Source organism: Carassius carassius, chromosome 9, assembly GCF_963082965.1.
Source record: "Carassius carassius chromosome 9, fCarCar2.1, whole genome shotgun sequence".
NCBI lineage: Eukaryota > Metazoa > Chordata > Actinopteri > Cypriniformes > Cyprinidae > Carassius > Carassius carassius.
The window spans coordinates 32,058,906-32,203,084 of record NC_081763.1 but is presented as its reverse complement, the minus strand read 5'-3'; the positions used below and the strand labels follow the sequence as shown (position 1 = coordinate 32,203,084).

General features: G+C 39.3%; 4 protein-coding genes and 1 long non-coding RNA gene across 5 annotated transcripts in view; 2 read left to right on the top strand and 3 right to left on the bottom strand.

Annotated features, from left to right (window-relative positions):
- Positions 1-3,959, top strand: part of LOC132149625 (chromobox protein homolog 2-like) — a 5,440-nt gene extending 1,481 nt beyond the window's left edge. The window contains exons 3-5 of the mRNA XM_059559013.1: positions 700-765; positions 1,742-1,811; positions 1,907-3,959. Coding sequence (XP_059414996.1) covers positions 700-765; positions 1,742-1,811; positions 1,907-3,235 — 1,465 coding nt within the window. The 3' untranslated portion in view covers positions 3,236-3,959. The remainder of the gene's footprint in view (positions 1-699; positions 766-1,741; positions 1,812-1,906) is intronic.
- Positions 3,960-27,696: 23,737 nt separating this feature from the next.
- On the bottom strand, positions 27,697-91,442 carry LOC132149623 (uncharacterized). The gene is made up of 3 exons (XR_009435044.1): positions 91,389-91,442; positions 89,867-89,984; positions 27,697-28,181 (listed from the first exon to the last, which is right to left on the bottom strand). It is a non-coding gene; the product is annotated as an uncharacterized LOC132149623 (long non-coding RNA).
- On the bottom strand, positions 39,294-41,080 carry LOC132148692 (noggin-1-like). Its single transcript, XM_059557391.1, has one exon. It carries the CDS (start codon positions 40,825-40,827, stop codon positions 40,174-40,176), a length of 654 nt encoding a protein of 217 aa, XP_059413374.1. The 5' UTR covers positions 40,828-41,080; the 3' UTR covers positions 39,294-40,173.
- Positions 91,443-93,764: 2,322 nt separating the features above from the next.
- LOC132149614 (transmembrane protein 100-like) lies at positions 93,765-97,920 on the top strand. The gene is made up of 2 exons (XM_059559000.1): positions 93,765-93,928; positions 95,970-97,920. Exon 2 carries the CDS (start codon positions 96,023-96,025, stop codon positions 96,473-96,475), a length of 453 nt encoding a protein of 150 aa, XP_059414983.1. The 5' UTR covers positions 93,765-93,928; positions 95,970-96,022; the 3' UTR covers positions 96,476-97,920.
- A 34,939-nt stretch (positions 97,921-132,859) lies between these two features.
- LOC132148691 (CD9 antigen-like) lies at positions 132,860-135,005 on the bottom strand. The gene is made up of 8 exons (XM_059557390.1): positions 134,876-135,005; positions 134,359-134,461; positions 134,179-134,276; positions 133,942-134,016; positions 133,735-133,836; positions 133,265-133,354; positions 133,088-133,171; positions 132,860-133,002 (listed from the first exon to the last, which is right to left on the bottom strand). Exons 1-8 carry the CDS (start codon positions 134,933-134,935, stop codon positions 132,871-132,873), a joined length of 744 nt encoding a protein of 247 aa, XP_059413373.1. The 5' UTR covers positions 134,936-135,005; the 3' UTR covers positions 132,860-132,870.
- Between the last annotated feature and the right edge of the window lie 9,174 nt (positions 135,006-144,179).

Here is a 144,179-nt window from a genome sequence, read left to right as displayed (position 1 = left end):
GGAATAAACAAAGGTGTGGAATATTCAACTCATGATTCCAAGAAAAAAAAAGTCAGCATTCCAAGATGTAAACTCAATTTCAAGAAAAGATTTATGCACAATGTTTAAAAATGCTTGTCAGTTCCTGTTGGATAAAATCAAGCCTCGTCTTACATTATTTTCCCATGAACTATGCAGTAAAAGTTATGGAAGAAGAATGAATGCTGTTCGTGTTGATTTTGAGTAATGTCGGGTTAAGAAAGTTTTGAAACTGTCATCTTATCTTTTTTTTTCTCTCTGCTATAATAACGCCAACCAGACTGCGTCTGAAGTCCAGTTCTACTCATCATCCCTTCTGTTTGATTTTACAGTAGCAGATGCAAAAATGTTATCCAAATGATACTTAAGGGGTGGTACACAAATAGCTTGTTTTGCATGCTTTGTTGATTTAGTCTTGTGATGTGACATGCTGTGTTTTAGACCATCATCCATGCAGTTTTTTTATGTGCATATGATTCATATTAATTGCAAGACTGTATGAATTATATGTACTTCAAAAATGTCATTTGTCATACTTAAAAACTTGTCAAACTTAAAAGAAATAATACTACTTATAGTCTTTCCATTGTACATATCCATCGTTTTGATGCTAAATGAAAAACATGAGCAAGTTATGTGCCATCTACTCACATGCTAAAGAAGCCAGTGTCTATGTTGCAGACACAACAGTTGGGAACCTCAGGAAAACCTTCTTGACCCGAGACTATTGGCTGCGTTTAACAAGAGGTAAGAGGTTTCTCCCATTGGTTGAGCAGGGCTTTATGTGAGAGCAACGCCCCCTTCCCCATGTGCAAACAATATGGGCTGCAACGCTTGGGAGGGCATCAATGGGGCTCCTTTTACAGGGCCATTCGAGGGCTGCAGATGTGTCCAGGCTCACGAGATCCTCTGCAGCCTGACTGGAAATCAAACATCATTAACATTTTCTAGTTTTAGAGTCTTCTGTTAGCATTTCACATTTGGTTTCACAGTTTATGAAGGCTGGGTGTGAAACAGAGAATTGGATCACGTGAGAAACAAAACCATGTGTTGACACTAACATGCTACTGTTAAAAAAATATATTTACAATTTCTGAAGAATATTTTTCGATCTATGGCTCGGAATCCATCCTTCAGTGTAAGTACATGGGAATTTTTCTCCCGATTTATCGTTCGCAAAGGAAATATTTCTTTATTCTTAGAAATCATTAATGTCTGGAGAACAAATTATGATTTATTGGGAAACACCACTTTTTGCTAACAAACTGTTTCTGCTAAAAACTAAGAAAGTGTGTCTGGAAGTGGGGAGAAAGAACAGGAAGTGTGGAGGTTTAAACATATAAAAACAGGAACTGAATTTCACAATTGGGCTTCTTTTCCCCTCAAGTCTGTTAAAAGAATATTTGTTTTGTTTTTATTTTATTTTTTTTCAAATGAACTTTTTTTTTATTTAAATATATTTGAATCTTTTTTTTCTTTTTATTGTTGCTTTTGTTTATGATTATTTTTTTTAATCTAAATCCTCTTTATGTAAAGCACTTTGACTCTTGTTTATAAGATATGCTATTTAATAAAAATTCCCTTTGTCTAATTGCTTTTAATACTGAAATAATGGTCATATATATAATAAAATTTAATGATAGCAAGGACTGTATGATCTACTCAACTGAAATGAACATGTATTACTAATCATGTTTTTTTTTCACATTTTGTCCATTCTTAGGGAGCAGGAGCGGGAGCTCTTGATCAGCAAAAAGGGGAAACGGCCCCGTGGACGACCCAGAAAAATATTGGTAAGTATGCCTCAAAAAATGCACCAGATCTACTGAAAAACCCAATTTGCACCACACAATATGTTCTCACCATTTTCTATATGTTCATCTCTCAGGAAACCATTCCAGTGGTGTCCAAATCAAGCAGCTCGTCCTCATCGTCCTCATCTTCTGGTTCATCATCTTCCTCATCTTCTTCCTCTTCTTCAGATGATGACGATGATGAAGATGACAATGACAGAAATCCAAAACTGAGCCCTCGTCCACGAGAGCATCACCCGGTCCCTCAGAAGAAAGCCCAGATCCTGGTAGCCAAGCCAGAACCGCCGAAGAAGAAGCGAGGGAGGAAAGCACTTCCTCCGGAGCTGAAGGCGCAGCGTCAGGCCAAAGGTCCTCGGAAGTTTCTCAAGCCCATTTCCAGACACTCTGAGCTCCGAGGGAGCATAAAGAAACCTCTCATGCCTGCAAGCTTTACCTACACTGGGTTGAACCGAATCTCTGGAAGGGAGCCGTTGGCACTTCAAAATAGAGGATCTTTTACACAGAAGAGCTCCTTAAGTTCCCTTGGACGCTCCGTCGGATCGACCTCATCACCCACTGTGTTAAGTCGGCCGCCTCAATCCAAAACTGCTTCGGATTTCAAGCTCTCGGTCTCAGATATGAGCAGTGGAGTCAGCGATCCCAGTACGCCCACGTGTAAATCTCCGGGAGTTGCGGTGTTGAATATTCACAGCAGCAATGGACAGACATGTCCTAAACTCTCTCCAAATGTCTTGAAGGCCTCAGATCAGACTCTACTTCAAAGATCAGGATCTCTCCAGAAATCCCCATCAAGCTCAATTTCCTCTCTTAAAACTCCCACCAGCCTTCAAGCTCTCAACCTTCAGAGCATCAACAAAACGGCACAGGGTAAAGGGGGCTCTGCAAATGATGATTCGTATTTGAAGGGTGCCTCCAACCCTGGTAAAAAAAGCTCTGGGTTTAACCCTAGACGCGAGCAAAGTCCTGCGCCGAATGCCCCAAGTAAGTTCCCAACCAATCAACAAGTCCTAAAGAGTCCGCAACGGGATAAAGCGGACTATTTGTCCGAAAAACTCGGGAAGAAGAATCAAGGTAGGGTGGACAATATACTGGTTCCAACATCCGAGGGCCGAGACCAACCAGTGCCGGATAGATCCTCATACAAAAATGCCGGGAAACCAAGCAAGATCCTGAGCGAGTTGAGCACTGGTGAAGAGGGGAGCAGCTCAGATTCTGACCATGATTCCTCATTTCCAAGCAACAACCGTGACTTGGCCAGTTCGGTGCAGGCAGGCCAGGACTGGAAGCCGACGCGGAGCCTGATCGAACATGTATTTGTCACCGACGTCACTGCAAACCTGGTCACTGTAACGGTAAAAGAGTCACCCACCAGCGTTGGGTTTTTTAGCATCCGCAATTATTGAATGTTGACAACTGGAAATGCAGCCACTCTGGGATAATCAGAATAAGTTTAGAAGGAATCAAAATGACTGTTTTGGTGCTTCTCTATGTTTAGATCCTACTTGTTTTAACTCAAAATCAGACTGATTTAGTTGGTCAGTTTTGGAGTCCTTTGAGAAAACTAATGCCTATAGACCTGCTCAATCAGAGATGTTTATCATTTATGTTTATTAATAATCTCAGTTAAGCGTAGATATTAAGCATAAATATGATACTGAACAAATTATTGACCATTCGTCTTGGTTTCCACTTCAGGTTTGGTTTCATGTTCTCTTGACGTTGATTTTGAGCACATTATTAGTGAAGAAGAAAGTCACAAGATCAGAACAATTTATCCAAAAATGTTTTAAAGCTGAATCTCAGATCACGTCTTCTAAGGTGCCTGTTTTTAAAGCTGACCTCTGATCTGCCTGTTACTTATTATATCTGAAGTTGTTTTTCTTTTCTTTCTAGAATGTAGTTGGGTATCTTTTATACGACACAACAGTTCTCTGTTTATTTATTATTATTTCTTACTGGTTTTTGTTGGAAGGTGAAATGCTGGAACACAGTAAAGTTTCTTTTTTGTTTTTTTTTTTTTTTTTACAAAATTCAGCATTATCTGTTCTGTGTCAAACCTACAGTTCAGAATATGGATGAATCAGTGGTGTAAGAACGACAGTAAAGAAGTCTCTTCTGCTCACCAAGGCTGCATTTATTTGTCCAAAAATACAGTAAACTGCAGCAAAATTTTTAAAATAACTATTTTCTATGTGAATATATTGTAAAATGTTATTTATTCCTGTGATCAAAGCTGAATTTTTTAACATCATTAATCCAGTCTTCAGTGTCACATGATCCTTCAGAAATCATTCTGATATTATGCGTTGCTGCTCAAGAAACATGTATTAATGTATTATTGTCAATGTTAAAATCTTTCATAAATGTAAACTTCAAAAGCATTTGAAAATAGAAATGTGCCTTTACGGTCTCTTTTGATCAATGTAGTCTATTCTTGCTAAATAAAGAGTATTAATTCCTTTCTAACAAAATGTTACTAACTCTGAATCTTTAGCATGGAAGTGTATTTTTTTTCTTTCCTTTTAAAAAATTCTTAAAACAAAGGATAATTTCAAAAAGCGAAGGTGGTGATTTTTTTTTAAGTTTGATATATTGCAATGGTTGCTGTACCCCTGAATATATCACATCTCTTAATGTATCATTACTTTAGTCTGTAAATTGCAAAAATGGCTTCCCAACTAGCTTTTAATATGGCATGTTCACATAAAACATCTACATATGTACATATCTCACATAAGATATTTATAATTTCTAGATTGTCTTTAATATGAGTGAATATTGTATTATACTAGAAACAGTAATACAAAATATACTCGTAAACAAATTGAAAATAAATCTAAATATCCTGTGACATCAGTCATCTTTTTTGCCTCAGAATTTTTTTTCAGTGGACAACCCCCCCCTCCCCCCTACTTGACAGTAATATGTACTGCGGCTGCAACGTTTGCTGTCTGTCTTATGTCTGATCTCCTCCACAGTCGTGAACCTCTGAGAGGCTATTTAATTATGCAGGTTTAGACATTTTAAGAAGCCCTTTCATTTTCCCTGAATTGCAAGAAACAGTCTCTACTGTGGTCTCTCTGAGCACATGGCTCTCCCTGAACCTCACACCGATTTCAGCTTCACTCAAACCATTACTCCAGTGGCTATACCTGGTTAGTTTAAGTAAAGTCAACTTGGCCTCAGATGCTTCTTCTAAAATTCCTAAGGATTGGAATGACTAACAAGATGGGCACTATATTCTCTAATACATGAGAAGCTGTTGCCTCCATCAAATTGATAAAGTCTATTGAGAGTGAGAAGTCACGTGCCGATTTGGGTTGATTTGGGAGGGGTCTGAGCCGGTCGGTCATGATGGTAGGACACGCTATCGGTTGCCAGGGGCAATGCCTTCAGAACTTCACAGAGGCGCGACTAAAAATTCCAGAGCTCTTTAATTTTTGTGCGTTTATTATGTCGGCGGAACAGAGACGGATCTACGAATGCGAGAAAGAAATGAAGAAAGTAAAGCAATGCAGAAAGATAAAGTGAAAGAAAGGGGACCTTACAGGAACAAGCTCACACCAAGCGCAAAACAGCGGAGCTGGAGAAGCTCTCAGGCATCCAAAATATCAACCCATACAAGCGCCCTGCAGCGGCACAGAGACCTGGACCATTTACCTCCATGCACACATATGGACATTGTGAATTATACTGTTTACGGTGTAAGTCACCTTGCATTCACGCTGTTAATGGCTTTAATCTAACGAGGACATTTACATCTCGCAATCACACATTTAACTACCCTAGCCAACCCAGAGCCGGTTTGTCCACTTTGCAGCCCCCAACAGAAAAACCTGGTACAGTATGTGTCATTGGGCTAAAATCAAATTATAACTAAACATACACAGCTTTAGTCTACATCAAAACATGTTGGAAACGTTTGTGTACATTGAACATCTCGTTACAATCTAGTGTTTATGAAACAGTGGCAGTTATTTAAGTTACTTTGTCATTTTGGTCAAGAAGTGTCGTCTAAATGCAATGTGTAATTACAACACACTAAAACGCATGTGAATAAACTTACTTTGGCCAGTACAACGCTGTTTTCACCACCTGGAGGCTTGTAGATGGACCCAGTCACAGCAGAAAGCCTTGTAACTTTCCAAAGACTTTTAAACTCCTGCATTGTGTAGTAACTTACACCAAAAACAAGATAATTCACAATGTCCATATACGTGCATGGAAGTAAATGGTCCATGTCCATGCCCTTCCACTGCAGGGAGCTCGTATGGGTCGATATTTTGGATGCCTGAGAGCTTCTCCAAAAATCACTGTTTTGCGCTTGGTGTAACCTAAAAAAAACTGTATTCCATTGTTCCTATGTTTTCCATATGTATTGTGTGAGGTACTGGAGCAGTTTTTAACGCAGCAGTAACTTCCAGGCATGGTAAAACAGTGCAGAATTGCGAGAACCTCCTCTACTACAGAGTTAACAACACGTAAACAATCATGTTTTGCCGCCGGTGTCCTGCCAACATGGCGGAGACTGTGATATCGAGGGGAGGGGCTCTGTACTATGACGACAACTCCTCACTCTCAATAGAGAAAAGCAAATAACAAATGTAGATTGTACAGCATCTAATACTTCAGATTTATTAATCGCACCCAAAGATAAACTGCAGTGCTTTACATATATAGGATAGGAAGAGCTAAATAAACTGATGACTGCATCTAAACCAACAACATATTTGTTAGATCCTGTACCCACTAAATTTCTGAAAGAGTTGTTATCTGTAGCAGAAGAACCACTTCTTTATGTCACGTCCCAAAACCATTCAAGATGGTGGTTATTAAGCCTCTTATTAAGAATCCACAACTATATCCTAGCGAACTGGCAAATTTTAAGCCCATTTTAAATCTTCCATTTATGTCTAAAATTTTGGAGAAAAACAATTGTCTGCTCAATTGAGCTAAATATTATCTGTATGAAGAATTTCAGTCAGGTTTCAGGCCCCACCATAGCACAGAATCTGTACTTGCGTACAACACCATAGATCATAACATACTAATAGATCAATTACAAAACTATACAGATATTAAAGTGCAGGCTCCAAGATGGTTTACATCCTACCTGACTAATCGCTACCACTTTGTTTATTTAAAAGGGGAGTAATCTCATTCATCACCAGTGAAATATGGAGTGCCACAAGGATCTGTCCAAGGTCCTCTGCTATATTCAATATACATGTTGCCCCTTGGTAATATTATTAGAAAATACGGGATTAGTTTCCCCTGTTATGCTGATGATACTCAACAATATATCTCAACAAGACCAGATGAAACTTCAAAATTATCTAAGATAACAGAGTGTGTTAAAAATGTAAAAGATTGGATGACCAATAATCCAAGGGCCAAATAATTGGTCCTCTGGCCCGAGTTTCACCCTGAGTCTTGGGCTGGTATTGTCGGCCCGAGACTCGAAGGTTGTGTGTTCGAGTTTTGGGTCGGCAATCCCAGGACTGAGGTGCTCTTGAGCAAGGCACCAAACTCCCAACTGTTATTACATATTACTATTAACTGTATTTAAAACTAATTTTGCTATAAGTTTGTTTGCATCATATAATAATTGTTGTTAATAGTGATCGTCTGTCTGATAACGTCTTTAATTTATCTTTCATACATTTCTGCCATATGTACATAAACTGACAGTCACCACTAATAAGCTAGTATGAAATATTGTAGAAAATTTTCTGTAAAGCTGCTTTGCCAAGATTTGTATCATAAAAAAGTGCTATACAAATAAACTTTAATTAATAGTTCATTACATTTATATAGCGCTTTTCTAGGCACTCAAAGCGCTTACATAGAGAGGGGGTATCTCCTCATCCACCACCAGTGTGCAGCATCCACCTGGATGATGCGACGGCAGCCATAGTGCGCCAGAACGCCCACCACACACCAGCTTACTGGTGGAGAGGAGACAGAGTGATGAAGCCAATCAGTAGAAATGGGGATTGTTAGGAGGCCATGATGGTCAGAGGCCAATGGGCGAATTTAGCCAGGATGCCGAGGTCACACCTCTACTCTTTTCGAAAGACTTCCTGGGATTTTTAATGACCACAGATAGTCAGGAACTCGGTTTACCATCTCATCGGAAGGACAGTGCTTGTTGACAGTAGTGTCCCCATCACTACACTGGGGCACTAGGACCCACACAGACCACAGGGTGAGCGCCCCCTGCTGGCCTCACTAGCACCTCTTCCATGCTTCCAAGTAATTGAATTAAGGAAACATGAAACGGATACAAATGAGTCATTAGCTGTCTGTAAAATAAAAATGGAGAACAGTTCAGATCATATGAGTTCATATTGAGATAAATGAGCAAAGTTTGAGACATTGTTGAGATCTCTTAACTATCTAGGGGTGATGTGTGATTATGAGTCTTTTTTAATCTAAAACAGGAGACACTGCAAACACCAACATTTAGTCTTAATGCAAATAGAGAACTGAGATATTAAATGGATCTCATATGTGAATTTTCTTTCCTCTTGATTGACAGATATTAAATTGGATTTTATATATATATATATGAAATAACTGAAGAAAGCATTTTTCTCCCCAGAGGCAGTAGGGATTTTCTGAGCAGCTATACATGTTTGCAGTCAGTGATCCATCTGCGTGTCTCTGGAGGGCTGCTATTATCAGCGTGGCTTATTTCGACCATACTGAGATAATCACAGAGCAGCAAAAGAAATGAGATACCAGTGTGCTGAGGTTACTGCAGCGCTTCTCTGCCAGAGCACCGTTACACTAGACCTTTAGATACTATTGTAGATTTAATTTTATGTTTAAAATTTTATTTTTATATCATTTTCTTTGTTTTATTGTAGTTTTATTTTATCATTTTATTTATCCATTTTTTTATTATTATTATTATTATTTTTTTTTTTTTTTGCTGCATAATGTCAAACTTATTTAAAATAAGAAATGGCCTACTGAAATAAAAATTATACATGTTTTTTAAATATATTTTTATGTTAGCGTTTAAGTAATGAAAATGGAAACTAATAGGGTTTTAGTAAAAACTTTATTTCATTTTGGTTTTAGTTTCAGTTTTTGTATTTCAAGCAGTGCATTTTTTATTTATGGGTTTAGATAACTATTTTATCAATTGCAAAGCTTTTGTGCTGTACTTTCTAAGTATTTAGTTACAATTATACAGTAAAAATCACATCTAAATAATTCTTAATGTTCCTAAAACAAGCTTTATTTCCATTTATATATATATACATACACACATGTATAATTCTGTATGTTCTTTCTTTTGAGGTCAAATGTTTCCTTGACCTGCTTTCATGAGTTTCACCCTCTTGCTTCCTCCTAAGGAGCAGATTCAAGGCTCATCATGGGTGTCTAAAGAATGCAGGACACACAAGATAATCAAGTCCATCAACATTATTGTGCCAAAAATGTCTAAGGCGGCGCTTTGCTTTGTTTCATTTGGATCATTACATAATCCGTCTTTTCTGCTCATATAATCCTTCATATTAAGATATGTCTTACATAACATAAATAATGTGAATTCACAAGTGCACAGTCATTTCTAAAGTCTCTGTTAAACAATAGTTGGGCTGTAGAAAGGGTGGAGACGAGGAAAACTAACAATCATCTCCTCCATCCACACCCAAAAACACAAACATGTCAGAGAATGAAAACACAACCGAAAGAAAACAAAATAATGCTTGTGTTTGTTTAGCAGATAAGAAATTTATAAAGTATCACTGTTATCATTGTCTGAATCTGAATAATTAAATTTTGCAAATGCGATTATTTAAAGGGGTTATGCCATGTTTTTTATTTTTTTTTATTTTATGGTGGTCTTTACACTGTATGCGATAGATTGCATGATGCACTGAGTGAGAGCAATATATTTTTTGCACTGTGTAAATAGTAGTTAGATGCTATTTGTCCTAACTGCAAATAGTGGCAGACACTATTTGCACCTCTTGTAGAGGCCGAGGAAGGGCACATAGCTGTGGGGGTGCTGGGGTGCAAACCACGACTTCACCACCTGCTCGTGGACATCCTGAAAGAGAGTAAACTACCTCTTTGAGGCAGCAAGCTGGCAGCTCTTGCTTACATCATATACTGCCCACAGGCTTGTCAGTATTTGCATGCAATTTGCATAATTAACAACAACTGGCCATCTTTTTGTGCTGGCGTTATCCTATAAGGTTTCAGGATTTTCATGAGTTCCCATGTGAATGATTCACAATGTAGAGTGAATACTCAAAAGGGAACTTTATAATTTACATAGCAAGCATTATTATATCATTTACTTACGTTCTGTGATGCAGCTGTCAGATCTATACAAATAGCTGCTTCATCTTTCAACAAATGTTTCTCTGTGAACTCTTCATTACTTTGCCTCGATTGTAAAACAAAATGCTGGGAACAAACAAATACACCTCCGATGTGATCCGGGACGCCATTAATAGACCACTCACTTGATCCTGGGATCCTTCTCAAGTCTGTACAGACACAAAAGCTGTTTAAACCGGATGTGTCAAAATTTATTCTTCCTTTTGTCCTATTATCAGTAGACTCAAGCGCGAGGAGTGTGCCAGAAAGTCTTCTCTAGATGAATTCATTTTTATGGTGCAAATGTAATAGAAAAATGTTTGCTTCTGTGACGCAGATAAATGATTTGACTTGTATTTTTTCCAAACTGTTACTGTCCAATGACTGTATGAAACTGTTAAGAGTTTAACAGGAAAATGCAGAAGAAACATTTTTTTTGGGTGCATTTGATTTTATTTAAATTAGGTTTTTAACATTTTATGTGTCGATTTATGGTTACATTCAAAGGTACAGTTGAAATGCATTTGTAATTAGCACTAATAGATATATTAACTTACTGTTTATTTTTTTATTTCATTTTGTCTATAAACTTTCTAGCATACTGGGATAAATTGAGGTTTTTACAGTAGGTATTAAAGTACAACCCTCAAAACATTTCATTTATGGCTTATAATAAAAGAAAAGGGACCAAATATTCGAAAAGACCGATGAGACTTTCTCCGATAGATGCAGCTTCCCCTAAGGATGCCACTTCTCCGATGGATGCCACTTCTCCAAATGCTGTCTCTCCTGCAATGGCTGCCTCTTCTCCAATGGCTGCCTCTTCTCCAATGGCTGCCTCTTCTTCGATGGCTGCCTCTTCTTCAATTGCTGCCTCTTCTTCGATAGCTGCCTCTTCTTTCCCTTGTTCTAACTGTTTAGCAATATCTTCTTTAACTGGTTCATAATGAATTGGCTTATTATTTTGGTCAAGATCAACCACAATATAATCATTTCTTTTCTGGACTGTTAGTTTATTCAAATTATCTCGAAAGACATCAAAAATATCCATTTTTTTTGTGCTTCTGAATAAAGTTCGTTCATTAGAAGCTTTAATTGGAAATGCTCTTGTAATCATTTTCTTTACATTTTTTCTATTAAACAGTTTTTTGTCCATGAAGGATTGTATCTTTGGTATATATCTGCTCTTCTTCACATTCCGTCTATGCTCCATTGCAGAATCCCATGCTCTCTGCCAAAAGTTGTTATCAGATGGATGTGCAGGATTTTTCACTAAATGTTTCTTCACAAAATCCGTAAATGTTGGAGGAGCACGTCTGTATCTGATATACAAATTTGTGCAAACACACAAAAATTCTGACTGTGTATTGATGGAGTTTATAGTAATGTCTGAATAGAATCCTCCAGGAAAATGTTGTGTTTCATTGTCTTGTTTCAACACCATAAAACTGCAGTTTTTTTCCACCTAAAAAGAAGATTCAATGTTACGATTCATGGGGCCATAGTTAAATGAGGTAAAGATACAAAACAAAATGATATCAGAGGTTAAGCCTCCCCTTCTTGATTAGTTTGTTAATATTAGTCCCTCGACAATGCAGAGACCATAGGCTATTGTTTGATTTGTCTATATCTAATACATTTACAGTGCCCAAACGATGTCTAAAAGCCTCTTGCCAAACATTTCTTAAACCATTAAAACACGTTTTACTCAAAATGTCTCTTTGGCAGGGTTTTGCTGAAATAAATTACCACACCACTGTAATAATTAAATGCACCTTAAATTTCCCCATTTTGAGAAAAACACTGTAAATTAACCTATTTTATAATTTTGGTTTTACAGTGTAAATATAAATATAGAAATATTATGTATGGGTAGACAGAAAGTGATGTAATGCTACTTTCCATATAGAAAATTATGTAGCAAACATGCATCTTAAAAGCTGACCTTCAGTGACAGACTCTCCAGATGCCATTTCTCAGGATTCAGTCGCACATTTTCCCTTACTGGCAGGCTTACACCAGGGCAGGACAGCTTGCTCTGCAGTTGCAATGTTGCACATAGTTTCCCTGATCCCAGGTGTGCACTCTCCTTCAGAAACGGAGAAGGACAGTTGAGGGGCAACCCCTCAGAGAGAGGACATAATGTCAAAAAGAAGTAAAGGAGTATGAATGATGTCTTCATTTTGGCTGCAAACTCATCAGCTATGTGCAGCATCCATGCAAAGTGCCAATATAAAGACCATCTAGTCAATAAATAACCATGCAGACTGTGTTACGGATTTACAGGTCAAGGAAACTAGATCAGTTATGTCAATATCACTGTTTTCATACAGTCATTTTACCGCAATTACTGTAATTGATTTGTAAGGAACGTGCACAAATATTGGCAGAACTTAGGCCTGATCATTGATCTTTGGCTGTGATAATTTAATCATATTACAGCTGACTTTATCATTTCTCATTGCAAAATGTAATTAGTTAAGTTTGCTTGTGTATGGATTGCCTAAAATTTAGCCAGTAAATTAGCTCATGATGTTTGAGCTGATTAAACTTACAACCATGCACTCATGAACTGCCTTTCAGGAAGCACCCCGCTTTGTCCCCTGTAACGGAGAAACGGAGTCACTGCAACTCCTTCAGCCATGATTTATTCACAATACAGCTCGAGTACCTTATTGCTTTTATAAAACAGTTACAAAACAATACAAATATTAAACAAAAAATGTATGTATTGATATGTTACTTTTTAGAAGTAAGTTTATTAAATGCTGTCCTTCCACTATAAAAATAAAATTATTCCTGACAGTGACAGTAAATACACTATTAATTGTGACCCTGGACCACAAAGTGTCAAACTTTTTCGACCACCTGAAAGCTGAATAAATGCTTTCCATTGATGTATGGTTTATTATGATAGGACAATATTTGGCTGAGATACGACTATTTGAAAATCTGGAATCTGGAAAAGTTAAGTTTTGATATATTCACTGTAGGAAATGTTTAAAATATATTCATGGAACACGATCTTGGCATAAAAGAAAAATTGATAATTTTGATAATTTTGATATTGTTTTTTTGACTGGTTTTGTGGTCCAGGGTCACAAATCTATACACAAACTAACATTTCTCAAAACGTTTTTCAAGTACAAATAACACCACAAGGACGTTTAGAGAATGTTGATCTCAGAACATTTTTTTTCAACATTATGAGAAAGTTCATCAAGTGCATATAACAACTGAATTTTAAGTAAAGAGATTTGAAAGTTTCAAGGTTCGAAGTTAAGCTTATATAACAATTCATTACTAAAGGTTGTAAGTATTGACTTTATTGCATGTTTACAAGGTACAGAGTATAACATATGTCAATCTTGGGTTGTATTTACGGGATTTCTCTTTCAAATCATGATTTACAGGAAAGAGGACAATTATTAGCCAACATATGCATCTGAACACGTAGATGTGCAGTGGAACATTTAATGGAATGTTTTTTCGTTTGCTTTTTAGTTTTTAAGGTTAGTATGATGTTTTTGAAGCAATCTTTCTTCTTAATTTTTAATAATGTTGAATGTTATAGCAACATACACAGCAAAATTTTGAGTGTTAATGAGACAATTGAATGATAAATCGAGTGATGACAGAGCATAAGTGATGAACACCTGCTGTTAACAAGCAGAATCACTGAAAGAAAGAGGAATAACAAGAAGAGAAAAAAATGAGATGTGCAGAAACACAACAACTACAAGAAGTAGCTATACAGAAATGAAGACATTAGATCTCAGCAGAGGATGTTTAATCAGCTCCACAAACATAATTACCAGCTCCAATTTTTACTAACCAGTTTGACTTTATTTCTCTGAGAAGTGTACAGAAGATCTTAATGAGAAATCCAGAAGTTTATCTAGAATATTTTTGTTTCAACTATTTTAGTTTCACAGTCACCGTTATAGTGATCAGTGTTTTAGTTTAGTCACAGTTTTAGTCTCATGAACTTCAACCTTTTAAACATTAGTTTGCCTAATGCTATGCTTGTTCGTAGTTTTCTACTTTAATCATGTATCAAGATATTTACATGCTTATCTAAAGCAGTGTTTCTCAGCTAGACAACAACATCAAAAAAGGTAATTCTAAATGTTTTTCTGATGTGAGACTTTTATCTAGAAAGACGTGCATGATAGCTATTGACACTTCTGTCAGATGCAGTTTAAGAAAAGAGTGCCTGAGATAAACATGCCGTCCAGATTCAATATCTGCAGTCAGATGAGATGTTGTCAGGCTTAATCTATCATCATTTTGTAACTTGTTGAAAAATAAAATGTCTCTCACCTCAGAAAAGCAAACTAAACAAAAACAAAAACTATTTTGGGGCTGCTAATTAATATAACCTTACCTTAAAGACTGTTTATCAATCAGTATTAGTTATATTTTTTACAATTTAGGTATATGGTACTTGTGTATGTTTGTCAACAATTTTTGTGTTTTTGTGTATATATATATCCTTAAAAAGTGGGTTGGGCTTGACCATGGGAAAATGTGGGTCCCATGGCCAAACCTATTGAGAACCAGTGCTCTACAGTGATGTTATTGTTAACTAAAGCTATTGAAATATTTGTATCAATTTACATAAAGCTGATATATGGTATTAGACTAGCACGTGCCCAGAAATCATGGAAAAGTGTAGTCTAATTTTTTGATAATAGCTCATGCTGTGTTCAAAAACCATCACTTTTCAGATTTTTTCAGGGCTCAAAAACACAAACACACCCCAAAACAATCTCTTATGAGCTCTTAACTGAGTCAACAGCATCTTATTGTTGGCCGTGATGATTAATCCAGACTCTGTAATCAGTCTCTCTGCTGACAGTCTCTTTATCTGCTCATGAACACAGAGGCTGCTGTAACTGTTTTCTTTTGACCGTTATACTGTGTGTGTGTGTGTGTGTGTGTGTGTGATACATAAAATAAAAACATAAAAAAAAAACATTTTCTCTACTTGAAACTAAATAAATGTTAACTGAAATAAACTACAATATAAAAAATAAATTTTTATTACAGCTTATTTTCTTTCTCATTTTTGTTGTTTATAATGAAGTACTAAAATAACAAAACTAAACCTAATAAATAAAAATGAATAAATAATTTTATAAAAAACTAAATAGACATATAAAATAATAACAATAAACATGACATGACAATTTCTAATACTTGAACAAAAATTACATTGAAAACAGAAAATATTAAATAATAATTTAATTTAAATAAAGTCTGTTTGACTAAAAGTGTTCCTTCATTTGTTCAGAAACTAGAAGTGTCCGCAGATTAAAATAAGAAACAAAATATTTTATAATTAAAATTAAAATGATAAAATTTCAGGTTTCAAGTTTTAAGAGCTAATTGTTTCTCACTGATCCACAATGAAATTACCTGACCCCTCAGGGTTTATTTTTATTTTTATTAATGTTAAATATTTCAGAGTTTGGCATACATAGATGAATGCATAATCAGATTTTTTTAATGCATTTTAAGACATGACTAAGGTCAAATAAAATAAATATAATAAAAATAAAATGCATAATAAAATAAAGCAAAATAATCACATTTTTAAAATGTCTTTATTAACTGAGTTTTTCCAAGACCAAGATTGTGGTTCTTTAAAGAAAACAGCAGTTATTGAGGGTGAATCGTATGCAATATATGGATCTTTCAGTTGTTTTAGCTCCTTTTGGTCTTATTTTAAATGATTTTAAGTCATCTTTGAAGTTTGCTGAGGTCTCCTCGTGTGCCATTGGCCTACATGAATTCAAGAGGATTGTGCAGAGTATGAGCCAGACTTGATTTGGCAAACAAAACTACCAATTGTCAGTCATTAGATGGCGCTGTTGCTCTGGAAAATCATTTTCAGATTTGTGATGAAGTGTGTGATGCAATCTACAGTCATGGCCAAAAGTTTTGGCAGTGACATAAATTTTGTGTTTTGCAAAGCTTACCGCTTAAGCTGTTGTGCTGTTCATTCATATTGTTTCTAGATTATTGTGTTGAGTGATCAGATGCATTTTAAATATTTGCTAAAAGCTTCATTGGCCATATTTTTCACAATTAAATAATTTCAGTTTTTTGATCCTGACACAAAATGACTTGTGACACTTGTGAGAGTGTGAATGAGTACTAGTCACTATCATACTAAATAGATTGTAAGAGCAGACTGATTGCCATTATAGCTATATAAAAAGGAGAGAAGAGGCACTTCCAATCATTGTTGTGCTTGTGTTCTTGTTGGCAATGCTTACCTCCAAAGAAACATGTGCAGCCATCATTGATTTACATCAAAATGGCCTCACATTCAAGGAAATTGCTTCAAAGAATATTGTACCTGAAAGAACCATTTACTGAATCATCAAGAACTTCATGGAGAGAGGTTCGACTGCAGTTAAGAAGTCTTCAGGAGGTCCCAGTGTCCAGCAAGCTCCAGGACATCTCCTCCTGAGGAGTTCAAGTTTATTTGTATAACGCTTTTTACAATGCAAATCGTTAAAAAAGCAACTTTACAGAAAATTATGTTTCTAAAATATTTGAGAAAGCTCTACCTCCTTTAGTGGACTTTGCTATCCTAGGAACTACCAAAAGTCCAGCGTTTTGTGACCTTAGGGAGCGTGATGGATTGTAGCGTGGAATACGACTAGTTAGGTATGCAAGAGCTAAACCATTTAGGGCCTTATAGGTAAGTAATGATAATTTGTAACTGATACAGAACTTAATAGGTAGCCAGTGCAGAGACTGTAAACATGAACTAGCTTTTCTGCATCAGAGACAGATAACATGTTTCGTAGCTTGGCAATGTTTCTAAGATGGAAGAATGCAGTTTTTGTAACATGGGAAATATGGTTTTCAAAAGACAAGTTGCTGTCTAATATAACACCCAGATTTTTGACTGTAGAGGAAGTACCAGTACATCCATCTAGTTGCAGATTGTAATCTACAAGATTCTGTGTAGTGTTTTTTGGTCCAATAATTAATATCTCTGTCTTATCCGAATTTAATTGGAGAAAATTATTGGTCATCCAATCTTTTACATTTTAAACACACTCTGTTAGCTTAGATAATTGGGAAGTTTCATTTGGGCTCGTTGAGATATATAGCTGAGTATCATCAGCATAACAGTGGAAGCTAATTCCGTATTTTCTAATTATTAATTTTTAATTAATTAATTAATTAATTATTAATTTTTTATAAATAAAAATTAATTTAATTAATTTATTAATTATGAATTAATTATTTATTAATTTTCTAAATATTACATAGGGGTAACATGTATATTGAAAATAGAAGGGGACCTAGGACGGATCCTTGTGGCACTCCATATTTTACTGTTGATAAATGAGATGACACCCGATTTAAATAAACAAAATGGTAGCGATTGGACAGACAGGATCTAAACCATCTTAGAGCCTGCCCTTGAATACCTGTATAGTTTTGTAATCGATCTATGAGTATGTCATGATCTATGGTGTCGAACGCAGCACTAAGATCAAGTAAAACTAGAAATGAGATGCAGCCTTGACCTGACGCAAGAAGCAGGTCATTTGTAATTTTAACAAGTGCAGTTTCTGTGCTATGGTGGGGCCTGAAACCTGACTGAAATTCTTCATACAGATCATTTTTGTGCAGGAAGGAGCTCAATTGAGCAGACACAACTTTTTATAAAATTTTAGACATAAATGGAAGATTTGAAATAGGCCTATAATTTGCCAGTTCACTAGGATCTAGTTTTGGTTTCTTAATAAGAGGCTTAATAACCGCCAGCTTAAATGGTTTTGGGACGTGACCTAAAGATAACTACGAGTTAATGATATTGAGAAGCGGTTCTTCAGCTACAGGTAACAACTCTTTCAGTAATTTAGTGGGTACAGGATCTAATAAACATGTTTTTGGTTTAGATACAGTGATACGTTTATTTAGCTTTTCCTTTCCTATATTTGTTAAGCACTGCAGTTTATCTTTGGAGTCAGCTACAGAACTGTTTCTCCAGCAGTGCAGAGCTCACTCAGGAATGAAAGCAGGATGGTTTGAGAGCATCTGCAGTCACAGTGAGGCCAAGACTTTTAGACAACAGCCTGGTGTCAAGAAGAGAAGCAAAGAAGCCACTTCTCTTCAATAAAAACTGAACTCTGAAAGTACACACTGAAACTCTGCAGGAATACAATGATTGGACAGGAGAAGACTGGTGTAAAGTTATTTTTTGTCCTTCTGACTGATCTGGTAAATCAACTGTGAAGTCCGGTGAAGAAAAGGTGAACACTTTCATAAGTCCTGTGACGTGCCAGCAGTGAAACATCCTGAGACCATCCATGTGTGGGGTTGCTTTTCAACCAAGGGAGTGTGCTCACGGATAATTCTGCCCCAAAACACTGCTATGATTAAAGAATGGTATCAAAACGTCCTGCAAGAGCGACTTTGGTGACGATCCGGGCATTTTCCAGCATGATGGAGCCCCATGTGTCAAGTGGCTCGAAGATCATTACATTGAAATTTTGGATCTGTGTCCAGGCAACTTCCCGGATCTCAATCCCATAGAGAACCTGTGGTCAGTCCTCAAAAGACGAGTGGACAAGCAGAAGCCCACAAATTGTGATCAACTCCCAGAACTAATAAGGCAAGAATGGATCACCATCAGGCAAGATTTGGCCCAGAAGCTGATATCCAGCATGCCAGAGTGAATTGCAGAGGTTATGAATAACAAGGGTCAACACTTTAAATATTGTCTCATTTATTTATTTATTTATTTTTGCCAATACTAGCAATTAAAACTTATGACATTCTTATCATTGTTTTTCAGTATACCATCGAAAAATAATGTGGAAAATAATCTACAAATACTGACGCAGCAAACTTTGCAAAACACAAAATGTAGGTCACTAATAAAACGTTTTGTCATGACTGTAGTGTACACGATGTGCAGCTTGAGGAATGTGTGTGTCTGTCTTCATGAACTCTCAGTGGATCTGTTAACCATCGCTGCCCCTCTTAACCTACACCTGACATCTGACCCGCAGACGCCAGAGAGACTCCCCGATGTCCAGCCGCTAAGAGTCATGGGAATCAAGGCTTCACCGCAGTGTCTGACACTAAATATCACACATCAGATCTCTGGTAAATATCGTCTGTTTCTCTTAGAGAGCAATGAGATCTAATGGAGAGTTCTGCTTAAATGTTTATTCTGAGAAACAGACACCAAGACTCTCGTGTTTCAACTTAACCAAGTCTCAAACTGAGCTCAGATTATCAATCAAAAGTTAGAGATCTCAAGAACTCAAGTCACCTTAGCTTTTTACATAATATATTATGCACACTCTACATAATCTTATGCAATATTATAAACAGAAAACACAATTAAAATCTAAAAATAAATGTATAAATATATTATTTTCAAAATATTTTATAAATTATTCTTATTTTAGGAATTCTAAATTAATAAAATAAAACAACATATTAAGAAAAATAGGCTAAAAATATTTAAATATTTCATTAAGACATCCTTATTTTAATATTATTTTATTTTCAAACAAACACAAACACACACACACACACACACACACATATTCTTCATGAATATACAATAAAATGCATCATGAAATTGACATGGTTATTGTATAATGTTAATACAGGTGCATCTCAATAAATTAGAATGTCGTGGAAAAGTTCATTTAGTAATTCAACTCAAATTGTGAAACTCGTGTTTTAAATAAATTCAATGCACACAGACTGAAGTAGTCTAAGTCTTTGGTTATTTTAATTGTGATGATTTTGGCTCACATTTAACAAAAACCCACCAATTCATTACCTCAACGAATTCGAATACTTTATGAGAGCATAAAAAAAAACCTTTTAGTGATTTGTTGGCCTTTTGGAAAGTATGTTAATATACTGTACATGTACTCAATACATGGTAGTGGCCCCGTTTGCTTTAATTACTGTCCCAATTTGGCGTGGCATGGAGGTGATCAGTTTGTGGCACTGCTGAGGTGGTCTGGAAGCCCAGGTTTCTTTGACAGTGGCCTGTATTTGCTTCTGCATTGTTTGGTCTCTTGATTCTCATTTTCCTCTTGACAAAAGTCTGGTGAGTTTGCTGCCAAGGTGCTTTTGGCAGGTGCTAAAAGCCTGCTGGAAAATGAAAATCGGCATCTTCAAAAAGCTGGGCAGCAGAAGGAAGCATGATGATTCTTGGTAAACGGGTGCAGTGTCTTTGCTTTTCAAAAAACACAATGGACCAACACCAGCAGATGACATTGCACCCCAAATAATCACAGACTGTGGAAACTTCTCCTTAGCTCAGGTAAGATGCCTCTGACGTTGTCTGTGGTTCAGCAGATTTCTTGACACGTCTGTGTGTGGTGGCTCTTGATGCCTTGACCCCAGCCTCAGTCCATTCCTTGTGAAGTTCACTCATATTCTTAAATCAATTTTGCTTATCAATCCTCATAAGGCTGTGGTTCTCTCGGTAGGTTGTGTATCATTTTCTTCTACACTTTTTCCTTCCACTTAACTTTCTGTTAACATGCTTGGATACATCACTCTGTGAACAGCCAGCTTCTTTAGCAATGAATGTTTGTGTCTTACCCTCCTTGTGAAGGGTGTCAAAGATTGTCTTCAGGACAACTGTCAGATCAGCAGTCTTCCCCAAACTGAGAGATCATTTTGAAGGCTCCGGGAACCTTTGCAGGTGTTTTGAGTTGATTTACTGATTGGCATGTCACCATACTCTAATTTGTTGAGATTGGTGGGTTTTTGTTAAATGTGAGCCTAAATCAACACAATTAAAAGAAGCAAAGACTTAAACTACTTCAGTCTGTGTGCATTGGATTTATTTAATACACAAGTTGATAACTGGAACTTTTCCATGACATTCTAATTTATTGAGATGCACCTGTATATTATAAATTAACCAAAAAAATAAGAATAAAATTAACATTAGAATAAGATATTATTTTGAAAATTGTAAAATATTTTATTAAATATATATATATATATATATATATATATATATATATATTTATTATTATATTTTTTTTTTTCTTGACTATGCATTTTACAGCTCTATAGTCTAAATGGATGCCGGATGTTTTATTTCTTTCTCTTCATTTACATTTAATCATTTAGCAGACACTTTTATCCAAAGCGACTTACAGATGAGTTCAATAGAAGCAATCAGACCAACGAGGAGAAACATCTGAGACAAAGCTGACTCTTGAGGAGCTCAAGGCCACGCTGAAGTCTCTGTCTGCGGTCATATATTCTCTCAGCGTCACACTGATCTTGTACTCACAGTCACGGCGCGTATGAACCGACAGTGTGGGCAGAAACGCTCAGAACTGCACTGGGAAAATTTATAGCAATGGGGCCAGAACTCACCCAGAATACACTGTTGTAAACACTGCAGAGACCCCAACACTCACACACTCCTGGTATGCAGAAACACACACACTTTATCTTTCCCTCTGTCACTCTCTCCCACATGGACCGTACCAAACAGAATTTGCCTGTCATTAGATGCACTCAAATTAGTAAACTCTTGCTCACTGTAACATCAAACTAATACACTTGCACAAGTGGATTTTGTGACGTTTAGCATTGAGGATGACAGTCAGGATGCTCCCAATGTAGACGACTCACTAGAGTTTGGTATAGTGGTTTAGTTGAGCTTCTGAAATGCCAGTGAGTGTGTGTGTGTGTGTGTGTGTGTGTGTGTGTGAGTGTGCGCGTGTTTGGAAGGAATGCTTGTATTTAGGACTCTGTGGTTTTAATGATCTTCTACATTTCAAAGGCTTGTTTAGAAATCCGATCTGTACCTTCACACACACACACACACACACACACACACACACACACACACACACACACACACACTAGCTGTTTTTAAATCACTCCTTCAGTGTGGCAGTGTAAATAAACATTAGTTTGGCCTGTGTTCACACACACAGCAGCCGCAGACACACACTGTCATCTGTCTTACAACACAGACCATCCATCACAGCAGCGGAGTCAACATGTCTGACACACACACTCTCACTTTTCACAACACTAAACACACACACACAAGGAGAAAACACATTGATTCGATGCACTGGATGATGATGTCATTGTGCGAGCAGGCTAATGGCTGTGACGCTCTGTGTGTGTGTGTGGTTGTGTGTGTTAAGACCTCTTGCAGGATTTGACTGATTCCTCAGATCATGTTGCTGTTACTTTACTAACTGATCAGAGGCAACATTTTCACCTGCTGGACCATAAAACAGGTTTTAATATCCCACAGACACATCATGAAGGAAGAGAGTTCCTAGAACACCGTGGCAACATGCTGAAATCACTTTGAACACCTTAGCAATGCCCTGGCAACCACCTATGACAACATGGTGATGTGTGTAGCACAGGCAAACACAGCTTACCAAGTCTTGAATGTGATTGGCTGACACAGAGCAGGAAGTGAATGTCTGATGCTGAGAGTGACGTCATTAGTAAACTTCAATGTGAACATCATATAATTAAACCGCAGAGAACAAGAGAGAGAGAGAGAGTGAATGATCTGCTGTTTCTAAACATGAAACATTTTTCATTATTACTGATATTGGATGTTTTTATCCTTCTTCAAAAATGCAGCTTGTTTAATCTATTTGCAAAGATATTTATTAACCTGCTGCTTTATTTCCCTGAAATTGTATTTGTTTTTATTTATCAATTATTTATTTCATTTGTTATATTGTTTTCACATTTCACAAAATTCTGATTTAATATAATTAATTCCAATTTCCATTTTTTTCTATTATTTTGCACGGCTTGCACTATTAAATTGGTTCATTTGTTCATATGAAACATGTTTTTCTTGACTTTTGAATAGATTTTTCTTGGTTTAATGTCCTTTTTTTGTATTTGTTAATAAACCTAATAAATGCATGAATTAATACATTAATTTAATAAATAAATCTTAATGATTTGTTTTCTTTTTTTCCCTCTTCATGTTTAATTTTTAATACAACTCACATTGATTAAAATGTAAAGATTATTTTCTCGTTTTGTTTATTTTACACTAGATCATTGCTTATTTATCCTTTTATTTTTCTCTTCTCGTTTCATTTTTTATTTGATTTTGCATCATTTCACTAGTTTATTCATTTATATCTCTATTTGCACTATTGTTATAGTTTGACTTGCTTTTTTGTCTAAACTTCTTTATTCAGCTGTTCATTTTTATTTTGAATACATTTCTCATTTCAATTAAAATAGCTTTCTTTTTCACTGTTATTTGAATTTACAATATTATTCCTTTAGCTTGTTAATAGTGCTTGCTTACCTCATTTTCCTCTAATTTTCTTTCCTTATAGTATGCAGAAAATGCTTTGGCAATGCAAATGTACAGTTTTTGACATGCCAACTAAGCACAATTAATTAATCTGAATGGAAATAGAAAATCTTATTTTGTCAGTTGTCTGTGGCGACACTGATGCAGAGCTGCTATAGCATCTGTACAGCTGAATTTCACAGCTCATTACACTGGCTCCAGTTCTGTCTCTCTCTCTCCGTCTCCCCTCCGAGCAGCAGCAGGTAGACCTCAGAGTCTCTCCACAGGTCTGGCTGTATGTGTCATATCTGCAGGATTATGTGCCACTCAATAGCAGAGCATCTTGATGATTGCATGTTTACTCTGAAGAACCTAATGAGCCTCGAAGGACAGACAGAGAGAGAGAATGACAGCATTAGTCCCGTCTGCTGATCGTCTATCAGCGGGACAGTTCACTCAAAATTCTAAAGTCTGTCATCATTCACTCGTCCCAAATCTGTATGACTTACTTTCTTTCGTAAAACACAAAAGGAGATGTTTAACAAAATGTCTGAGCTGTTTCAAATGGGTACTTGGGCTGTCATGCTGCAAGAGGAAGAAGAAAGGAAAAAAGCACCATAAAAGTACTGATTACTCAAATAACTAAAACTGGAATAAAAAGGAATTAGAACTAAAGACATTTAATGATAATAATAACAATAATGATAAAATGACAAAAAAACAACACAAGTTTTTAAATATTAACTAAAATGAAAAAGGAAATGGAAAACATAAAAATAGAAATCAATTCAAAATATTAATAACAAATATCGATACTAAAATAGCAGGGTTATTATGATTAATTATAACTAAAACGATAGACAGACAGACAGACAGACAGACAGACAGACAGATAGATAGATAGATAGATAGATAGATAGATAGATAGATAGATAGATAGATAGATAGATAGATAGATAGATAGATAGATAGATAGATAGATAGATAGATAGAAATAATAATAATAATGGTATATAAATAATACTAAAATCATTCTTCGTCTTTGCAAAGTCACATATCAAAATGACGTATTATAATGAAATCTGAATTTTATATAAACACAATAGCTAATTTAAAAGATAATAGTATACAAAATAATTCTAAAATAACTATCATATACTATAATAACCGTACAGACTGTGGATTATCAGAAAGGTCTTTTGGCTCCAGTACTTCAGAAGAAAGTAGACAAACAGAGATGGGGGAAGTGTGTGTGTGAGCGTGTGTGTGTGTGTGTGTGTGTGTGTGTGTGTGTGTGTGTATGTGTGTGTGAGGCTGGCTGTTAATTTGCTCCATGCCAATCGGTCAAACAGGAACCCCAACCAAGCAAATCTCGTTTTCATGACTGTCAGCTAGAGCTCAAGCAGAGAAGCGGCTGTGGACAGAGAGATGCAGAGAAAACCAGAGAGAGAAGAGAGGCGCCAGATAGTAATTAAAGCTGTGTAGATTAACTTTACAGAAGTGTGATGTTTTAGGCCGCTTTATTACCCCCTACAGGGGTGTAACCCCCCCCCCCCCCCGCTCCCCCTGTGTGTGTGTGTGTGTGTGTGTGTGTGAAAACCAACATTTACCATCTCACTCCTGCATCCATCTATCTATCTATCTATCTATCTATCTATCTATCTATCTATCTATCTATCTATCTATCTATCTATCTATCTATCTATCTATCAAATCCTATGGCAAATTCATATTAGCATAATGTATCTGCAAGTTTACAGTCTCAAGTTTACATGTCTGTTTACAGTTCTCATTATTTTCATGTCGATTCTCATGACTATATTACAAACATTTTACTTCATAAAAATAAAAATCCACGTCTTATCTCTGTCTTTTGATTATGGAGTGAAATATTAGCTAAATGGGTGATGGATGTCTAAAGAAAACATCTATGATCTGGTGCTTTAAATAACCCAAACACCAAACAAAGAACTTTAATAATATCTAGCTGTCAGTATAAATCCATGAAATCTGTAGACAAGCCAACTCCAGTTCTGGATCGACGTGAGGCCAGGAAGGTTTCCTCTAAGAATTGAAAGATATACACTCACAATTCTGAGCAACTAAGTAAAAATATTAAATAAAAATAAAAATTGCAAGATAAAACCTTTTTTATTTTTTAATTTAATTGTGGAATTCTGAGTTCATTGTCTCAATTCTGATTTTATATCTTGGAATTCTATTATATTTTTTTTCTGAGCTTACAATTGTAATTCAGAATTTTCATCTCTCAATTCAGATTTTTTTTTTCCACAATAGAATTAAAAATAAAAAAGATAAAACTATTTCCCACTTTATTTCTTGCAAATACAAGCTTATTTTCTCATAATTTGATTGTTTATTTCTCAGAATTGGGAGGGGGGAAATCTGAATTGTGAGATATACGATATAGATGTGAGATCTAAACTCAGAATTGCAAGAAAAATCTACATTGTGAGAAAAAAGTTGCAATTACCTTTTTTTTTCAATCTGGTGGTGCAAACAGGATTCCACACAACTCCAATCAGATCAGATCAGATCAGATCAGAGGGAGTGCTACACATTTACAGCTGTTCACACACACAGCTACAGTTCGATAAAAGCCACTAGATGGCACAGAATTCAAGATGGGGTTGGGGGGGGGGGTTGTTATATTCAAGACTGGTTGCTCTCTCCTGGCTTTTTTCCGGCTTCTATTCTATTCTATTCCTTTCTATTCTATTCTATTCTATTCTATTCTATAATGTTGACTTTCCCAGGCAGAAATTGAGAAAAAAGAAAAGAAAAGAAAAGAAGCAGCTAAATGAAAGCTTGTGCAGGTGACAGCGGATCAGAGAGAGAGAGAGAGAGAGTGTGTGTTTGTGTGTGTGTTACGGGGGGATGGAGTGATGGACAGCTCACACGCCAGCCATTATAGAGGTGCTGCCAGCACCATTCCCATAACAACAGATCAGGGGCCCAACAGAACAAAGAAGCCGGATCCCAGTGTGTGTGTGTGTGTGTGTGTGTGTGAGAAAGACTAACGGTCTCCAGCGCTCATATTTTCATGTGACACTGAAGGGTTAATTGCTGTGAATTCCTGGGCTGCGTGTGAACTCTGTGTCGTCTTTGATTTGACATCGCAAACACAGAGTAACAGACGTTCAGTGTCTGAACGCATCTCCTTAGAAGATTTGACATCTATTAATATCTCAATCGAATGCGATAAGAAGAAATGGAGACGTTTGCTGACTTTAGTTTTTTTCTTCAGTAATCTCACGTCTCCTCTAAAATGCAAAACAATGTCTCAAACGGTGCTCAGATTTGCCAAGGAACAAATACAAAATCAGATATCTTAATATGAACTCATTTATTTCTCATCAAATGATATAGGCTGCATTTCCAACAAGCATCTGACACAAAGTTCACACCAAAATGAACAAATAACTGAGGCCTCCACTGAATCTCATGAGAAATAAAAGAGCAACCTCTGATCAATGAAAAATATCTTCTAGACCTAAACCAGCCAGAGTGTGCTTCCAAAATGGGCCAATTTTAGTTCTCTGATGTCTTTTTTTTTTAACCCAAAGTAATTTCAGATCTAGTTAACACTTCAATCAAACGTTTGTAGTACCAGCCCAGTTTCTGCGTACCTGTGCTTCAGAGCAAGACATCAAAGAAACACTGGCCTTGCATACCAGGTAGGAGAAATATCTTCACTCCTAGATTCCCCAACATGCATCTAACACCACAAAAATTACTTGAAAAGGAAAACATTTCTGGCCCAACATCAACAATGAACTCTTCCAAAGGCACCAATTAACCTAGCAGTGGGAGAACCTGAAGAATCACATTTCTGATGCAGTATGTGCACAGGTCAGGGTTGCAAAAATCAAGTTCACAAACTGTACAGTTTTAAGTTTAAACTAGCATGAATCAGACTCTTTATCCTATGCAAGGGGGAAAAAGCACCTATGACTAAGAGCAGGGTTTACTGTATGTACAAAGGGTGTTAAGAGCAGACCAGCTGTAGTCTTCCAGGATAAGGTGAAAATATAAGCTCATTGACAGACGTATGTTAGCAAGTGAGCTAGCTAGCAGCGATTACAAGGTAGATAGTGAAGTCTACAGGGTTAATTTCTACAATGATTATTTTATACCCTTCCCAAGCAGCCACAATAAAACAATACAAAAAGGCATTGCGGCATGTGAAGTTTTATGGATTTTTCATGAAGCAAAAATTTTAAAACAGGCCAAGCAACGTGCTGACAAGCGGCTAGAGTTAAATGCGAGCACGCATGAGAGATATAAAGGGAAAATGTTTCAACATGGTCAAACTGGGTCAAAGACGAACCTTGTCTCAGCCAATTGGGCACCTATGAAGCAGCGATCGCTCTTCAGGGCTAAATAAATTATTTATAGGTTTATAACAATGACATGTCATGAAGTTTCAATTTCACTACAATGAATCCATACCCATGGAGCATAAAGCAACACCACATGGATGAGAGGGGATCATGATACAAGTGGTTCCACCCACCCAATCCGGCGCTCCCAAAAATACAAAAGACAGGGAATAACAGATGCCTTTTATCCACACAATGAGAATCATATGTCTCCCGTGGCCTGCTGCAGACATTCGGTCTTCACTCTAGGTGACATCTTTGGGCAGAAATGGGAATCTGAAACAAGGAGCAAATGGCATGGAGATAAGAGGCTTTTTCTGGAGAGGAAGTTATAGATACAATTCAATTCCTAGAAGAACGTAGTTTTGGGCACATCAACTTCATACCCTTGAATACCCAATGCCATGAATGTAAAGCAACTGGTGGTTCACAAGCCAAAAAATTAGTCAAGGGTCTCTTAGAATCATGAAATACGATATAAAATTACATATTATCATTCAGCTCATTATATTAAGCTGGATATATCCATATTTACCTGCATACATTCAGTACATTCACAAAAAGTGATAAATGCTATGTACCAAATATTGGCTGTTATTATTTATATGTAAATAATAACAGTAAATGAAAATGATATTATGGCACAGCTCTTTATATAAAATTGGATGTATATCTAGTACATCCAACTTTATTTGCTTTCATATAGAACATTTACATAAAACAAAGCATACTATTTAGCAACAGTGTTGGGTAAAGTTATTTTTAAAAGTAATGCATTCCAATATTGTGCTACTCCATAAAAATAGTAACTAATAGCATAACTTAGTTATTTTTTAGTGAAAGTAATGCTTGCATTTTTTTTTCGTTTTTATCGTCGCAAAATGTCAACTATATTATCGCACTCTCTATATAAAGTGTATATATATATATAGGGTACATGTAACTTTATTCGCAAAGAAATCTCGGCTGTGTGATTGCGATACTTTATTATATAGCATACCTCAATGTGATTGTGATAAAGGGCTAGGCTATTATACAATCACAAAATTTGAACTACTATACAAATTAATTGACTTGACCTTAACAATTCTAAACAATGATAAACACAAATAACAGGATATCAAATATTCCAAAGGAATTTTCTAAACAAAATGCAACAATGGAGGACAACAGCACTTCAGTTCCAACAAACATCTCAGTTTAATTTGAAAGATTAACTACAGTTGTGATTGTGCGTTGGTCCGTGGCATTACCTCATCAGCAGCTTTGAGCTTCCAGAAAAACTGCATTTAAATTTAATACGAGTATTTACAGCACGCATTCTGCTGAATACGCACAGAAAATGAAAGTCAGCGAGTTCACGGGCCATGTCTATGATGCCGCTGCATTACTTCATGGAAAAGCATCAATACCGGCCAGTCTAGAAGAGAGACTTGGCTCACGTCTGATTTCTCATTATCGTAGACTAATGTTCTTTCCCGGTGCGTATAAATCAACACGACTGAGCCGCTTTCATGTGTGCAGCGGGAAATTATCGTGCATATCAACTGGGTCTTTGATCTCTACATATATGGTCTATATGTCTATCGTTGTGGATGAGATCGGATACAGAGTTTGTATTTATTGATCGGTCACAGCTTAGGAGAAGATCAGAGACTGAGAGTATGGCGTGCATCGGTGTGAATGAAGAGTAACTTAGTGTGCTACCGTGCTGTCAACAAAACCAGCTAACTCTCCTCTTAGTCTTAACCATCATGTAGTCTCAAAGGTGGCTTATTTGGAAAGCTTTACGTAGACAGTACACACAGGAAACTCAACCCACTGATTTTAAAACAGTCTAAAATATGCTTAAACAAGAAGCACACATACGAATCCAGCCAAAACACCCAGACAGCAAGCAGTTTTGGCCCAGATCTGGCCCGCATGGATTTCACGTGGCTGGATCTTGGGCGAAACTGCTTGCAAATCTCAGAAAGCAGCTCAATACCAAATGCTCACCATTTGGAAAAGGTTTCATGTTGCTTGGAAAGTTTTTATAGATAAACATGAGCTAGGCATACATGTTTGGCTGTTGCGCTCCCGCCTCGCGCGTTTTGAAAATGTGGTCGGTATATTGTGCAACTAAAAAAGCGAGTTTATTGTACTGCCTCGTCTCTCACAGGTTTTTTTGTTTTTTTCTTTGCATGCTGCTTTCTATGGAAGCTTGTTTCTACTACGGGATTTAAAATAACATTTTATTTCACAATTCTGAGTTTATATCTAACCATTTAGACTTTTTCTCACAAAAAGTCGAAATCACAAGAAATAAAGTACATTGATACTGTGAGATATAAACTCGCAGTTGTGAGAAAAAGAAGCACAACTGTGAGATAAAGAGTTACAATTACCTTTTAAATTCTTAATTCTGTAGCAGCGTAATGGCATTTGAACAAGATTTGATTTAGGAACATGTGGATGATCAATTAAAATGCTTGTGAAGCTTCTGAAGAGATACATTTGTGAATCCAAGGCTAAGATAAGTGATAAAAGACAGATTAAATCTCAATGGCAGAACATCTGAAGTGCTGCAAAACATGACTGTAAACAGTAAGTCAACCAAGTCTTGAAACAATAAAAACCTATAAAAACCTATTAAAACTATACAATTCTGAATAAATGATACCCACATAAAGCCAATTAATGTTTGCTATTATTACTTTTTTTTCCATGCCTGATTCTTATTGCTACCATTAATGATGATGATTAGGGTTTGGGAGCCCCTGCAAAATGCAACCCCCATGAACCAGTCTCTCTTTGGGAATGTTTATATGTTAATTTATGTGCATCAGATCACAGATTTCATCTAGAACTGAACTGAAGAAACCAGCCTGAACGAGAGCACCGCAGCATCTGTGGCAGGTGTGTGATATTTCAGTGAAATGTCATGATAGTTCAACGATGCATGAGCTTTATCATTTGTTATCAGCTCACAGGACAGAGGAGTGTCTACCATCTTAGTTAATGGGCATTTTTCTCATTATCTTCTCCTGTCCTTGAATTTCTTCAAAGAATGCACAGCACTAATGAGACTTCTATCTGAAAAACAACCCAACTATTTTGTCTAAAAAAGAGAAATGCACTGGTTTGATTTATAGTGATGTTGGGTTTTTGCAATCATTATATTCAGTGTGAGAACAGAAATGAGATAAAAAAGCCTGCTGGATCAAGCCATTACAAATGGTGATGTAAATTTGTCCTATGTTGGTAAAAGGAAACCGGTTAAAATCCTGAGACAGACAGCAATCAGACTTTGCCCAAATCTGCTGCTTCTCCATTGTTTCTTATAGAGAAAAACAAAAACTGTAATCTCAAAAATGTGTCCTTTAGAGTTTGAGAAGAGATGTCTCAGACCAGTGTGGGTATTTTTGAATTAAAAACTCTTGAAATATGTTTTTCAGTAATTAAAATAAAGTTTAAATAAGTAAAATATTAAATTAAAAACTTAAAAGCAAATATTAGATATGTTGCCTTAATTGCACTGTAAAAAAAAAAAAAAGAAAAAAAAAAAAGCCAGCTGTGGTTGCCAGATTTCTACTATAAAAAAAACCGGTAACAATATTTTAGGTTTTACGGTTTTACCTTAAATTTACAGTTTAATACCGTAATTTCATTAACTGTTAAAACTTTAATATACCAACTTATTGAGGTACTGAAATCTGTTTTGTACATTTGTAATACCAAAAGCAAGTAGTGATGAGAAAATCACATGATGAATCAAAGCCCATCACAAGCAACATTTGATTAATAAGATACATAGAAGGTGCACAGTGTTATTCACACAAACATTAAACACCAACATGATGAGACCCTTTAAACTGAAATATGCAATAAACATCCATTTAACAATATTATATGTAACATACAACCCCAATCAACCAAACAGATAAGAAAAAATAAGACAAAACATAGTTATTTCAAAGAAAAAACATCAAATTCAAACAAAATTTTAAATGCAACGCAGAGAAATCTGGGAATGTCAGTTTACATTTTTTCCCTGTATATTTTAAGGGAAATTACTGTTACAGTACTGTTGTACTGCAGCATTTTCACAGTTTTTTTACCGTTAAAATCGCAGTAATTTTTTACAGTGTGGCAATAACAGTAACTTAGTTTAAATTGAAGTACTTAAATTACTGAAACTCAATCTGGAATAAAAAATAAAGCTAAATATATAAAAAAATTATATACATATAAATAATAGCTAATCAAATAAATTAAAAATGGAAACTGCAATTGACAATGACATCTGACATTTTACAGTCTCACGGAATCATTTGGGCCTGTTTATCGTTAAATTTAAGGTATATATATATATATATATATACACACACACACACACACACACACCGTATTTTTCGGACTATAAGTCGCACCTGAGTATAAGTCGCATCAGTCCAAAAATACGTCATGAAGAGGAAAAAAAACACATATAAGTCGCACTGGACTATACAGTAAGTCGCATTTATTTAGAACCAAGAACCAAGAGAAAACATTACCGTCTACAGCCGCCAGAGTGCGCTCTGTTTTCAGTGTAGACTACAGGAGCACTGAGCAACATCTCTGGCAGCATAGAGCGCCCTCTGGCGGCTGTAGACGATAATGTTTTCTCTTGGTTCATGTCTCTTAGTTCATGTCTCTCGGTTCATGTCAAATTAATTTTGATAAGTCGCACCTGACTATAAGTCACAGGACCAGCCAAACTATGAAAAAAGTGCGACTTATAGTCCAGAAAATACGGTATATATATATATATATATATATAAAAGAAAAAAAAACTTGATGACCAAGTTGAAAACCAAGTTGATGCCTAAATAAAATATATCTGAGATGTCCACTACAGATCTATGAAAGAGCAACCTCTTTCTCCTTTGGGAAATGGGAAGAGTGTCAGAGTTGTGCACTGAAGTGAAATGACAGAGGCTCAGTGCTGCATGACTACTGAAGGCTGATAAAATGTCTTTGGAGCGTCTTTAAACAAATGTCTGCATGTTAGTAGCCTGCGTTCAATCGTCCTGTCACTCACACTAGAAAGAGCTGTGGGTAAGTGAATGGGATTTTATGAAAGAACTGCCCTTTCATTCCACAGCTACCATTATCACTTCAATTGGATCTGCAGCCGCAGGAGAAACATGTTTGGTGCGTCTCCTGAAGCCGCAGAGATACAGAGACTCTTGACACTGGTCAAGCTGCGCACTTAAGAGAAGAGATGGACCAGACCGCCATTGTCTGCCAGAGAGAGCCTCGTGTACATATTAAGAAATGAGGCCGTTCTACTGGAGAGATATCAGAGCAGACTTACACATCAACAACCAAATGAAAAGGGCATCTCTGATAAAAAATAAGCAGCTTCTGTCAGCGGATGCTTTTATTTTAGGTTGCCTTTTACTTTGCTCAGAAGTTTTCCATTTAAATTCATTTTAAGTTTCTGTTAGGTCTCGGATGTTTCTCCTGAATAAGTTATAGTAGAGAAATAGTAACGTTCACAAATTAAACACAAAATTTTGAAGTATAAAAAGTTAATTTGACATATATATATATTATAATGTAGTCTCAGGACAATTTAAGTTAATATTGAGACATTTGATCATCTTGGCTTTGTTGAGTGTGAAGGTCAAGATTATTTAGAAAGGTGTGATTATTGAGGACCTTTTCTGTAGAAACATCTAAATATGGACTCTATGCACATTTCAAACATTTTAAATGTTAAGGAAAGATGTCTTTTCTTTTGAGCAAAAATACAGTACCAACAGTAAAATTGTAAAATATTATTACAATTAAAATTTCCTGATGTTATATATTAAATACAGTTATATAAAATGTAATTCATTCATGTGATAAAAGCTGTATTTTCAGCATCATTACTCCAGTCTTCAGTGTCACATGATCCTTCAGAAATCAGTCTAATATGCTGATTTGCTGTGATTAATTTTATTTTTCATAATTCTTTGATGAATAGAAAGCTTAAAATAATAGCATTTATCTCGAATCTTTCGTAACATTATAAATGTCTTTACTGTCACTTTTGATCAATTTAATGCACACTTATTGAAAAATAAAAAGTATTAATTTCTTAGTATGCACACTGCATACTATTTTCTTCTCGCAACCAGTATGTCACATGACCACTCCAAACACATGTAGGTTTCAGGAACCTCATCAACTACAGACTAAGACAAGAGAACACAAGAGGCGAGAGATATACGAGAGAATGAGTGTATAAATCACAGTCCATCTCCCACAGGGTTTACGAACACCTGCCTCTGTGTTAAACAGAGGGTTCGAGAGGGTCCGAGGCCCTGCCGCCCCCCCTTCCCAAACAACACAACAAATAACACTTTTGATCAGAGTACTGGTGAACGAGGATTGTGAGCATGCACTACCAATCAAATGTAAGGCCCTTTCACACCAAAAGTTAAGTGAATAAGCCCCAGGCTCAGGGACAGGAGAGCCGTCAGTCAGTAAAAGGGGAAACAAAGTAATTTATTTGAAATAGTAACTCAGATATTTTTTTATTGTCTTACTTTTCTAGTTACTTGAAAAAAGCGATCTGATTACGTTACTTGTGTTACTTGTAATGCGTTACCTCAACACTGTAAAGCATGTCATAAATCTCTATGGAATTATATTTGCTTAAAAAAATGAATGTAACTTTATAAAACTGAACGTTTCTTTTTCAGAAACTATCAAAACTATGCCATTACAAAAGAAGAAAAACACAATGAAAATAAAAAAAATGAACTCAGTCGCACAGATTTAACAGGCTCTTCAAATATACTTTGTTCTTTGTTAATGTTTTTCAAAGATTCGTTTTCGCTGATCGTGGATTCTGAATGCATTGCCACAGATTTCGCTTACGGTCCGCAGTTTTTCGTTTGGTGTTTTGACACAAACTTTTCGTGGGGGCGGGCTTAACAGTGATCTACTCTGATTGGATAGTGAGCTTTTGATGGACAGGTGCTCTCTGACCGGAAAGTACAGACGTCACTCAGTGGCGCGCATATTGGAAAGACACTGAGCGGCATCATCTTCCTCCTTGTGAATGACAATAATAACCCGCAACAAACTGTATCACACTGTAACATGAATAAAACTTGTATCGATGTTATTGTTAGTTCAGTAACACAAGAGAGATCACGTGAGAGATCATCTTTACAGACTGAGACGAGCAAAGGTCAAATATTATTTACATATTTAGTAATACAAGACAAATCACCACGAGAGCTTTCCAATATGCACACCACTTTGTGATGACTGTACTTTCCGGTCAGAGAGCACCTGTCCATCAAAAGCTCAAAATCCAATCAGAGTAGATCACTGTTAAGCCCGCCCCCACGAGAGGTTTGTGTCAAAACACCAAACGAAAAACTGCGAAGCGTAAGCGAAATCTGTGGCAATTAGCGAAAACGAATCTTTGAAAAACATTTTTTTTCATTTTCATTGTGTTTTTCTTCTTTTGTAATGGTATATTTTTGATAGTTTCTGAAAAAGTTACGTTCAGTTTTATAAATTTACTTTAATTTTTTTGGAAGCAAATATAATTCCATAAATCTCCACAAGAACTATACAGAAGCTCAAAAGAAACCCTATACATCCAACATATGACGAAGAAACTTTGTTTTGGTCTGAAACCTCCAGACCAGAGGCCCTTCGTACCCTTTGGCCAGGACACATTCATTTAAACCAAGTCCAGTGTGATTTGTTTGCCCGAGCGACCGTAACGCTGTCCTAATCAGCGGTGTGTTTGGATAAAGCGCTGTTCTGCAGGGGTAAACAGAGCTCTATTTGATGCTCTTTATGAGGGCTGTTTGGCAGGGTTTACTCTGTTAGACTGGCTCCGTGCTCTCGGAGGGAGGCCGACCCTCCTGCGGGGCCACAAATGGACGGGTGGCAGTCGGGCCGGGCCACATGAGAGAGAGATGCTCTCCAGCTGTTCCAGACCTCGCGCTTTATCTCTTCAGGATGTTACAGTAGATGTTAACAGGTTTTCAATGAGAATCATCATGCATCTCCACCCCACAATAAAAAGCTTGGAAACAAACCACTTGAGATGGAGATAAAGAACCATTTTCACTTCAGATAAGCTGCGGTTTTTACAAACTGCAAACTAATGCATTCATTAGTGCGAGCCGTCAGCTCTGTTAACACCCGTGACGTGAGAAAGTTTAATACGGCCTCTCCATTAGGCTCCACATTACGTGTTTGTCATAAACTGCATTGGCACACCTTTAGCCCAGTTAGCCGGCAGAAAACGCATCCAGAAAGGATTTAATGAGACCAAGTAAGCAAATTAACAAATCCAGGCTCCCGGCCTGTGAATGTTCAGAATTGTTTGAATTAATTGATGCATAAAATATGGTTAATCTACTTTAGACGGGACATCTACTGAAACACACATCACACAATCTCTGCTAACACTTCATAATAACTTTCATTATTAAGCAGTGTTGGGGTGTAACTAGTTACATGTAACGGCGTTACGTAATTTAATTACTAAATAAATGTAACAGTAATCAGTTACAGTTACTAAGAAAAAATGAGTAATTAAATTACAGTTACTTATGAAAATTGTAACGATTACAAAGAGGATTACATTTGAATATTTACACACATCCACATACAGCTTATTTCTTTCCCAAATTGCACTAAGACATATGGCCCATAATCTCCGAGACGCGGAAAACACATTCGTAGAATCCAGTCATAAAAGTGGAATTCAGCCTATAACGCGGACGCAATATGCCACATTTTGGACGAATAAATCAAAAGTAGGTCAGTACACTTGAATCAAACCCCGATATGGACTGATGTCTGTGAATATTAAGCCGCAAAAAGACTGAATATGAATCCTGCACGTTCTGCGTGTCTGTGGAAATCAGGCGCTGACTGGACATTGGGAGAACCGGGACTATTCCCGGTGGCCTGGCAGACGATTTGGCCTTCTACTTTAATATTGTTATTGTATAATTGCAGGCCGAATATACTAAAGCGATTATTTCCGAATCCGCCATTCGATAATTAAATCTCTAATAAATCATGAATCGGTTAGTCGTGACTGGCAATGGTTGGGCTCGCGCGCTCTCCGCGCCTCCGCCGAACGGTTTGGATCAGACTCCGAGTAATCAATGCGAGAGAGAGAGAGACCGGAGTGAACTGTGTAAGCTCACAGCTGGAGCAGAGAAGCGACACTTCTGTTCAGGGTTTCAGGTGCAGGTCAGTTTCATCGGGAAGTCATGGCCTGGTGGTTAGAGAATCGGACTCCCAATCGAAGGGTTGTGGGTTCGAGTGCATGTACAGTTCTCTCACCACCCTCAATACCACGACTGAGGTGCCCTTGAGCAAGGCACCGAACCCCCAACTACTCCCCGGGCGCCGCAGCATAAATGGCTGCCCACTGCTCCGGGTGTGTGCTCACAGTGTGTGTGTTATCACTGCTCTGTGTGTGTGCACTCCCAATGTCCAGAGCACGAATTCTGAGTATGGGTCACCATACTTGGCCGAATGTCACTTCACTTTCACTTCACTTTCACTTTCACTTTCATCTGTAAATATGCTAATGTAGTTTTGTCTTTGTTTACTTAGTCAAGCAGCAGCAGCACACTGCTCGCAATCACTCAAAATACTGTATAAACGACGTCATTATTATCTATTGTAATGTTACAGTAGTAAGTTAGCAGACAAATCATCATATTTTATCATAGGTTTAGGGGGAGCTAGTGCATACAAAAACACAACCCTTAGGAAAATTAATGTAGCCTATGGTATGGCACTAAAATGGTTTAACTATGGAATTTGTAGTAAAAATAAATACAAGTGGTAATTCATTTGCCAAAAAAAAACAAAATTGCACTTACAAAACATGGTAAAAGTCAAATAAAAATCTTCAGTATTAAATTCATGAGAGAGATGGGTGGATAATGGAAGTGAAGATGCAGTTCAGGAGAGAACTCTTAATTACGTTGCAAGTCCCCCAACCTAACGATTCAAATCTTTTTCATGTCAGGTCCAAAAAAAAAAATAGGGTTGTCCATGTTTCAGAATGGGTTGTGGGTGTATGAGTGTGAGATTTCCCAGCCTATTTTTTTCCCCAGTCCGCCCCTCATGGAAATTAATCTCTAGAACAGTCACTTCATGAGCATTTTTTACTTATTTTGAGAAACTATCATCATATCATATACAAAGAGACAGCAGTTTTTTAAAAAGACACCAATGTTTCAGGAGTTTAGTACACAAAATAGGACACATGCTTATTAGATAACCGTATTTGAGTTGATGTATATGCTTTTATTAAACCATTGTTAGATGCAGTTAGATGCCTGTAGTTATGCAAAGATTTGGTTTCAAAAACAGTATCTATAAACTATTTCTTTTGATTTTAAATCTGCTTTGAACTTCAGATCAATCTCTAAGTAAAGTCTGATTGTGTGGTGGATGTGTTCAAATGTGATCATCCTAATTTAAGTGATGAAGGATGGTGAAAGTCTGACAGTATTGAGCACTACTGTAAGGTTAAACCTGCATGGTGTAAAATGGTTGAAGATGATTAACAGTTGCAAATTAACATTCATTAGAAATGTACTCAAAAGTAATTAGTTACATTACTTTATTAAAGTAATTAAAAAAGTTACACTACTATTACATTTTAAATAGGGTAACTTGTAATCTGTAACCTATTACATTTCCAAAGTAACCTTCCCAACACTGTTAATAAGTCATTAGCAAACATATGATCCAGGTCTTTGAATGCGGATATACATGAGGATATATATCCTTATATAAACACAAAATGTAATTTTGCCTACATTTTGAGTTATAAAATTTTATAAAATTTCCATCTATATATATTATTATTATTATTTAATTTTTTACATTAACTAATAAACTTAATGCGATGCATATTTTTTAGTCATACATGAATTAAATAAATGGTTAGACTTCCACAATGAATTATTATTATTATTATTTTTATTCAGCGTTGTTTGTTATTAACCATTTGCATCTATTTGATTTTATTTTAATATTCATATTTTCAATAAATTGTAATAAATCTGTTAATTGTGAAACCAGTTTTGGCACTTTAATCAGAATAAATAAAATAAAAAAGCATATTATATATATATATATATATATATATATATATATATATATATATATATAAACTTCTATTTATTTTATTTTTTTTAAGTGGCGAACCTCCTCATAGGTCCCTGAGAGCATCACCAGCGGTTGCCAGGCAGGTGAGACAATTTCTTGGTAAATTAGGAGAGTCTCTTTGAAGTTTCTTCAGAGGCAATCGAAAAAGAAAAAAAGAAAAAAAAAAGACTTAGAAAACAAAAGTTGAGCATGCCATTTCTTGTGGTTTTCACTGATATTTTATTATCTGAATATAAAGAATAAATAACAGTTCATCTTAATTTACAGGACAGATCTTCAACATGAAGCAGCTGTCACAGCTGCAGGACGTTAAAAATCCAGAATAGATTTAAAGGTCATCACATCATCATAGAAAACCTTATAAAACATCTCAAATGGCTCCATGGACCGCTCTCTGCAATATAAATACAACGTTAACCAATATTTCCCACAAATACAGTAGACTCTGAATAATACACATAATACTGGATTTTTACAAGAAGCTAGATCATTATATGATGGCACGACATATACATACAATACATTCCTACACATGATAGTGCATAAAAAAAATAAACCGCAACACTTTATAATAACTTAATATGAACGGCAACAGACATTATTTTAATACATAATGCATATTACGTATTATTAATCATATTATAATACATAATGCTCATCAAATCATCTGTACATTCAAACAGTTTCTGAAAAGTTGTATATATATATATATATATGTGTGTGTGTGTGTGTGTGTGTGTGTATACTTATTGATCTCTTCAGCATTACTTTTGTTAATGACTTAGTTAACATAAAGTGTTACCAAAATACAAAATAAAACATTGTTCATAACTTCCAGAGATATGTATGAGATTAAATTTCATTTATCGTGTTGTTCCTGAAATGTTTCAGAGTTTTTAAAACTAAAATCTAGAAATATGTATCAGATCAAATTGTGTACAGTAATACAGTTTTCCACAATCAGCATCAGCTGCAGCTAATGTCCAGAAATAAGAAAGTTCTTATTAGTCTGTGAATTTTTTTTTCTTTTTCCAGAAATAAGCATCTGATCGAAGTTTTGATGTCCGTTAATGCTTGGTCAGTTCGCGCACGAGCATTTGCACTCTGTTATGATGGGATACTGCACCGGTATCCACGCGCACTTGAGCGCGCCTCGCCTCTGCACGCACCTCCACCGCAGCAGCGTGATGTGCGTGGATTTGGCCGGTTTGCACACCATCCCCTCCGGCACCGAGCACGAGCGCTTGCTGTAGCAGCTCCCCGCGCGCACGAAGCGCGGCCAGAAGCGCGCGCCGAGGTCGTTCCACGCGTACAGCACCGGACAGAACGAATAGGACCACAGCCACATCTGCAGCCTGCGCTTCAGTTTCTTGCTGGCTTTGCGCTTCTTGCCCCACTGCACGTCCAGATCCAGGTTCTTGATGTCTTTGGGCATCAGCCCGGTGGGGTTCTGCTGCTGGAGGTCCAGCTCGTCCCGGTCCTCGTTGCCCGTGTAGCGGTCCTGAGGAGGGCTGACGGACAGGAAGCGGCTGTCAAAGTCCCCGAGCGCGCTTCTCAGCTCGGTCTCGTTTACGTCCTCCCCCCGCGGGTCGTAGATGGGGTCGGGGTCCTCCTTGAGCTCCACCAGGGGTAAAGTGTCACTTGGCATGGGTCTGAGGAGGTAATAGTGCTGACACTGAGCGAGGGACACCAGCAACAGGTACACGGCCACCAAACACTGCGGGAGATCCATCGTGAGCGGAAAAAAGGGGGAAATTCACACAAACTTTATCCGATGCGAATCGAAAGCGCTCAGACGCTGGATCACTCCATTTCAGTCGTACGGTTTCCTGCGTCAGACGGTCCTGCTGGTGGTTAAATACGTCGGAGACGTGCGCAGCATCACGCGTTAAAAGTCCCGCACGCGACACCAGCGCGAGCCAAAACTCTGGGAATGCCTCTCTCACGCGGACCTCCGATATATACACGCGCGACCCTGTGACGTAATACAGCGGCCCCGGGATTTTCTTTATTTTTTTGGCAGGAGATTCCCCGACACCTCCTTCAGAGATCAGGGAGAGAGAGGGAGAGAGGGGGGGTCGGGGCTCTGAAGCCACTACGCCCCCTATCGGCCTCCTCACGCCAACTACACGGCGAGAGCCACTTTTCTGACATGTTTTACACCAAATTGATAAATATTGCAGACAGTGACAAGAAAACAACAACAATAATAAAAATAACAATATTAAATAATAAAAGAACTATAATAAACCATGACAATGATACAATAATTGAGATAACATTAAAATAATAATAATAATTACAACTATTATTATTATTAAAGTACAAAAAAAATGAAACTAGAACAACAAAAACAACATTGAAAAATAATTCATTTTGTGTAAAAATATGGGGCCATTATTAAAAACAATCATTTTTATTTCAAAGTGTCACTCGTATGATTGGAATGATTGCTAAATATTGCAGTGACAAGAAAAGAAAACAACAAAAACAACAATAATTGGGATAATAGTTAAATAAAACAAATTATAATATTATATTTGTAATATTATGAAAAGTACTCATCGTGTAATTAACATTAAAATAGTACATCATACAATTAAATTAAAATAAGATTATATTATATGATAATAATGATTATTATTAATAATAATACAAATAATAATAATTTAAAACATTCCAGTGATGTGGAGATAACAAAGATGAAACCTGAAAAAGTAACACAACAATATTAATGATCATAAAATAAATCAACAATAATTATATTAACAGGCAAATAATACAACCAATAAAATTAAAAAATTATATATATATATATATATATATATAATAAATATAATACCTGTCTTTCTGTCTGTCTGTCAGTCTATCTATCTATATCTATCTGAGCCCTGTTATTAAACCATGAACTATCACTATATACTGTATGTCCTCATGCAAAGCTCTTACATCCTCAAGGTTATTGCAGGAGGACTGAAACTGAAATAAGATTTCTGGAAGTCTCTTTGAAGAAAAGCAGCAACTAAATGACTGCATACTATCTATCTTTTTGCAACTTCAAGTAGCACAAACACACAAGTGTGCGCTCAGGCCGTGGGGAATAAAACCATAAAACACTCTGTCCAAATGAATCCAAAACGAACATCTCCCACCAAGCCAGTGCCGCAGAAACCCAGTGCTACTGTCAAACGCTCGTTCTTCAAGAATCATTTAATGGAAGAAGTGACCTGTCATTCCACTGGCTATAGAGCAGACGGAGAGATAAATGCATCTCTGTTTCTGTCTGAATGAGCTAATTCACACTTCTACTCCGCTACTTCTGCACGAAGAGACCGAGAACAGTCTGGGACACAAGCTACAGGTGTATTTTTGTGCATTGTCACAATATAAAAGACTCAAAATACACAGAACAGGCTTGGAGAAGTGCATCAGTAACTCAAAACAGATGAGTGCATGTGTCTGGTTTATTATTAACCATATTTTTTAGGGGAAGGTTTTTTTGTTGTTGTTGTTTTTAAGAAAATAAGATATTTGTCTTAATAATCGTTCATCAAGTGCCCACTTTGACATGCATCTATAATATGTCGCAAATGCCACTTCATGATGAATTTTAATAAAGACTGACATTCAGAATCCTTTTCATAACCAGCTCACTTCAATGAAGGACTTACCCACTTTAAAACCTAAAAACTTTTTGCGAAGTGGCAAAAGATCAGCATTTGGTTTTGCTTAAGCTCACTGTCTGTCACATACGATTTTCTTGATTCTTTCCTGGAGTTTTATCACAGTCAAAATGTATAAGAAGTGACACATCTACTTGTCATAGTAAGAGTTATCAGAGCAGACTCAGACACTGAGATGTTTCATTTTAACGATTTCTGCTAATGGTTTTGTCTTTTCCACTGGTGCTTTCAGCAAACACATGGAAAGGGTCATGAAGCACACCAGACCTCTCCAATCGCAGAAACCTTACACACAGTGACCAGAACACAAATATTTATACAGAAATACAATCAAATCTTGCACAATGGCTAAAACACTGAATGCATCCAAATTGTGACAAAAGTTCTGAAATGAGAACAAACACTCTTAAAGGAATAGTTCACCTCAAAATTAAAATGAGCTGAAAATGTCCTCACTCTCCACTCTCAGACCATCCAAAATGTAGATGAGTTTGTTTCTTCATCAGATATGTAAAAACGTCACAATAATCTACAAGTAATCCACACCACTCCAGACTATCAGTTAATGTCTTGTGAAGCAAAAGTCTGCATTTGTATCCATCATTAAGGTGTTTTAACTTTAACATGTCGTTTCTTCAGTTTTTTTTTTTTTTCAGTGAAGTTCTTAAAATAACTGTTTTATTATTTCTTAGTTTGAATAACATTTTAAAAATCTAAAGAACCTTTTCCCACTATAAAGAATTTGTGGAATGGAAAGATTCCATTTTCAAGATTCCAAAGATTTCAGATTGTTAAAGGTTCTTGATGGAACCATTGAAGGCCATAAAGAACCTAAAAGTCTTAGTTCTCCCAAAAATGAAAATTAGCTCATAAATGACTCACCCTCAAGTCATCCTAGGTGTATATGACATTCTCATTCAGAGGAATCAAGTCAGAGTTAAAAATTGTCTTTGATGTTTCAAGCTGTTTAATGGCACTCAATGGTTGTTGCATGCATCAGTTCAAAAGAAGTTAAATAAAAAGTGCTCATCCATGTCTCACAAGGCTCCGGGGGGGTGAACAAAGGCCTCCTGTAGTGAATCTATGCAGTTTTGTAAGAAAAATATCCATATTCAAAACGTAATAGCATTTTACATAATAGCAGCATTTTTTAATATTTGTTTTCTCTTATATTATGTTTCGGGTGAATTTGAATTTGTGCGTAGCGTGAAACACACTTTTGAGTTGTAAGAAAAAAACTGTTTAACCTATGATATTTTTCTTGAAATTGTGTGTCTATTTCTCATTTGGGGTCATGAACATGTCTGCAAAGTTTCAACACTGAATGTGCTCAAAAAATCTGTACTATGATTGTGATGTTTGTGGGCCAATTTTAACCTGCATATCTTAAAGCTGAAGGATATATATGTATATATATGTATTTATGTCAGCTTCTAAGACCTCAACAACTGCATTTATGGATTTAAAAAAATGTCTGCTTAGTTTTGCTGTAAATATTTCTGGAAAACACACACACACACACACACACAAAGTAAATAAAAAATGAATTAAATAAAATATTTAATAAAAATGAAAAAAAGGTAGTAATAATTATTATATTTAAAAATAATAAATTACTTTTATTATTTATTACTATGATACATAATTCTCTAAAAAATAATTTAAAAACTGTTTTAAAATTAATTGTTCTAATTTTTATTTTTCTGTGATATGCTATAAATTTTACTGTTAAATAATATATTTTAATATAATTTTAACATAAAACAAGAGTTAAAATACATTAATAATTCAGTGCAATTTTACAATTTTAGTCATTTTAATTAACTAAGGCTTTACTAATTACTTGTGCTGTTAATTTACTAAACAGTGGAGAATTTTCATTTTCTGGACAATGTAATGGACACAAAAATCCCAGTGATTAACATTGAAAGAGGTATTTTGAATACGGCCAGTGAAAACAACTCAATCCAATTGGTATCTTAAACCACTGGGGGAATGTTTTAGGTTTTACTATAAAATAAAACTATCCAAGGCATTTAAGAGGCCCGTCTTCTCATGTTCCCATGAGGCTCTAAGACAGCAGCGTTTGCACACAGTGGTCCTCTCTCTGCCTATAAACTCTCATTTAAACACACAGTGTCTAAACAAGCTAATTAACCAAATCACACTTTAAATCTGTACACATATACAGTGTGTATTTATATATATATATATATATATATATATATATATACACACCCTAATTTGGAAAAACTAAAATGAAAGCAGAGTAATAAACATCTTACTAGATTATAGATAATACATACCATTCAAGATAAGATTTTTACAATGTTTTTAAAAGAAGTCTCTTCTGCTCAACAAGTCTGCATTTATTTGATCAACAATACAGTATAATTTAATAGTATTGTGAAATATAATTACCATTTAAAATAACAGTTTTCTATGTGAATATATTGTAAAATGCAATTTATTCCTGTGATCAAATCTGAATTTTATTACTCCATTACTCCATTCTTCAGCCTCACATGATCTTTCGTAACATTATGAATGTCTTTGCTGTCAAATGAACTGCCTGGAAAATGAATCACTTAAATGTTTCTTGTGAAAACTTCAAATGTACAACATACAGTGCATTCAAAATAGCTGTGTTAACAAATATTCAAATAGCAGATGAATAATTAATCAATCAATGTCCTCTGTGTTATCTGTACAAGCTTATTATTTTTTTGCACATTGTTCTATTAATGCAGTATCTTCAAATCCTCTACCTCTAAAAATACACCACGATTGGTCGCTTCACATGTCAGTCAGTCTAAGTGGGCGGATCCTGGCTGCAGTGTTGACTGGACTTTATTCAGATAGTCAAGAGACTAGCGCTGGTATCGGACTAATATCTGAGCAGCGGTTGAGCTGCCAGGGTTTGAAAAATGTCCGTATGTTTCTGACTCGCACAGTTTCTCCATCCCAAACACATGACATCAGCAGTTATTTATGTCCACGGCGCCATCAATGTGCCTTTTCAGTTCAAGTGAGAGCAGAAATCTCCTGACGGGACATTCTGACAGGTGAATCACACACCTCATGCCCCCACACACACGCACTGATGAAACCTGCACGCTGTCAAATAGCCCTTTCTTAGCTTTGAAACATAAACAGAACACGGTTTGATGGATGGCATCCGCATGTGTCGATGCCCTGTGCGTGTGTAATGAAGCGAGAGGCACTCATACTGAGATAGATGAAGACGAGGGGCTCAGAGGATGAATGCAGTCCAGACCTGTTGGGTGAAGAACTATGGGAACACTTGTGACAGCGTCCCATAACGTCCAAGATGTAGATGAGTTTGTTTCTTCATCAGATCTGGAGAAATGTAGCCTTAATCATCACTTGTTCACCAGTGAATTCCTCTGCATTGAATGGGTGCCGTCAGAATGAGAGTCCAAACAGCTGATAAAAGCATCACAATAATCTACAAGTAATCCACACCACTCCAGTCCATCAGTTAATGTCTTGTGAAGAGAAAAGCTGCGTGTTTGTCAGAAACAAATCCATCATTAACACATTTTGAACTTCAAACCGTTGCTTCCAGCTAAAATATGAATCCTCTATCCATAACACTGCTTTCTCTAGTGGGTGGATTGAGTAGGAGTACTTTTTAGTATTATGGATAGAAGACTCATATTTTAGCCAGAAGCAATGGTTTGTAACATCTTAATAATGGATTTGTTTTTGACAAACACACAGCTTTTCACTTCATAAGTCATTAACAGATGGACTGGAGTGGTGTAGTAGATAACTTGTGGATTATTGTGCTGTCTTTCTCAGCTGTTTGGACTCTCATTCTGACGGCACCCATTCACTGCAGAGCATCCATTGGTGAACAAGTGATGTGATGCTACATTTCTACAAATCTGTTCTGATGAATGAACAAATGTGGGGGGGGGGGGGCTTATTAGACAACCACACTATCTGACTAGTCACAGATATACTATTACAGTTTTTATTAATATTTAGAATCACTTTTTTATTTTTATTTCAATTTTAGGTAAAGTTTTCGTAATATTGGTTGTGTGGTTTTGTCATTTTGGGGGTGGGGGGGTATATACAGTTTATATACATTTTTATTTCAGTTCGAGTTCTTTTAGCACATCAAGTTTAACTAACAAAAATGAAATATGTGGCTTGACAAATTATAATTTTTTTTTATTAACATTTATAATATGTTGTCGTACTACGTTACCTTAGGAATTCCTAACATTCTTAGGTCTGACAATCCAGAAAAACAACAATTAAAATTTTTTTTTTGAGACATCTCATAACACAATAACTGTATATATCATGATATCTTCAAAAAAGAGACTTTACACACTATATATGGGCCATTCTACAGAAGTGGTCTAAAGTCAGAGTTAAAAATGTCTTGGCAAAAATAATAATAATAATAATGATAATAAAAATATATATATAAAAAAATATATATACATATATATACTGTATATATGTGTGTGTCTTAAGCTTTTATTTGAGTTAACTATAATAATCAAGCATCATTAAATTCGATCACTTTTGAGGTTTTCCTAGTGACGATTTAGCGAGATTAAATGCAGCTTAATCTACGGCCTGATATTTGTAAAGGCTGTCCAGAATCCACTATGTCAGACAATTTAAGCCGGCCTTTATTTATTCTATTAGCGTTATTTATTTTCACTGCAAAATTCCCCAGTAGCGCTGACTTACACAAACACTCACCGTAATTCCTCCACGCTTGTTTTTATTAGAAAATAATCTGCAACATAACGACTTGTTTGTCAAGCTTGTTTTCGCAAGGCTGATGTGTCCCTTTCTAACATGTGCATTTATATAAATTTATTATGCAGATGTATGCTATATGTTTATATATAATAATAAATGTATGTATTTAGGTATGTGTTTCTCAGTGGGAGGCATAGCTTTGGAAAAAACAGAAGCTGATCTCAGTCTCTCTCTCTCCCCCACTGCAAAAAGCTTAATAAGGCTCTTTATACAGGTAGTCCTGCGCTATAGTTAGTGCGCGTCTGGCCCGGCGCCTGCTGATGACATCATTAGTGTTGACTGCAGCGCGGATGAGTGATGTCCACTGTCTGTACATGTGCATGTGTGTGTTTTCTGCTGGCTAACAACGCCGTGGCTGTGTGAGACGATGCGGTAATGAGGCCAATGTCACTTTGGTACGACGCAGATCTCTGTCACTTGCCCCGCTGCAGGTACAGGGCCATGTCTGTTTCCCAAACTGTTCATCTTCTCAACTGATCATCTTCCCAGTTGTCCTGTTAATTGATTCAGTTTGTTTAATTTAGACTAAATCTCCAACCATGTTACTATTTAAATTTTTGGGGCCACTGTAAACCCAAACCCTAACCCCTAAACTTATGAAAATCACGGAACATTTACATTTATGATCAGGAAACATTTGTGTGTAGCTCTCTCTCATAGCTACAGGGTGAGTAGATCAGCCCCATCATTTTGAGATAAATGTGTTTAAAAATCTGTGTAACTCTAAGAAACGTCACTACACAACACCTTTTGTCTGCAATTAAGCACACTTTTTTGGGAGTTATTCCATATAATTACATTTCTATGTGTGTACAACTGTTAGAACTGTGCTAGCTAACCATGTGATGTAAGTTCAAAAGTATTTAAAATTTCAGTAGTGAGAAATTTTAGATATTTTTGAACTTCCTCAAATATGCTAAAACATCTTTCTTTCTTTTTTTTGGGGAGGGGGCATATATGTATGTAGTTTGGGTATTGAGAAGATTTTTATCTTTAAGATTTTTATTATTATTATTATTATTGCCAAGATATTTTTAACTCTGACTTTAGACCACTTCTGTAGAATGGTCCATATATAGTGTGTAAAGTCTCATTTTTGAAGATATATATATATATATATATATATATATATATATATATATATATATATATATATATATATATATATATATATATATATATATCCTATTAGGCAAAAATACAAACAAGCTAAATTAAACAAAATACATTTTAAATATTTATTTATATATTTGTTGTTTTTATATTTCTATAATACATTTAATTCAATACACACTATATATTATAAGCAACACATAATACATACTATATCATTATAAATACAGTTATTGTGTTATAAGATGTCTCACAGAAGTTGAATGTTTTTGTAATTGTTGTGTTTTTCTGGACTGTCAGACCTAAGAATGTTAGGAATTCCCAAGGTGACGTAGTTTTTACCAGTATGTCTGCTATAGAAGTACCCTTGAGTACTAGAGGAGTGAGAAAGAGAGGAGAAGAGGAGCACAGCGTCTCTGTAAAGGGTAAACTGTAGACAGTAAGTGACTCCAGATGTGCTGTTATTATTAATACACCAGCCTGATGAATTGGAAGGTAAAATTTCAGGCGCCAGCCAGGGAGGCCCCGCACGCTCACCCTGCCACCCAGCCTCTGCTAACCCACCTCCGAACACTCGCTCGCTCCCTCTGACTGACAGACAGAGGCACGGACGCTTCAGTTGCTGCTTAATTACAGCAAACCAGCCTAAACGGCCTTCCCAGGCAAATTTACAGCAGGACGGGGAGATCCGGATTTCAGACAAATTGAATTGTTCCAGCAATTTAAATTTATTGCACCATTTGCCATGCTAACAACAGACATTTAATCGGTTCACGCACACACACACACACACACACACACACACACACACACACACACACATACGTTTAGAGAAAATGTTTTTATATAGAGCTAATTATGACTACAGACTAACCCCAGACATAAAAACAACAGAAATAAAAATTATTTAATAATAATAAAGAATCATTTTTACTTTCAATGTCCCCGCCAAAGGGACGTTTTGCAAAAAAATACAGCATGGCACTAGTAATGATACAATGCAGGTCATTTTTTGATAAAAGCATGAATAAATGTAAACAGTCAAATAAGTAACACAATGAAAGGCAGTATTGCATTACCAGGTGTTTTTTGTAAATATTATAATAAAACTTTTTAAATATTTTAAATCACATTTTATTTATATAAATTTTTTAAGTTAAAGTTTTACATATTTTGTTCTTTTGTCATTTTTATTCTTCTTATTCACTAATTAATGGCTAGCAAATTTCACAAATCACATAGAAATGACAAATAATACACTCAACTAAACATGAAATTTTGAATTAGAAAGACTGACTTTGTAAACTGTACAATAATTAAATAACCTTTTTTATTCAAAACTATGAAAAATTTATTTTTTAATGTGTATATAGTGTTAGTACTAAGGTTTAGTGCTAAAATTATTATTTTAGTACCTCAACTTAAACCAGTGTTATTTCTTTATCATTTAAATATTTTTTAATTAATATTTCAAATTAGTTTTTATTTTTAGATTTAGTGTTTTATTTTTAGTAATTTTGTTGTGTTTGACTTTTTTGTTGTTGTTGTTGTTTGTTTTTTTAATTATGTGTGTGTCTATATATGTTTTTATACTTTTTATTTCAGTTTTATTGTATTTTATTACATGGTGTTAAACTATATAGGATATATATATATAAAATGTTGCATTACCAACAAGCTGTAACTGACTACTATTTTATTATAGTTAAAGTTTATTTCAAATAAAAAAAATAATTAAATAAAAAAAAAATGTTTATTTTTTTCCATCATTATATATTAAAGTATCACCATCTACGTTACAATTGCAGTACATTAGTTCCCTTTCGAGGGAACTTCGAACTGCGTCCTCTAGGGGCCGCTATGGGGAACACCTCATCGTGACCCGTGTCTGAAGCATACATTGAAAAAACTCTGTTTATCATGGTGACAACTAGCAAGTGTTTAGACGATGTGTGCATCCGTGTCTGCGTTATTTGACACCCGATGACACACACGATCTTTGCGTCATTTGTTTGGGTGAAGAGCACGCACGCGATGTCTTTGAGGAGGCAATCTGCGTGCATTGTGAGCGTTTTTTCAATGGAAAAAGCTCCGCTCTCGTTCGTCTCTCTTCTGAAAAAAAGGCAGCCATCTGCTTCCCGCAGATCTGGACATGTCTGCATTGAGGCGTAGAAGTGAATGAGCTCGTGAGAATACAGGTGGATCTGTCTGAATGGTTTAAAGAGGGACTTTCCCTTTCGCGCTCGTAAAAAAAAGGGCGGCGGACGAGAGAGCCTCGGTAGGATGATGTTATATCTTTAACACTTTCTGATACTGAGGTTAGTGCTCTGCTGGGTTTTTACCCAGGAAAAGCAGGAGATATTTGAGGATGGTGAAAAAGCTGAGGCTGAGCCTTCTCAATTCTCCTGCCCTGCGTATGTAGAGCTGTTGAAGGTTATTGAGCGAAAATTACCTTTTGACCATAACCCTCCAGCTCAGGTGAGCCTTTTATTTCTGCATGATCTCCATACAGAGATTAAAGAGAAATGAAAGATGCCGTTTTCTTCTCGCATCCATCTGTTTCGGCATGAAAGTAATCTGCCAACATCGAGGTGATGCGCCAAACGGCTATGAGGGAGTGCCCCCTGTAGAAAGAGCAACATTTTTTATAGATAATTTATAAATAATTTTTATCTGTGAAAATCTTTTCTTTCTGCAGGGAAACATCCTCTCTTAATTTCCCTCCTTGCCATTTAAGCCCCTTCAGAAAATCATCTTGCTTAAATGGCAAGGCATACGCAGTAGCAGGTCAGACTGTGGCTTTATTAACACAATGCTGGTGCTTCAAGCATATCAGACTGATCTGCTAAGAGACCTGGATAGAGGCAGGGGCCTTTTTCTGATCTGGTAGCTGAGCGGCGCTGCACCACGGATCTCTCTCCGTGCTACCAAGCAGGCTGCCTCCACCATGGGCAGGACTATGTCGGCCATGGTGGCAGCGGAGAGACATCTGTGGATGAACCTGGCAGACATCGGGAGGAAAGAAAAATGCTTTCTTCTCGATGTTCAGGTTTCGCCTTCTGAGCTTTTCGGTATTTCCGTTGAGACGGCAATTTTAGAAGTTCAGGGAGATGAAGGCGCACTATGCTGCTTTCAGATCCTTCGTTCCACGAAGGTCCAGGCCTGAGCCCGAACAACATAGGGGTCCTGGCCTGTCTCGATCTGAGGATCAAAGACGAGCACAGAAGGCCAGTGTCGCAACTCGCGCTGCTCCCCCACCTGCGGGCAGGGGTTAGAGGAATCATGGGTCACGAGGGGGTAAGCAGAACCTAAGGGGTATGATCTAGACGAGGCAACATTCTCGTCCGAATCAGAGTGATACCGAGGTATCTACTCATTCCCTTTGGGGATTTTTAACCCTCTGGAGTCTAAGAGGTTATCAGGAGAAAATAGCCTCATAAAAAAAAAAAAAGCCAGCACCAGCCATCTGGCTTCATGTTCCGGTATTAGGCGGCTGAGATCACAGGTTTCTGAGGGAGCCTCCTTGATCATCAGAACTGGCACAGCACTGCAGGGAATTTCATGGATGTCTGGCCAGGTCACCCCGAGGGGTCTCCTGGCCGCTTAGGGTTGCTGTCGCATCTAGCGGGAAGTGGAGGTGCCAGTTACAGAAGTCTTCTTGTATATGCTGCCTCAGGTGATGCTCCCCTCGCCAGAGGTGTGTAAAATTAAGCTTGCCTCTCCCGTGAGATTCAGCGCCTCTGCAATGCTTAGGAACCTTTAAATACACACGCTAAGCTTTGTGTACTTTCTCAAAACCACATGGTGGTAAGTTTACACGCAAGACTCTGCAAACTTTCTGAAATCTTGTACGATAAGGGTTACGCGCTCTGCTTTGTTCCCTTTCTTGAGATGATTAGACCTGGGTTCCTTGGGCTCCATTCAGCCAGTGTGTATTTGTTTATACACCTCAAGCATCGCTTCCCTCAACATAAGGGGCTATTTGGGGGATTCTCGTGGTAATTTAGCAGCGCTCCCCTTTTTCCAGCTACTCTGAGCTTGGAGTTCTCCTCTCAAATGAGACTGAGTTCTCTGTTTTTTCCCCAGAGTGCTCCAGTATTGTTTCCATAGATCGAGTTGATGACTCTCAAACATACTGTTTTGAGATACACTATTCCATCTATGAGCTGCTGTATCGGAGTGCCATGAGAGCCCCTCCTTACAATAGTATTTGAAAATCCATGCTATGGTAAGTGTGCACGTGAAGTCTTTGCACACTTTCTGAAATCCACACTGTGGTAAGTTCGCACGCTAGTTTTCTGCGTTCTTTCTAAAATCCTATATGGTGAGGGTTTTGCGCGGTTGCTTCGTGCCCTTTCTTGAGTTGGTAAAAGCCCTGTTCATCTTGGGCGCCACTCCACCTATGTATCCTCGGATACCTATCTAAACAGGGTGTTGCTACTAGAGAACTGTCGAGACAGCTCTTTCAGCAAGCTTATGCGTAAGCTAGCGGTAGCCCCTGTGTGACAGGCAAGACTTGGTAGAAATGCTAGGTTCTTAGCCTTATCCCTTTAAATGAATCTTTCCTGATTCCAAGCCTTCAGCTCTACCCTGGGCCGAGGCCCTAACAATTAAGTTTGGTATGTAGCTTAGGCCTTTTGGCCGTAAGGGGTACTGTCACAGACAGCCGTCTAAACGTCCCAGGGGCAACTCCCATGGAAATGGTAGATTTGGTACTTAGTGCTCGCCATGATTCTGGCCTGCACTCCCCTCAGCATGGCGGCGTGGGTATGCTGTTCCCCATAGCGGCCCCTAGAGGACGCAGTTCGAAGTTCCCTTGAAAGGGAACTGTCTCAGGTTACGTATGTAACCATAGTTCCCTGAGTAGGGAACGAGACACTACGTCCTCTAGCTCCCTGCCTTGCTTCGGACGCAAGCTTCAGATGCAGAAGTTATTGACGTGCTCTCTCGGTGCTGATTTATAGTCGCGCCAGTAGTGACGTCGGAGGCTGTCGCCGGCCAACAAGTTGGTGTTTTTTCAATGTATGCTTCAGACACTGGTCACGACGAGGTGTTCCCCATAGCAGCCCCTATAGGACGCAGTGTCTCGTTCCCTACTCAGGGAACTATGGTTACATACGTAACCTGAGACAGTTTTCTCGCATTACTGTAGTGCATGAAACTCTGGGACTCAAGGGGGTGATAGAGTTCAATTCTAGTCAGTAAGCTAGATGTGTTATTATTATTATTATTCAGATAATTGACATAAACCTTATAGCAAGTTTTGACCAAGTAAGATTCTCATAAGTCACTCGATCTGAAAAAGAGAGCAGGCCACAGAAGACATCAGTTTGCGCAAATAAACAGTAATGCCTGTTATAGCTGTGAAATGCAGTGCATACTTTCAGAAACAGTTGTGTTTGTGTGCTTGCATTAAGTATGTTTTGGGTTGAATATAAAACAGTGAATTAGCTTAAAGCTTCCCGTCTCCTCCGGGTGTAGTGTGTGTGTGTGTGTGTGTGTGTGTGTGTGTTTCGTGTGGGCTGTGGTAATTGAGCAAGACCACAATAACAGTGTAGTGCACGTTTGATAAGGGTCAAGTTCCTAGAAAACAGAGGCTCCCTCTTTCACATCTGTCTGTCTCTCTCTCTAAAGACACATATTATCATATAAAGAGTAGCAGAAGAGGACTGTTTACGTGTGTGTTTGTTTGTGTGTGTGGGTGTGTGTGTGTGTGTGTTTGTGTGTGTGGTGGTCCACAGCAGTGCAGGGGCACCAGGGGACATACATGTAACTCATATATGTCCCATCTGAGAAGACAAGGAGAATGTAGAAAGAAAAACCACTAAAGAGAGCCATTTAATAGCTTCAACAAATGTAACAGTTCAAGTAATCTCACATGTGTCTCCTGCAAAGTTTCAAATAAGATATCAGCTGTCTCTCAAACTGTGCTCAGATTTGCTTAGGAGTTCAGTTGTGACTTTAAAAATAGAAATTAAAAGATTTATTATACAGTAAGGGTACAGAGTTATAAAATTAATGTAAACGATGTACAAAAATAGGAAGTTTAAGAGTCTCAATTTAACCTCACTGTTGTCTAGGAGAAACTATTGCGATATTAAAAAGATCTCATGTGATTTCTTTCAGATTTAAACTGGCTCACATTTTGACATTAACTTATTTTGGAAGGTTTATACTCAATTAAAATAAAATAATTAATGTTAAAGGTTCAAACTTATAAATAAATAAATAAACAAACAAACAAAATATTTTATGTGGTCAGTCCAAACTCCTCAATTACCTAGAAAATGCAAAATGTTAAAATGTTTAACTTACTCAATTACCTTAAAAGTAAATAAAGAAATCAATAATAATAAAAAAATCAAATTTAATAGATTAAATAATTAAATAAAGACATGACTCCATTAAGTGTTCCAGGGATTAATAAGGAAGCAGAAATTTCTTTCTATGACTATTTCTACTGACTTAAACTTCCTGTGGAAGGTATAAACTGTGCTCAGATTTATAACCAAAAGTCAGAGATCTCAATAGGAACTCAGACATTTCTCATTAACTGATCTGAGCTGCTCTTCATGTTCATTTGAAATCACAATACTCTTACTGGAAGGTGACTAGTGTCTCATTCAGGTCTGTTTTATTTCTCCTCAGGCATTTTATGAGAAACACACTCAATAAACAACATCTCCACAAGACAACCAGAAGAATGCCTCCCTCTCCCTCTCTCTCTCTCTCTCTCTCTCTCTCTCTCTCGTCCCATTGTGAGACTGAAGTTCAGGTTTACCAGACAAATTACGCTTAATGGGAATGATGGCTTTGGCCCCGCTGCCAAAAGTGCTAAGCGCAAACCACAGCAAAAAATATACACACTATGAGAAGAGATAAATGACACTCACTCAGGATGCAGGAATTCTCATCAGGAGACTCAAATGAGATCTATTCTATGTTACTGAAGGCATCATTTAACCTTCAGCTTTCAGCTAAAATGCCTTATTAGAAACGAAAAGAGCCAAATGAGTCAGTAGCTGTCACAGTACAGAGTTAAACGTAAGATAACAGTGACCTCACCTCACCTCTCCTCACCTCACCTCACCTCACCTCACCTCACCTCATCTCACCTCTCCTCACCTCTCCTCTCCTCTCCTCTTCTCTCCTCACCTCTCCTCACCTCTCCTCTCCTCACCTCACCGCTCCTCTCCTCTCCTCTCCTCACCCCTCCTCACCTCACCTCACCTCTCCTCTCCTCTCCTCTCCTCACCCCTCCTCACCTCACCTCACCTCACCTCTCCTCTCCTCTCCTCTCCTCTCCTCTCCTCTCCTCACCTCTCCTCTCCTCACCTCACCTCTCCTCTCCTCACCTCACCTCACCTCTCCTCTCCTCACCTCTCCTCTCCTCACCTCTCCTCTCCTCTCCTCACCTCTCCTCACCTCACCTCACCTCACCTCACCTCTCCTCACCTCACCTCACCTCTCCTCACCTCTCCTCACCTCTCCTCACCTCTCCTCACCTCACCTCTCCTCACCGCTCCTCTCCTCTCCTCTCCTCACCTCTCCTCACCTCACCTCTCCTCTCCTCTCCTCTCCTCTCCTCTCCTCACCTCACCTCTCCTCACCTCTCCTCTCCTCTCCTCACCTCACCTCACCTCTCCTCTCCTCTCCTCTCCTCTCCTCACCTCTCCTCTCCTCTCCTCACCTCTCCTCTCCTCACCTCTCCTCACCTCACCTCACCTCACCTCTCCTCACCTCACCTCACCTCACCTCTCCTCACCTCTCCTCTCCTCTCCTCACCTCTCCTCACCTCTCCTCACCCCTCTCCTCACCTCACCTCACCTCTCCTCTCCTCACCCCTCCTCACCTCTCCTCACCTCTCCTCTCCTCACCTCTCCTCTCCTCTCCTCTCCTCTCCTCTCCTCTCCTCTCCTCTCCTGCCGGTATGTGCTGCAACCTGAACTGCCTCAGCAATGACAGCTCTGAAATCTCCAGCCACGGGACGACCCTGTGCTTGACCTGCTGCTTTTCAGCCCATTTGGTCTAACAAAGGGATGAGGCAGGAAGACAAATTTTAGATCTGGACTCTTATAAACTAGACTCAAGGCTACAGTCCTGAAGTACAAACACTTGTGCTGGAAATCACAACAACATTTACAGCAAGATTTAGATTTAGAGTGCTTTTTATATTAGAGCTTTTGTGATGTCACATAGACTACTGTTCAAAGAGTTTTTTTTTTAAAGAAATGAACACTTTATTTTACCTCTCCTCACCTCTCCTCACCTCACCTCTCCTCTCCTCTCCTCACCTCACCTCACCTCACCTCACCTCTCCTCACCTCTCCTCACCTCACCTCACCTCACCTCACCTCTCCTCTCCTCACCTCACCTCACCTCACCTCACCTCACCTCATCTCACCTCTCCTCACCTCTCCTCTCCTCTCCTCTTCTCTCCTCACCTCTCCTCACCTCTCCTCTCCTCACCTCACCGCTCCTCTCCTCTCCTCTCCTCTCTTCTCCTCACCCCTCCTCACCTCACCTCACCTCTCCTCTCCTCTCCTCTCCTCACCCCTCCTCACCTCACCTCACCTCACCTCACCTCTCCTCTCCTCTCCTCTCCTCTCCTCTCCTCACCTCTCCTCACCTCACCTCTCCTCTCCTCACCTCACCTCACCTCTCCTCTCCTCACCTCTCCTCTCCTCACCTCTCCTCTCCTCTCCTCACCTCTCCTCACCTCACCTCACCTCACCTCACCTCACCTCTCCTCACCTCTCCTCACCTCACCTCTCCTCACCTCACCTCTCCTCACCGCTCCTTTCCTCTCCTCTCCTCACCTCTCCTCACCTCACCTCTCCTCTCCTCTCCTCTCCTCTCCTCTCCTCTCCTCTCCTCTCCTCACCTCACCTCACCTCTCCTCACCTCTCCTCTCCTCTCCTCACCTCACCTCACCTCTCCTCTCCTCTCCTCACCTCTCCTCTCCTCTCCTCTCCTCACCTCTCCTCTCCTCACCTCTCCTCACCTCACCTCACCTCACCTCACCTCTCCTCACCTCACCTCACCTCACCTCTCCTCACCTCTCCTCTCCTCTCCTCACCTCTCCTCACCTCTCCTCACCCCTCTCCTCACCTCACCTCACCTCTCCTCTCCTCACCCCTCCTCACCTCTCCTCACCTCTCCTCTCCTCACCTCTCCTCTCCTCTCCTCTCCTCTCCTCTCCTCTCCTCTCCTCTCCTGCCGGTATGTGCTGCAACCTGAACTGCCTCAGCAATGACAGCTCTGAAATCTCCAGCCACGGGACGACCCTGTGCTTGACCTGCTGCTTTTCAGCCCATTTGGTCTAACAAAGGGATGAGGCAGGAAGACAAATTTTAGATCTGGACTCTTATAAACTAGACTCAAGGCTACAGTCCTGAAGTACAAACACTTGTGCTGGAAATCACAACAACATTTACAGCAAGATTTAGATTTAGAGTGCTTTTTATATTAGAGCTTTTGTGATGTCACATAGACTACTGTTCAAAGAGTTTTTTTTTTAAAGAAATGAACACTTTATTTTACCTCTCCTCACCTCTCCTCACCTCACCTCACCTCTCCTCTCCTCTCCTCACCTCACCTCACCTCACCTCACCTCACCTCACCTCTCCTCTCCTCTCCTCTCCTCACCTCTCCTCACCTCTCCTCTCCTCACCTCTCCTCACCTCACCTCACCTCACCTCTCCTCACCTCACCTCACCTCACCTCACCTCACCTCACCTCTCCTCACCTCTCATCTCCTCTCCTCACCTCTCCTCACCTCTCCTCTCCTCACCTCACCTCTCCTCACCGCTCCTCTCCTCTCCTCACCCCTCTCCTCACCTCACCTCTCCTCTCCTCTCCTCACCCCTCCTCACCTCACCTCTCCTCTCCTCACCTCTCCTCACCTCACCTCACCTCTCCTCTCCTCACCTCTCCTCTCCTCTCCTCTCCTCACCTCTCCTCACCTCACCTCACCTCACCTCTCCTCACCTCTCCTCTCCTCTCCTCTCCTCACCTCTCCTCTCCTCTCCTCTCCTCTCCTCACCTCACCTCTCCTCTCCTCACCTCTCCTCACCTCTCCTCTCCTCACCTCTCCTCACCTCACCTCTCCTCTCCTCACCTCTCCTCTCCTCTCCTCTCCTCTCCTCTCCTCACCTCTCCTCACCTCTCCTCTCCTCTCCTCACCTCACCTCTCCTCACCGCTCCTCTCCTCTCCTCTCCTCACCTCTCCTCTCCTCTCCTCTCCTCTCCTCACCTCACCTCACCTCACCTCTCCTCACCTCACCTCTCCTCTCCTCTCCTCTCCTCACCTCTCCTCTCCTCACCTCACCTCACCTCTCCTCACCTCACCTCACCTCTCCCCTCCTCACCTCTCCTCTCCCCTCCTCACCTCTCCTCACCCCTCCTCACCCCTCCTCTCCTCACCTCACCTCACCTCTCCTCTCCTCTCCTCTCCTCACCTCACCTCTCCTCACCTCTCCTCTCCTCACCTCACCTCACCTCACCTCTCCTCTCCTCTCCTCACCTCACCTCACCTCACCTCACCTCTCCTCTCCTCTCCTCTCCTCTCCTCACCTCTCCTCTCCTCTCCTCTCCTCTCCTCTCCTCACCTCTCCTCACCTCACCTCACCTCTCCTCTCCTCTCCTCTCCTCTCCTCACCTCTCCTCACCTCTCCTCTCCTCTCCTCTCCTCTCCTCTCCTCTCCTCTCCTGCCGGTATGTGCTGCAACCTGAACTGCCTCAGCAATGACAGCTCTGAAATCTCCAGCCACGGGACGACCCTGTGCTTGACCTGCTGCTTTTCAGCCCATTTGGTCTAACAGAGGGATGAGGCAGGAAGACAAATTTTAGATCTGGACTCTTATAAACTAGACTCAAGGCTACAGTCCTGAAGTACAAACACTTGTGCTGGAAATCACAACAACATTTACAGCAAGATTTAGATTTAGAGTGCTTTTTATATTAGAGCTTTTGTGATGTCACATAGACTACTGTTCAAAGAGTTTTTTTTTTAAAGAAATGAACACTTTATTTTACCTCTCCTCACCTCTCCTCACCTCTCCTCTCCTCACCTCACCTCACCTCACCTCACCTCTCCTCTCCTCTCCTCTCCTCTCCTCTCCTCTCCTCTCCTCACCTCTCCTCACCTCACCTCTCCTCTCCTCTCCTCTCCTCTCCTCTCCTCACCTCACCTCTCCTCACCTCTCCTCACCTCACCTCACCTCACCTCACCTCTCCTCTCCTCACCTCACCTCTCCTCACCTCACCTCACCTCTCCTCACCTCACCTCTCCTCACCTCTCCTCTCCTCACCTCACCTCACCTCACCTCTCCTCACCGCTCCTCTCCTCTCCTCACCCCTCTCCTCACCTCACCTCACCTCTCCTCTCCTCACCCCTCCTCACCTCTCCTCACCTCTCCTCTCCTCACCTCTCCTCTCCTCACCTCTCCTCTCCTCTCCTCTCCTCTCCTGCCGGTATGTGCTGCAACCTGAACTGCCTCAGCAATGACAGCTCTGAAATCTCCAGCCACGGGACGACCCTGTGCTTGACCTGCTGCTTTTCAGCCCATTTGGTCTAACAGAGGGATGAGGCAGGAAGACAAATTTTAGATCTGGACTCTTATAAACTAGACTCAAGGCTACAGTCCTGAAGTACAAACACTTGTGCTGGAAATCACAACAACATTTACAGCAAGATTTAGATTTAGAGTGCTTTTTATATTAGAGCTTTTGTGATGTCACATAGACTACTGTTCAAAGAGTTTTTTTTTTAAAGAAATGAACACTTTATTTTACCTCTCCTCACCTCTCCTCACCTCACCTCACCTCTCCTCACCTCACCTCACCTCACCTCACCTCTCCTCTCCTCTCCTCTCCTCTCCTCACCTCTCCTCACCTCTCCTCTCCTCACCTCTCCTCACCTCACCTCACCTCACCTCTCCTCACCTCACCTCACCTCACCTCTCCTCTCCTCTCCTCACCTCTCCTCACCTCTCCTCTCCTCACCTCACCTCTTTTCACCGCTCCTCTCCTCTCCTCTCCTCACCCCTCTCCTCACCTCACCTCTCCTCTCCTCTCCTCACCTCTCCTCACCTCACCTCTCCTCACCTCACCTCACCTCTCCTCTCCTCTCCTCTCCTCTCCTCACCTCTCCTCTCCTCTCCTCTCCTCTCCTCTCCTCTCCTCTCCTCACCTCTCCTCTCCTCTCCTCTCCTCACCTCTCCTCACCTCACCTCACCTCTCCTCTCCTCTCCTCTCCTCTCCTCACCTCTCCTCTCCTCTCCTCACCTCTCCTCTCCTCACCTCACCTCTCCTCACCTCTCCTCTCCTCACCTCACCTCACCTCACCTCACCTCTCCTCACCTCTCCTCACCTCTCCTCTCCTCACCTCACCTCACCTCACCTCTCCTCTCCTCTCCTCACCTCTCCTCTCCTCACCTCTCCTCACCTCTCCTCACCTCACCTCTCCTCTCCTCTCCTCTCCTCACCTCTCCTCTCCTCTCCTCTCCTCACCTCTCCTCTCCTCTCCTCTCCTCTCCTCACCTCTCCTCTCCTCTCCTCACCTCTCCTCACCTCTCCTCTCCTCTCCTCTCCTCTCCTCTCCTCACCTCTCCTCTCCTCTCCTCTCCTCTCCTCTCCTCTCCTCACCTCACCTCTCCTCTCCTCTCCTCACCTCACCTCTCCTCTCCTCTCCTCTCCTCTCCTCACCTCACCTCTCCTCTCCTCTCCTCACCTCTCCTCACCTCGCCTCGCCTCTCCTCGCCTCTCCTCACCTCTCCTCTCCTCTCCTCTCCTCTCCTCTCCTCACCTCTCCTCTCCTCACCTCTCCTCTCCTCTCCTCTCCTCTCCTCTCCTCACCTCACCTCTCCTCACCGCTCCTCTCCTCTCCTCACCCCTCTCCTCACCTCACCTCTCCTCTCCTCTCCTCACCCCTCCTCACCTCACCTCTCCTCACCCCTCCTCACCTCACCTCTCCTCACCTCTCCTCTCCTCACCTCTCCTCACCTCACCTCACCTCACCTCTCCTCTCCTCAACTCTCCTCTCCTCTCCTCTCCTCTCCTCTCCTCACCTCACCTCACCTCTCCTCACCTCTCCTCACCTCTCCTCTCCTCTCCTCACCTCACCTCACCTCACCTCTCCTCTCCTCTCCTCACCTCACCTCTCCTCTCCTCACCTCTCCTCACCTCACCTCACCTCTCCTCACCTCACCTCACCTCACCTCACCTCACCTCACCTCTCCTCACCTCTCCTCTCCTCACCTCACCTCTCCTCACCGCTCCTCTCCTCTCCTCACCTCACCTCACCTCTCCTCTCCTCACCCCTCCTCACCTCTCCTCACCTCTCCTCACCTCTCCTCTCCTCACCTCTCCTCTCCTCTCCTCTCCTGCCGGTATGTGCTGCAACCTGAACTGCCTCAGCAATGACAGCTCTGAAATCTCCAGCCACGGGACGACCCTGTGCTTGACCTGCTGCTTTTCAGCCCATTTGGTCTAACAGAGGGATGAGGCAGGAAGACAAATTTTAGATCTGGACTCTTATAAACTAGACTCAAGGCTACAGTCCTGAAGTACAAACACTTGTGCTGGAAATCACAACAACATTTACAGCAAGATTTAGATTTAGAGTGCTTTTTATATTAGAGCTTTTGTGATGTCACATAGACTACTGTTCAAAGAGTTTTTTTTTTAAAGAAATGAACACTTTATTTTACCTCTCCTCACCTCTCCTCACCTCACCTCACCTCACCTCTCCTCACCTCACCTCACCTCACCTCACCTCACCTCTCCTCTCCTCTCCTCTCCTCTCCTCTCCTCTCCTCTCCTCACCTCTCCTCACCTCTCCTCTCCTCACCTCTCCTCACCTCACCTCACCTCACCTCTCCTCACCTCACCTCACCTCTCCTCTCCTCTCCTCTCCTCTCCTCACCTCTCCTCACCTCTCCTCTCCTCTCCTCACCTCACCTCTTCTCACCGCTCCTCTCCTCTCCTCACCCCTCTCCTCACCTCACCTCTCCTCTCCTCTCCTCACCTCTCCTCACCTCACCTCACCTCACCTCACCTCTCCTCTCCTCTCCTCACCTCTCCTCACCTCTCCTCTCCTCTCCTCTCCTCTCCTCACCTCTCCTCTCCTCTCCTCTCCTCTCCTCTCCTCACCTCTCCTCACCTCACCTCACCTCACCTCACCTCTCCTCTCCTCTCCTCTCCTCACCTCTCCTCTCCTCTCCTCTCCTCTCCTCACCTCACCTCTCCTCACCTCTCCTCTCCTCTCCTCACCTCACCTCACCTCTCCTCACCTCTCCTCTCCTCTCCTCTCCTCTCCTCACCTCTCCTCACCTCACCTCACCTCACCTCACCTCTCCTCACCTCTCCTCTCCTCTCCTCACCTCTCCTCACCTCACCTCTCCTCTCCTCTCCTCTCCTCACCTCTCCTCTCCTCACCTCTCCTCACCTCACCTCTCCTCACCTCACCTCACCTCTCCTCTCCTCTCCTCACCTCACCTCTCCTCACCTCACCTCACCTCTCCTCACCTCTCCTCTCCTCTCCTCACCTCTCCTCACCTCTCCTCACCTCACCTCTCCTCACCTCACCTCACCTCACCTCTCCTCTCCTCACCTCACCTCACCTCACCTCTCCTCACCTCTCCTCTCCTCTCCTCTCCTCACCTCACCTCACCTCACCTCACCTCACCTCACCTCTCCTCTCCTCTCCTCTCCTCACCTCTCCTCTCCTCTCCTCTCCTCACCTCACCTCACCTCACCTCACCTCACCTCACCTCTCCTCACCTCTCCTCTCCTCACCTCACCTCTCCTCACCGCTCCTCTCCTCTCCTCTCCTCACCCCTCTCCTCACCTCACCTCACCTCTCCTCTCCTCTCCTCACCCCTCCTCACCTCTCCTCACCTCACCTCTCCTCACCTCTCCTCACCTCTCCTCTCCTCTCCTCTCCTCTCCTCTCCTCTCCTCTCCTCTCCTCTCCTCACCTCTCCTCTCCTCTCCTCTCCTCTCCTCTCCTCTCCTCACCTCACCTCACCTCACCTCTCCTCTCCTCACCTCTCCTCACCTCACCTCTCCTCACCTCACCTCTCCTCACCACTCCTCTCCTCACCCCTCTCCTCACCTCACCTCACCCCTCCTCTCCTCTCCTCTCCTCACCTCTCCTCTCCTCTCCTCTCCTCTCCTCTCCTCTCCTCTCCTCTCCTCTCCTCTCCTCTCCTCACCTCACCTCACCTCTCCTCTCCTCTCCTCTCCTCTCCTCTCCTCTCCTCTCCTGCCGGTATGTGCTGCAACCTGAACTGCCTCAGCAATGACAGATCTGAAATCTCCAGCCACGGGACGACCCTGTGCTTGACCTGCTGCTTTTCAGCCCATTTGGTCTAACAGAGGGATGAGGCAGGAAGACAAATTTTAGATCTGGACTCTTATAAACTAGACTCAAGGCTACAGTCCTGAAGTACAAACACTTGTGCTGGAAATCACAACAACATTTACAGCAAGATTTAGATTTAGAGTGCTTTTTATATTAGAGCTTTTGTGATGTCACATAGACTACTGTTCAAAGAGTTTTTTTTTTAAAGAAATGAACACTTTATTTTCAAAAGATGCATTAAATTGATCATTAATAATAGTTCATTAATAATAATTAATTTTTTGAAACTTCTAAAGAAATTGCTTTATTTTATTGACTTTTTTTTCTTTTCTTTTTTGAGGTTTTTGAGGTTGTTTGTAGTTCGACCCACATACAGTGGAGATCAATGTTAGAGAACAATTTATGAACACTTGATTGTTAAACTACTTCAGTGTGTGACAGTCAGCAGAAGTGAGAGAAATATTTTTATTACATTTGAAATATGGATATTATTCTTACAGAAACTCATGGATTCGTAACTTTTATTCTCACTGTTGCCACGGCCATCATGTTGTAGAAAAACTGTTTCATTGTGAAAGTGAAACTACTGTGTTTGGTCTTCCAAAATAGGACATAACAAAAAATCAGTGGTTAAGTTGTATTTACAACACTGTTCTAGAACAATTCAACCCAAATATTCAGATGTGTGCAGTGCATGTTGCGGAGGACAAGGACTTTGCAAGGACAGTCTGGTGCTTCTGACTCACAGCCTGCAAATAATTTTTTTAATATTTAAAGAATTTGCCACTGATGTAGAGTAGGCTTGTTCTAAAAGAGCTATTTATTTATAATCGTTTAATTATATATTACATATTACAAGATATTGCTTTCAAAATAAAGGTCTGCTTACAAGACATTTTGAGTACTTATCGAGTACATCAGCCACAGCCACTGTATGGATGAGATTTAAAGAGTCTTGCTGTCATTGAAGCATGTTAAAAGATGTGGCCAGACTATTGTTCTGAAGTCTGTGTGAATGAAACTCTGCAAATAAAATGGCCTCTATATATATTTCCATCTCTTCAGTCTCTATTTTAAATCGGTAGTGTCCTTCATCCTCTGCGCACTACAAGCTTTAATTTATAAAGGGCAGACAATAGACTTTATGAGAGATTGAATTTTCCAGTCATAATCCTTCTGTACAATCCAGTGACTGTATTCCAGCAATCACACACACACATCTGTTTTAACGCTCAGGCTGCCAGCTTTGACTGACAGAACCGCTGGTACCAGGCAAAGCCATCAAACGCTCTGAGCCAGGCAGGGGACTATGAAAACGCTTCTGCTTAAAATATCACTGACGCCTTAAAATCAGCCAACGGCGAGTTGGTGGCGATACCGGCACAGGTCAGTGAGCCGAACAGCGAACACGCCATGGACAGGAGTGCTAGCAGACTGTACAAACACTGGTGGTTATTTGAGAGGAGAGATGGACACTGAGGTGTGAGGAACAGCCAGCACTGACAGATTCAACCCAAACACTCGTCTTTAGCTCACAATGATGAGAATAAATCAAATAGAGGATCCACAACATCACTGTCCATTAGACATCACCCGAATCCTCAGTGAAACCTCACTAAAATCACATTTTTCATTAGCGAATGATCTAACCAAATTAACCAGCGTTAAATATAACATTCGGATTAAATTGTGAAGTATCTTTCCAAATATGAAAAATTCATTAGAGTTAAAACTAACATTTTAGACAGTACTCTAAATAAAATAAATAAATGTATGTGCGTTTTATTATTATATATATTTTATAATTTTGTTTCGAAAACCTTACGCGTGCGTTACTAAACATCACATTCCTAAAATTAAAATTACAATTAAATTTATAAAAATATAAAATAAATAAATCAAGAATAGTTGTAATAAATAACAGAAGGATGCTTCACCAACACCAAACATAAAATAAAATGATAAAAAAAATAAAATAAAACTTAATAAAAAAATAAAGTAGAAATATATATATATATATATATATACATATAAATATTCCCTGCTAAGATTTCTGACTTTGATATCTTGGCAAATCTGGCCACAGTTTGAAACATTTGACACATTTTAAATGTAAAAGGTTATTTTTCCTGTAGGAAAAAAAAAAAATCTAAGAAGCAGGAGACCTTAAATCAAAAGTGTCTATTTAATCTCCACAGAATCTCAAAGAGAAACAACTGAGAGCCAAGACACTGTCTGATTTTTTTTCTGATTTCTTATGATAGTGTACTATTTCCAACAGACATTTGCAAACATTACCCAGTAAGGAGACACTAAACCTCAGGTTTCTATAGGTATCCAACCGTCGCTGCCACCGTCTCTGAGCTCAACCCAAAACAAACAGCAGCAGACAGCCACACACATGGTATATGCGTGTTCAATAAACACACACACACACAGTATGAGCACTCTATAAACTCATACACATACACTATACAGCCGTTTCATAAACACACTGAATATAAAGCCACCCGACCGTGAGTGTGAACGCAGACGGTGAGCCACAGCCATCTGATCTCTGGCCTTCCATAAACACTGACACCACCACAGACGCAAACCCAGGCAGAAGACGAGCGCTGAACAAACCCACAGACAGAGAGCATGCTGGGTAATTCTGTGTCTGATAGTGCTGAAGCTTCAGTTAATGCTAGCTGTTCATGTCGTAGCTTCATTCTTCTCTAGTCTCAATTTAACCATGAGAGGTCCAGTCGAGTCAGTTAGTGAATATTTGTTTCTTGGACATTTTCTCCTGGTTTAATGTCATTAAAGGCCTCGAATGTTGAGTAGACTCAGGTTTCTTCAAAAACTGAGACAATCATTCATATATTGATAAAGAATTCACTGCCTATATTCACAAAGTGACACTTTTGTATCTTAGTGCTCCATTAGTAGCTAAATTAAATGAAATTAAATATTAATGTAAATTAAATTAAGTATTATTGTTGTTGTGTAAAGCGTTTTTGGGATATGTGAAATCTGCTATGAATAATCAAATAATTTATATAAATAACAACATTATTATTATTATTATATTATATTATTTACACCTTTTACAGAATGAAAAGTTGCTTTAATGCTACAATCCATGAAAAAAAAATATTAAGAACTTCTTTTTCTGATCTGTAACTTTTGAGACTCAAATCTGGCCACAGTTTGAATCATCTGATGTGAGAAACGTATTAAATTATCCATTCAGTCATCAATCTCATCGCTTTCGAGGAGAAACACCCAAGCTATCCATGAGATTGTTGGATTTTTACTTCTTGTGATAGCGCTCAAACACATTTCATCACAATATTCAGATTTTCTTTTCAGCATTTGTTTGAACACATGCCCCAGTGGATAGGCTGAAGCTCGGTCTGAGTTTCACAGTCTGGCTCTTCTCAGCAAAGCTATGAAATCACTCTCTTTCTCTCTCTTTTTCTTATTCTCTCTTAGTCATTCATCCTGTCTGTCCCTTAAATATGTCATGTGGCCTCTCCATTCATCATCTGCTGCCAGAGCTTTTCGGCACTCAGGACCTGATGAAAACCATGAACCGCCAAGATATTTCTTCACTTCTCTATGCTTTTGCTCCCCAATAAAAAATCTTTTTGTACTATTATGATACAATACTTGCTTTATACCTTGAAGTCAAAAAAACTGATCCAATTTGCTTTTGATTAATACATTTCTGATATTGCTTATGTATATTTATTTATTATTTTGCCAGATTTGGCATTCCATAATGTCCATTTGAGTCACTTTGTGGGTTGGTTGATTGATTGATTTGAAGAAAAATACATTATTATTCTCATTCTTTTTATTATTATTATTAATTGTATTATTTATGACATGGAAAACATTGAGCGGGCTCACATGAAGATCAAGCTGAGCAAGTCCAGAAGCATCTCTATCATCAAGGGGAAGCTGTCAGAACACCGCTTCCACATTGGTGAGGAACCCATCCCAACTGTCTCCGAGAAGCAAGTGATGAGCCTAGGTCGGTGTTATGATGCCTCCCTTAAAGACAAAGAGCAAGTGGAGCAGCTTAGGAAGGAGGTAGCCAGTGGCCTGGAGAACACTTTACGGCAAAGGGATGCTACACCTGCCCATTTCCAGTCTGATAGAGGAGTACAAGTGTGCCAAAGTCAGACTGGAGATGATGCTACTTGATTCAAACGATCCATTTGTAGCCCAAGCTGCCCCCATCTTGGCCACCGGGAGGATATGGACCCAGCTGGCTGCAACTGAGCAGGCAAAGGCAGCACTCGTGGGGCGAGTGCAGGAGGGGAGGAGTGGTCTTGGACTTGGGGACAGTACACCAGTGTGGAGCAAGGCCTCTTCATCTCAGAGATGCAAGATGGTGGTCCAGGAGGTACGTCGGGAGGAGGAAGCAAGAAGGTGCGCCCAAGCTGTGGCTCAGGCAAAGCAAGGGCAGTGTATGGCATGGGAAGGAGTGGAGAAGAGGAAGATATCCTGGAAAGAGTTGTGGGAGATGGAGGCATTCAGGGCAAGCTTTACCATCAGGGCTGCCTACGATGTCCTACCTTCTCCCGCAAATCTAAGACAATGGTATGCCGAAGACCCCACGTGCCCTTTATGCCCAAGTCTAGCAACACTAAAGCACATCTAAGTGGGATGCAAGACCAGCCTCACCCAAGGCCATTACACCTGGTGGCACAACAAGGTGCTAAAGTGTCTTGCAGCAGTGTTGGAAAATCGACGGACAAGCATTAATGCCCTTCCTCCCACGTCACCCCAGTGGCAGCCAACACCATTTGTTCGGGAGGGTGAGGGTCAAGCCAACCTCACCACCATAAGATCAGACTCTGGTCAGCTGGGCAGAGCACGGGACTGGAAGCTGCTGGCAAACTTGAGCAAGAAACTCTGCTTCCCAGCTGAAATCGCAGCCACCAACCTGCGACCAGACCTTGTTCTGTGATCAGCTTTGCTCAAGCTTGTCTACATCATTGAGCTCACCTTGCCCTGGGAGGGTGCAGTGGAGGCCTATGAACGGAAAAGGTTGAGGTACGCTGAACTTGCAACCGATGTGCAACCACAAGGCTGGAATGTGAAATTACGCCCAGTGGAAGTAGGCTGCAGAGGGTTCGTAGCCACCTCAACATCCAGGCTACTCAGGGATATGGGAGTGCGAGGAAAGGCCCACCGGCAGGCAGTCAAAGACCTCTCCGCGGCTGCGGAAAAGCCAGTGGCTATGGTTGAAGAGAAAAGACTCCACCTGGGTCTTCAAGTGAGTTGATGGCACCTAGGGAGTGAACCTGGGATGCTGGGATTCACTGCTAAACCCTCTGGAGGTGTCGTGGGCCTATCAGCGAAACACCAAGGAAGGATCATCACTCACTGGACCATCCCACACCAGTCTCGTCGGAGCCTCAAGTATGCATTAAGGGATATCAACATCAAGTCCTATACAACAGATCTACATAGTGCCTTTCACATAACTCAAAGATTATTTAATAATACAATTAATGATCCAGGAAAATAAAATAAAATAAAATAAAATTTGCATTGCATCATGACATTTCATTAATCATTAGAGTGTAACTGAAGATACACCAACTATACCCTATAAACTAATACATTAAATCTAGAATGGGAGTCTATGATGATTATGATGATGCTGCTGCTGCTGTCAGACCGAGGCCCGTCTCCTCAAACAATAATGCATTTGTGCCATAAACCACCTACCTGGGCTCACTTTTCAACTTGAGCCTATAACAAATCGTGAAACCAGATGTTCAAATATACAATACATACAGTACAGACCAAAAGTTTGGACACACCTTCTCATTCAAAGAGTTTTCTTTATTTTCATGACTATGAAAATTGTAGATTCACTCTGAAGGCATCAAAACTATGAATTAACACATGTGGAATTATATATGGAATTATATACATAACAAAAAAATGTGAAACAACTGAAAATATGTCATATTCTAGGTTCTTCAAAGTAGCCACCTTTTGCTTTGATTACTGCTTTGCACACTCTTGGCATTCTCTTGATGAGCTTCAAGAGGTAGTCACCTGAAATGGTCTTCCAACAGTCTTGAAGGAGTTCCCCGAGAGATGCTTAGCATTTGTTGGCCCTTTTGCCTTCTGTCTGCGGTCCAGCTCACCCCTAAACCATCTCGATTGGGTTCAGGTCCGGTGACTGTGGAGGCCAGGTCATCTGGCGCAGCACCCCATCACTCTCCTTCTTGGTCAAATAGCCCTTGATGCCTTCAGTGTGACTCTACAATTTTCATAGTCATGCAAATAAAGAAAACTCTTTGAATGAGAAGGTGTGTCCAAACTTTTGGTCTGTACTGTACATGCTGACTAAATACTGATGGATCACAGGAACACAACAAGTGAGTCAGTGGTTTCCCCGATGCCGTCCGTCCAGTCAGATAAGAAATGGCCACCACCTCGGGTGTGCATTATTTTTCTAATAATTCAACGGCCCGTCGTCAATTATTCCTTACGTGTTTTAGTATATCATGTGTTTTAAAATGAGTGAAATGCCATTCAGAGACTATCCGTGTGACATTAATCAGTGATTAACATCAAAACAATTAGGTAAATGATCAATCACTGAATAACATTTACTAAAATCCTCTTCATTATTCGGTGTGGACAGAAGGCTTCAGATGTTTGTTTGCTTATTTAATTAGCATGTGTTGGGCCTCAACTGGCCGTCTACACATCTCAGTTAAGCTACAAAACAATTATTGTGAAAACCTCCACGCAGATGTGGTGTGTTTGTCCTTGAAAGCTGCAGATCAGTGTGTGTAAATGATCTGAGCTGGAGTGTGATGATCTGAGAGGAGTCTCTAATGTATCTGACGCAGGAACCTGATCCCAAATATGTTGATTTTGCCTAATACACTTCATAAATAAAGGCCGCAGGATGGGGCTTATCCCTCTCCTTGGGGTTTATGGGTCTAATGGTGAAGCTGTTGGTGACTGGTCACGGTGCTTCATGGTCTGGCGCGGGGCTTTATTAACTACCGGACAGTTTATTGAATTCCAGTTCAGTTCACAGACAGCTTTACTGTCGGCTCCAACCGCATTCACTCAATAACAAACAGCCACGCAGAGCTGTTTACAGTCTGAGCCTTTACTGGCCACCCTCATACAACACTGACCTCCATTCTGTCTCACTCTTAAACTTCCTTCACTTCCAGATTCAATACATTAAAGGAAAAGGTCCTCCCCAAAATTAAAATTCTGTTTTCATTCCCTGCCCCCTCGTGTTCTTCCAAACCTGTATTCTATTTTTTATATTCTAGATTTCTGTATTCTAGAGTTTATATCTCGCAATTTAATCTAAATATCACTTCAGAGTTTAAATCTCGCAATTCAGAGTTTATATCTCAAAATTCTGAGTTTAAAAGGCAATTCTAAGTTCAGGTCGTGCAATTCCAAGTTTAAATCTCACAATTCTGAATATAAATATCAACATTTTTAGTTTTTATCTCGCAACTAACTCAAAACAACAATTCTTAGATTAAATCTCTCGATTCTGAGTTAAAATCTCACAATTCTCAGTTTAAGTCTTAAAATTCTGAGTTTTTATCTCGCAAACCTGAGTTTTATTCTCACAACCAACTCAAAATCACAATTCTCCTATTAAATCTCTCAATTTTGAGTTACAATTTTGCAATACTCAGTTTATATCTCAAAATTCTGAGTTTAAATCATGCAATGCTGAGTTCAGGTCTTGCAATTCTGAGTTAAAATTCTCAGTTCAAATCTCACAATTCCGAATTTAAATTTAAAATTTTTTTGGTTTTATCTCACAGCTAACTCAAAAAAACAATTTTCGGATTAAATCTCTCAATTCTGAGTTTAAATCTCGCAATTCTCAATTTATATCTCACAAATTCTGAGTTTTCATTTTGCAATTCTGAGTTTTTATCTTGCAATTCTGAAAAAAAGTCAATTGTGAGATAAAAGGCACAATTAACTTTAATTTTTTTTCTTTATTCTGTGGCAAAACAGCTTCCATAATTAGCAGTAATGTACTTACAGTTGAAGTCTATGGGGCAAGACATGGTTTACAGTCAAAAATCACAAGATTGTAGCACTTATTTCTTATAAAATGTGTATTATTTGAGCTGTAAAATTGTTTACATTTTATTTTATTCTGTTCTAGGTGGATGAACAAAATTGCATTTATCACTATATAAAATGCCCTTTTCATGTAACAAGTTAGAGTTACCAGGTTGATTTCAAGTAGTTCAAGTAATTATGTGATTTTAATTCCCATTCTGTCTTGTCAGCATGCATAATATGGCTTGTAAAGTGCAGTTATTTAAACATTTATCCGACTGCGCAGTGTAATTACATTAAACGTACCTCACTTTAACCAGAGGGATGAGTCAAAACTATTGAACATAGCCTTATATTCTCAAGGAAAGCATACAGTATGTGCACATAATCAAAACACTGTCTGTCTGGACATGGGCAAAATAAACAAGCGCAACCAACCGCTATGACATGGCACGACTCTGGGTGGGATTCAATATATTCATACCAACAAATGGAAAGTTCATCCAAAAATGTATATTCTGTCATCATTTACTCACTCATTGAAGGTGAGTGCATTATTAACTGACCAATGTCTTCTCGGGAGCTTCTAAAAATATATAATTAAAATAAAATAAAATAAAATAAACGTTAAAAATAAATTTAAATAATAAGAAAAATAAAATAATTCTTAATAAAAAAATAATAATAAATTCAGTAGGATTTCTAACTTTATCAACTAAAATTTCAATAATAGTGTTTCACTCAACTGCTCCCTTTATCATAAATTTGAAGAAACAATTATTCACTTATCTTGGAAATATGTACTGCAAAGTGTTTTGGATTGACTGTTCAAACCTTTATGAAAATGAATTTATCCCCAAACTTTTGTATCAGCCACAATGTGTGTTCTTTGAAACAAGACCCCTTTCATATTAAGTTTATAACTAATTTATTGCTATTTCTTTCACATTTTTACATTCATAAATGTACTTTTTCCAGTCACCTTTATTTCTATAGCACTTAACACAATACAGACTGTCAAAAGAGCTTCACAGAGATTATAGAAGAAAAAGATAAAACTGGAGCTACCAAAACACTCTTGACTATTATTGAATTATTGAATAATAATTTATGAGTCCATAATAGCAGACACATCAGTAATTTTGCAGTGTATGAAGTATGCATTTAACATATGTGCATTTATATGCATTGCTCAAAGGCTGCTCGTTCTCAATTATGTTTCATTGAAGTATCAACTTCGTCTCAGATGATTATTATCAGATGATGAGAAACATCTGAGACACACGAGACTCCTCCTTTTAATCTAATGGTGCTGTTGGAGAAACACTTGGGCTGTGAATGTGATTTTCCTGTGCGCGTTACAGTAGCAGACGGCTGCGGTCGGGGCTCTAAGTAAAACCACTCGTCTGGTGTTTTCTCCGGCCACAGGAGTAATGATATAATGGAGCTGTCAGGTCCCTGCGGGCTCCGTCCTCCAGCGTTTAGAGGACAGAGACTTTCTGCTGTAATCATAGGAAATAGCTGCAATCAGACGGTGTGTCAGCTCTTATATTCGCTTCCTTATTTTTTTAGAGACACAGGAGAAAATGACTCTAGTGGCACATCTCAAATGACAGATTAAAAAATTAAGAGAAAAACACACTGGATGATATTCATAAAAAGCGAGAGACTCTGATGACCCCTTCTGGACAAAGTGCATTCACTTCCTCAGGAATTCTACTTCCTTTGCTTCATATATATATATATATATATATATATATATATATATATATATATATATATATATATATATATATATATATATGAAACTAAATTTAAGATTTATGCATTTAAATTTTATATAGGATTTGCATATGCAATTTTTATAATAAATGTAATGAATATTTGTCATACATAATTGGGAAGATGTTCTGCACTCAAAAACATCACAGCACAGTTTATATCACTCACTATTTGGATCAATTGGGTTTTATTAAAATTATATTTTCAAAATTAATTGATTTTGTACTGCTTAGAAATAAAAAAAAAAATGTATTCAGTTAAAATTCTAAACAAAATAATTAAATGTATATTAGGGGTGCACGATAAATATCGGCCGATAATTAATGCGCATCTTGTCAGTAAAGCCAGTTCCAATCACACACCTGATGGGATTTACTGCTGATTAGAGAACCGGCTTTACTGATAAGATGTGCATTAATTATTGGCTGATATTTATCATGCACCCCTAATATAAATATTTTTATTATATGCAAAAACAATAATACAAATCTAGCAGTGGAACAAGCAAAATTCAGTGTTAAAATGTATTTGGATATTATAGATTTATTAATGATTAAAAAAATAAAGTTTGGTTATTGTGTATTTTAAACATTCAGTTTATTAGGACTATAAGAGAAATCTTACCTGTTTGAATGTATGAATTACAAATATGCAACAAAATATTATCTTTATTAGTTTATGTTAAAACTGTAATCCAAATGGATGGAAATGTTACATGCAGTTCAAATACATCTTGAATTTTTGCCGAATTGTTTTGATTGTTCAATTCTGAATGATGATAATGATGTTCAACTTAATATAATTAACACCTTAAAGGGAAATCTTAGTGTTCAATGTGGCGTTTTAACACATTTCTGCCTGATTCAGGCAACAAAATAAACACTGACATATTTACTGATCCATTTCTATTATTAAAAGAAAGGGGAAAACATTTTTTCATAAACGTGTATTTTGCTAAGCTGCTAAGAATATATGCAATTAGCTAAAAAAAGGTATTAGAATTAATTTGACTTAACAAATACCCAAACTGTCAGTTAATATAACTTATAATAAAAATATAATCAAATAACAATATAATATATAACTCTAAAATTAATGAAACATCCTCTAAATGGAACAAAAATCCGGCCGGGAAACAAAGTCATAAATATAGTGGTGCTTTCTAAAGCAGGCATCACTGCTTAGCACACTGCTACCTGATTAGCTTGCTTAGCTTTACTGCACTCAATTAAAGCTAATATGAAAAGGCTTTAATACAGTATGCTAGAACTAAATTTTGCCATAGCATTACAGGCTTTTTGACTAGACAATCAGTTATTTGGGAAGTAGGATTAGACACACAACATCCTAGCAATCAGCTAACAAACATACAGAACAAGCTAGCGACTGCTTAACCACCCAGAACAACCTAGAGCTCCTCAAACACACTAGTAACTACTTAATAACCTCTAGCAGCTAGGGCTGGTTTTACGATACCGATTTTTGGTTCTGATGAACCATTGTTATCTTTTATGCTGTTTATGCCAAAAAATAATTTGTTGCATGTCTCCCATCCATTAATCGCACTCTTGACCAAGATGAACATTAATAAAGGCAGAGTTGAACATGCTAAAATGACCTGTGGACTTCTGGAAGATGTGACCCAACTGGGATTTTCTGGACCCATCAGCGGTAATTGATTGGTGCAGAAAAGGCTAAGCTTATGAGCAGAAGAACACCATCTACATGGTCAAACATGAAGGAGAATCAGTCCTGTTATAGGGGTGTTTTGCTGTTGCAGGAAGACCCACCCAAAAGGCTCATCTTGGAATTTGGGTTGAAAAAATATCCCAGGATTTTTTAGAGTGTAAGATTTCCGAGAAAGAGAGAGAGAGAGAGAGAGAGAGAGAGAGAGATCCATCAGGGATCATCTGATACTGCCATCAAAAGAGAGATCAGTGGCTGCATCTTCAAATGGTCTACAAAAATATAACAAAATAGTACTATCTACTAGATATAAATGATCACAAACATATGTATTTCTGACAGACATTCATGTTCACGAAATGAACGGCACATCAGTTTTACCTTTCATTTATATATTATCACTTTAATTCAGGCGATGGGGAGAGCTAGTGCTGGCCGTGGCCTCGGTCACAGCTCTCATTTCTGACTATGCAAACAAAATTTTTTTTTTTTTTTTTGAGAACAGGATTATTTAGCTCAGATCAGCAATAAGCCTATCACCTAATGTGCCAGCTGACAGAGTTCCCTATTTAGTTTACAGCTATAGTTGAAAGAACCCTTTTTCCTTGAGAAAAAACTTTCTGCATATCTAAATGAATAGATATTGAATCGAATTTGTTCAATACCCAGCTTCACAAGCACCTACTTAACCACCAACAACCACTTAACTACCCAGAACACCATAGCAACCACATAATATATATATATATATATATATATATAATCTCAGTATATAAACAATTTTTTCTCATTAATCCAGCACAAATCCAGACGGAGATGCAAATGAGTTACCTGCAGAAACACTTTGTTTGCACTCCTTTTGAAAACTGCCACCAGATCCTGGACTCTCTTCGGCGCCAGAGTGGTTAAGATTTCAACAATGCAAAGCATATGCTTATGAAAATAATTACCTAACCTTGAGTTCAGGGGCTTCTTGGATGCAGACAGAGGGGCCAGACGCAGCGCCGTGTAACGTTTGCAATTATAACCTCCATCAAACCTCACTGCATGCATGGAGAAAAAGCCCATAAAAGCCTATTCAGGATCAAGGATGCCTGTTCCCAGAGGCCTCTCTATCTGTAATTGTAATCTATTCAGAATCACAAAAGCTGCAGACGGGAAGGTTTCTGAACGGAGCGCCTGGTCAGACAGATGGGCACCTGGGAAATCGGAGGAGTTTTTTTTTAGACAGAACAGGAGAAATGTATCGCTTTTTGAAGCTAATTAGTCCTGTATATGACCAATCAGAAGAAATACGACAGCTGGCCAAGAAATATATTTGTCTTGCACTGGTGAAGGACAGCCAGTGGAAAGAAGCGGTGGAGTGCCTGATGTTATTCAAGAGGGCCATTTCAGGGATCAGATGTGGGACAAATATAGATCCTCGATCTCATTTTTATCTTCAGGTTCATTGTTTCCTCCAGCTCAAATGGACTCACATGCATTAAGAGCTCGGCCAAGAAAAACATTAACAAGGGTTGATCTCACAGAGCCTGTCAAGGTTAAATTTAAGAAATTATATTTGACATTAATGAAATTTTGATTTTTAGCACCATTTTTGAGTTTTGACATTATTTTCATGACTGCACAAGGTGAAAATATATATATTAAATTAAAATTCAATTAAAAATAAAAAAAAATTACATTATTGCATTAAAACTAATATAGTATGGCCAATTGCTAAAGTAGTTTGACTGGTTGCTAGGGCATTGTTATGCAGTTGTTAAGGTCTTCTAAGTGGTTGTTATGCAGTTGCTTGAGTATTTTGGCTGGTTACAAAGTATTCTTGGTGGTTGTTAAGGTTTTTATTAGTTTCTATTCAGTTGCTAAGGTATTCTGGACGGTCATTCGGGTGTTTTGACAGGTTGCTAAGGCATTGCTATGCAGTTGCCAAGGTATCTGGATGTTTGCTTGGTGTTTTGTTGCTAGGGCATTGCTAAGCAGTTGCTAAGGTTTACTGGGTGGTTGCTAAGGTGATATGACAGGTTGCTATGACATTATGCAGTCACTAAGGAATTTTGTGTCTATTTGTGATCTATTTATATTTATTATTTAAATAAAACAGAATTTATGCTGCTGTTATTTATGATAATTAAAAAATAATAATAAGAGTAGTATTTATGAGAATCACCTTTGAAAATAATTGTAAAAAATACAAACAAATTCAAAAATACAAAAATCCTGCAAAATTACAGTAATCAGAATTTGGATGATAAATGTGCTGGACAATCATGAAAATAATCTTTCAATATGTGAAACTTGCCATTGATGGTAAGGCAAACTGATTTATCATATAAATGTACCCAAAAAACTCTAATAATGTACAAATGAAAAATAATTCAGCTAGTTGCCACATTTCTCATTTTTTATTTAACTTGATGTACTCAGATAGATAGATAGATAGATAGATAGATAGATAGATAGATAGATAGATAGATAGATAGATAGATAGATAGATAGACAAGCATAGGAAAACAATACGGCGAAAGACAATGAAAGCACAAAGTGTCACAACGGAGTCAAATATAATCTCGATTTTTTACTAATAAATCCAGGTCCGTAAACACCAGCAGATAATGCCTGTATTGCATAAAAGTGCTTTTTAAATTGCTGTTAGAGTATCAAACACATCATTCATTCACCACAACATTCAGATTCATGCAGTCCCATGTAAAGTTTCATTTAGCATATTTGAACTGCAGAAATCTGACATTTAATAGTCTTGATTATAAGACATATTTTTCATATCAAAATTATAGTGTCCTGTGAAGTGTCCTTCAGTGTCCTGTCCATCAAACAGCAGTTAACTTCACCAGCAGAGAGCGCTGGATCACTGCAATCCATCTGAACCAATCTGCAGAGGCTCATGGGAAGGAGCAGGGACACATTCAGCACCAGTACCATGTCTTATGATATATACAGTAAGTGCATGACTGTGTTTAGTTGTGTGTTCAGTGCTATATTATAACTATTCAGATCACATACTGCGACCCTCTTAAATACAGTAAAAATTGTGAATTTTTTATTTATTATATATTACTTATTATATAAGAGTATTCTATGTGGCAATATGTTAAAATGTAATATATTCCTGTGAAGCAAAGCTGCATTTTCATTACTCCAGTCTTCAGTGTCACATATTCTTGGTTATTAATTCAGCCATTAATAACCAAGAATAATTGATAATAATGATCAGAATGATTTCTGAAACATCATGACATGCTGAAGACTGGAGTAATGATGATGAAAATTCAGCTTTGACCACAGCAATAAATTACATTTTATAATATATTAACACAGAATGATGTTTTACATAGTCTATGTAAATCATTTAATCATTTACATAGTCACTGCTTAGTCCTATTTGAAGTTATCCTAACAGGAGTACAAGGAAAGTTTTTTAAGCATATTTCATGAATTAATTGTATTCTGAAGCACAGAATAAAGCTGCCGCTCTAAGATGACTGAAAGATTGTGACAGGAGTGGTCCAGATGAAGGCCAAAGGGATGACTCTTTCAGCCACTACAAAAGAAGATGTTCATTACAAATCTGTAATTTCTTGAATATTGAAGGTTTACAAATGACAATGATTCATTCAAGTCCCTGAAAAAGGCTGGTCGTCCACATAAGACAAATGCAGGAGAAGACAGGATAATGCAGAGAATCTAAATTGGGAATGGGTTCAGCACCGCAGCTGGAATTGCACATCAGTTGAACGCTGAACAGGTTAAGGATCTGTTTCAGCACATTTCAGAGAAGTTAGTCTGAAAGCACACTCTGCAGCGACCAAGCCGCTCATCAGCAGAAAGAATCAAAAGGGCTAGACTCCCCTTTGCTGAGGAGCATGTTGTGTGGAAAGAGGAGAACTGGCACAGAGTTGAGCGCATAAGTTTAATTTATTTGGGAAATATTTTGTTTGGTGTCAAACTGAGGAAAGACTGAAGCTTGAATGCATAAAGAAGTCAGTGAAAGGTGGAGGAGGAAGTGTCATGGCTTGGGGGATGCTGGGGGATCAGAAACTCCTTTAGCAACATGCAGTTCCTTCCCTGCAAGCATCTCCCAATCAGCCTGCAATTGTCATGCAAGACAATACTCCCATCACTCTGCAGAATGGGTTAAGCAGCTGAAAACATTAAAATAATGAAATGGCCGTCCCAGAGCTCTGATCTAAACCCAACTGAAAATCTCTGGCTACAAAGTTATGGTTAAGAAACCCCCTACCAGAAGAAGAGTGGACCAATATCACACCAGCGCAGTGTGAGAAACTAGTGATGTCCTGCGTGATGTCATTCAGAACAACACAATTTATGACACCTGTAACCTTCAGAAAGTTTCGTTGTAATCTTATTTCGTGCTACAGTGGTTACTCTTCTCTAATTTTGATCACTGTGTTTTTTTACACAAATGTTTTTGATTAAACTCCTTGGTTATTTTGTCAAACATTTTAACAGTGGTATACCAAGAGCTAATATTCCTTTAAATTTTAGCAATGATGATTGACAATATTTCAGAAAAAAAAAAAATCTAACATTTATAGATTGTTCTCTAATTTCTATCTCCACTGTATATATGTATTTATTATTTTAGGTTTAGGTTTATTTGAAATCATTTAAATTCAACTGAAATTAAATTACAGAATACAGAATACATATACATATTGTGCATTGTGTCATAAATGGAAAGAAAAATAATTTAATATAATAATTATTAATGATATTATTTTCATTTACAGTATGATTTAGTTTTAATTAACAGTATTTCCAATAAATATATTTGTATATATTTATGTTTTATACTTTTTGAATTATATATTAATTCAAATAAAGATCCACATACACTCACACAAGAATGAAAGAGGAGGCAGCAATGGGTCATATGACCAAAATCAATTATTTTACATCAAGGTAAATGGTACACATCACAATAGAGCTGCATTTTCTAGAAATTGAATGTAAACAATTATTTACAATTTAATCAAATAACCTAAAACCAGAAACAGACTAACAAATAAGATTAAAGTGGCTAAAAAAGCTACTCTGAAAAGCTGAAAAAACAGTTTTCAGCCAACAACCTGACATCAGTATGGACTGGTCTGAAAAACATCACCAAGTACAAGATACCACCCCCACAGTATGTGGAGAATTAACAACTGGCTGACGATCTGAATATGTTTTACTGCCGGTTTGAAAAGCCCAATCTCACACATGCTCTGATCTCTCACTCTCACGTCTGTGGTCATGAAGTCATTTGAGAGACATCACTGGACCCTTGCTGGATCCTCTTCAGTTTGCCTAAAGAGCAAACAGGTCTGTGGATGACGCAGTCAACATGGGACTGCATTATATTGTGCAACATCTAGATAGACTTGGGACTTCTGCAGGGATCTTGTTTGTAGACTTCAGTTCAGCCTTCAATACCATCATGCCTGGCCTTCTCTCAGACAAACAAGGCTCTCTGTGCCCACTCCAATCGGTTAGTGGATCACCATCTTCCTGACAGACAGGCAGCAGCTTGTGAGGCTGGGAAAACTAACATCCAAGACTCTCACGATCAGCACACACTGCTCACGCAGTCCTACTTGGCCGTCATCGAGTCTGTCCTGTGATCATCCATAACTGTCTGGTTTAATTCAGCTACCAAATCAGACAGTAGGTGAATACAACAGACAGGACTGCTGCGAGGATTATTGGTGCTCTCCTGCCCAAACTCTAAGAGCTTTGCACCTCCAGAGAGAGGAAAAGGGCTAAGAAAATCAGTTTAAACCCCTCACGCCCAGCCCTCTCTCTCTTCCAACTGTTGCCGTCTGTTTGTCACTACAAAGCACCAACCACCAGAACAGCTTGACACAAGAACAGTGTGTGTGTGTAAACATAAGTGGCAATAAAGCTCTTACTTTCTGACTTATATAACATTAAAAAAAAACCTCATTTGGATAAAATATTTTACAAATTAAATCTACACTACAAGGATAAAATATGTTTCTACCAGGTGTCAGGGATCTAGGAAGGAGGACCCAATTGCAGTGAGATAACAAGGTGTTATTGACAAGACAGACTGATACAAGAGGTAGTGAAGTGCACAACTTGTTGACCACTGACTCTGGAGACCGACCAGATGCCAGGCTGGTAGAACCAGGGTAGGACACATGGGGACAGGTCAGGAACTCGAACACAAGACTAGATAGGACAAAGCTCCACAAAAACACAAGTTAAATCCAAGACAAAAAATATAAACCAATGAAAGTAAATTAACAAAATAAAAAATTACCAATTTAACCAACATAAGAGAATGATCAAACAAAACTAAGAATCAAGACTAGAAAACTAAATAATGTTACAAATGAAAGGAAAGGACAAGAACAAAAATTACTAAAACAAGGAGCAAGACAAGAACACAGAATCACAAGGACTAGAATAAACAAGGGCACAAGACCAACCAGACAGGGAGACACGGACACATTTTCAGCCACATCCACAGACAAAGGGGGGTGAGAATGACAACGGACCAACAAACACAAAAGGGTAAGGTGCACTATAAATAGGGAGGAAAATACATGAGGGACAGGTGAGCACAATTAGACCAACTAAATCTGTGGCAAGTAAAGAGGTATTTTGTCTAAAGCCTTTCACTGTCGCAGATGTGCAATCAGCTCTTGTTGCTTTGGAGCCTAGTAAATCCCCGGGCCCTGACAGGCTAGAGCCTTATTTTTTGCGAATAGCTGCTAATTTTATTGCTAAACCAATTTCAATTATTTTTAATCTCACTTTAGTCTGCAATGAGATTTCATTAATCTGGAAATCGGCCTATGTACTCCCTCTTTTGAAGGGTGGTGATTCTGCCCATTTGGATAATTATAGACCGATCTCTAAGTTACCAATTTTAGCTAAAGTTTTAGAAACTCTGGTTGGTGATCAGTTAAAGGATTATTTGGTTTCCAACCACATTTTGTCTGACTTACAGTCTGGGTTTCAAAGGCAGCATAGTACTACTACAGCAACAATGAAGGTCATTAATGACTTTATTGAAGCAGTGGACTGTAAGAACAACTGTGTAGCTCTTTTTATACATTTATCTAAAGCATTTGATACAGTGGATCATTGCATTTTATTGGAAAAGCTACATAATATTGTTTTTGCTGACCATACTATAGATTGGTTTACCAATTATTTGACAGATAGAACTCAGTGTGTTTACTCGGACAATCTCAAATCAGCAACACTGACTGTATTTAGTGGTGTAACGCAAGGATCAGTTTTGGGTCCAATTTTATTTACTATTTATATTAATAACTTGGGTCAAGACATCCCACAAGCTCATTTTCATTTTTATGCGGATGATACCTTTATTTATTGTAAGGCTGCAACTTTACACCAAGCTTTTTCACATTTACAAACCGCTTTCAATCTTGTTCAGGCACAATTGTACAATTGTATCATCTTAAACTAGTTTTAAATGTTGAGAAAACTAAGACTATGCTCTTTTCAAAATCTAAGAAGTCCCTTGAAAGTCTCCCAAATATTTTTACTATACATGGAGAGCAGATTGAACAAGTCAAATTGTATAAGTACTTGGGTATATTAATTGATGATCAGCTCTCTTTTAAGTTGCACATTGAAAAATCGGTACAGAAGCTCAAATTAAAAATTTTATTTTAGAAACAAAGCCTGTTTTTCTTGGAAAACCAGGAAGAGATTGGTTGCCGCTACATTTCTCACTGCACTTGATTATGGTGATCTGCTCTATAGAAATGCGCCTGATAAATGTTTATCTTTATTGGATACTGTCTTTCATAGTGCACTAAGATTTGTGACTGGATGTAAAGCATCAACACATCATTGTACTTTGTATAAAATGACAAATTGGCCTTCATTATCAATGAGGAGGCACATTCATTGGCTTATGTTTATTTATAAGTCTATGTTGGATATGCTCCCTTCTTATCTTTGCACTTATATGTCTCGCAGCAGCTGTTCCTACAATTTGCGCTCTGGTAATTTGTATTTGTTGTCTGTACCTACGGTCCGTACAGAACTTGGTAAGAAGGCCTTTAGTTATGCAGCCCCTTCCACATGGAACACATTGCAGATTGATTTGAAGTTGCAAAATCTGATTTCTTTTGGTCAATTTAAACACTACATGAAATCTTTAGAAATAGATGCTATAAATCGTTGTCACTGCTTTTAATATGTATTTTTAAGTAGTCTAATGTTGTCTAATTTTTAAGTAGTGTAATGCACACTGTTTATTTTTATGTATGTGTGTTGGTTGTTCATATTTGTTACTGTGCGCTGTCAATGCACTGTAATCTTGGCCAGGTCTCTCTTGGAAAAGAGGTTTTAAATCTCAATGAGATCCCCTGGTTAAATAAAGGTTAAAAACTAGGGTAACAAGAGGATGTGGTAAAGAGGAAACAAGGAGGAGGTGCTAAAGGAACACATGGCTGAGAAAATAACTAACAAGGCCATGTGCTGACACTAGACACAAGAAACAAACATAAAACAAAGTGACAGTGCAAAACCCTGACACCAGGGGCCCGTTCTTCGTACGTCGCTTATTACATCCGAGATCAAATGACACATCCAAGATGATATCATCGTGCTAATCATGATCCGGCTAATTGGGTTCTTCGAACACACCTGTTGTGTATGATTAGTATCGCTGGATTGAGTTATCTGAGATAATTGCGCGTTCATGTGTTGGCTTAAAAGGGGATATGTATCGATACTCGAAACCATGATCAGCAGTGCAGCGATTGGCTGGTGGCAAGACGGCAATGTAATGACGTCATTTAATTTAAAACGACACCCGACGAAAAACTTGACAAATTTCTGGACTTTTATAAGGAAACAGCCAAGCAAACAAAACTACATAAATGTTATAATAGATACAGGAAACAGATAATAGATGCATGTTTTTATTTTATTATAATTTTTTTCATGATTTCCAATTATTTATATTCGCAATTTATAATAGTTGTACAGTCTTTACATTTTTATTTCAATGTAGAAATTATCTATTCATTTCATTTTATATTTGGACAGATTTGTTATGTGACAGCATTAATGAAAGTTTCTTAAGGGTCAATATCATGTTATCTGCATCTCCTGCACTCCATCAAGCCACTCTTATAATAGCAGTCATCACTCAAAATAGTGCACGACTCTATTATCTGTATAGCATGTGTGTAAGACTCTAATACAATTAAGAAGTAATAATTTTATGACAAATAAATATTTCAGTGAGTAAAACTGGCTGTCTATAGTAGGCTGTTATGGACTACACAGCATTTTTATATTATTTTTAAATATTTTTTTTTAATGATTATTATTTTAAAGGAGTCATACCCTCATATTACCTTGGATACCTACTGCTGTATTATAGTCTTTCAGGCCCTTCTAAAAAAGAAAAGTGGAAAAAAAATAAACACAGAGCTCCTCAGACCCTTATTTCTGTAGGCATTATTGTCTCGCGAGATCTGATGCGATATTTTGGCTGTCGTGAACGGTCATTATAATAATGCAAATGAGGGGCACGTTGATTGGTTGCAGGAAGGAGGGGGGTTGACACCGCAGGTAACGCTTTAGCATATCATTACAAACTGACATCATGGCGCAAGTTGTGAATGAACGCGACCGGCTTCCCGGCCAGTGTATAAGTATGAGGCGCCGTTTAGGGCTTAAATCAAACTTCATTCACGCACACATATGAAACACGCTTGCATATATACTAAGTATATTGAAGTATTCAATACCACGACTTAGGTGCCCTTGAGCAAGGCATCGAACCCCCAACTGCTCCCCGGGGGCTGCAGCATAAATGGCTGCCCACTGCTCCGGGTGTGTGCTCACAGTGTGTGTGTGTGTGTTCACTGCTCTGTGTGTGTGCACTTCGGATGGGTTAAATGCAGAGCACAAATTCTGAGTATGGGTCACCATACTTGGCTGAATGTCACTTCACTTTCAAGTACTAGTCACACATACATGTATATGAACTATCTACGCACATAAAGTTACTCATATGAGACGTGAGCACAGCACACACACACAAATATAAGACGTGAGCACACACACACACACACACAAACTAGACGGGGCCTCATGTAAGCGTTAGGCAATAAATAAACAATAACCAAATTCATGATGATCTCAGTCATTTGTTTTTTGCAAAGTACGTTAGCAGCCATTCCCCATACCTCGAAGCTAATACTCCCGCCAGAGTTGTGCCTGGACGCATTCATTGAACGATAATTCATGAACTCGTTCATGTTTTGGACTGAACTGAACGTACCGCATTACTGCCTGATGAACGTTACTGTGAAGTCGTTCATTCTGGTGTCTGTGAACGCCATGCTCTCTCTCAGTTTAACTTCGTTCAGTAGGATGCCAGATCTCTATAAAGCCTTCCAGGCGAAAACCCACCTAAAACCCACCGTAAACCGGCCTTAATATGTAGCGAAAAAAACACCCAATCTGGCAACGCCAGACTCTCTTGTTCAAACTCGATCATCAAAATGAACAAATCTTTTTTCGAGTCATTTCGTTCATTTAAGGGGCTTTAAATGTTACTATTAACTGGCAAATTCCCCGAACACATCAACCTACGCAATCTTGATCATATTCTGAATTAAGAAATCATTATAATGCAGTCAAAAGTCCGTTTTTGCAGTCCGTTTACAGGAAACATAAATAATTACTTCACCTCCAGTCTTTCGTTTATTTGTCTAGTGACAGACGCAATAGCATACAATAGCCGCATTAGCAGTTATGCTGTTTGTTACACACAGTAGAGCAATAAAAACACAGTCTTACCGTTTCAATTGCAGGCAATTTTGTTGGAATGGCGCTTTTCCCGAGCTTCGATGCCAACTTCGCCTGATATTGCCCCAAATTTGTGAAGGATTTCGGCGTACAATGTTTAGCACAAACACGTAACGATAAACCAGTGGAAGGGTTGAAGGAACCGCGTCATTAAAAATGAATTTAATCCACTGGTCTCTGATAGCTAGGTCCGTTCTTGGTAGAGAAAACACATTTACATGTTGATTCTGGTAGTCAACCACAGAGCAACTCATGTGTGCACTAGTTCCAGCGTCTTTCTCGACTGAATATGAGGGGGAGAGGGGAAGGGCGAGCTTCCTGCTGCGGTGTCCATATATGGTATATCCTGCCCCGTCTTGACGTCAAGACGGGGAAGAAATCAAAATCTCGTATTTGAGTTGCGCGTGCACGTGGGCTATTTTACAAACCCTGAGGTAAACAAACGCTTCACTTTTAAATATCGGCTTCCCGGCCAGTGTATAATCGTTAGGCAATCATAACATACATTGATTCTCGTGGAAAAGTGAAAATTGTGGGTCATGACTCCTTTAAAATATTGTCCCTGGATCAGTACGATACTCTTGTAATAAAGTAGCGGTGGTAGCAGACATATTTTGAGTATCAGTTCTGGTTGAAAAGAAGCGATCTAATCCTGTTTACATGAAATAAGCTGCTCCCGAGCAGGTTTAAGCTTACGGACCTGTTGCTATGACAGCAGCTCCGGGATGAGCTTCGAAGAACCAAATGATCCAAGATCACGCCAAATCGTCAACAATCAAATCCAGCTAACTGAGTTAGCGACGTACGAAGAACGGGCCCCAGGTTTAACAAGGTATTTTATTTCCAGTGTGAATGAATCTTTATGCAACCATATTAAATGTCATTTTAGAGACATTGTGTGCTTCCAGTTTTGTGGCAGGAGTTCGGGAAGGATCCTTTTCTGTTCCAGCATGATACAGAGCAACATTAATGTAGTCTGGTGTGGAAGAACTTGTCTGACCTGCATTTAACCCAGACCTGAATCTCTACTGAACTCTTACTCTTATGGGAGCAACTCCCTCAGTCCAGGTCCAATATCTAACATCTAATCATCTTCCCACAAGAGTGGAGGCTAGTGAGGACAAATGCTTTTGCATGTAAATGCTGGGCTTCGTAAACATTACATCTGTGAAATAACAGTTTCATATTATGAAAACACGAGTTCAAAACAAACTAATATTTAATAGATTTCAGTTGATATTTGAACAAAATTACTAAAACCTTAATTAAAATTACAATGAAAACACAATAAGCTTTAACTGAAAATAATAATAATAATAATAATAATAACAACAATAATAATAATAATAATAATAATAACAAACATTTTATTTCAAATAATTTTCCAACTTTATGTACTAAAATAACTATAAATAAAACAGATTTTAAATTAATAAAAACAACAACAAAGAAACATATTAAACATATTATGAACAAATAAACATAAGATAAAAACTGAAAAAAAATTACAATTAAAATTAAAACAAAATACAATAAAAGTTTGCAGAAATAAAATATGTATATACATAAAATGAAACTTATTTCCACTAATTGCAAAGGCAAAATTCAATTTAACTCAATGTACTAAATAACTGCAATTAAATAAAAATATTAAAACTACATGGTAATATAATAATAATAATAATAATAATAAAAATGACAAAAACACAAAACAAAATTACTAAAACTATAAATAATTGTAAAAATAAATATATAAATAAATATTTAAAAAATTATTACATTATTTTAGCTAGTTGCCCAAAACAAAAAACAAAAAAAAAATGGTTATAGTTTCTCAATATGCTCACAGGCATGTTTTTCCAGGTCTGAGTGGTTCACGGGTGTAACTAGCATGAAAAAGATGACATATTCACCAAACAAGGGTGGAGGCGAAGGCGTTTAATCACAGGCGATTCTTGACTGATGTAACACAAACCACATTTCACCGCTCTGGTGGTCCGACCCAATATTCATACCAGTGATTAAAAGACAAAGCACGAGAAAAATTACACAACACAGAGATCAGTGAAATTACACATCAGCCGGGAAAAACTACAGAGAAAAGAGACACTGAACATGACAAGATGTTCAGAAGAAAGAACCAAACAAGTCTTGCAGTTTGACTGAAGAGTTTATTTGAAGAAAACCTAAAAACCATAAACGCCTCTTAGGTAATCGAGAGCTGGAGGTCAGTTTGTGCTGCTGTTTGTATAAAGCAGGGTTTTGGTGGGGTGTCTGGAGAGTTAGTCAAAAACAAACACCCAGAGGAAAAGCACTCATCCATTAGGACTGCAGCACAAATGCATGAGGCTCTTCACGAAAGATCAGCTCAAACACGTGCATGTCTGGAGCCAGAGATGTGTTTCTAATAAAACACCACTCCACCCACACGCACACATTCATGCTCCATTTGTGTTTACGGGAAATACACCACCCTAACACGTCACATCACATTTTTTATCTAAACTTAAATTGGAATAAAGATAATAAAAAAAGTATATATATATATATATCCACACACACACACACACATTCTAACTTAAAAAAAAATACTTAAACTTTAAAATTACATTTGAAAACAAAAAGGAAAGAAAACAAAGTAAAAAAATAGATTTAAATTAATAATAAACAAACTACTGAATAAACACAGCACTGGATCAGTCTAAACACTAAACTATGACACATTTAAGACCAAATACCTGCATATCTGAATGCATTTGACCACCAGCAACAGAAGGAACTTCAATATACGAAAAAAAAAAAACACATGAGAAAAGTTTAGAAATAATCAAGTCCGATGATGCATTTCAAGTGGGTGACTGTTTATTTGAGCTCCATAAAGCCAAATGTGGAAATTATGATAATGCATTCACATTTATTGTCTTTTTTTACCCATAACAAAAGCCAATTTGAGCTGTTCAGCTCTAGAAATGGGTGTGTCATCAACTATAACCTCTTCTTCAACCAGAGGAATCTGTCTAAATCTGCCTTACCACTTAAAATGAGATGCAAACTAACTAAACTCTGAGGCGTGATGGAAGTTCTGGGAAGCATGTAATCTGGATTACATAATCAGACTGCAAAAATTAAGTACTTGTAATAAGATTATATTGCACTGTAAATTACTGGTTATCAGCTTACTGTTACTTTTTATTGATTGCATGATTACATATTACAATTAAACAGTCTGATTATATTTCCTTAAATGTGTAATGTAAGGGATTACGTTATTAACTAAACTTTGACATTTGGAATAAAAAACTAATTACACTTTGTAAGTAATCTACCCAGCACTGAATGATGATTTCATGAAGATGCTTGGCTGTGAAAGATCAACAAGTCCCACTAATAATTACCTTTGACATACGAGTCCCACTGTCTCCTGTAGTTCAGATCCATGTAAACATCTGCGCAGAGACCTGGAGCACAGCTGGCCAGAGAACCCAACACTTTGTACTCATACAAACCTGTATCCTGCAGAACATGACAAGAAAGACAAATGCATCACAAACACGATCCAGATCACATCTCCAGAGCCCGTAATGCTGATCAAGAATCATGATATACGACTCATATGTGCGCTGTTATGGATGCACGAGAGGGGAAACTGATCCCGATGCATGCAGACAGGATCTCTTGAATGCATCAGTCATGCTTGCTTTTGCTTATATGTTTTTGCTTATAAATCACTAACATCTGGATATATGGGTGAGCATGGAAGACATTTCAATGTTTGTATGTTACGTATGTATTTTAGAAAATGCTATGCAACAGATGCATAACACATATTGTGTTAAGTATTATATAACAGAAATGTTTTGCCCTGTCACTAGCTAGATTCAGCCATTTCATTATGTACATATTTTATATACTTGTTTGTTTACTTACTTTTTCAACTTCAGCGAATATTTGTCAGAGTTCATTTATTTTAAAAAGCCAATTTCTGAAATGGGGAAAGTTGTCACAATGAAACCTGTCATTTAACAGCGCATAAAACAATAAGTCCATTATGAATTATAAAGTAATACAGGAAAACTGTGGAAGGATAAATGGGGATAAAAAAATAAATGAGTGGAATAATTCAGAAACTTAAAAACATCAATCATAATTAATAACAGAATGATTAACAAAATAAGACGATTTGAAGAACTGGCAAAATACTAGATGTGTATGTTGATTCAAATCAACAACTGCTAGAGACAACAGATGTACCTTTGGACTTTTGATTCAAAATATTAAAAAGCCTATTAAAATACATGAATTATGAAAACATGTGACAACTAGCCCCGGCCTCCTCTAGTATGCATTTTATTTTATACAACACAATGTTATTGACGTATCACTGAGATCATCTGTATTGACATTTAGAATTCCATTCCATTTATTTTAATATTAGTTACTTTTTTTATCAGTTTTTATAGTTTTATTATTTTTTTATATCTGTTTTAGTAAACACATTTCAGTTTAGTATATAAAGTAAAACTAAATAAAAATTGTTTAATGCTGCCTTGGCAACTAGCTGAAATCAAATTGTACTTTTTAGTTAACTTTTCCTTTAATACAAGTAACAAATACTATGTTTTAGTTTTAGCTGCAGTAGGTCTAGGTCTAGTTTGCAGTAGTTTAAAGCTTACATAATATATAATTGTATTATATTGTATATGTTGTTTAATATTATATAGAATAATATATGCCATTTGAACAGTTTGTGCTGCAATTGGCTTAAAATAATAATCACAACCACTGCATTATCTTAGTAGCTATCTTATGTTATGCTATGTTATGTAGGCCTGTGATGTTATATAATAGATTGTAAAACCGAAACCTCCTTTATTTGCTGCACTGTTTTGACCGCGTGTTCTGTCATGCTATATTGACCTTGTTATATAGTCTGTATCGTCCATGGTCTCAGTGAAGAGCTCCCCCCCCCCCCTGGACATCCTCGTCGCTGAAGAGCAGAGACATGTTGCTGCTTCCACGAGAGTCATGTGTGCGCGCGAGATGACGTCAGAGCGCAGCTGATCGCTCGCCACGTGCTCACTGCACGATTTACACTCACATGATTTTGATAGGGAATCGATATTTTATTTCCGTATTTTATATATGTAGATATATGAGCATCCAGTGTAAGCTTTTGTCGTATATATAATATACAATATAATATATAAAGTATGAAATATCTTATAATATAGGCCTATTTCTAATACATACATTTCAAAATCACTAATCCATATTTCAAAATGCTCATAAATCATTCCGAAGTTTTTTTTTTTTTTAGTTTCCTGTAAGGGGTAGGTTTAGGTGTAGGGCAACAGAAAATATATAAGGTTTGTAAAAAACATTACGCCTATGTCCCCGCAGTTCACAAAAACAAACCTGTGTGTGTGTGTGTTGTACCACAATTAGGGCATAATGTACAGTAAACGGGCCATAATCTCAAAATAAACACTGATATATAAATTATTTATTTAAAAAATTATATATATTGAACATTTTATTTTAGATGTATATATCTAGATATATTTAGATTTTATTCTATTCAGTATTTAATTTACTTTGTATGTGGTTATGCAGCATTTTCCCCCAAATTGTATTATGAACATCTATAAATTATATTAATTATATTTTGTGAGCAGGACACCGACACGAGGAACAGAGACGTTTGTCTTAGAGCAGTAGTTTATGAGCCACAGTTAGTAACCCAAAACTTTAACCTTTGTTACCAGATGATACTCGATATCTCCAGACCAGCTCAAATATTTATACTCCACTGCATTCATAACAGGCCTGTTAATAAATCAGAAACGGACAGCGTGTGACAACAGTTGTGAATTTCCAAAGAGACCGAACCATACTGTATATAAACTCAAGTATACACTATACTATACAGCCAAAAATGCAGTTTAAACTAAAGAACATCAAAGATTGTGTCAAAGATTATCAAAGAACAGTTTGGCAAGATCTGCATTGTATGAACTCAAGCACTTCCTTCAGTGCTGCAGAACTTGGAGCCAAATGACGAAACTCTCCGTGGTCCGTGCTGTCAGTCAGACAGATCCGAGCGATGACCCTCACCGTGTGGTGCATCTGAGCAAAGATTTCCTCCAGGAAGGAAGACTGTAGACAACACCCTGTATCGCATTACAAGAAAAAAGAAGGATGCTCGAGTCTCACATGTGTGTGTTTGAGAGCAGAGGGCAAATCGCAGACACATTCAAATGTATGTTCACAAACACACAGGAGTGTTTGTGTATCTATCATGTCAGATATTGAAATGAATATTGCATGTGCATTTATATCAATAAATATTTTAATATGTCCTTTTAAATGCCATTTATTTTCATTTATTCTCCAATAAATGTAACTATACATGTATACCTACAAAAGTTGCTTTGGCTAAAAGTGTCTTCCACATAAATAAATGTAAATTTGATTAGAAAATGTTGGTTGTTCGGCTGCCTTTGTAAAAGTGTGAAATGCAGTTGATGTTGATTTTAATGCACTAAAACCAGAACCAAAAACATACATCATCAGCCATCTTCATTTTGGGATGCTTTTAAAACACTATTAAAGGAAAAACATGTGTTGGATATGCAAATAATAATACACAAGCACACTTTACTATTTTAAAGCTAAGCGTTTAAACATCTAACAATAGACAAGAAAAATATGGGAAAAATAAACTCAGTACAGTTATTTGTAATAATGTAGTGTTGTGTTAAATTTATATTTAAAGCAATAACTTTAAAGGAAAAGTTCACCTAAAAATTTTAATTTGATGTACTCACCTTCAGTCCATCCAAGATGTAGATGAGTTTGTTTCTTCATCAGATTTGGAGAAATGTAGCATTACATCACTTGCTCACCAACGGATGCTCTGCAGTGAATGGGTGCCGTCAGAATGAGAGTCCAAACAGCTGATAAAAACATCACAATAATCCACAAGTAATCCACAGCACTCCAGTCCATCAGTTAATATCTTCAGAAGTGAAAAGCTGCGTGTTTGTAAATTGTCTGCATATTTAAAATTTTGGGTGAACTTTTTTTTTTTTTACCAAAATCAATATACATCTACCAGACTGATATAGTTTTATTTGCTCTCAATAAACTTTATTTTGTGACCAGCCATAAGAATATATAATAAGATAAGATTAAATGGTTTGTAAAAGACTCCATTAGATGGTTAAACCTGCCGCTTACGCTCCTCCCCTGAGTTCAGACTGAAGCAGTGTTAGTTCACATGGAGGAGGAGAAACACAGACACACATCTAGTGAATGAGTGCCACACACACACACACACACTCAGTCTCTCACAGGAGAGCTTCACCAGCGGACTGCGTTTGGAGTATAACAGGACTTTCACTTCTTCAGTTTGCTGAACAGGATCTTTAGAGGACAGGATGGAAAACACGTGTGAGGTGAATGACTTGATCCCGCTCTCCAGTTACCTTCATGCATGCAGCAAACTCACCATGCATCATTAATTCACACGCACACTTAGGATTTTAATGAGTAACAATTAGTTTGTATATCTGTAAGTGTGCTGCTCATGTATCTGCAGCCTTCTTGCATGCATTTTCTGACGTACACCATAAAAACATTGTAAATAAAGCTAAGATTATTGGAGTGTTTCACAAGAAAATACTATTTCAGTCTTTCTAGTTAAAAACTGCATTTTTAATTCAGTGTCATTTAACATTTCTTTATAATTATTAGTGAAATTTAGCAATTCGATGGAAAACTGTATAACCATTTTGTTTCATTGTATAATTGGTGAACGAGTATCAAAAACATATTTTTACCATTTTAATGTAAATGCAATGACTATATAATGATAAAAACATTATTTTAAGTGACCAAAATACAAGTTTTAACATATATAGTCAATTCTATTACTATATAAAATACATATGCAAACCTGCACAAATACATTTAAACTAATATTGACCTTTTTCAAAAAGAAAGCCAAATCAGATTTAAATGTAGATGCAATAAAAATATAATGATAAAAACTGTATTTTAAGTGAAAACAGACGTTTTAACAAAGTAATTACTATAGCATTATGAACAAACAAAAAAACGTACTACTTCATTGAAGTATCAGACTGATATTTTATGACTTTTTCTATTTTTATGAGAGCTGATAATAAGCAATATTTCAACTTAAAAAAATATATAATATTTAATATATAATTTAATATATATAAATATATAATATATAATTATAAAGAAGCAACGTTTCTACTCTGGATAGCAGTTTTCTGAAAAGTGCATGTTCAGTACAGGCTAAAAACTAATATGCAATGATATCCATCTCTTTCTACCTTTTTTATAATATAATTTACTATATAAGTCATTTTAAATTCAATTATATTAAGCTGGCTTTACTTAATCTTTTATACCTTAAAAAATTAGTTAAAATTAGTAAACTGATTTATATTGTGTATTGCAGTGTAGTGGGTCACTGAAGAAGATCTAAATGTAAAAGTGAAGTGAAAAAAAGTGAATCTAAACGGCACATGAGGGTTGAAATCCAGGCCAAATGTTGCAGCTGTAATGTGTATGGGTCAGAGCGAAGAGAGTCGCGGGCGTTTGGCAGATCTGCTGACCGTCTTAAGAAAAAGCCCCTTGTGAAATGGCTGTTAATTCATACGGCGCTCGTGTTTCGGGGGCCGGTCTGTAATGCCATACGGAGAGCTCTCCAGGGAATGTGGCAGCTCTCTCTGCGTCATTCAGACGACACTCCATGTGGCTCTTCCCATCTGAAAACCAAAACAACATCCAAGCTTTTATTCGCTCACACATCGCTCTTCTCAAACATCGAGTTAGAGGTTTGTTTAGATCAGTGTGTAACTCATCATACATCCCATAAACAAACAAACCTTAGCAACCAGCCTAGCAACACACACACACACACACACACACATAAACACCAAGAGCTAGTAACTATAGCAACTCGCTAGTGCCATAGCAATCACCCCGGGAGCGTTGTTTTTTAGTATTATTTATGTTGTTATAGTATTTATTGATATTTTGAATTAGCTTAGATTTCTTTATATTTTCATATTTTGGTAATTTTGTCATGGTTTTGTCTTTATTATTTTTTAATTGTTGTTCCTTTTAGAAATATTTCAATATAAATATCTTTAATTAAAGTTGATTTTTGTTTAAAATTAAGTCATTTTAGTGGTTCAATTAAATCAATTAAGTAGAACTAGAAATTTCTCTGACAGTTTTTCTAATTTGCCATGTTTCGTTTAGGGTTAGTTCTTAAGTAAGTTAAGTTACTTCTTTATAGTGATTTAGACAGTATAAACAACAACAATGGGGTTCTTCTTCTTCAAAAAACAAACCAAGAAAGAACATGATGACAGATTTTTTTATAAATCAATTAGAAACTAAAAAGCAGTGTTTCTCTTTATCATGCCTCTGTAAATAAATGTTCTGTTTTTCCTCTAGGTGTGGAAACGGTGAGGAAACACAGTGAACCGGCACAGTAGAGACTGCGGCTGATGCCTCAAAACACACAGACCCTGGACTCTGCGATGCCCACCGAGCTGGTCAAAGACACCATGACCATCCCCGGAGCTCCCGAGCGAATGTTGCAAGAGAAAACCAACAACAACGAACCTCCTCAACTGCAGCTGCTGGCCGTCACCATTCCCCTGGTCAACGAGGGGCAGCTGACGGCGGCCACCGGCGGAGCAGAGCTGTCCTGCTACCGCTGCACCGTGCCCTTCGGCGTGGTGGTCCTGATCGCAGGGATCGTGGTGACGGCTGTCGCTTACAGCTTCAACTCGCACGGCTCCACCATATCATACTTCGGACTGGTGCTGCTCTCGGCCGGGCTGGTGCTGCTTGTGCTGAGCGGGGTTTGCTGGAAGGTGGGGATGGAGAGAAAGAAAGAGAGGAGACGAGAGAGTCAGACAGCACTGGTGGCCCATCAGAGGAGCATCTTTGCCTGATTCGACACAAGCACGAACTCAGTAACCTTCATGGTGAACAAGTCAGTGCATCACATTTGGGATGACGTCCAGATGTTTTGCTACAGAGTGTAAAAAAAAGATGGACGACTCATCGCTGCTTCCTTTCACTGTAGAAAAGTGAAGCTAAAATGTCCCGCTGTCAACGTGCGCCGATGATGTCATTTGGAGTCCAAGTCTTGCACGAACGGCTGTGGGAATGAGCGCTCGGGACAGTTAACCGAGACAGACTCGCAGCTGCCTGCGTCCAGATGTTCAGACACAGCTGCACTGCAACAAAACGATCTGCTTAAAACAGCTCTCATGTCCTAGTGTGTACTCGCTCATGCATCACTGTAGCTACTTCTCAAACACCGGGTTATAGGTTTGTGTCGATCGCTGACACTACAGTGTGAAACCCAACACAGAAAAACACTCAAAACACAACAAAGCAGTGTCATGGCAATCACCCATAATGCCCTTAGAACCACTTACAACAGCGACACCCTAACAATTACTCAGAACTCCCTAGCAACAGCACAGCAACTCCCTAGCAACTGGAATGCAGCTCTTAATTAGTATTTTTGTCTTGTATTCCATTACGATGTATGCCTAAAACAAGAAAATGATCTGTCAATGAGCTAAAATAATTTTGGTTTCCCTTTGAATTACGCTTATTTTTCTAAACCAGACAACTGACAGATTTTTGTTTTTCCTTTATTTTTATTTTTTCTGTTTTAAGCAAAAACTCACTTAAACACTCTGGAGTCTACCTGTAACACTTTAGCAACTGCATAGCAACACCCTAACAACAACTTAGAACACCGTAGACACATCAAAGCAACACCCTGGCAACTAACCAGAACAACCTAGCAACCACATAGCATACGTCTTGCCTTCAAAAAAAAAAAACGATATTCTCTTTATTCTTATTTTCCCTTTGAATTCATATTTATTTTTTCACCCCACGGACAGATATGTTTCTCTCTTATTTTATGCATATACTCACTCTATTTTGTTACATTTTCCAGAAAACCAGATTTTATAATTTCACGTCTCAGACCTCAGATCTTAAACCTTAAAGCATTTCTTTCTTCTGTGGAACAAATGAGAATATGTTTTAAATAAATATAACTGTGCATACAATGGAAGTCAATGGGAACCAAAACTGTTTGGAATTTTCAGATTTTTTTAAACTTTTTTGAAATTTCAGCGTTATCAATTTTTTCCCCATTGACTTCCACTTTATTTTTTGTCCATACAATGGAAGTCAATGGGAACAGAAACAGTATGGCTACCAACATTCTTCAAATTTTTTTTTTTTTACATTCTGCAGCATAAAGAAAGTTTGTGATGACATGAATGTTTATTTTTGGCTGAACTATCCCTTTAATATCTTAAATTATTCTGTTTTAAGAATGTTTAGATATCTGATATGGAAAACAAGACCAAAAATAATATAGTTTTTTTTTTGTGCTTATTTAAGCATCCTCATCCACAGACTTCAGTAGTTTCTGATGAGCCACAGTGTTAGCCAATCTTTAATGTGGTGCGTAAGCACATTCTTTCTTTTATTTTTCTTTGTTTTCTTTCTCTCTGTCTCTTTTGCCTGTCAGACAGGGCTGTACGGTTAGCTGGGACGTGGGCCAAGGGCGAACGCATCAAAATTAAGTCAAGTAACCGCTGTGCAAACCCCAGAGATGGGAAGTGCCATATTAATCCATGGCTGCTCCCTGTCCGGGTGAATTAATGGTACGACAGCTTTGAGACATAAAGGAAAAGGGAGGAAAATGAGGAAATGAAGAACAATGACTTATTCTTCATCAAGAGTGTCTTTCTGACACCCAGATACTTTATATGTCACTTTTGTGAATGTACGGTACTTATATCACTAATATTATGATATATAAACAACAATGGGCTGGAAAACCAGACATTATTATGTTCTTTTATTGAATTTGTTATGTATTTCAGACTATGAGGACAGACAAAGATGCTCTTACTTGAGCATTGATTTATGACTGTGTTACAGTATGTGAAGATGACAGTATTATGTCATTTTTGTGTATATAATCATGGAAATTGTGAATTATTGATTTCAGGTGCTTATTTTTTTTAATGAATGAAAACGCATCTTAACAATTCAGTTTATGCTTGTAATTGTCATTTCTTCAAATATGTCTGTGGAAATTTTATATCTGTTAGATGTTGACAGAACTATTTTTAATAAACGCCTGTGAAAATAATGTTTTATATCAATGGTTTCAAAACTCATTTGAAATTCAGTTGTAGACTGTAAAACTTAATAGCAATTGATGTATTAAAGCTGAATACACAGTTATAGTTGAATTTTATTAAATGCTGAATTTTAAAACAAACTGTTATGCTTTAAGTTCTGACTGAATGAGTGGTGTTTGAGTCATTTCATGTCTGCAGCTGGTTTAGAGCAGGCTGGCTTTAATTATTTATCCATTTACTTGTGCTGTTTGTTTGAAGTCGTGCAGTTTGGGTTTGGTCGAAAGACGCCAGCTGAATGCAAAGAGCTGTCTCGTGTGAGCTTTTCTCATTATGTGCATGTGAATGCAATCAGATGTTTCTAAACTTCAGTGCATATGTGGCTGAGAATTTGAAATGCAGATTTTTTTTTAATGACTTAAAGTCCGCTTGAAATCAAAACTGACTTTATTTACTGTACTAGCGCACATTGCTAGTCTTGATGTAAACAGTTAATCCATGCAAGTTAATGCGCTGAAAAAAAACAGTTTGTCTTTGTAATCTTTGATCAAAATCTGAACATTTACTTCCGCTCTGGAGTGGCATTCCTTTTCTGCTGACATCAGTTTGACGGCTTGGGCAGTATATCCTTAAACACGCCTCTCCAACCGTATTAATAAGTGCCAGCCGTTCTATCTGTTGAGGGAATATTCAGCCATACTGATGTTGCTGTTTACATTCCTCCCTGCTCCAACAGCCACAACAGGAGTGGGGCACTGAATTAACTGTACCAGCTCACCCTGATGCTTTTCTCATCTTGGCTGGGGATTTTAACCACCCAGACTTAAAGAGTGTGTTCCCAAAAATACACCAACACATTAACTCTCCAACACGAGGTAAACACATTTTGGATTTTGTTTAGACCACCCAGAAAGAGCTTACAAGGCCCTCCCCTTACCCCACCTCGGTGCTTCAGGCCACATCACTGTCATGCTAATGCCTGCATACAGACTGCTCGTTAAAGTCGCCAAATCAGTTCAAAAACTGATACAAGTGTGGCCAGAAGTGTCATCAAAGACTATTTTGACAACACTGACTGGAATATGTTTAAGCAGGCTGCCACATACAATAACACCACAGGCCTCCAAGAGTACTCTGAGACTGTCACTGCCTACATCACCAAGTGTACTGATGATGCAACAGTAACAAAGACCATCACTGTCCAGGCCAACCAGAAGCCGTTGATGACAAGGGAAGTCTACATAATCTTGAAGACGGTGAACGCTGGCTTCAGAACTGAAGATGAGGTGGGCCTGAGGACAGCAAGGGCCAATCTATCCCACGACATCAGAGAGGCTATTCCAGGAGGATAGCTAATCGATTCAGCGACATCAGAAACACTCGGAGCCTATGGCAGGGAATACAGACCTTTACAGACTACAAGCCCCCACCACTGACCTGTGACAGCAACATCTCCCTGCTGAAGTGAGCTGAACATTACTGGGTGTGTACTGAGAGTCCATCCACTCAGCACTCACACATCTAGAGAAAAAAGACTCATATGTCAGAATGCTGTTTATAGATTTCAGTTCAGCGTTCAACACAATCATCCCTCAACAATGGGAAGTCGTGGCCTAATGGTTAGAGAGTCGGACTCCCAATCGAAAGGTTGTGAGTTCGAGTCCCGGGCCGGCAGGAATTGTGGGTGGGGGGAGTGCATGTACAGTTCTCTCTCCACCTTCAATACCACGACTTAGGTGCCCTTGAGCAAGGCATTGAACCCCCAACTGCTCCCCGGGCGCCGCGGCATAAATGGCTGCCCACTGCTCCGGGTGTGTGCTCACAGTGTGTGTGTGTGTTCACTGCTCTGTGTGTGTGCATTTCGGATGGGTTAAATGCAGAGCACAAATTCTGAGTATGGGTCACCATACTTGGCTGAATGTCACTTCACTCACAACTCATTTACAAACTGGTCCAGCTGGGTCTGACAACAAAGGTCTGAGAGTAATGCAATTTCAATTCTCTGTATGTATGTAATGTACAGTACATGGGGAAGAATTGACAATAAAGTGACGTGACATTCAGCCAAGTATGTCGACCCATACTCAGAATTCGTGCTCTGCATTTAACCCATCCAAAGTGCACACATACACAGAGCAGTGAACACACACACACACTGTGAACACACACCCAGAGCAGTGGGCAGCCATTTATGCTGCGGCGCCCAGGGAGCAGCTGGGGGTTCAATGCCTTGCTCAAGGGCACCTAAGTTGTGTTATTGCCGGCCCAAGATTCGTACCCACAACCCTAGGGTTAGGAGTCAAACTTTATTACCACTAGGCCACGACTTCCCCAGACTTGACCTGACTTGACTTGTTAGGTTGCTATGTGTGAGGGACAGAGAGGAGGAGCCAAACATAAAACCATTCCCTCTATTCAATATTCCATTTTACCGGGAAATACGTCACGACACTGAAATAAAGTCGGCAGCAACTTCTGGTTGACGCGGACTTTAAGATTGAGCTAGATTGAACATTGCTGTTTGCTAAGTCAAACATCATTATTACTATTGCCCAATAGGTGAAAAAATCTAAGTGTAAGTCAAATCCAATTAACTTTTACATTTTCTTGTTCTGCGAAATTTATTGTTTATTTATTTAATTTTTTTATTCAGCTTTTAGGAAATCCACACCTATAACACATACTCAAATATTAATGCACAAAGTTGCTTACCACTCAGAAAACCATACTAATACCCTGAAAACTGCCATAAACATCCTAGCAACCACACAGCAAACACTCTAATCACTCAGAAACCATGGCAGTGCCCTGGAAACTGCCCAGAACACCCTAGCACCTGCATAGCAACCAGTCAGAGCACCTTAGACACATCAAAGCAACACCCTGACAACAGCCCTGAACACCCTAGCAACTACACAACAATGCAAACAAAACAACAAAACTATCAGTACTGAATTAATTCTCTATAGGTGATTGTTTATGGCCTTGAACTGCTCACTTCAACATGACGGTTTAAAATAGATGGACTTAGAGATGTATTTATAGCTAGCATTTGCATTGCTATGTGTTTCCCTGACACCAGACACTACAACTCAATGGTTTGTTTGCATCAGAGGAGCATCCACAACACACTTCATCAGATTCGATGGCCAACGTCCCTCACAACCGAGTAGACACACAGTGGAGACGTCTTGACACCTGACACAGAGATGTTTGAAGCCCAGTAAGATGTCATCAGGAAGCTCTAGAAAGTCCTTTAGAGAAATAGAAATAGACACAAATGAGACCAATGTTATTTTATTAATGCTTATATACTATAGTTTATTCAATATAGTTGAATAGAGATAGTTTTTATTCTATTTTTCAGTTTTCATTTGAATTACATTTTTAGTAATTTTTGTGTATTTTTGTCCTTCATATTATACATATTTAAAGCTAAACCATGTATAATTTAGCTGTTTTTTATTAGAATTTTTGGAAGTTGTAACATTAATTCTGACAATTTTTCTTAGAATTGCGAGATAAAATCACAACTGTAAGATAATAGTAAGTCTATTTTCCTCAGAATTGGACTTTATAACACGCAATTGCAAGTTTACATCTCACATTTTTGAGCAAAGAAGTCAGAATTGCAAGATATAAACTCATAATTGACAGAAAAAAAGTAACAATTACAAGTTTATATCACAAAATTCTGAGAAAAAAGTTAGGCTTCCATACATTTCAGATTTATTCCATTATTTTAAAATAGAATTGTTTTCTCATTTATTTTATTATTTTAATATAGTTTTAGGTTACAATTACAACACTGAGTGTAACAAAAAGCAGAGTGCAAAATTAATGCATATATAAATGTTAATAATTTTTAATTTATAATAGCATCCCTTAATTGTCTATGTCAAGATAAATTTATTTATTTTTTATTTTTTTTTACTCTAGAGGAAAAACATGAAACATAATGTGAAGCAATCAATACATTTAAGAGATCTCATTTGGGAGTTGTGTTTATAATGTATAATATTATTTCCACCTCTGTCCTGTTTAGATGTCTAATATCTCAAACTGTGCTCAGAAACGTCTCGGTTACGTACGTAACCCTCGTTCCCTGATGGAGGGAATGGAGACGTTATGTCGAACGACATATGGGGTCTCACTTGGGAGGCCAATCATCTCTGAGTTTAAGAGAAAACGCCAATGAAAATTGGCTAGTGGATTTAACATACCTTAGCCACTCCCCGTGCCAACGGGTATTAATAGGGCAACAGGTGCATCCACTCATTAGGTTTTACGCTGAGGAGCCGAGAATGTGTCCTGGCAACAGCGACCGGTTCAAGGTTGTGGCATGGGGACATAACGTCTCCGTTCCCTCCATCAGGGAATGAGGGTTACGTACGTAACCGAGACGTTCCCTATCTGTCGGTCACTACGAGTTATGTCGAACGACATATGGGGTCCTATGGAAAACGCCACAACCTGAACACTGTCACAACCCTGTGGCGCTGCAATTGTTGACAAGCCCTGGCATGCCACAAAAGCTATGCTTAAGGTCGTAACCTTCCCAAAGCCCCAGCCCAAATTCACTGACCTTGGTACCGAAGGGGCCAAAGAGAGAGTAGATCGCTGCTGGAGAAGGCCATGCTGCTTTTCACACACAAAGTTAGTGGAAGGGATTTCAACCTTCGGAGAAAGATTGCTTCAAATCTTCCCTATTTGTTCTTACAGCTTGGCAAGACGATGGGGAAGCGAGCCTTAGGAAAAGGTTGCTACGGAGACCACATCCTACCCGTAGGGAGGTGACGTGGAGATACTGATATGGACTGGCCCGGGGGGCAGTACTACATATGGAATGGGTCTCTGAGGCAGGTCCTACCTTAGAGTAGGGATGGAACAGCTGCCAGAAGAGACTGACAGAGCGGGTCTGTCAAGGGAAGACACGGTTTTGCCAAGAGGGAAACCTTACCGTGGAAGAATACACATATGGGATTACCCATAGGGAATCAAGCCATATGAACCCCTAGCCCAGTACAGGGGCTGACCGGAACCCTGGGCATGCTAACACCAGTACTGGGCCTGGCGACAGACTGCTCCGCCAAGTCTGACTGCCGAGGGTGCTGGAGGATGCTCGACCAGGGTACGCCAACCAGGGAACTCTACTGGGAGAAGAAAGGCGCTCACATCCCCGTGTTAGGGGGAATGGCGCGGCAAGCTCGACTTCCCGCCAATTACCTGTTACCCAACACACGGGAAGAAACTGGCTTTACACGGAGGTTGTAAAACCTCGCAAAGGTGTTGATTGTTGCCCAGCCCACAGCTCGGAAGATGTCTGCCAGAGAGGTGCCTTGCGCCAGCGCATAGGAGGAGGCCACACTCCGTGTGGAGTGGGCCCTCACCCCCAGGGAGCACGGCTCCCCTTGGGAATGGTATGCCAAGGCGATGGCATCCACTATTCAGTGGGCCAACCTCTGCTTGGAGACAGCCTTCCCCTTCTGCTGACCTCCAAAGCAGACCAGGAGCTGCTCAGAGCTTCTGAAGCTCTGGGTGCAGTCTACGTATATGCGAAGCGCTCTTAGGGGACACAGCAACGGCAAGGCTGGATCTGCCTCCTCCAGGGGCAGCGCTTGCAGGTTCACCACCTGGTCTCGGAGGGGAGTGGTGGGAACCTTGGGCACGTATCCCGGCCGGGGTATCAGGACAACGTGAGAGTAGGCCGGCCCGAACACAAGGCACTCTTCACTTACCGAAAATGCTTGGAGGTCCCCAACCCTTTTGATGGAAGTGAGCGCGACCAGATGCGCTGTCTTGAGAGACAGGAACTTAAGCTTAAGAACTTAAGGAGCTTAAGAATCCAGCGGCTCAAAGGGACCCCTCTGAAGTCCGGCCAGGACAATAGAGAGGTCCCAGGAGGGAATCAGGGGTGTCCTAGGAGGATGTAACCTTCTGGCACCCCTCAGGAACCTAACGGAACCTCCCCAGAGACCGGCCGTCCACTGCATCGTGATGGGCTGCAATGGCAGCCACAAACACTTTCAGGGTGGACAGCCCACGCTCCAACCTTTCTTGCAGGAAAGAAAGCACGACTCTGACCAGGCATCTCCGGGGGTCTTCTCGGTGAGAAGAACACCAATTCATGAACAGACTCCACTTCAGAGCATAGGCCTGCCTCGTTGAGGGGGCTCTAGCCTGAGTGATAGTGTCTACCACCGCTGGGGGCAGATCACTTAGGTCTGCCCTTCCCGTCCAGAAGCCACACGTGGAGGTTCCAGAGATCTGGACGCGGGTGCCAAATGGTGCCAGGCCACTGAGAGAGAAGGTCCCTCCTCAGGGGGATGCGCCAGGGATGGGCTGTCACGAGGAGAATGAGTTCCAAAAACCAGGTCCGGGTGGGCCAGTAAGGCGCAACCAACAGGACCTTTTCCTTGTCCTCCCTGACCTTGCACAGCATCTGTGCAAGCAGGCTCAATGGGGGAAACGCATACCTGCCCGAGGCCAGCTGTGTGCCAGTGCATCCGTGCCCAGGGGGGCCTGGGACAGGGAATAGTACAGCTGGTAGTGGGAGGACTCGTGGGAAGCAAACAGGTGTACCTCCCCAAATCGACTCCAGATCAGCTGGACCGTCTGGGGATGGAGTCACCATTCCCCGGGAAAGGTGAGCTGGCGTGAGAGCGCGTCAGCTGCACGATTGAGCTCCCCTGGGATGTGGATAGCGTGCAGCGACTTGAGCCGCGTCTGACTCCAGAGGAGGAGATGGCGGTCGAGTTGAGACATGCAACGTACGAAACAGTCGCAGTGTTGTCCGTGCGGACCGACAAGTGCCTGTCTAGCAACAGAGGCCAAAACCGCTGTAAGGCTAGATGCACTGCCAGCAACTCCAGACAGATGATGTGCCAAAGCAGTCAAGGTCCTGTCCAGGACCCTGAAGCTGCCTGCCCACGCCCACAATAGACGCATGAATCATCCACGAGCGCAGCCTCAGCGTGTTGGACGCCCAGACACTGCAGACAACGCTCGTGACCGTCAAAAGCAGATAGGAAACGACCCCATCCAGAAGGACACGGACGAAATGGCATCTTGAAAAAGACGCGAATCGTCCGTGATTTGCTCTTTTAGAAACTGCTCTTTTAGCCGAAGCGCCCAGGGGAATTGCTCACAGGGACACCACTGTAATGCGCCGTCACACCGACCAGGAACAGCTCTCGCTGCTTCAACACACAGATGAAGGCTTTGTAGAGACTGGATACATCAACTACTCGGCTCCAAAGCAAAACTCTAATGAGTTGATGCACCTGTCGCCCTATTTATACCCGTTGGCACGGGGAGTGGCTCAGGTATGTTAAATCCACTAGCCAATTTTCATTGGCGTTTTCTCTTAAACTCAGAGATGATTGGCCTCCCAAGTGAGACCCCATATGTCGTTCGACATAACTCGTAGTGACCGACAGACAGGGAACCAAGTTCTCAACTATTTCTCCTCAAATTCTGTACATTGAAAAATCCTATCTTAAAAAATCCTATCTTTATCTCTCCTTAAAATGTTTATGAGACAAAGTTGATGCTTAAACAAACCACAACAATTCAACTGAGAAAAATACACAAAAAGAGCCACATCTGAGTTGATCACAGATTGTAATCTCAAATTACAAAAGAATTACAAGAAAACATTATTGTTAAAACTGAAAAATAATAATAATAATAATAATAATAATAATAATAATGAAAAGAAAAAAATTATAATGTTGTTTAAACACATCCGGTCAAGCTGATTATTTGTTAATGTTCATTAAAGAATATTATATTTGTGAAGCTTCATTTAAAGCTCTGCTCTGTCCTCGTGTACTGTAGCCAAACCCTCAAGGCATTTAATAAACAAAAGGCAGAGGCAAATGTGGTTTAACTCAAGCATCTCCCTGTCATTGTTTAATTTGATTAAACTGACTCAGTGCATCTCATAGGAGCAGCAGGGGGTTCCTAAAAACAAGCCAAGATCTCCTTCTCTCCTTCTGGTGAAATATCACTGCTGTAACCCCGGGGACTCAGATCTGGGGCCAGGATGAGGGGTGGCTCAGTGTTTGTGTCTCAGCTATTTCTTGACATGGAGGGGCATCCCACAACATCACTTCCTCAAGCTGTTTCTTCACCTGGCATGAGGAATCAGCAGATCAAACAAAGCTCCCTGCTGCCAGTAGGGGTGGCACGGTTCGCTGAAAAAAAACGAGCCGTTCGGTTCACCACACACGCGCTGGGACCGCGGTTCAACTTAAATCTGACAAAGCACCTGTAGTAAAATGGTTTGCTATAAATAGCACGTAAAACAAACAAGGTTCAGGTAATATATATTTATGTTGATGGATGCGCATTATAGCTTCCCAGACATTACAACAACAGCGATGCGGGAGGGAAAAAAAATACCTTGGACAAATCATTCACTCTTGTTCAACGCCAGTGCTGTAGTATGAGCAGTCATTTATTCCGTCATCACCCAGGTGGTGATAGCACGCGCTCACAGATGAGACCTGAACAGCAAGTTCATTTGAGTCTAAGCTAATCTCATTAAGCTTTGCCAGTTTAAACATTTAAGAGGCAGAGGACGCGAGCTCGCGCGCGCAGTGAGAAGATTTGTGCGTGCGCTCATCCGAAGAGCGCAAACCCGCGCCTCAGAACACGCGCAAGTATTAAGCACTCTCTGAAGTATTGTGTTTAAATGGACAAATTCGGACAAAAATTATTTCAAAATGCCCATCTTGATAAGTATCCTACAGCAGACATAGCCGGCTGAACGTCTTTATATTAATCGAACAGCAACAACAAAGAAATCTCACTCACTGATCTTGATTAAAAAGCTTTTATAACTTAAAGATAATTAATCTTAAGATAAATAATCTTTAATTTATACAGTCCAATATGGAGTTCTGTTTTACATTTGAGTACTTTATTCAATTTATGTACCTAAAAACTTATGCTAGACCTCCCTAAAAAAAAAACAAAAAAAAAAAACGGAAAATCACTGTTTATTGTTTGGATCTTTAGTCTTTTGTATTTATTTGTGCTGTTGATTGTAGTTGGATAGAATATTCTTCTTTTTTTTTTATTAGAAAGTATATTTTTTCCATAAATATAGCACATACCGAACTGTACTGAAACCATGACTCTAAAACCGTGAAACAAACCGAACCGTGAAAAAGTTGATCCGTGACACCCCTAGCTGCCAGCTATCTATCTATAACAACTAAATAAATTAGATATAGTGCTCTTTTATTTTTATTGCCAGTAATGTGCCAATAATTGTCATTTAATGAATTTTAAGAGTAACATTTGATACATAACTGATAAAAATTAATACATTTCTAACATAACTGGAAACCCCATTTCTTAACCTGAGATATGAAAGAGCAAACTCTTGTTAATAAAACATCGGAGCAATGGTCACAACAGCTTGTGAATCATGTTTTCCCTTAGCTTTTATAGGTCTCTTTTTTGGGCTCTCATCTGACCACTGTAATTAGTAAAATGCAGTGAGAAAGACCTTTACAGAAAGTGCTTTTATTCAGGAATGAAATACATCGTGCTGAACCCCCTACAGCGACTCTGCTCTTTAAACACAATAATGTGAATCCCTTCTTTGCGGGAATGCTTTTGCCTGTCCATTAGTTTGCGAAAAACTAAATGTTATCTGTCACAGCAAAGTATCACTCCTGCTGTTTCTGAGCTTCGATTCAACACGACAGTCAAGAAAAACAGCCTGACCTGAGTCTGAAATGCACAGAACTGAACGGGAGATGTTTTAAAGGCGAATAGATCTTCTTTAGTGTCTCTCTGTGAGACAGGATGGCCAATTAAGCCTGTGAAAACTCTGTCGTATAGCTGCAGGGATGGAAGATCTCAGCGTGGGATCGCTGTACTTCCTGTGCCAGACGGTCCCTGGAAGTGACATGACTCTGAGCAAGCGTACATTCAGGAGGAATGCTGATTAAAACATGTATCACTGATCTGAGCAAAGTTACTGTCATCCATTTCAATTCATTCAGGGTGACTCCCCGGTTCGCTTCCTCTCTTTGATTGTGCATAAAAGACAAAAAGACAAAGAACAGGAAGGAAGGAATAAGAGAAAGTGAGGTTTTCATTATAGGTTTCACAATAAACTTGAGGCCTTTGACTTCGTAGACCTCTGAACTCTCTGAATTGCAATCACGGTGTTGCAACAGTGATTCAAAAGAAAAAGCTGGCAGGGCTTTGTTTGTCTGGTTGAAAGTTGAGAAATCGTGTGAAACCCGATGGAAAGAAAAGTGACCAAAAGAGCTTAATAGTCATCATACTAAATGGATCCTCCTTCTCAGATGCTTCTCCAGCGGAAATGAGCCCAATCTCGCATGTCTTCCTCCCTAAAATCAGTGAATCCACAGTATTGCAAGAGTCAAGCTTAATTCCATAAACCACAATGAATAATACACAGTGATAGGTAAGCTATTTTGCTGAAATGTTGCTACTGTTATGTGTTTTGAATAGCGGAGATTCATAGTTCAATTACTTTACTCAACATTAGAGATAATTTAATTCTACAACACTATAACACATTCATTCCTCAAATGTGAATTTTGACATGATTGTGTGAATTTAAATGCAAGATGCTAAAAAATAACTACAACAAGAACATGGAAGGACGGCAGTCTGATGAATTAGACAACCACAGACGCCTTATATAGCAACTTGTTTGCAAATACACAACCAGAATTCAGAAGTGACCCACAAAAATAAGCCAACTGCCATTAGCACAGTTCTTTGGCAGTGCCTAAACATATTTTGAAAAGCGAAAGTAAGCTATTTTCTGTGAAGCAGCGAGGCTTCCAAATCAATAGCCGCTATAGGTAAATCTATAAGCATTGCGTTAGCAGCGAAAAAGGCTGTGGGTTGAATTCTCAGAGAACACATATACTGATAAAAATGTATAGTCTGAATGCATTGTAAGTTGCCTTGGATAAAAGTGTCTGCTAACTGCATAAATGTAAATGTAAATCACTAGAATGGACCATTTCACATTTCCAGGTTTCTCAGCAGCAAAAGTTGTCATAGTTGAGTTAACTTCTATTGCAGTGAATGGGAGTCTAAATCAAACATATAAATTGCATTTTAATTTGTTCAAATCACAAAAGAAAATCTCCACAATAGTGTTTTCACAGCTTTCCAAATTAGGGGAAAATAGAGAGAGATTGATAGCGGCAGTCAGAAGAGAAAACCATCTCAAATTTATCGTTATTTCCACAGACGCTGTATTAGAAACAGAGCAGGTCAGAGTAAATCAGAGCATCGTTAACAGCGTTTTTTGTGATTTGATGCAAAGATAGTATGAAACAAAGTGTTATAAATATACACTACTTTAAAAAGAAATAACTTTCCAGGATTTGCGATGCTGATGATCAGTCAATAAGAAGTGTTGCAAACTGTAAAACGATTAGCGCTACAACCCACTGTTTGTATGACAATGAATTAAAGCACTGTAATAAATACCAGTTCGCAATATCAAGCAGCATAACTTGACTGTTTTTGTACAGATAACAGCCCAGATAGCAAGAACTTTTGGGCCAAATGTGGCTGATAGCTGTCACATTTGGCCTAGTTATGGCATGGCTGAGCACATATATGAAAAAACTTTTTTGCCATGCCTTTAGAATTTGAGAGAATTTTCTTTTGGATGACTATTTGTATTGAGGTTTATGGTCCAGATGACAGCACACAACTGAGAGTCATTTGTGGCTTTGCTATGTCACACTGTGAAATACGTTAACTCGTGGTTAACCTTGTTTTGTGTCTTTCCTTTTTCCTATTGGTGGATTAATGAAAATGTGAAAATACGTCTGTTATTTCCTGCTCTGCTTCCTCTTTACAACAAAAGCCTTTTCCCAACACACGTATCTTCAGGTAAGTGCAGTTCTACCAGAAAGTCTCGGAGAAGATATTGTAACAATTCATCCATTTATTTATGACCCAGCAAGCTATATGGTTGTATTTGGCGTAGGCCCCATCTGTAAATAGCTGTCCGAGGGTACGGATTCGGTATTTCCTGCCTGAAGATGAAGGCAGGGGCGCAGCCGACCCCCGTGAGGTTTTAGGAGGGACCATCCTGGTGGTGGTGGGGTGGTTGGAGGGGAAGAACATCCTGCGGTGGTAAGGGAGATGCAGAGAAGAAGCTTGTTATTTGTGAAGGAGGAGCCCATCTTGGTGGTGGAGGGGTGGGTGGTGGTGAGTGAAGCGTTCAGCATCTGCAAACTCAGACAAGTGTAAGCACAGGTTCTTTTATACTTCTATTATTAGAATGTGATTGGACAATTGAGAAGGTAATAGGTGACGCTAACAATTGAGTCCTTCTGGCAGAACTTATGCTAAAGCTTTCATTTTTGGTGTTTTTTAAAAGAATAATGATACACTTGCTTGTACAGAAAATTTTGTTCAGTTGGGTACCTGTACAAAACAAATACAATATTATTTTCACCCCTGCAGTGCAAAACTTAATTTGTGTCAGTTCATATGCGTGAATAAAACTTTGCTATAAATTATAACTTCTTTACCTCCTGTCCAATAATGGCAATAAGCTTGTGTTTTGTTTTGTTTTTTTCCAATAAGAAACAAAGTCTCATCTTTAAAATTATGTATATTTTATCTGGAAATTCAATCAATAAAGGAAGTAAATGACAATGGAAGACTTGCACGTTGAAATTACAAGCCCTTAAAGTAAGTGGGCTTACCTGAAAAATAATGTGGGTAAAGAGTGCACGATTCATTCATATTAAGTTTCCCCATGCATGTGTTTTTAAGGAGAGGGATACGCATTGTGGGGTCATTGTATGCTGAGCTGGAATGTGGTTGTTATGTTCAACAAAATACTTACAAACAGAACTTTCGGGTGAATGGTAGTTTACTCAAAGAATTCCTGTGGCAACAGAACGGAATACTCTATAACTGTAAAGAATGCGCATCAGCATGACTACATGACAGTATTACTACAACAGATAATAACAATGAAGAACTGGTTATAAACCACAACCTTTACCCCCTTCCCACCATAAGTATGAAACGTAGCTTCAAAGTCCTGGAAGTGTCCTTGTCCTTTAAGTTGTCATAGGGGCATCTTCTGATTTTGGACTCTGACAGCATTCGGTTATCACTTCCCGTCCGGTGACTATATCAGGATCAAGGTTTAATGGCAGATAAATGGGGTCGCTAGATCGGTTCCGGTTTGGGCACTCTTCGAAAGAAACGGGCATTCCAGTGGGATCCATTAGATAGCTAAAAATTGACTGGCCCAAGCTGCCATTTGACTTGGAGAAGCTCAGACAGGAAAGAGCTCAATTTATTGCTGCAATTTATTGCTTACTCAATCCTGTACTTGTATCTTTGTGGGCCGAACATAATGCTTGCTGTCATATCTGGCTCTCATGTTGCGCTGGTGTTGATGAACCCGTGTCCTAATTGAAGTGTTAACTGGGAGCTGATGAGGTGGGTGCAGTCTTCTCAACGGTAATTTTAGTTCCCTGTTAAGCATGAGACAGGCAGGGGACATTCCAGTGGTGGCATGTTGGGGAGCACGATAATGCAAGAGGGTCTGGAAGAGAGCAGCCTTAAATGGGAAACCTTGGGCAAGGTGTGCACGTATGCCATTTTTCTGACTTTGATTCAATCTTTCCACACCGCCATTAGCTTGAGGATGGTAGAAGGCAGTTTGTACATGGGCTACCAAATCTCAGCACCTCTGCTTCAGTTTAACTATCCCCACATGACCCTTGTGTGCCATTGAGAGCACCCACCCCCTAAGGGACAGATGAATGACTGCCTGGTGCCCCCGGGCAATGCATGTCTCACCCCAGCATGTCAGTTCTGCCCTGACTCGGGAGAAAGGGTCAGTGTTCACCCGAGCTGGCCAGCTGTTCTGAATGTAAGTGCTGAGGGTAACGAAGAGAGGGTCTGCTGCAGACTCTCGCTTAAGATCTTCAAAAGACACTGCGGCCTGTAAGGGCTCATACACTAACTTCACAAGGTCACTCTCTATATCTGACTATGGCTGCCTGGCTGTGCTAGTTGGCTCTGCAGCTAAACATGACAGGGAATCTGCAACCATGTCGTCTTTTCCGGGAGTGAACACCGGCTGGTAGTTGTACTGATTCAACCTGTCAGCCCATCAGGCCAATGCTTCTCTCTCTTCCACTGAGTATTTCTGTTCCGCAGTACTCAGACCCCGTGAAACAAAAGCAATAGGCCTTTCAATGCCATCATGCAGCTGTGACAGGACAGCTCCGACTGCTACTGCTCATGCATCACATGTAACCAGCATGGGGCGAAGAGATCAAAATGGATGCAAGCTGTCCAGCTGAGGCTGGCACTGGATGGTTGAGAATGGCCTCTAAGTTGGAATGCAATGGTGATGGCTGTAACTGTATTTTATTGTAAGTGGCCATATTAAGCAATGACACTTTAGCTCCTGTGTCAAGAAGCAGTTTTTTCAGGTGCACATCACATGTAGAGAAAGTGACTTAGTGAAGACCAACTGTATGAATAACTGCAGGTGAAGGCTGCAAACTGGACTTTGATCTGCAACACCTTGCAAAGTGGTTGAGCTTTTCACAATGTCTACACTTTTGGCCAATGGCTGAGCAGTCCGGGGAATTTTTTGACGAAAAAAATTGACGAAAAAAAATGACGAAAGGAGCCACAGTTGCCACGTTTCCATCTTTGTTGACTTGAGGCTGTGTTTTCCGGATGATTGCAGCTGCAGGCTGGAACTCCTCCTCCATGACATTATATTTGCAGGTACAGAGGTGACATCAGTTTTAGCTGCATTAGTGTCTGCAATTTGCAATTTTAGATGCACACTATTAAGCTTCTTCAATTTGGAGTGCCAAAGTGAGAGCCTTATAATGTTATGTTCAACAAAAGACATACAAACAGAGCTTCGGGTAAATGGTAGTTTACTCAAAAAACCTCAGCAGCAACAGAACAGGATACGGTACAACTTTGAAGCATGCACATCAGCATGACTTCATAACAGTATTACTATAACAGATACTAACAATGAAGAACTGATTAGCACCACAACAGTGGTAAGGCTGTTATGAAACAATGGGTTTTTGTTTTCTAATGATTTCCATCAGTGCTGTCTCCATGTTGAGCAGTACTGTTCCTGTGTGGCCAAACAATCGGCAGCAAGCAAGCGAGTGATAATCACAAACCATCTGCTGTGACGCAGAGCTTTGGCTCTCTCTTTCTCTGATCGATCGGACTGTCCTTTTTAACCCGCTCGCCCATTGCTTCAAAAGTCTCTCTCTCTCTCTCTCTCTCTCACACACACACACACACACACACACACACACACACACACACACACACACACACACACACACACACTTCTTAATTAAACCCAGAAGTGCAGAGCTCAGGCCAGTCAGCCTTTGTTCAACTTTCCTCTTCAGGAGTTCTCTCAGATATGCAGAGCTGTGTCCATCTGCCTCAGACAGACATATCTCACATATCTCAAAATTCCAAACACAAACCCACTGAAACTGACTCTAAACCATGTAGTATACATGGCAGACCAGTATTGTCACTATAATTCTGCCACAGAGATGCACTACAAACGGAAAAGACTTGGAGCATGTGCATAAACCTTGCAAGGTGTATACAAACATTTTTGCTTTAGTAATTTATGATTTTTCTTTAGTAAAGCTAATAGGCTCAGTAGCTTCTGCAGCACAGACACAAGCATGTAGTCCACCATATGATGGTTGTATCGATCCTGAATTATCGATATATCCATACTGGTGCAAGTATCGAAAGTATTGCTACTCAAATAAAAAGCATTGATGCTTTTGGGAATGGCAGCCTAGAACAATGCTTATCAGAGGACAAACAAAATGTGATACACCTTTAAGTGACAGTACAATTTAATGTTTAAAGGATATGAGTTTATCTAATAACATGCAGCGTTCACTAGAATTGTGACTGTTATTGTGTTGTACAATATAAATTAGGGGGGAACCAAAGAAAGCGGAACCAAAGTGCGGGTGTTGTTGCACCGCGCCGCCTAAGTGACGGCCATCTTCCTCTTCTCTCATATTGAGATTTGGAAATGAAGATGGCAGTTCGCTCTTTCTCTGACTGAGTATGATTTTGTCTTCCAGGCTGACATCGAGAGTTGAGAGGAGTGAACCCCAGTCAAAATCTTTTATGTTACTCCAGTTACTCAATTTGAAACTCGTAACAAACTGTGGGGGCTCGTCCGGGATCTCTCCTTATCACAACCATAGGGGGAGCAGATCCAGAGGTACTAGAACCACGCGACCAAGTTGACAAGACGTTGCTGCAGGCCAGGAGTCAACCCGTGGGCGTCCAAGGAGGGGGACCAAAGAGAAAAGGGATCTCAACCTTGCTTAGGAGCGGCACTGCTGATCCAGAGGCCAGCGCACGCTACTTTCCAGAGGGCCATACGCTGATCCTGTGCTCATCGCACACCAGCATCAGATCATCACACTGTGATCGGGAGGTCGACACACACACACACACACACACACGCCACTTAATTAATTCATTACATTTATATAGCGCTTTTCTAGGCACTCAAAGCGCTTACATTGTCAGGGGGTCTCTCCTCATCCACCACCAGTGTGCAGCATCCACCTGGATGATGCGACGGCAGCCATAGTGCGCCAGAACGCCCACCACACACCAGCTTACTGGTGGAGAGGAGACAGAGTGATGAAGCCAATCAGTAGAAATGGGGATTGTTAGGAGGCCATGATGGTCAGAGGCCAATGGGCGAATTTAGCCAGGATGCCGAGGTCACACCTCTTTTCGAAAGACTTCCTGGGGTTTTTAATGACCACAGAGAGTCAGGACCTCGGTTTAACGTCTCATCCGAAGGACGGTGCTTGTTGACAGTATAGTGTCCCCATCACTACACTGGGGCACTAGGACCCACACAGACCACAGGGTGAGCACCCCCTGCTGGCCTCACTAGCACCTCTTCCAGCAGCAACCAAGTTTTCTCAGGAGGTCTCCCATCCAGGTACTGACCAGGCTCAGCCCTGCTTAGCTTCAGTGGGAAACCGGTCTTGGGCTCCAGGGTGATATGGCTGCACTTAAGTCACTACACCGCTGATTTACTGAACTCACGAACCACAAGGGGACATCAGGACTATACACCATGTCAGCAACTCGTAAAGAATTAGTATGGGGCATCAAGAAACAACTATTCAGACTCTCAAGCAACGACATCTATCAGGTTGCAAAAGACATTGCAAGTAACAGTCAACATGAAGAAGAGCTAGATGTGAATGATGAAGAAGGCTGCATGGAGTATGTAGTCTCCTACATGCAATCTGACACCTTACTAGGACTTGAGGATGCGGGTATGGGTCAGTTGTTGGTTTTAAATGATTTGATAGGTAGAGTAATTAATGCTGGTGATCCTGTTAATTTTCCAGTGGGTACATTGAGTGATGGTAGCACACATGTTACACCTAGTCAAAGTCCATCCACTACAATTCCAAACCCTACGTCACAACCTCATTCTCACCCTAACAGTACAGTTATGCAAACACAACCCCACTCTAACACTCAAACCAATACAACAACACAGTCCTTAGAAGAACTGAGACAAGTGTCAAAGTCAAAGTCACCTTTATTTATATAGCGCTTTAAACAAAATACATTGCTTCAAAGCAACTGAACAACATTCATTAGGAAAACAGTGTCAATAATGCAAAAATGATTGTTAAAGGCAGTTCATCATTGGATTCAGTTATGTCATCTCTGTTCAGTTAAATAGTGTCTGTGCATTTATTTGCAATCAAGTCAACGATATCGCTGTAGATGAAGTGTCCCCAACTAAGCAAGCCAGAGGCGACAGCGGCAAGGAACCGAAACTCCATCGGTGACAGAATGGAGAAAAAAAACCTTGGGAGAAACCAGGCTCAGTCGGGGGGCCAGTTCTCCTCTGACCAGACGAAACCAGTAGTTCAATTCCAGGGTGCAGCAAAGTCAGATTGTGCAGAAGAATAATCTGTTTCCTGTGGTCTTGTCCTGGTGGTCCTCTGAGACAAGGTCTTTACAGGGCATCTGTATCTGGGGCTCTAGTTGTCCTGGTCTCCGGTGTCTTTCAGGGATGTAGAGGTCCTCTCTAGGTGCTGATCCACCATCTGGTCTGGATACGTACTGGATCCGGGTGACTGCAGTGACCCTCTGATCTGTTCACAGACTGGATCTGGTGGCCACGGTGACCTCGGAACAAGAGAGAAACAGACAAATATTAGCATAGATGCCATTCTTCTAATGATGTAGCAAGTACATAGGGTGTTATGGGAAGTGTTTCCGGTTCCGGTTTACCTAATTAATGCAGCCTAAAAATCCTTTAACGGATTTGGATATTAAAAGCATCTTAGTACGTTATGTGTATGCCAGGTCTGTCTGCAAAGTAAACTGCAAGAGTGTGTCTGCCTCCCGAACAATGTTAGGTAGGTTATTCCAGAGTTTAGGCGCCAAATAGGAAAAGGATCTGCCGCCCGCAGTTGATTTTGATATTCTAGGTATTATCAAATTGCCTGAGTTTTGAGAACGTAGCGGACGTAGAGGATTATAATGTAAAAGGAGCTCATTCAAATACTGAGGTGCAAAAACATTAAGGCTTTATAAGTAATAAGCAATATTTTAAAATCTATACGATGCTTGATAGGGAGTCAGTGCAGTGTTGACAGGACCGGGCTAATATGGTCATACTTCCTGGTTCTAGTAAGAACTCTTGCTGCTGCATTTTGGACTAGCTGTAGTTTGTTTACTAAGCGTGCAGAACAACCACCCAATAAAGCATTACAATAATCTAACCTTGAGGTCATAAATGCATGGATTAACATTTCTGCATTTGACATTGAGAGCATAGGCCGTAATTTAGATATATTTTTGAGATGGAAAAATGCAGTTTTACAAATGCTAGAAACGTGGCTTTCTAAGGAAAGATTGCGATCAAATAGCACACCTAGGTTCCTAACTGATGACGAAGAATTGACAGAGCAACCATCAAGTCTTAGACAGTGTTCTAGGTTATTACAAGCAGAGTTTTTAGGTCCTATAATTAACACCTCTGTTTTTTCAGAATTTAGCAGTAAGAAATTACTCGTCATCCAGTTTTTTATATCGACTATGCAATCCATTATTTTTTCAAATTGGTGTGTTTCACCGGGCTGCGAAGAAATATAGAGCTGAGTATCATCAGCATAACAGTGAAAGCTAACACCATGTTTCCTGATGGTATCTCCCAAGGGTAACATATAAAGCGTGAAGAGTAGCGGCCCTAGTACTGAGCCTTGAGGTACTCCATACTGCACTTGTGATCGATAGGATACATCTTCATTCACTGCTACAAACTGATGGCGGTCATATAAGTATGATTTAAACCATGCTAATGCACTTCCACTGATGCCAACAAAGTGTTCAAGTCTATGCAAAAGAATGTTTTGGTCAATTGAGTCAAACGCAGCACTAAGATCCAATAAAACTAATAGAGAGATACACCCACGATCAGATGATAAGAGCAGATCATTTGTAACTCTAAGGAGAGCAGTCTCAGTACTATGATACGGTCTAAATCCTGACTGGAAATCCTCACATATACCATTTTTCTCTAAGAAGGAATATAATTGTGAGGATACCACCTTTTCTAGTATCTTGGACAGAAAAGGGAGATTCGAGATTGGTCTATAATTAACTAGTTCTTTGGGGTCAAGTTGTGGTTTTTTGATGAGAGGCTTAATAACAGCCAGTTTGAAGGTTTTGGGGACATATCCTAATGACAATGAGGAATTAATAATAGTCAGAAGAGGATCTATGACTTCTGGATCTATGACAAGTGTATGAAGAGCTGGGTGAGAAACTGCGACGACGTGAATTTACAGAAACCTCATCGCCCACCACTTACCTCCACCAGGGCGAGTCAGAGTTACACAGGATGCCACAGATGATCTCAGAGAGACCTGTAATACTGAAGGACCTTTCCTACCTGCAGCGCAGAGACTTCAAAGTACATGGTGGTCAGGTTGGGGATCAGAACTCTGATTTACATTCCAACAATATCAGCAAACAAATCGACGAGGGAGTGAAAGAGGGCTTTGCAGAAGCAGAAGTGGTCAGAGGGGTATTGAGGATCATCAAACCGGGGGCTTTTAAAGATAGGCTCGTAAACAAAGATTCAATTACAGTACCTGAACTCAAAGGCTTCCTCAGGTCTCACCTCGGAGAGAAAGCAACGACTGAGATGTTCCAGGAATTGATGTGCGCCAGGCAATCAGACCAAGAATCACCACAGCAGTTTCTCTACCGCATGATTGGGCTTAAGCAGAAAATCCTTTTCCAGCCCAGACAGGCCAGTCCAGACATTTTATATGATCCCAAGACCATCCAGGAGGTGTTCCTCCATACTATCTATCAGGGTTTGGGGACAAAACATGCTGACCTCCGACAGAGACTGAGACCTCTAATCTCAAACAGTCAAGTCACAGATGAGGAAATCTTGCGCCAGGTTATGAAAATAATAAGTGATGAGAACGAGCACCAGCGCAGACTGGGCCAACCCCCCCGACAAAAGGTAACACAAGCACACAGCACCAAGGTTGAGACGAGAGACCTTAACAACAATAAAAAGTCACGGGATACACCATCAAACAATGAAAATCTCCAGACAATACAACAACTCACTTCTCAGGTAGAGACCCTGTAACACATGGTGGCTTCTTTGATTGAGCATCGGACAGAAAATCCTTGGGTGTCTTACCCTCCTTCTCAGCCAACCTCTAGCAGACCTGTCCAAGCACAGTTGGGACAACCTGCAGTCCAAGTGAGAGGTAGGACAGCTTGTTGTTCGAAATGTACTGAACAGAATGCACAGGAGTGTAACCATTGCTTCGTGTGTGGTGAGGCAGGACACAGAGCAGTGAAATGTCTGCAACGAGTCAGGGTACAGGGAAACGAAGCTCGGTCTTTGTGGAGGGACGCCCAGAGACCGGTGAGCAGCTTCAGTCCCAAACAGTAACAAATAACAAACCAATAACAAGATACCGCAAGCAAAACAAACAGCAAAATTCACATCGCCTGCAAAGCACCCCTAATTGGAAAGAAAAGTCTGCTGAAATGTTTGATTGGCGGATACCCAGCTACAGTTTTGTTTGATTCAGGCTCGCAGGTGAGCATCTTTCTGAGCTTCCTGAGACCTCTTTCTGAGCTATTGGAGGAAGAACCTGGCCTCTTTGCAGTCACTGGTCATGCTGTCCCCTACATTGGATTGGTTGAGCTCACTGTCAATCTTGCCGGGAATGAAGACCCGAATCTCACCATACAGGCCCCTTTCCTAGTCAGCCCACTGCCACTGCCCCAGCCCCTTCTAGGAGCCAATGTACTCCAGGAGATCATCAGAAGGAAAGAGTCCTCGGGCGATGCAGTTGCAACGGTTGTCAGCCTTCTCCGCAGTGCCTTTGGAATAGAGGAGGAACAGGTGGAGGCCATTGTGAATTTCATCCAGGTGCCTCCAAGGACATACTGTGATCCAGTCACTATAAGAGTGGGCCAAGACCATACTATCATTCCCCTGGCAGGACAGCTTATGTATGGTGTAGGGTACCCCCAAACTTTGATGTCTCTAACCCCACTGTTCCATACGAACCGATGGAGGAAAGCGTTGTCTTAGGGCAGTTGAGTGTAGGAGAAGGCCTCTTGGAAATCAATAACACCTGACGGCCTTATGTTAAGGTGCCCATCTCCAACCACTCAAAGCATGAGGTCACCCTGCCGAGGAGAACCTCTCTGGGAACCACCCAACATGTTATCAAGGTAATTGAGACCAATACACCCGAGTCACATCAGGCTGATCCTACACTCAGAAAGATGACATCAGTTGAGGTTAAGTCCGTCGCTTCTCCCAGCACCTCTCGACCAGAGTCCTGGCTTCCTCCTGTTGATATCAGTCACCTCAGCCCTGAACAACAACAGGCAGTAAAGGAAGTGCTCTATGAGGAATGTGGAGCATTCACCCCGTGACAGTGACGACATAGGGTGCATCCCCTCCCTACAGATGGAGATCAGGACTAAGGATGACATCCCAGTTCAGAGGGCCTATGCATCCATCCCAAAGCCACTCTACAGGGAAGTTAAGGAGTACATCCAGGAGCTGTTGGTAAAAGGATGGATCGTGAAGTCCCAGTCACCCTATTCAGCTCCTGTCATCTGTGTAAGAAAGAAGGATGGGTCCTTACACCTGTGTGTTGACTACCGGCTCCTCAACAACAAAACTGTGACAGACCGTCACCCTCTTCCCAGAATTCAGGACCTCACCGACTCCCTGGGAGGATATACCTGGTTTTCGATCCTTGATCAGGGGAAAGCCTACCATCAAGGCTTTATTGCTGAAGGATCAAGGTACCTGACCGCAGCCCCAGCTGCTTTTCAAAGGAGCATGGAAAGTATACTTGACACGCTGAGAGATAAATGCTGCTTTCCTTACCTCGACGACGTGTTGTGCTTCTCCAGGTCCTTTGATGAGCATGTACAGGTGCTACGCAGAGTTCCCCAAGCCTTGCAACACCACGGGGTAAAGCTGAAGCCGGAGAAATGTGAGCTCTTCCGCAAGGAGGTCCGATATATCGGCCGTCTGGTGTCAGCAGAGGGAGTAAAAATAGACCCCAAAGATCTTGAAGCAGTGCGGGCACTGAAAGATAAGACGCCACAGACAGTTGGGGATGTCAGGCAGTTGCTTGGGTTCCTGAGCTATTATCGAACATAATATATAACATAATATATAACATATTATCGAACGGGCTTCTCACGCATAGCCAAGCCCCTATACGACCTGCTCCAGTCAAAGCCCAGCACCTCTCCAGTCAAAGCGCCACGAGGAAAAACAAAAGGCAGTCAGCAGTCCTCCCGTACTCCGGTAGAGTGGAATATGCAACACCAACAGATCCTTGAACAGCTTGTGGACCGGCTGACCAAACCCCCAGTGCTGGCGTATCCCGATTTCAACCACCCCTTCACACTCCACACAGATGCTTCCCAAGCCAAACTCAACACAATGGGTCACCGGTGGGTGGGGCAACTGGCCAATTTCAACTTTGATATCAAATACCTCTGCCGGAAGTCAGTCATGATGAGCTTGTGAGGGAACAAAGAAAAGACACCGCTATTGGGAAAGTGATGGCGTTGAAGGAAAATGGCACACCACTAACAGAGGATGACAAAGAGAGGATGGGCACACATGCAAGGAGACTGTTAAGAGAGTGGAACAGATTATACATAGAGAATGACCTTCTCTACAGGAAGAGTGCAGGTCGACAACAACTGGTCCTGCCCGCCACCTACAAACGAACAGTACTCACCCAGAGCGATTTTACTGGCCTTTCATGAAAAGAGAGATAGAGGAGTATGTGACCAGGAAGTGCTCTTGCATTAACCCTTTTGAGTCTAAGGGTATTTTTGGGGCCTGGAGAAGTTTTGTCATGCCCTGACATTTGTGCTTTTTTCAGTTTCTTATCAATATCTGAATGGGTAAAGTCTAATCTCACTGTAAACAGCACAAACTGGGCTATAATAATATGTAAAATGCATGTATGTACATGATTGTGTTTTTGAGAAAAAAAATATTATGTGTGGTTAGTGAAAAACTAAAAATGTTAAAACACTTGAAAAAGGCAAAAAAACACATAGAGAACATTGGTTCCCGGGATTTTTGAAAACTGGAGCTTGTAGCCTAGAAATTTTCTTTCTAAATTATGTGAAAATCATCTTGTTTACTCACTTACAGAAAACAATATATTGATTTACATTTTCTAAGACACTTTTTGTTGGTAAAAAGTCATATGCGAGTAGGCGTCAACTATCATGAATATCATTGTGATTTACACCTGAGAAGACAAAGGCCCGCATAATGAGCTGCATAATGAGCTGCATAATGAGCCTCTCGTTCATCTGTGCCACTGAGAGGAAGGAGTTACAAGAAAGAATGTGAGAACAAAATAAATCTATATAATTTTATGTTTGTAGTTTATTTAGAATATATTTAATTATCCCACAACATACTTTAATATCCACTTGGGGGAGCAGTTAAACAGTTTATAAGGAACAATCAAAGCTGACTTTCAAACAAATTTTTTGGCATCAATACTCCAGTCACACAATCCTTCAGAAATCCTTTTTTCTTATTAATCTTATTTTCTACAAAAAAACATTTATTGTTGTTATTATTATCATTATTATCATTTTTATTAATGTTGAAAAGAGCTGAGAATATTTTTTTTAGGTTTTTTAGGGGGAATAAATTGAAAGAACAGCATTGTTTTTACATTTGTTAGCCTACAGTTATTTATTTGTTACATTTATATTATTTACATCAAGCTTTTGAATGGTATAGTATTGTATATTGTTATTGAAACTTCATAATGTTTCACTTGATTATATATTTAGTCAGGAATTATAGTTTGGAAAAAGTCTTTGTAAAAAGTCTAACTAGTAAAATGTTTACACGTTATGTGAAAACTAGTACAAGTATATAAATAAATATAAAGAGACTTACTCATGTTTATGATCTCTGCTGAATAAAGTGCTTCATTCTTTTTTTTTTCTGAGGAAATCCATTTCTCAAATCCTCAACCACATGACATCTTTTTGGGGTGAATTATGTCTTATTCCTCTCATCGCGAAGCAAATAGTAAAATAAAAACTTGAAGAACAGGCTCGCTGCTTTTTCTTCTGTTATGGGCGTATTCAAGCCACGCGCTTCAGTTTGAATCTGAATAGCGCGTTCAGCGCGGGGGTGTGGTCACATTAGATATAATGAAGGGAGACATGAAAAACAGACATCGCCTTGTTTTCATATGGATTACTTTATCACAGAATATCTGTTTTAGTTTAAAAGTAGACATGTCAAGCTTTCTATAGATATCTCTTTCATGTCTCTTTGTTGATTATTCACGGAGTTACAGTTCATTTTAATGACGTGTTTGTAAATAAAAATCAGCGCAGACAAAGGCTGCAGACAGCACACCTTGTTTGTTATCTTTATTCTATAAGTGCGAAAAGTTTTGTTGTTATTATGTCTGTATCCAAAAAAAAGTAGACCCTTTACAGATTCGATTGATGTATTGCTCTTATCTGTACGATTACAACTGAAAGTGTAATTTAAGTTCTTTTTGGGGTTATCAGGAGAAAATGACTCAAAACGCGTATCCGCGTTAATTGACTTCAAAGGGTTAAACAGAAGAAGCCAGCCACACATGAAAAAGCACCAATGGGAAGTATAACATCAAATTCGCCTTCAAAAAACGTGTTTTCATCAAAAAACACCTTGAGTTGGTGTGCATCGATTTCCTTCACCTGGAACCCTGCAGAGGTGGATACGAGTATATCCTGGTAGTGGTGGATCATTTCACCAGATTCGCGCAAGCCTACCCCACAAGGAACAAGGCTGGTAAGACAGCTGCTGACAGGCTTTTCAATGATTTCATCCCCAGATTTGGATACCCGGACAAACTACACCATGACCAGGGTCGAGAGTTTGAGAATGAACTCTTCAGAACTCTCAGGCAATTAGCTGGTATCGCCCACTCGAGAACCTCTCCGTATCACCCCCAGGGAAATCCTGCGGAAAGGCTCAATCGCACGCTATTGCAGATGCTCCGCACCTTGGGAGAGAATGAGAAGGAAAATTGGAAGGACCACCTGCCCCATGTACTCCAGGTATGTAATTGTACAAGGCACGAGGCCACAGGTTTCTCCCCGTTCTATTTGTTATATGGCCGGCATCCTCGCCTACCAGTGGACATCCTCCTCTTGAAATCTCATATTACATCCACCCACGATCTCTTTACGAGATTACATCAGTGTCCACTCTGATCTGGACTGGGACACACTATTGAAACAAAATCAAAGGTAGGTTTTTAGGCTTTTGTGACCACTAAATAACAAGGGGATTTCGGTTTTGGTCTGCAGTGCATGGAAAGTCATGGCTGTCACTGAGGCGTTTTTTCCCGTGTAAATGATGTGAATTGTTGAGATGGTTCATGCAGGAAGTGTGAGGGTGTGTCTCACTCAGCAGCTCCGGAGGTCAGGAAGCATTTAACGGTGATGTCATGAGAGGTACAGTCATCACAGTGCTACGTTTCCTTTTATCTCACCTCGGCCTGCTGTGAGAGAAGCTCACAGTTCATCCGTCAACCTCCAGAGATGCATTAAAGTGCTGTGAGACGATGCTTGAGGGTCTGTTATGTGTTTAGTCACAGGAAGACTGGTGCATTGATGAACACACAACCAGCAGATCATTTACTTCTTGTTTGAAACAGTTTTACAGTAAACTCTTGTGAACCCTCATGACTCAAACACATTTCACACAAAAATGTAAAATAAATTTAAAGATGCAAAAGATTTTCATTCTCTTGCAAACTGCATTCCCCAAAGAAACCACAATCACTTGCAAAACATTTGTATTATCCCACAAAACATTTAGGGTTTTCCCGAAAAATTGTGCATTATCTCACAAAACTATTATATTGTACAAAGAAACTCTGCATTCGCTCACAAAACATTTGTGTTCTCTTGCAAAAATATCGCGTTTCTCGCAAAACTATTTCATCTACCAAATAATTTCGTTTTTTCTTGCAAAAGCACTGAAATATAGTTTTTCTTCTCACCTCATATTATTTCCCTCAAAGCAGTTTTGGAAGTGAATGCAAAGTTTCACATGGGAGCGTAATACTTTTGTGAGTAAATGCAATAGCCCTGAAACACAAATTTTCCTCTTCTTTTGTTTTAACCACTACCACTCATCACTCCATAGGTTACTGTAAGCCACAGTGGGAGTGGATGTATATGAGATCGCAGGGCGTTATTGGACAGACTCTAAATTATCTGTGAACATCCCTGCCTCCTCCACCGAGGGACGAGCGTGAAAAGGGTTTCAGGTGGAGATTTTAAAGAGAGGCTGTAACCAGGGCAAAACGTGTGACCATCGTAAGACAACTGAAGTGATGTCTTTAGAAAACTGCTTTTATATTTTATGCCACATACACACCATACAGTAGTAAAAATATCTCGATTGTTTCTCTTAGACAGCAGTGAGATTAAATGGAGTCATTTCTTTGCCGAAATTGCTTAAATTAACTTATAACACTTCTTTTTAAATGATCTGAGCTGCTATCCACAACTGATTACTGGATGACAACTAACTCGTTTCTTTGTATATTTGATTAGAAAATATACACTGATACCTAATCTAGTCTCAAACAAACAAAATTTCAGACGGCAAACTATAAAATAAAATGCTGTATATATGAATTATATAATATTTGTGAACATGCGGTTATGTGTTTTTCAATGAAAACAGTGTGTACATTCTGACGTGCACGTTGAATGTAGGCCGTATGGCAGTGGATATGGGGTCCCAAAAGCAACTATGGTAGCAAGTGCCTTCATGACCAATAGAGTTCAATGGAACTAACGACCAAAATTCAGCCAACAATGCTTCTGGGAAACGCACCCCAGATCGGTCTGCTTTGGCCGCTCAGTCCCTGACAAGAGGAAATGTGGAGTCCAGGGAGGAGTCGTTTCCCACACCCAGAAGAAGGGCTTTCGGCTGGGCTAACACAAACACTGCAGCCCTCAGGAAGGAAAGGTCCCAGACTCTTCACAGACCCAGTGACATCACAGGTTTGCATTCACACACTAGCTCAAACATACACTATTTTTTTTTTTTCTTGGAAATCATTGAGTCAAATAATTGCTCTGAATTAATATCCAAATTCACAGGTTGAGCTTACTTGAACACTGTCTTCTAACTGCATTTTTTTTCGAGGAAAGTCTTTTAATTCACGATTCACAAAATGAGTCATTTAGACAGTTTTGCAAACCAGTTTGACCGATTAAATGACAAAAACTGACTAGAATTCATGATTCTTTTGTAATACATGTCACGAGTCGTTCTATTGAGAATTTGCAGTCAAGTTTGAATGATTCATTGAAAGAATTGATTAGACCACATTCACAAAATGAGTCATTAAGACCACTTTGCAAACCGACTGATTCATTAAGTGGAATCGACTAGGGCCCTGTCCCATGTGGCACCCTAAACTCTCAAATAGCGGTATTCCTCCGAGTCCGCACTTTAGTCTAGTATGAACAATGACAAAATCGACACTGAACGAATCGACTAGACTGAATGATTCTTTTGCGATTCTCGAAACAAGTTGTTCAGACCGCTTTACATACAGATTTTACCTTTTCTATTAAAATAATGGATTATAACGAACAATTCTTTTATGATTTGCGAAATGACCCTTCAGACCGCTCTACCAACTGATTTGACCAATTCAGTCAATCATTCAGTCATCTTTCTGACAATTTTGTGAACCGATTCACTGAAAAGAATCAACTAGAAGGAATAATTATTTGTGATTTGGGAAATAAATCCCACGAACCCATTTTTCATCAGTATATTTGTATACAGTAGAAATAGAATTTTTGGATGAACTGTCCCTTAATGAACATTAATGAAACCATCTCTGATAGAGACAAGAACATCTTGTAAATGTTTTTTTTTTTTTACTTGGGCCAATAAAAAAAAAAACAGAACTCCTTACCAACCGTAGTTATATGATAGAAATCAATTTTACTGACTTTAGTATTGTAAAACACTCTGTTAAATAGGCCTATATTTTATTTTGTTTATTTATAAACACAGATGTATTCTGTACTGGAAGGTGTGTGTGAACATTCAGGGTATGAAGTTCAGTCTCTCTCTCTCATAATCGAATAAGTCTCGCAACCCATGTCTAATGGACCCATCTCCACAGTTCAGAATGAATAGGCTCAGAGCAGTTCACACACACACACACACACACACACACACACACACACACACACACACACACACACATCTGCAGACACTGCTCTGTGCTCCTCTCCTACAACCATGCCAGACTCTCAAGAAAAACACACATGGCTCTTTTCAGTTCATTTGGAAATCTCTGACAATTCATGTGTTTTTGGAAACTGAACAAAACTTTCCAAGCAAACTGTAGATGTGCTTGTGCAAATGTCCTCCGACGCAAACTGCTGCCAAAGACTTTGAGAAAGCCTGTCTTTGACCTCAAGGAAATAAAATGCTTTCTAAGGGTTTCAAGACACTTTCACATGATTCATGTCAATGCTCCCTGTGAACTCTAGGGTAAGAAAAAAGCACACACACATGCAAGTCAGATGTTGCAATTCAGTGTTCAATTTCAGTTCTGACCCATAATACAGCTGGCCTTTCTGTGCACAGCCAATGATTGCTGCACAGTTTGTATGAGAAATATCATCATACTATACGCATTTTATGCAAATTAGTAATCATGTGACAGAATTTGTTCAGACTGCTTTGCGAACCGATTTGACAGATTCATTGAAAGAATCTTTTGCGATTCAAAAAACAATTGTTTTGTGGTCCAAACTGACCGACTCATTGAAAAGAATCGATTCTTTTACGATTCACAAAACAACCAGAGCTTTGCAGTCTAATTTGTTAATTTATTGAAAATAATCGAATAGAGCTTCTTCTTTTTTTTTTTATTCACAAACCCATTTTAAAATTAACCTAATAATTGTAAAATGTCACTTTCATGAAAACAATCATGGAACTGCGAGAGAGGAAAAATGTATTTGGCCAGTGGCGGCTCTAGACAAATTTTACTAGGGGGGGGGGGGGGGGGGGCCAAGGAGGGGCCAGTGTTTAACCAGAGGGGCAAATTAAAAATGGCAACATATTTTATTTAAATGTAATGCAAATAAATACAAAAAGTAATTCTTGAAAAAATCTTCACAGTAATTTTACACAATCTAAACATTTTAATAAAAACACATTACTATTAGTAATCTTATAAAATTCAATCAGGCAATCAGACATTTCACAATTTAATATTTATATATGAATGTCAAGATTTCAGAAGTGTATATATTTATAATGCTTACACTACACAGAAATAATATACAATTAAATGATGCTTATTTAAAACGTATTGTGCAGGCTAAAAATATAATAAGCTTTTAATAATCTTTCAGTGCGCAAAACCATGATAATATGAAACGCTTCAAAACTGAGCTCACAAAGTGATTTTAAAAGTTTACGGCTTTTAAAACGTGTGTGATCTAACAGGCACAAGTGCGTCTTTTAAAAACTGCAACAAACATAAAATACAAATACACAAAATAAAGTCATTTTATGCAAATCCACAGCCTTTTTATCCACAGATCAAGATTATAATGTGAGTTCCCTTTCATAGGTCACTTCGATGCTGCGGTGACGTCACCGTATGGGAACACCCCTTGGTGTGACGAATGTCTAAAGCCCTATACCATCCCGCCAATCCTATATATACAGTAGCCAGTACAAACATAACAGGGGATTTATCATTAACATTTGTTTCTCTGGATAGTGTTATATGAAGTACCATTACTTCAAACGAGTTATACTTGAAGCCTGCCCTCTGAGAAATCCTGAAAACGTTGTTATAAATTGAAGCAACACCTCCACCTTTGCCTTTTAGACGTGGCTCATGTTTATAACAGTAATTTTGGGGGGTGGACTCATTTAAAATAATGTAATCATCAGGTTTTAGCCAGGTTTCTGTCAAACAGAGTACATCTATATTATGATCAGTGATCATATTATTTACAAAAAGTGTTTTCGTAGAAAGGGATCTGATATTCAATAAGCCAAGCTTTATCATTTGTTTATCCATATTGCTTCTGTTTTTTATTTGTTGAACCTCAATTAAATTGTTAATCTTAACCTGGTTTGGACGTTTTTTGTTTTTTCTAGTTCGGGGAACAGACACAGTCTCTATAGTGTGATATCTAGGTGAAAGAGTCTCTATGTGCTGAGAATTAACTGACCTCTGTGACGGGAGGCAGCTAGCAGACGGTCGGTTTAGCCAGTCTGTCTGCTTCCTGACCTGGGCCCCAGTTAGTCAAGTACAAACACTAAGACTATTTGCCATATTTCTAGAGAGAAGAGTGGCGCCACCCCAGGAGGGATGAAGACCATCTCTTTTAAACAGGTCAGGTCTGCCCCAAAAGCTCGTCCAATTGTCTATGAAACCTATGTTATTCTGTGGGCACCACTTAGACATCCAGCCATTGAGTGATGACAATCTGCTATGCATCTCATCACCACGGTAAGCAGGGAAGCACACACACACACACTGTCTCTCTCTCTCACACACACACACACACACTGTCTCTCTCTCTCTCTCTCACACACACACACACACACACACACACACACTGTCTCTCTCTCTCTCTCACACACACACACACACACACACTCACTGTCTCTCTCTCACACACACACACACACACACACACTCACTGTCTCTCTCTCACACACACACACACACACACACACTGTCTCTCTCTCTCACACACACACACACACACACACTGTCTCTCTCTCTCACACACACGCACTCTCACACACACTGTCTCTCTTTCACACACACACACACACACACACGCACTCTCACACACACTGTCTCTCTTTCACACACACACACACACACACACACACACACACACATGGTTCAAACTCACCTGTCTGTTTCTCACACACTTTGAGGGCTAAACTACATTATCACAGTTTTTGTTCCTCATTCTATCATTCTAGAGAAAAAACCTGTTTGGGCTCTGGAGCAGTTCTTCTTCTTTTGCTGCAAGGCAACATTTCTGTCATCATTTAGTCTTCCTCATGGCATTACAAACCTGTATGACTTTCTTTCTTCTGTGGAGCATAAAAGTGGATATATTGAAGCATGTGGAGATCCAAACAATATTGAACCCCTTTGACTATCAATGAATGAAAAAAAAACTCCAAATAACTTGTTTTTGTTTAATAACTGTCACCCTGTCCCGTATACGGGACACCTACATTTACTTCACTGTATTACAATTAAATCTAATCTAATCTTGACAAACTATATATCGTTGGAAAGGTCTAAGACTCCCAACTATATATTTTACCAATGTTTTTTGTTAAAAATTATGAAGGAAAAGTAACAGATTAATTTATGCTAAGAGTGCACCCTCAAAAATCTACATCATAAAAGGATGTTGCGTTGTTGCTTTTTTCTCGATCACATTTTAGAAATCATCAGAAATTATATATCAACTGAAAACTTAAAATCTCAAAATTGATCCTTTAAAACCCATTTTAAAATCAGACATTGCATTACCATGTAAATGGTACATCAATATTATGTTACAAAATGTTTTCATTCATGAATTAATAAAATTTAAGTTTGGCTCATGCACTATAAAGTCTATGTTCAAAAATATGAGTGACAGTCAAGGGGGTTTAACTGATAATCTATTTATATTTTCTTTAACTATTTTTTTCCCTTTTACTTGATTATAAAGGAATCTCAGCAACTACTTGTCACGCTGTCTGTTCTGTGTTTCCCTGGGTGTCCACTAGTGGTCTCACTTCCCCATAGGCACCCCACCGGAGGCACTACATTTCCCACAAAGCCTTGTCCCTTCATCACAGTAATTGCACTCCTGTTAATTGCACTCAGGTGTCTTCACTTCATAGTCATTACCCTGCCTATTTAAACCGGTCTGTTTCTGTTTGTTTCATGGAGTCCTAACTTTCCGTCACCCAGTTTCCTGGAGTGCCTAGTTTCGAGTTCTTGTTCCTGTTTGTTTTGGATTGATTTTTGGTTTTGACCCCCTGCTTGTTGGATTCTGATTTTGGATTACCCATTAAAACTCACACTGCTTTTGTATCTCCCATCTCCTGTGTTCCCGATCGTTACACTACTCAGTACAAAACTTTAGTTCTTACTAGAACCAGGAAGTATGACCATATTAGCCCGGTCCTGTCAACACTGCACTGGCTCCCTATCAAGCATCGTATAGATTTTAAAATATTGCTTATTACTTATAAAGCCCTGAATGGTTTAGCACCTCAGTATTTGAATGAGCTCCTTTTACATTATAATCCTCTACGTCCGCTACGTTCTCAAAACTCAAGCAATTTGATAATACCTAGAATATCAAAATCAACTGCGGGCGGCAGATCCTTTTCCTATTTGGTGCCTAAACTCTGGAATAACCTACCTAACATTGTTCGGGAGGCAGACACACTCTTGCAGTTTAAATCTAGATTAAAGACCCATCTCTTTAACCTGGCTTACACATAACATAATAATATGCTTTTAATATCCAAATCCGTTAAAGGATTTTTAGGCTGCATTAATTAGGTAAACCGGAACCGGGAACACTTCCCATAACACCCTATGTACTTGCTACATCATTAGAAGAATGGCATCTACGCTAATATTAGTCTGTTTCTCTCTTGTTCCGAGGTCACCGTAGCCACCAGATCCAGTCTGTATGATATTCTTAGAGCATCACATGAAGATGTGTTTCACGTGTCTAAAATCCATCAATCACAGATGATTAGAAGTGAATGTTTGATCATTCCCTCTGACCTCTTACTGTCCAGCTCTGATGAAAAACACTGGACTGTGACAGGTTTGTGGAAGTGTCTTTAATGTATTACAATAAAAAGCAAATGTGAAACATTTAGCTTTTATTAGTACAGCAAGACAATGGAATATTCAGTATGAGATCATAACAGACAGTGAGGTACAGTATAACAAAGTTGTGCAGAATCCAGAACTGAAGAAATAACTTTATGTTGATTCACTACGATTTGTAACATTAATGTAGTAAAAAACATTAAAAAAAAAAAAAAAAAAGTCTAAACGGCCCATTTATGAGGGATTCATGCTGACAAATGCAATGATTTAGACTTGAATTAGAATTCTGTATCCTGTTTGCACCCTCAGTTTATTGTTGGAATTAGAAGCCATTCAGTTTAGTTCTAGATGATGCACAACTCGCATACTCACAGTCACAAATACTCACACACACACACACACGCATTCATTCACACACACACACTCACAGGAGTGATTCCCTTAACTTTTGCCCAATGAAAGCATTCATCCATCCATCAGACAGACGAGTGGAGGCTGAGACAGCCTTAGTAGATGGGTGGAGATGAGTAGAGAGACATCTGCAGAGAACAGACAGACAGAGAGAGAGAAATACACAGACGGTTATATCTGCTGGGCAGCTGGAGGAGGAAAGATGACTGACGGCGAGGAGGTGAGGAGCACGTATGAAGGAGAAGACGCATAAGATGGTGAGACGTGACATCTGAGGACACAGCTGCACACCAGCACCAGCATCTGAGGATAAACACACACAGACGGTCAGAAGACACGCGTGCAGCGCTGGAGTCTAGTGTGTTTGGGTCTGTTCAGATGGACTCACCATGATTCCTGCTAACCCCAGAAACCCTCCCAACACCATCGGCGCGTGCGAGGCGAAGACCTGCTTGATCACGCTGGGACAGCTCTACACACACACACACACACACGGATGAGCGACTGCACTCCTCAAACAGCACACAGGCAGAAACAAGAGCAAGACAAACAGGAAGTGACTCACAGAATATGTGAGCTTATGCAGGATGTCGCCGTCTGGACAGGTGTCTCGTACAAACACTTCAATCGGTCCACCGATGCCACAGCAGTCAAACTGACACACAAACACACACCTGTCAGACCATGTGTGTGTGTGTGTGTGTGTGTGTGTGTGTGTGTGTGTGTGTGTGCGCGTGTGAGAGAGAGAGGGAGGGAGAGAGAGAGTGTGTGTGTGTGTGTGTCTCTGTGTGTGTGTCTCTGTGTGAGTGTGTGTGTGAGAGAGAGAGTGTGTGTGTGTGTGTGTGTGTGTGTGTGTGTGTCTCTGTGTGAGTGTGTGTGTGAGTGAGTGTGTGTGTGAGAGAGAGAGAGAGAGAGAGAGAGAGAGAGAGTGTGTGTGTGTGTGTGTCTCTGTGTGTGTGAGTGTGTGTGTGAGTGTGTGTGTGAGTGTGTGTGTGAGAGAGAGAGTGTGTGTGTGTGTGTGTGTGCGTATCTTACAGCGTTGTGGAATAGTTTGAGGGTGACTGCTTGACCAGGACTCCTGGTGTTGAGATACTGAGCGTAGATGGTGTTGTAGAAGTTCACCAACTCATCTGCCAGCTACAACACAACAAACACACAACTGCCTTAAAACAGCACTATTAGACAGACACCTGTGTGTGTGTGTGTGTGTGTGTGTGTGTGTGTGTGTGTGTGTGTGTTTACCCGTCCACTCCACATGAAGGCCATCACACCAGCTGTGATTTCAATGATGATCAGAACAAACAGCAGGCCAGAAAACTTGATGAAAACATCAGAAAAACAAATGTTTACAGATTTAGACAGAAATGTCTACAGATAAGAGTTTGTCCTCCTGTGCTCTGAATCCTGAAGGAGTGTAACGGCTTTGCTTCAGTGTCAACACGTGTAACACCTCTGTATGTGTTTTAGTGATAGACTCACCACACTGAGAGCTGTTTTGCTGTGGTTACACGCACCACAACCACCGATGATGGCCACCAGCAGCATCAGGACCCCAGTGACCACCAGCACCATCACACCTGCGGACAGAGGACACGTCCAGTCACGCATCAACATCACCTGTGTCATCATCTGTCAGTGAGAAACATCAGCAGAACAGACCGATGTTGAACTGTGGCGTGTTCAGATCGATGTCGAAGAATCCTCTGGTTTCAGCGCCGAACCGGAGCCACATACCTAAAGCCACCAGACCCGACCCCACCAGCTGCAAGATACAACATGACACAAAACAGCCCTCATCACAGCTGCTCGCTCAGAAACCACACAAATACACCACACTTCCTGCCAGACTGGCACCTCATTTACATATTTACATCTGTTGAGTTTCGTTTTATTTCAAGTTTGACAAGGATACTGTAACACAAAACCCTGAAATGTTTCAAAGATGCACATACTCCAGGACATTTATGTAACTAGAATAAAACAAGTACAATAAGTAACTATACAGGTAGAAAAAAAAAAAAAAATATATATATATATATATATATATATATATATATATATATATATAAACAGATGCACAGATAAAAAAAAATAAAACATTTATGATATTTATAGCAGGCTTTTGTCAGAGTAGAGAGTGTTAACTGACAGAAGAGTAAATCTGAGACACACTCACAGCGAACAGGATGTTAAACAGGATCAGGAAACATTTACACATCTCCGCGCATCCGTCCATCACGAGCCGATTTATTTCACTGCAACAAAACACTATCTGATCAACCCAATGCAATGAGCAGCTCTTAATGAACTAGCCAAACAACAATAAAAATAACCACGAAACTTTGATTATGTTTAAAGCTCTCCTATGTGAAGCATATGTTTTGATAAACATAACAACGCTCAGCACAAGACTGACCTGCTATTGTTGATGAATCTGATGTGTGCGCGCGGTCCGAGGTCTGCTGTTTCTGCTGGACGGGCTGCGCGCGCACCCCCTGCTTCGGGGCGGAGCACAACAGTTTCTGTGCTGCAGAAACGAAACCAGCACTGACCCTTTCCTCTGAAGTGTGAGCCAACACCAGGAGCACAGACCTCTCCCCGAAAATATGCCAGTGCGGAAACCTTTCTTCACTCATCTAGATTTCTGTTGGGCCATGTTTCATCAGTTTGATTCGGTTTCTGTTTTGTTTTTATGATGTTTTCATTAACAAAGTATACACACACACACACACATATATATATATATATATATATATATATATATATGTATGTATATATATATATATATATATTTATGTATATATATATATATATATATATATATGTATGTATATATATGTATATGTATGTATATATATGTATATGTATGTATATATATGTATATATATATATATATGTATGTATGGTGGTCTATTTTTTCCATCGCTTGAACATAACAAGTCATGGCTGCTATGATTTTCCGGAATGGGATTTTGAGGAATAGGGTTTAAAGTGAGAGGGATTTCACTTTCACTTCTACTGAACAGGGACAGACTGGGAATAAAAAACGGCCCTCACACTATAGAGACTGTGTCTGTTCCCCGAACTAGAAAGTACAAAAAATGTCCAAACCAAGTTAAGATTAACAATTTAATTGAGGTTCAACAAATAAAAAACAGAAGCAATATGGATAAACAAATGATAAAGCTTGGCTTATTGAATATCAGATCCCTTTCTACGAAAACACTTTTTGTAAATAATATGATCACTGATCATAATATAGATGTACTCTGTTTGACAGAAACCTGGCTAAAACCTGATGATTACATTATTTTAAATGAGTCCACCCCCCAAGATTACTGTTATAAACATGAGCCCCGTCTAAAAGGCAAAGGGGGAGGTGTTGCTTCAATTTATAACGTTTTCAGGATTTCTCAGAGGGCAGGCTACAAGTATAACTCGTTTGAAGTAATGGTACTTCATATAACATTATCCAGAGAAACAAATGTTAATGATAAATCCTCTGTTATGTTTGTACTGGCTACTGTATACAGGCCACCAGGGCACCATACAGACTTTATTAAAGAGTTTGGTGATTTTACATCTGAGTTAGTTCTGGCTGCAGATAAAGTTTTAATAGTTGGTTATTTTAATATCCATGTTGATAATGGAAACGATGCATTGGGATCAGCATTTATAGACATTCTGAACTCTATTGGTGTTAGACAACACGTTTCAGGACCTACTCATTGTCGAAATCATACTCTAGATTTAATACTGTCACATGGAATTGATGTTGATGGTGTTGAAATTATTCAGCCAAGTGATGATATCTCAGATCATTATTTAGTTCTTTGCAAAATTCATATAGCCAAAATTGTAAATTCTACTTCTTGTTACAAGTATGGAAGATCCATCACTTCTAACACAAAAGACTGCTTTTTAAGTTATCTTCCTGATGTATCCAAATTCCTTAGCATATCCAAAACCTCAGAACAACTTGATGATGTAACAGAAACTATGGACTCTCTCTTTTCTAGCACTTTAAATAAAGTTGCTCCTTTACGCTTAAGGAAGGTTAAGGAAAACAGTTTGACACCATGGTATAATGAGCATACTCGCACCCTAAAGAGAGCAGCCCGAAAAATGGAGCGCAGCTGGAGGAAAACAAAACTAGAGGTATTTCGTATTGCTTGGCGGGAAAGTAACCTATCCTACAGAAAAGCATTAAAAACTGCTAGAGCCGATTACTTTTCTTCTCTTTTAGAAGAAAACAAACATAACCCCAGGTATTTATTCAATACAGTGGCTAAATTAACGAAAAATAAAGCCTCAACAAGTGTTGACATTTCCCAACACCACAGCAGTAATGACTTTATGAACTACTTTACTTCTAAAATCGATACTATTAGAGATAAAATTGCAACCATTCAGCCGTCAGCTACAGTATCACATCAGACAGTGCACTATAGACCCCCTGAGGAACAGTTCCACTCATTCTCTACTATAGGAGAGGAAGAATTGTATAAACTTGTTAAATCATCTAAACCAACAACATGTATGTTAGACCCTATACCATCTAAACTCCTAAAAGAGGTGCTTCCAGAAGTCATAGATCCTCTTCTAACTATTATTAATTCCTCATTGTCATTAGGATATGTCCCCAAAACCTTCAAACTGGCTGTTATTAAGCCTCTCATCAAAAAACCACAACTTGACCCCAAAGAACTAGTTAATTATAGACCAATCTCGAATCTCCCTTTTCTGTCCAAGATACTAGAAAAGGTGGTATCCACACAATTATATTCCTTCTTAGAGAAAAATGGTATATGTGAGGATTTCCAGTCAGGATTTAGACCGTATCATAGTACTGAGACTGCTCTCCTTAGAGTTACAAATGATCTGCTCTTATCATCTGATTGTGGGTGTATCTCTCTATTAGTTTTATTGGATCTTAGTGCTGCGTTTGACACAATTGACCACAACATTCTTTTGCATAGACTTGAACACTTTGTTGGCATCAGTGGAAGTGCATTAGCATGGTTTAAATCGTACTTATATGACCGCCATCAGTTCGTAGCAGTGAATGAAGATGTATCATATCGATCACAAGTGCAGTATGGAGTACCTCAAGGCTCAGTACTAGGGCAGCTACTATTCACGCTCTATATGTTACCCTTGGGAGATATCATCAGATGGTGTTAGCTTTCACTGTTATGTGTTATCTTCGTGACCCGGTGAAACACACCAATTTGAAAAAGTAATGGAATGCATAGTCGATATAAAAAACTGGATGACTTTTTCCTCGTCATGACGTATTTTTGGACTGATATACTAAGGTGCGACTTATAGTCTGAATGAGGTGATGACTGCGTGCGTGGTGGGTGGTAGGGTGACCACCTGCTAATAAGCCCAAGGGGGGACAAGGGGTATGTTTCTGAGGGAAAATGTGGGACACTGCCTTGCGCGGCGGTGCCCCCAACCCATGGGCAGACTCACTGATAGTGGTTTACCCATTTCTAGCACATACCACCTTACATGGTATATTAATAATGCCCTATTCCCCTAAACATGTGTAATTGCTGATGTATGCTTATGACAGAATTGACAGATGCACTTCCACTTATGATTTACTTTAGCTATTACATTTTATTTATTTTTCATTACAATTTATTCAATTTAAATAAATTATAATATAAAATTATAGGATTAAAATGAATTGTAGTTGCTCAACACCACAGGAACAGTTAAAAAAAAAGTCTAAACTCACAACTCCAGAGGTTCACGGGGAGGAAGGCTGGTGAACTCGCATGTTAGTAAAGGCAGGCGCATAAAAAAAAGTTTGAAACAGGACACACCTTCTCTTTTTTAATTTATGATGGCGGTGCCTCAGAGTTTCTTTCTCAATTTTTCGAATTGTAAAGCGTGCATCTAAAAGTTCCTTCCCAGTGTGTCTGGTATGCACGTGCGTGCGCTGTCATGACAACAACGGAAAAGTTGACAACAACCTAGTCATCAGTTCAACTGAGGGGTGGGTGTGGCAACAGTAGCGTGCTGAACTGTCAAGTAAAGTTCGTTTGGCTGCCTGGGGCTCGAGGATATAGAGCGACCAACTTTTTTGGAGCAAGCATTGATTATTCGTGACACAGTCTCAATTTATTGGACGCATGAATTGGGCTTCAAACGCTGTGCGCGCACGCGCTACGCGGGACGGGTGGTCACCCTAGTGGGTTGTGGGCCGGCTAGTTTAGAAAATGGTAATAAAATCTGACAAGAACTAAGAGACTGTCAGAACAAATTAACCTTAATATCATCCTAATATCAGATAACTTTGATAGAAAGATATGTAATGGGTTACAATCAAACGGAAACTTCAGACAACTGTCAATAAGTTGTTGACCAATTACCAAGCAATGATTAATTTTGTTCAGTCTGTGGTGTTAAAAGGTTGCATGAGCAATTCCGGAAAAAACTGTTAAGAAAAACATGGTGAGGTCAAAGTGTGGTCTTTGTTCCCAAAAATTATTTATTTATTTTTTGTATCAATTTCACTAATCCACTTTATGAAAGTTTGTTTGGGTATAATATGCCACAGTTCACTTTATTTTGCTATACTCACTTACATTCATTATAGTGTTCTGCCCGTACTACTAGTAATAAAAAAGAAGAAAAAAAAAACAATATCAAAAATGATATCTGGTGTCTGAATAATTGTTGGTTTGACTATGCATTAATTCTTGTTAAAACTACAAAGTAATTCAGCGTCTCTTGTTTGAATGCTTTAAACGCTTTTGAATTTTTAAATTGGCAAGGCTTAAAAACACGTGAAAATTATAAGCTTTCGAGACGACACGCAGCAGTGGCCTGTCAACTATCCTGAGCTTTTAGACTGGCTTCAGCCAGACGGTAGAGGGCCCCCCCTCGGCCGTGGGCCCCTATAATCGTCACCACCTTTCACCCCACTAGCAACGGCCCTGATTGATACACACATGTTATGTGATTTATAGGTTAACTGTTTTGTGGTATTAAGGAAAACCACCTCCGCAGCTTGTTCTTAACATGAGAGAAAGTCTTAATTTTTTTGTGCTTGGTATGGTACTCAAATGGTTCAGGTCATACTTAGAAGGGAGAGGCTATTATGTGAGTCTAGGAGAACATAAGTCTAAGTGGACGTCCATGACATGCGGAGTCCCACAAGGCTCACAAGGTCCCCCTTGCACCGCTCTTGTTTAGCCTGTATATGCTTCCCCTAAGTCAAATAATGAGAAAGAACCAAATTGCCTATCACAGCTATGCTCATGATACCCAGATTTACCTAGCCTTATCTCCAAATGACTACAGCCCAATTGACTCCCTCTGCCAATGTATTGATGAAATTAATAGTTGGATGTGCCAGAACTTTCTTCAGCATTTGGAAACAAAGATGAAGTGTTCAAGATGAATGCATACCTTAACTCTAGGGGTCAAACAACTAAAAATCAAGTCAGGAATCTTGGTGTGATTCTGGAGACAAACCTTAGTTTCAGTAGTCATGTCAAAGCAGTAACTAAATCAGCATACTATCATTTAAAAAACATTGCAAGAATGAGATCTTTTGTTTCCAGCCAAGACTTGGAGAAACTTGTTCATGTCTTCATCACCAGCAGGGTGGACTATTGTAATGGGCTCCTCACTGTTCTTCCCAAAAAGACCATTAGACAGCTGCAGCTCATCCAGAACACTGCTGCCAGGATTCTGACTAGAACCAGAAAATCTGAGCATATCACACCAGTCCTCAGGTCCTTACACTGGCTTCCAGTTACGTTTAGGATTGATTTTAAAGTACTTTTACTCGTATATAAGTCACTAAATGACCTAGGACTGAAATATATTTCAGATATGCTCACTGAATATAAACCTAACAGACCACTCAGATCATTAGGATCGAGTCAGTTAGACATACCAAGGGTTCACACAAAACAAGGGGAGTCCTCCTTTAGTTACTATGCTGCCCGCAGCTGGAATCAGCTTCCAGAAGAGATCAGATGTGCTAAAACACTAGTCACATTTAAATCTAGACTTAAAACCCATCTGTTTAGCTGTGTGTTTATTGAATGAGCACTGTGCAATTCCCGAACTGATTGCACTATATTTACACTTTTTATTTTTTATTATTTTATTTTATGTAAAATCATTTTCTAACTGTTTTGAATTCATTTTAAATAAGTAAATTCTTTAATAATTTTAAAAGTTTTAAAATTGCTTATTTTATTCTTGTTATTATTTTTCTTCATTATTATTTTACTTTCTTTTATGTAAAGCACTTTGAATTACCATTCTGTACGAAATGTGCTATATAAATAAATTGCTGCAATAAATAGCTATTTTTCTGCACTAAAAACAAGTGAATTTTGTCAAAATATTTTCAGAGATGATAGACAAGATGTTATAGAACAATAATTGAAGGAAACCCTAATTTTAACAAAAAATGTACGTACAACCTATTTTTAGAACTTAGCCCTAAATGTCCCAGTGCAACATCCGACAATTATGCACGCTCACACTCACACACACACACACACACACACAAACACACACACATATATATACCTACGATCATCTAGCCCTCTATTAAACATGAAAAATATATTTCATCATAGCTTACTCAGTAGTGCTGCTTTCTTAGTTGCACTGCTTGCACAGGAATTTGTATCTGAGTAACAATTAAAATGGGACTTTGTGAAACTGTTCTAAAAAATGCTACTATAATAGCATCATATTAATGCTAGAAAGCCTATGCATTTGGCAACTATATTTTTTTAATAAACCATTATTTCATAATTAAAATCTATTTTCACACTAATCATGGGTGAAGGGGTGGGATAGTCAGACTGTTTTAATACTTCCCTTAATATCCCACCAGATCAAGATTTTTTTGGTTTAAGGCTTTTAATGTAGACTTTAATTTATTAATTAATTAATTAATTAGCTTGTTACTATTAACTAATTGACCAATCTGCAGATTCCAGCTTCCTCTGCTGTACTCAGTGTGTGAGATGTAGAGAAAACGCATCTAAACATACAGACCTTGATCAATATAAAAAACATAAAAACATTCAGCACCGTGAGGAATTCAAAGAAGTCTTTCGGTAAGAAGCTCATCTCGGGTCTGTTCGTACTGAGCAGCTTTGCCTTAACATCATACACCCGACAGGAGCTTCTGTATATTGGTGTGCCCTTTTCCAGTAGTTTTATCACCAATCTTGGACTCTCTGAGATCTCCAGTACACCAGAGGATACACACTACCCAGGACAGGCAGAAGTGCTCCAGATTGTAAACAAAGACGGGGAAAGTGGACGAGTTACGATTTGGCATCACCCACAGTAAGAGACTTTTGGATTGCAATGTCATCGTTTTCACAGAAACGATGTACCCAATAATGCTATTGAGCTAACCAGACTCTACACGGCAAATGTTTTGGCAAAACAAGAGGTGGCCGATTGTGCATGTATGTTAACAAAGCTTGGTGTACAAACACTGTAGCTCACCTAGAGTTTCTCATGACTGCTCACCCGGAGGCTGCTTTTATTGTTGTGGGTTATTTTAATCACTCCAAATTAAAGACAGTGCTCCCCAAATTCCATCTACATGTTTCCTGCCACACCAGAGGAGACAAAACTTAGCATCATGTTTAGACCAACATTGATGGAGCTTATCGAGACCCGGACAGTCTGATCACCTTTCTTTGTTTCTCAGCCCTAAGTATTAACCCCTCATCAACCGTGTGAAGCCATCAGTAGCCACTTTTCCACTGTGGGGCCAGTGTGAGCCAGGGCTTTAAACAGGCCGGATGGGGCTCATAGCCTTGGACATGTAGCACTGAGGCCGAAATAGTGCTAGGTTTCCAACTTCGGTCCAGAAGCTCCGCTGCGCTTCACTAAAACACACCTTTACACGCCTCTCAGGAACAACGTCACACAACCCCATCCTTTCCCCAACAAGGAGAAGTTATCAGAAAACGAATGAGAAACGGTCTGTTTCCGTTTATTTAAAGTTACAATAACTTTTCGATTCAGAGTTGATTTTAAGGTTTTAGTATTTGTATTTAAATAACTTCATGGTCTTGCTCTTCATATATTTCAGACCTTCTCCACTCGTATTCTCCAGTGGGAACGCTTAGATCTTCCACCCAGATGATATTAAGTGTTCCAAAACCTCGACTTAAATCCCAAGGAGACAGAGCATTCTCAGTTCTTGGTACTAAACTATGGAATTCCCTACCTTTGTCTATTAGACTTTCCCCTTCTCTTTCTACATTTAAATCTTCTCTTAAAACATATGTTTTTTCTCAGGCATATGTGTAATTTGATATCAATTATTAAATTGATATCAATATCGACCTGAGGGGCGGGGAGGTGGTGTCGCTGCAGTGTACAGAAAGGACATTAAAACATCCATCATCTCCATCCCTGCTGTTCGGTCCTTTGAACACATCACTTTCAAACTCTCTGGTCCCACTCCTCTGGTCACTGCCATAATCTATCACCCCCCCAAACCAAATCCTTCCTTTCTCACTGACTTATCTGATTTTTTGACTCAGCTATCGGCCATTTCACCTTCTGTTCTGCTTTTGGGAGATTTTAATTTTCACATCAATACTAACTGCAAATCTGCCATTGAATTCCTGGAAATGCTACACTGCTTCAACTTCACCCAACATGTTAACTTTCCTACTCATAGCCGGGGCCACATCCTGGATCTGGTTTGCTCTACTGGTATCACCATATCTCACCTCTCCAGCCTCAACCTCAACATCTCCGATCAACTGGTAATCACCATGAACATCGATCTCCCCATTATGACCACTAAGAATAAACGGTAAATCTCCTTCAGAAATCTTAAATCCATTTCTACTCCTGCTCTTTTAGCCTCTCGTTAGCAAAATATCCTCCATCCCCCCACTGCAGACTGATAACCCCTCCGATCTCACTGACTACTACAATGAAACACTCTCCATCTGTCTCGATCAGCTGGCTCCTATTAAAACCAAAACGGTTTCATTCACTCACTCTGCTCCCTGGTACACCCCGGATCTGCGCAAAATGAAATCGCGAAAGCGTCAGCTTGAAAGGCTTCATAGGAAAACCAATTTATCTGTTCATCTACAAGCATATACATATTACCTCGAGCAGTATAAAGAAGCTCTCAAGACTGCCCGATCCACTTACTACTCACACCTCATACACTCTGGTTCCACCAACCCCAAGGCTCTTTACTCAACGATAAATAAACTTCTCAAACCCAGTGATAATACCACCAACTCTTTCACAACTGAAAAATGCAACTCTTTTCTTTCATTTTTTCAGACCAAAATTGACACCATTTATAACAACCTGTCCTCTTCCTCTTTCAATACTGTCTGTACTCCCATCCTATCACTTGCTCCTGCCCCCTTCACTTCTCTGTCCCTGTCCCAGTTCTCACCTGTGTCGGCAGGGGAGCTGTCCAAAATCATAACTGG

What these genes read in the sequence shown, in the direction of transcription:
- LOC132148692 (XM_059557391.1), bottom strand. Translation starts at nt 40,827, where the DNA reads ATGGATCTCCCGCAGTGTTTGGTGGCCGTGTACCTGTTGCTGGTGTCC.
- LOC132149614 (XM_059559000.1), top strand. Translation starts at nt 96,023, where the DNA reads ATGCCTCAAAACACACAGACCCTGGACTCTGCGATGCCCACCGAGCTG.
- LOC132148691 (XM_059557390.1), bottom strand. Translation starts at nt 134,935, where the DNA reads ATGGACGGATGCGCGGAGATGTGTAAATGTTTCCTGATCCTGTTTAAC. An exon ending in CACGCCACAGTTCAACATCG is followed by an intron (nt 134,277 to 134,358) that starts GTCTGTTCTGCT and finishes CTCTGTCCGCAG; the next exon opens with GTGTGATGGTGCTGGTGGTC. An exon ending in TGCATAAGCTCACATATTCT is followed by an intron (nt 133,172 to 133,264) that starts GTGAGTCACTTC and finishes GTGTGTGTGTAG; the next exon opens with AGCTGTCCCAGCGTGATCAA.